The sequence below is a fragment of the Marmota flaviventris genome, chromosome 1, assembly GCF_047511675.1.
Source record: "Marmota flaviventris isolate mMarFla1 chromosome 1, mMarFla1.hap1, whole genome shotgun sequence".
Classification (NCBI taxonomy): Eukaryota; Metazoa; Chordata; class Mammalia; order Rodentia; family Sciuridae; genus Marmota; species Marmota flaviventris.
The window spans coordinates 15,685,557-15,829,735 of NC_092498.1; the positions used below are offsets into that span (position 1 = coordinate 15,685,557).

The 144,179-nt window shown below is 36.1% G+C and overlaps 2 protein-coding genes and 1 long non-coding RNA gene across 8 annotated transcripts in view; 1 reads left to right on the plus strand and 2 right to left on the minus strand.

Moving 5' to 3' along the window:
• Positions 1 to 344: 344 nt before the first annotated feature.
• Ubn2 (ubinuclein 2) lies at positions 345 to 80,911 on the minus strand. Of its 3 annotated transcripts, none has more exons than XM_071611742.1 (18): positions 80,069 to 80,911; positions 73,842 to 73,931; positions 59,028 to 59,129; positions 52,335 to 52,472; positions 51,289 to 51,392; positions 48,789 to 49,278; positions 42,293 to 42,363; positions 37,387 to 37,516; positions 35,149 to 35,267; positions 34,391 to 34,504; positions 32,785 to 32,928; positions 32,107 to 32,157; positions 27,159 to 27,201; positions 23,951 to 24,001; positions 21,334 to 22,881; positions 15,126 to 15,357; positions 14,596 to 14,685; positions 345 to 10,467 (listed from the first exon to the last, which is right to left on the minus strand). In XM_071611742.1, exons 1-18 carry the CDS (start codon positions 80,534 to 80,536, stop codon positions 10,418 to 10,420), a joined length of 4,035 nt encoding a protein of 1,344 aa, XP_071467843.1. In that variant the 5' UTR covers positions 80,537 to 80,911; the 3' UTR covers positions 345 to 10,417. The 3 variants fall into 3 exon arrangements, with proteins under 3 accessions (XP_071467843.1, XP_027808015.2, XP_027808016.2); XM_027952214.2 differs by having other exon boundaries at positions 73,842 to 73,934; XM_027952215.2 differs by lacking the exon at positions 23,951 to 24,001 and having other exon boundaries at positions 73,842 to 73,934.
• On the plus strand, positions 79,750 to 81,375 carry LOC139705529 (uncharacterized). 2 transcript variants are annotated; one of them, XR_011707449.1, is made up of 2 exons: positions 79,750 to 79,837; positions 80,872 to 81,375. It is a non-coding gene; the product is annotated as an uncharacterized lncRNA (long non-coding RNA). The 2 variants fall into 2 exon arrangements; XR_011707448.1 differs by lacking the exon at positions 79,750 to 79,837 and adding an exon at positions 79,861 to 80,098.
• Positions 81,376 to 95,991: 14,616 nt separating this feature from the next.
• The window catches only part of Ift56 (intraflagellar transport 56), a 63,038-nt gene continuing 14,850 nt past the window's right edge, over positions 95,992 to 144,179 (minus strand). Inside the window, exons 6-18 of one of the 3 annotated variants that reach the window (XM_027952223.2) lie at positions 143,091 to 143,236; positions 141,726 to 141,897; positions 131,275 to 131,349; positions 126,446 to 126,548; positions 124,634 to 124,689; positions 116,480 to 116,533; positions 114,794 to 114,857; positions 112,765 to 112,853; positions 112,452 to 112,535; positions 110,962 to 111,031; positions 109,321 to 109,427; positions 104,781 to 104,914; positions 95,992 to 96,384 (exon numbers count right to left, since the gene is read on the minus strand). In XM_027952223.2, coding sequence (XP_027808024.1) covers positions 96,273 to 96,384; positions 104,781 to 104,914; positions 109,321 to 109,427; positions 110,962 to 111,031; positions 112,452 to 112,535; positions 112,765 to 112,853; positions 114,794 to 114,857; positions 116,480 to 116,533; positions 124,634 to 124,689; positions 126,446 to 126,548; positions 131,275 to 131,349; positions 141,726 to 141,897; positions 143,091 to 143,236 — 1,266 coding nt within the window. In that variant the 3' untranslated portion in view covers positions 95,992 to 96,272. Of the gene's footprint in view, positions 96,385 to 104,780; positions 104,915 to 109,320; positions 109,428 to 110,961; positions 111,032 to 112,451; positions 112,536 to 112,764; positions 112,854 to 114,793; positions 114,858 to 116,479; positions 116,534 to 124,633; positions 124,690 to 126,445; positions 126,549 to 131,225; positions 131,350 to 141,725; positions 141,898 to 143,090; positions 143,237 to 144,179 lie in introns of those variants that run through there. The other 2 variants (XM_071611768.1, XM_071611769.1) reach the window with 2 other exon arrangements.

A 144,179-nucleotide genomic window follows, 5' to 3' on the forward strand; every position in this document is an offset into this window, starting at 1 on the left:
ATCACCCTCCCCTTCTCATTCACACGTATGGATCTCCCTGCTTCTTCCCGACGCCGACAAACCCCACCCACTTGGAGACCTTCCTCCAGCACCATCTACCACACTGCGACTTCTCCTTTGCCTGGAACTCAAATGTCATGTGGCGCACAATTGTGGACACATTTGGATTAACTTTTAGTTTGTCAAGTGATTGAAAACTGTGACTATACTGAGAATGGGGACCATGTCCTTCACTTCTGTACCCCAGAGTGCCCTGCACAGTGTGATACAGACAACGTTCAACCACTACTGAAAGAATGTAGTATCAAAATCCAAATTAACCAATAACACAACAGACACGAGAATAATATGTACATTCCTTTTTATTTAATACAACAAACACGTAACACATACAAAAAGAAAAAAAAAAAAACCCACACTCATGTAAAAGGCCCTGTCACAAAGGATAGACAGGAAAAGTCTACACTGAATCAAATAAGGCTCTTGCTTCAAAACAGGGGTTTGCCAGCTACACCTGGAATATGAGCAAGGCTGTTGCAAAAAAAAAAAAGAAAAATAAACAAAAGTCCCTGCACTGAGGAGTATATCCATGGGGTGATTTACTAAATTCACAGATCCATATTTAGGAATGTTTATGCTCTTTTGCAGATCCAAAATTCATCAGGGTTTTATGAAATGTGTGAATTGTTTTAGTTAAAGAAATTTACCTGCTCTTCTTTTTTCTTAGGAAAGCGTGGCAAGAGCTCCCTAAGAGTAGAGAGCAGCAAAGTCTGGAAGGCTTCACCATGAACGTTCAAAGGGCAGGTAGAACTGAGAATGCAAAGGCAAGGTGGCAGTGGGGACAACAATTTAACCCTAAATCATTTCCTGGTAGCTAGCATTTAATCAACCACTGGCAAAGACAGAATGGAAATACCTCGGCTCAGTGCAGGGTCAGTAGCAGCAGTTTGTCCATATTCCTGCTCCGAGCTGAGCCAGAAATTAAACAAGCACCAGTTCATCTCAAAAGAGCCTTATACAGACACACACGCACACACATACCCACACCCACTCATGTGTCATCACCACCCCCTTTTATTTAAATTTATTATTATTTTTTTTACTAAAATAATACAAAAAAGGGAGACAGGTATATTTACAAAAATCCATGGCTGGTACAGTACATAATTTTTAAGACACACTAAATGCTACAATCTTTCAGGTCCTGAGATTATTACAAATATCAACTCAAAGCTTGTGTTCAGGTCCAGTTTTTAAAGGAGGAAAAAAAAAAATCCCAAAATATTAAGTCACACACTTATTTGAAATACAGCATTATCCCTTCAAGTTAGCAAAAATGTGCCTCCCTACCAGCAGGTGCAACACAGAAAGTCGTGCCCTTCACCTAGAGGACCGTCTGTCTACTCCTTGGGCTCTTGTGACTGCTTCTAAAACATGGTGGCATCTGTTAAGTGTGAAGGTGGCTAAAGAAGAGGGACTGTTTAATTGGAGGGAAGCCCCTCTGTAGAGTGGATATTTAAAGTTCTGTTTTTCCTTCTGCTGCAAACAAGTTTTTCCCTTATCAAAATTCATAAGGTAAGGATTGGAAATATGTGCTTACTCAGACTAAAAATCAGACTCATGATTTCGAATCAATAGCAAATAACAAATAGGCCTGCAGTTCCATAATAATTTTTACAACCTCAAATAAATCTTCTTGTTCATAATTAAAGAGAGAAAAACACTCATTACTTAGTTACCTTAGTAGACTTTAATATATTATTTGGGGCATAAAAATTTTCAACCAGCCAGAGATTTATTTTCCTCTTCTTTAAAGTTTGACAGTGCTTAGCAAGAGACATGGGTGAGCCTCAGATTTACAGGCTTTCTTCAAAGAACAATTTTCTATTTCTGATACTTCATAAAATAATTTTTCAATGGCAGTTGATAAATGAACAGTTCAAAGCTTGGATCTCTTCTCTGGAGGCTAGCAATCATTTGTAGGGTAAGAATCAACCTGCACTGGTAGAAGGCCCCCTGATTATCTGAAGGTGTCAGAAGGTGTATGTAATTCATTATGTAGGCATAGCCAAGATAAAACAAAAACGAAACAAAACAAACAAAAACCCGACCAAAGTTGGCCAAACTTTCCAACTAATTATATAAAACAGTAACGTCTTTGTCAACTGACAATAACTCTTTTCCTTTTAATGCTGCTAGGCAAAATTGAGGAAATCCTTGGTAATTTTGCAGGTAAGGGAAAGAAAACCCAATTTTTCAGACAGAGGGCACACTACTCCTAAAAACAGCAGAGATCAGCAAAAAAAGGAGGAAAGTTTATGACTGTAAGCACAGAAAACACAGGATAGCTAAGGTCCGATGATTTAAGGGCAGGCTGTCAGAAAAACATGTCAACCAACCAGTCTTGGTTGCTGCTAACTGCTAAATGTGCTCTGTAATTAGAAGTAATTTCAAGTCATTGTGAGTAATAATCAACTGTATTTCAATCAGGCTTCTACTAGTGCTCTATTATAAAATATCTAAAAGCCAGATTTAAGATAGAATTCTATTACTAATAGCAAATGGGAGCAAATACTGTATACAAAGTTTTCTGAGGAACATAAAATTGGTACTAAGGATTCAATAAAGCCTGCTTGACTCAGATTTTGCAAAGTAGATTTGTGCTAAGGGAAGTATGAAGACTGTCAGAGAAACAAGAGCCCCTGAAACAGGTCTGCAATAACTGTGAAAGCTATTAGGAGGAAGCCACAAAATATGCTATTACCACATTATATAGTAACATTTTTTTTTGTGTGTGTGTGTGTGTGTGTGGTGCTGGGGATCCAACTCAGTCTTGCGCATGCTAAGCATGCACTATACCACTGAGTTATAACTCCAGCCTATGCAATCTATTTTTTTCAATAATCCAAAGGAGAAAAAAATTCCAGTCATCAAGTCCTGGACACAAAGATCTTTAATTATATGACAGAGATTTCAAAGAGCGTTCTTGACCTGTCTGGATAACAGTTTGAAAAAGTGTCCACAGTTTAAGTACTAACTGACTATAAAATGGAAATTTGGAGAAAAGACTGAGAAGTAGAAATACTACAGTATGAAGAAATAAACAAAACGCACAAATAGCTAGTTTCAAGCAAATGGTACTTAGGGAGTATATGAGGGAAATGCCACTCCTAAGGCAGTCTCTGCCTGCATCCTCTGCTGGGATGTCAATAGTTTCTCAAATTGTAGGCTTTAGAGCTCAGTGGGGTCATTGGAAACAGCACCACAGTGAGTGAGAAGAGGATGTGAAGACAGTTTGACCTTTCCTCTCCAGACCCTAAACAATATGCCACTTTTATTGGGGGTAGAGATACTGGTTGATGACATGGTTAACTTAAGAGCTCACAGCAAAGGAAAGAAGAACAAAGACTAAGGAAATGAAGAAAGAATAATTCAACATTACTATTCAAAGCTATTTTTAATTTGAGTCTGACCACCTGTTCAGCTCTATAAATCTGAACACTGTGTCACAGAATCCAAAACTCCAGAATGGAACACTGGGACGATTTCATCCTAACAAACCAGACATTCCACAACACTAACTGCAGTTCCACACTAGTGAAAGGGTCTGCAGTTAGCCTTTGAATTTTAAGTTCACATTTTAGGATAAACACATAAACTATGTCTATTTTATACTTCTGTTAGTTTTCCCTGGAGGAACAAACACACATTCAACAAAACCCTTTTGTCTTAGTTCTTTGGGTAGAAGTCTTAACATTTGTTATCTGAAGAATGGCAAAATAGGGAAATGTGTTAAATAAAAAGTAGGGTTATCTGCATAGTTGATATTTAGAGGCTACTAACTAAGGCCTTATCTGGAAAAAGCAACAAAAAGTCAAAAAGGTGATTTAAAACCAGACCAAACCAAACCATATCACTAGAGATTAACTGGGTCTTAACCAATTCTGGAATTAACCAGATGCTTTGTCTGCTTGGGCCTGGTGCTTTCTCCTAACTCACTTGAGCTGGAACTGTTCCTCAAACCCCTGCATTCTCTTTCCTGACCCTGAATATATGCTACACTTTAAACTCACACACACATCCTAACATTTAGCCCTAACTAAAATTGCAGCATCCATTTTTTTCCTGTTGTTTTAAGTGACAAAAGGAAAATTCTAGTACATAGGGATGGAAAGTGGGATGAATTGATCTTCATTTCCTACCGGGAGCTGGCGAAACCATGTTTCCTTCTCTCCTGACCATCCCCACCCCTGGCCCAGCTGTGAAACGAATCCCGCCTTCCCTGTCCCATTTTCCTACAACCTGAGCAGCTGATAGCTCCAACTCTTGTGTAGGCTGGAGAAGCCTGAAACATAAAGGTAGAACTGGCTAAAAGTGTATGCAGCTGGCTATGTGTAGTGCTTGCTCCTTCAGTGCAGAGCTGGACAAATCTACAGTTACAGGAATTGCATGCGGTGTCTGATTTACAAGCATAAGGAGGCTCCCCTTCATTCTTAGACAGTTAAAACTTGGTTATCCATCACCAAACAAGTAATATAAGAAAATTAGATTGAGAAGATGAAAAAGTGAGGCAGATAAAATTTTCAGAATAATTTATCAATTCCAATAATCAATCATCCAAACAACTTTAGCTCCACAAAGACCTTTGCAAAAATCATATAAGCAGTAACCCCATAAAAAGCTAAAAACAAAACACCCCTTATATTTAAGAAACTTAGTGTCATCCCCCAGCTTTGTTAATCTGAAGCTAACCATTTTTTTCCTATATACTATGTTTGAATAACAAATACGTATCTAAATTAGAGTTTCAGTGATATTTTTTAAAACTTAAAAATTGTGGGGTACTCTTTATATCCATACAAGGAAATCATTTTTTAGCCTCTGCAGGATGTAATAGTATTTTTAATTATATAGGACATTTTAGAAAAACTCAAAATATTTTTGAAATAGTAAAGTCTCTGATATCCCTGGGAGGTAGGTGAATATTTATACCCAATTGTCTCATGGGTAATCTGAGGCACAAAGGTTAGTTAAATGATGTCCCCGTAGACACAGTAATTTAGAAATTAACACACACTACTGAACTCTGGCTGCCTGACAAAGTTTTGCTACTAGGAGTCTCTGCTTTCTCCTTTTAGCCACCAGTCTCTTTTCCTCAAATAAAATTTTACTTAAAAGGGGGCACTTATTAGATATACTGTATTGTTTTTGAGGATTGGTTCAATTTAGTCTCCCTTAACATGTCACATTTATATATTTTTCACAAGAAACAGACAAATCTTAAGATACTGAAAATTATAGTATTTTGCTCAAGGGAGAAATCTAAACAACCAGAAAATCAGAGCCAAATGTAGTTATCTGACTAAAAAAATAAAGGCTGAAGAGCTCTCAAGAATGCTATAGATTATATGAGTGTCGTCCTCAGTATCTGAAGTTGTTCTACTTCTATGTTTATTAATGTTATAATAAATATGTAGCTATGATTTCTTTAAAAATCATTTCTCCAGAAGAAAATGATACATTTTTAATGTTGACACAGTTGCAAACTTCCTTCAAAATGTATTCAGATAGCATCACACGGTTCCAACTCTAGCCCTACAAGTTTTGAGTCTTGCCTGCCACAGTGCACTTAATCAATTCAATCCACAAGAGACTCTTGTTGGTCCAATGCTTTCTCCTATATTACGTATGCCAAGTTTGAATGCATGGAGCAGTAGGTTATATCCAGGAATAGTCAACGAATCTGCTAAATTTATTTTACTCGTAAAACTATATATTTATATATATATATGTATATATATATCTGTTACATCTACAAACAGATATTTAAAGGGGAAAGATAGCATTTTGTGAAAAGACAATTTCCCAATCCACCTAGTTAATCAACTTGACTAAAAGCAACAGAATAAACAAGGCAGAAGTTTTGCAAATGTTGAAAGGGGAGTGTTCAGAGAGGATGCAATGATACAGCAGCCACTAGTTTTATCTGTAAGTCTATACGTATCTTTCAATATAGCCATATACACATAAAGAAAAGGAAGAACATTACAGCATGACGTGACATTGGCAAGTTTGACATTCTTCCTCCTGAATCCCCCTGACTTATCAGTCTGCACTTTAGGAGATCTGAGAACACTTTCGAAAGAGGGGAAAAAAGTAAAGGAAAAAAAAAAAAAGGCACTTAACAAAGACAAAGGCCTGAATTGAGCATGTTTTAGAGGAGTAATATAAGCATTTATCAGAGCTAAGAAATTATTTACAAAGAGTTAAACTTTTCCCTTAAAATTTTATAAAATAAAATTGCATAACATGTTTGTGATCAGTCATTTATCTACTACTGCACTTTTCTTCTGCTTCATTTTTACAAAACTGAAAGCACCCCACACAAAGCAAAAACAACAAAAAAACAATCATACATGCAAAATAGAAAGTAAAAGTGCCCCTTCTGAGAACATTAGGTCAGCAGAAATCATAGTGCTGAAGCACAGGGAAAGTTCTCAAGTTTGGCCTGATTATAAGATTTTTCTCATTCTTCTATTTTCAACTTGAAAAACAACAAAAGCCAACAAATGAAGCAAGCAAATTCAAAACAAAATGATAAAAACAATATAGGGACCAGTGTGCTTTTTTATGGTACACTCCTAAAATAAAGTATCCTAATTCTACACATGGGTCAAATTATATGACAAAACTCCTAGAAATAAAGAAGTGTAAATTAAAGTCATCCAAATACAAGTTCATTTTACAAAGGTAGCAGCAAATATGATAGATAACTGGAGTTTGAGAGGTGATCCCAAAGGACACAGAGTTCTCAATATCAATGGCAGTTTGAATAACAGTAGAATTTTCATTTCAGAAAATGTCTTAAACCAAGTAGAGGTGGAAAGGAGTATGGGAGAGGGCAACCAGAGGAGAGAGACTAGAGGTGCCTGCCCTTTCCATCCCTGGGTAGTAAACAATTTAGATCTGCTTTGGGAAACAAATATCCTGGGTTAAAAATCAGTTCCAATAAGTTGTTTTCAAACAGGTGTCAAACCCACAGTATTAAAAAACTTTTCTGTGCCCAGTTCTTCCCCTTATGTCGGAAATCCAATAAACCCGATTCAGTGTCTATGATACAAAATAATGTAATTTGGGCTAACAACATCCATCAAAGGGGTGGTGGGCATACAACAATTTACTAGCACAATCCTCTTGATTTCTTTAAGATATCAGGATTTTGTGGCTACAGATCAACCTCACTTCTTTTCCCAAAACCTTTTCTTCAGGATGTTTTAAAATCATGATTTCTAAACCTCTGATATCAGAAGCATATGAGAAAAAATTATAATTAACTTATAATGGAAATTATTGCTTGCATTTACTTTGGAGGCTCTGAATGAGCTTGACACTTTGCTCCCAAACAGTCTCCAACTGAGGCCCAGCACTGCTATCTCTGAGGACAGCTCTGCTGACCGTTATTGCTTGTGAATACTGAGGATTACCTAGTATGTACAGTAACAGCTTATATATCAGTGAAGGCAATTTCAAACATAAGACAGTTGGAAACAAACAGCTTAATCTTCCTGAATCAAGAATCCCGCTGAGTGGGATATAATTAAGTGTGCTGATTACTTTTGCATGTGGATGTTGCTAATGCTCTTTAGAAATACACATTGTTCTATAGATAACCTTTCCAATCATTCACCATTTTAAAAAATAACATAATTTGATTTTAAGTGCAAAAATACAGTATGAGTCACAAGTCTCTGTTAAAAAATAACCAATTTATATGTTTGTTTTTTAGTAATAAAAACTGTAAAGACAGGTGACCATGAAGCTTGGACACCATTTTCAATGTTAGGATCTAGAAAAGAAATGTTTGTATTTACATGCAGAAATCTCTGATCATACTTTATGGAGAAAGACAAGGATTTTGACCCATTTGTACAACATAAAAGAGGGGTCTTGATTGAAACCAATAAAAATTGATCAGTAAAACGGGGAAGGGGGTTGCTGAGGTGGAGATCTGATATAGTTGTCAAGGATTCAAGACTGAAGAGAATAGAACATAATCTCTATATCATATTCTCAGAGCCAAGGGCCTTCAGGTATTTGACTGGGTAGCATAAAATGACACAGGAGAGAATTAATCCTGATGTTTTCTAATGAAGGCAGAGTCCTCAAGGATCTTCATATAGCATGATTCAGAATTGGTGGATTTAAGAAATTACAATTATTATTCTTTGACTTATACCAGCAATTCATAAGAAGATACATGTGTATATGTGCACACACATACACATGTGAACGCTATATACAGCTATTGGCAGGAAGGCAAGGTTAATATACTCTCTAACTTCTTTCCTGGCAGACAAAGTAAAGTAAAGCTCCCTTTTGGAAGGAAAACTCATCACTGTACCCAGGAATATGAGCAAAGGCAAAAGCAAGAGGTCTGTTACAATGGAATAATCATGAGTCTAGTAAGCTTCCCTAATTAAAAAATCAAATAAATCTTAATCAAACTTACTGAATTCAAATCAAACCTCTTTATAACATCCCGGTATCCCTCTAAAATATCTACCAGGATTCATCCACATTTGTTTTATTGGTAAACTAAATTCTGAAGAGGTGAAATATTATATCAATGATTCCTTTGAAATAATCATTTCTCCTTACTGTAACAAGTTCTCGGAACTGAAGTTTTCAGTTATTTATTAACCCTTTTGCTATAAAACAAGCCAATGTGACTTTGAAGTCAAAATATAGGCATGTAGATCTGAACAGATCTGTGATTATTTATAGTCCTGTAGGCTATTTGGGACTTCTGTTTACTAAAGGAAAAAAAGGGCCTCATTAATACTCTTATTTGAATAAGCTTACTGGTACAGGGTAATGGAAATATGGAAGAAAGCTTGCTATCACCAATCTAGTGCTGATTTTTTGGTTAGTCTGCCATAAACTGACCAAGGTTACACCATGCAGAGCTTAACCATTCTTGGGTATAGTTTGAAAATACTTATAAGTTTAAAACTCAAGAGATAACAGAATGATGAAGAGGCAAAATAAAATGTATGCAAAGAGAACTATAAATGGTTCCCTTCACATCCTTTGTTAGCTATGCTATTTGCTTAGTTAAAGAAGCTATAATAACTAAGTAGTCTTCTTTGTAGGCTTACTTGCTATCAACACTGAGAAATATCAGTAAAGCTTTAAAACTCCAAATGCTTGAAACAATTTCACAACATTGGATAAAGCGAGTTAAACCACATTGTGATTGTTATAAAAAAGATACTCCCTTGTACATAATGAGCCTAATGCAATTCCTCTCCCTAAAAATTAAAAAAACAAACAACTATATATGTGCTATTTGGATGACCAGTGAGAAAACACAGGTAGTACTCACTGCCACCTGTTTGTATCAACAGCCAACAATCACCTGAAGAACCCCTAGCTGAAGGAAGAGAGAGGGAAGTTGTGAGGTGAACTTGGGGGAATTTACAGTTTTTGTTGGTAGGGCCTGCAAGGGTGAATGAAGATGAGGAAAGCAGCAGCCCTATAATAAAGATTTCCATTACTCAAGTGAAACTGAGTCACATTTTAACATCAAGACTAGAAATAAAAATGAACCAGTCAAAACTAGATACATAAATCACCTAAAGAAAAGAGTTAAGTACCTACTTCTGAGTGGAAGATGAAATTGACCCTTTCACAAAAAAGGGGACATGTAGGTTTTTGTCTGTTAAGAGCAACAGGCTCAATTTCTTGACTTTTAAAAATCTAAATGATTTAGTAATATACATAACTGTGCTAAAATAACTTTCCTGAAGCATCTTCAGTCCACTGATTTACATGGGGAGTTGCTACATACTGGAGAAGATTCAAGTTTGCTCAGGATGTTTGAGGGTACAGTATTTCTTCAGCTAGTGTTTATATCAGACATAGGGTCACCTAATTATTTTGTTGCAAATTTGCTAAATGTCCACTTAAACAGGCATGATTATTACTCCTGACAAACTAGCCTAATTCCAGATCTATTGCTTTTATTATTCAATTATGTCTACAAGTGTTCAGAGCCAACCCCCAGGATGGATGGTGTTTACCCAAATCCTCTCAACTTCCTCCTTCCTCCCCCAGGGGAAAATAATTTGTACTTCTGTGGGTTTGACAGCTGAGTCTCTTTCAAGTCAGGTAACATGGTAACTTTGTCTTTCTTTAGCAGAGACCAAAGGTCACTAACTTTGCACAAAAGCATTTCTTCCTCCTGCACCTGGCTTTGCTCAAGTAATGTTTTCTTTCCTTTTCCTCCTCACCACAGTGCTTGGGACGAGAATGTAAACATCGACAGAAACAGCAGCCCTGTGACCACATAAGGACTTTCCCATCAGGTAGATCCCGTCAGCCAGCTACACGTCTCATCTCTCTGCTTGCTGAGAAGTCACTGAGATTTCCGTGGTAACTTAGTGTCCCCTTTACTTTGGCCTCCATCTGAGAAAAAGAGATGTTAAACTGGTATAGTTTGGCATGTTGTAAAAAGCAAATAAGAGAAACAGAACAAAAAAGACTTTAAAATTTTTATGTGGATGACCTCTCTCAAAAGATAACCTTTAATATTTCACATGGTGTAAAGCACTATAGTGGCTGATTATGTCCGATGCTGGGAGGATTATAAAGGAATGAGAATATTCCCACCTTCTACCACATCTTTTGATCCCTTTGAGAAAATTTTTAGTTGGAGACAGACACAATACCTTTGTTTATTTATTTTTATGTGGTGCTGAGGATCAAACCCAGTGCTTCACATGTGCTAGGTAAGCGCTCTACCACTGAGCCACAACCCCAACCCCAATGACACAGTATTTGATAATTAATTCCCACTATGTAAACGAATGCAGCACATTGGTAGTGAAAAATTCAGCTGTATTTCTGTTTTGGTCCTAACCTAGCAAAAGTCTAGGTTACTGGGAACCTAGTCTGCTACTGGGAACAATGGTTTCTATTTCTACATTCTATTGTTTTACTGTTTATGGGGAAAATGTTGATTATTTAAATCTTAGCTAAATTACCTACAAATGCTGGGAGAGGATAGAAAAAGGGGATACCTGGGCAAGAGTAGGACCCAATGACCCGGAGAGCCAACGGAATATAGAGAAAGTCTCTAACAGGTTAAAGCCTTAGGCAAGGAAAACGAAGGCCCCAAGACAACCCAGGCCTGAGAGAAAAAGACAGGGGAAGGAAAGCTTTACTTCAGGGAAGAGGCATGAATGTTAGAAACACACAGGTGAAAAGGAACAAATTATTACAGCACAATAACAGAATCTTAAGGCTGGAAGAGGCCATAAATGTTACATGGCCAGGCCCACTCATGTGATATCTACATTACTTTGGAAAAACAAAAAACAAAAAAAATTGCCTCTCTTGAAGAAAAGCTGTATCAATGAAATACATATCTATTTCAAAAGCTGTTATTAATAGAATACTATTAAAATGACTTTGGTGATAACACCTAAGTTTTTCTCATTTATAATAGGATATATTTACATTTGTAGAGAGAAATGGTTTGATCTGTGGTATAATTAAATTCATAAAATGGTACAGCAGTTTAATAAATGACATTTTGCCCAAAGAAATTTTAAACTGAGTAAAATAAAATACTCAGATTTAACTGGACTGAATTTTTTGGTTTTCCTCCAGTAATGAGGATTGAACCTAAGACCTCACTCCACATGCTAGGAAAGCACTCTACCACTGAGCTATATCCCCAGCCCTTTTTGTTTCATTTTGAGATAGGGTCTTGCTAAGTTGCACTGACAGGCCTTAAACTTGCAATCCACCTGCCTCAGCGTCCTAGTAGCTAGAATCATAGGAGTATGTCACTGAACCAGGCTTGGGCTGTGAAATTCTTTACCTGGCCTATCTCCTGTTTTTGTAAATAAAGTTTTGTTGGAACCCTGTCAAACTTGTTTGTTTACATATTGACTATGGTTGTTTTTGTCCTGTAATGGTAAGGTTGAGTAGTGGCAACAGACAACATATGCCTACAAAGTCCTTTACAGAAAAAACTTACTGATCTATTGTTTCAAACAAGAGAATTAACATTAACTGGGTTCTTACTACGTACCAAGTACCATGCTAGAAGCTTTAATCAGTTATTTTTATTAGAGTCCTATAAGAAGTCTATTTAAAACATCTTTTTGTCCTCAATTTATAAGCAAGAGAAATGATGGTCAAATAAGAATCCTGCTACAATTGGCGGTTCTGGAATTAAAAACCCAAGGCTGATCCTTTTTTTTTTTTTTTTTGATGGTGCTGGGGATTGAACCAAAGGTCTTGTGCAAACACTCTACCAACTGAGCTATATTCCCAGCCCACTCAAGTCTGATTCCCAAGTTCAATTTTTTTATGGTAAAAAGTGTTTTTATATGAAAAATTTTAAACTTTTTAACTTTAATTATTTGGAAGATATGGATAGTCATATCTCCCTTCTGGTTCTGGAATGGTGGTATTGAGCAGACAATAAGATGATTCACATAAGAGCTGAATACTGAGGTCTTCTTGAGTCACAAAAATCCAGTTTGTATAATTCCTCACAGATGGTCATACTCATGCCAATCTGCCCCAGGAGCAGGCAGATGGTCCCCATCTGAATCATGACACTAAGCAAATGTCCACAGTCAGGGAGGATCCAGTTCAGTCACAGAGCAATCATCCTTATGAATGTAAGCCTAATCAAGTTCGGCAAGATCAGGAGTGCTGATATTTGTTACTACTTTGTATTGCCCATTTTGTACAACTGGATGAGCCTGGTCTTATTTATTTATTAATATTTATTAGGTACTGTGGCTTGAATCCAGGGGTGGTTCACCACTGAGCTAAACCCCCAGTCCTTTTTAAAAAATTTTATTTTGAAACAGGGTCTAAGTTGCCGAAGCCAACCTCAAACTTGTGATCCTCCTGCCTCAGTCTCCTATTTCGTTGGGATTATAGATTATAGATTGTGATCAGTTATTTTTTATTTTTAACTGATATACAAAACCACAAAAGATGTACACATTAATGGGATAGCATGGAAGGTTTCATACATATATTCAGTGTAATGCTCAAATCTGGTTTAACTTTTTTTAAAATAAATTTTTGATAGTGAAAACCCTCAAAATTCTTTCTTCTAGATTTTTGAAATATACAGCACCAAACTGTCAATAGTACATCAGAGCTCCTTCCATCTGCCTTTGGTCTTTGTTTTTTTTTTTTTAATCATATATTCTTTAGTTGTAGGTGGACACAAACCTTTATTTAGTTTTTAATGCGGTGCTGAGGATCGAACCCAGTGCCTCACGTGTGCTAGGTGAGCGCTTTTCCTCTGAGCCACAACCCCAGCCCCTGCCTTTGGTCTTTTAGAGGATTAATGGCAATTTATTGCCTCAAGGTTGTTATGTAGCTCCCATTTCTGCACTGTGGTCAATGGTAAACTGGTTCAAAGATCACTTTTAACGCAGTGGTTAAAAAGAATAGCGAGGTTCTTCTCAATTTCCAAAGTTAAAGAAGGTGGATAAATAGTTATTTCTCTTCAGAAGATCCTAAAAATGGCCTCCAGAATTGTATTTTAGGTGTCCACTGAGATCACCTAGTGGTATGAGCAAGAATCTGGGCCTGGTAACACATGCCTGTAATCCCAGTGGCTCAGAAGGCTGAGGCAGGAGGATTCCAAGTTCAAGGCCAGCCTCAGCAATTTAGTGAGGCCCTGAAAAAACTTAGGGGGGGCTTATTTCAAAATAAAAACAGGCTGGGAATATGTTTCAGTGGTTGAATGCCCCTGGGTTCAATCCCTGGTACCAAAACAAAACAACATCCCCCACCCCCAAACAAAACAAAACAAAACCAACAACAAAGAATCTGGAGGCCAATGTTTTATAAACAGGGCCAATATCCAACATCGGATTTCAGAGTGGGCTAGCAGGGCAGCAAGCAAGTATATAACGCATAGCATGAACCACATTAATTTAATCAATGCTAAGATGCAGGAAAGTCTAATGGTTAAGAAGAATACAACCTGGATGAGAGTGTAGCTCAGTGGTAGAGTGTGTGATTTGTATGTATGAGGTGCTGGGTTCAATTTTTAACACTATTAAAAAAAAAAAGAACATAGGCTTTCTGGATTTGTATCTCAGACGACTTACTGGTGTGTTACCTTGGGTAAGTTGCTTATCTCTGATTATTTTCTGATCTGTAAAATGGGGATCATTATTTATCATTCATGAGCTTGTTCTGAAGATTAAATAACTAATCGCATTAAACAGACACAAGACTAAATGGCATTTAGTGAGCTTTTGACAAATATAAACTACTATAATTTTGCAATGACTTCTGTTAACTATTTTTAAGAATCTTCTTAGCTATCATTCCCATATAATAAATACTTTCAAAAAGGCTCTTTTCATAACAAAAGATCTCATTTACCTATTTTCTTTCTTTTAAAGTGAGTTTGTTGCCAATGAGCAGGTATTAAATTTTTTCCAACTTTTATCATTCCATTTACATTGTTTTCAGAAAAGTATAATCTGTATCTATAAACCTATATAAATAATAGAGAGATGAAGAAATAGGTCATTTTCTTACCATTAAATGTTTGCTGTAAATGTGTAGGCAGAGGTGAATGGGAAAGTGTTGCTGTATGCTGAGCTCCTGGCTGTAAACCCTTTAGTAAATCTGAGAAGAAAACAGAATTTGTCAGTGATCTTTCAACAAAGATTTAAGCTTTCTTAAAATCAAACCTAAAAATAGTTCAATTTATCTAATGTCATCATAGCCCCGAATTCAAAGGCCTTCTAAAACTAGAATATATACATTTTTTAAAAGTTTACATATGTAAATGTAGATAAGTATATGCAAAGAACCCAACAAATTTGACTTCCTTTTATAATTTCACTTAGAAGTGCAGTATAGAAGGTTCATTAGTACATTCTAAAACTGTAAATAAATTCCCAGAGTCCAGTAAGTTGACTTCTAGATGAAATCAACTATACTTCTTTTTTAAAAAACCTGTATTCTCCCAGAATTCCAACTGGACTGCTCTTAGTCAGAATCAATGACTGAGGCTCCCTGTTCTCTCACACTAGACAGCCAAGGAAAAGAAAGGCCCCACTTACTCTGAGTGAGGCTATGGTGGAAAGCGGCTGAGGTAGATCCTGAGGTGGCTGTCACTCCAGCTGTGTCCGTTCCAAAGCCAAGTAGCTCCAAGGGAAACTGGAAGGGCATGGTCACTGGAACAAGGCCACCCAGCATCCCAAAAGGAGTCACATTTTGATTTGTTACAGACAAAGGTGATGTCATGAGAGTCAGAGGTGAGGCATTAGCCAATAATGATGCTCCTGCTGTGGACTGTGCAGAAACCAGGGGTCAAAATAGATAATAGAGCAGTCAACCTATTGATTTATTGTATTTAATATCCTCATGGATGCAAGACTGTGTCTTGTTCTAATAAACTCTGTGAGAGAAAATAAGACTTAGGTGAAAATTACATTTTAAAGAGCTACCAATATTGATTTTGAAAATCTGCAAATTACATTTAGAATTTCTTTACAGAAATTCAGCTATTCACCACTTTAGACCCCCTCTTAACTGGTCAACATGATTCACTCTCCTAATCTAACTTCTACCCGTACATTTCCACTTCTTCACTTTTGCTCCAGGCCTACAGACATGAATCAGTATAGAAATAATTCCATGCAATTTCATATGGTTCAATCCTTAACACTACTAAAAAAACTCATCTTCTGGCTTGTCACCATCTCTCCTGGCACAATCTGTGCAACCGCTGCTCTTGCCAGCCCCTAATCTATAGTCTTGACTTCCACGACAACACCTATAAAGAGATGAAGTCACCTGGATGTTCTTCCTCATCTTTAGCCTTACCTGCCCTTCCCCATGGGTAACTGACAACCACCTGGCTTGTGCCACAAATCCCACCTTGCAGAGCTTTCTTATAGAAATCTCCAGTATCACATTTTTTTCCATGTTTCCTCTGCTTCTCATATACAGACCTCTAATTCATATTTACAGTCACAGTTATTCTTGACTCTTCTCCAACTCCTAGTAACAACCTAACTTATTTGTCTTCCTTTTATTATTAAACTTGCTGAACTCACAGCTTTCTTTTCCACATCTAGTTTCTCCTTACCCTCTGAAAGCTGATGTCCACATCACTACTTTATTTAAGACTCCCTAAGGTAAAAGGTAAACTAGTGTTTTCATGCTCCTCCACCTGATCTTTGAGGTGCTGTTTGTGAATAAAGGCATTTAGATCAGAAATATGCTAACACTGATGAGCTTTCATTGGAAAACTACATAAATATACCCCTTAAGCTAATTTAATTCTTTCAGGAATTTTGTATGCTGCAATTAAATGATTTTTCCCATTTTGACTTTTTTTCTTTTCTACATGTAATTATCAACAAATATTTGATACTATCAAGTTTGTGCCACTGAGTTTTCTTTTGCAGCCTTATTTTACAAAATATATACAGTTAAAAATACAAAATATATTCAGTTAAAAACTTTATAGTTATAAATGAGGTCAAGAAAGTGGAATTCTTTAAATTTTTTTAGTCAATAATAAATGTGAGCTATTATCAGTTTTATTTTGGTTGTTATTTCTACCCCAAACCCCATTCTAATAAAAAGTGGTGGTATTATTACTTAGTCAACTATAAGGAAAATATACACAATTTTTCTGTATGTGTATGGAACACTACATGGATTTGTACGCTTAAAGAGTTCATGCCACTGCTGGACAAAACGTGAAGAATGTTCTTTAGAAGTCTTTTACTTTGGTTATTGCACTTGTTCTTTTATTTCCTCCCCTCTCTCATCTCCTTTGCTATTGTTGACATTTGTGGCCTCTTGTTTCAACTCTAATCCTGTGTATATGCCAGTTTGGTGAAAGGTCACACTGGTGCATCTGAAACTCACTGACCTGACGTGTCCCGAACTGGAATCTCCTTCTCCAGTCAGCCCCACCTCCTGCTAGCTGGAAAGTCTGCTCCTTTCTAGCCACTGAGGCTGGGAACCTTATTTTTCAAGCCTCATAAAATGAAGGATGAGATAAGCTCATAGTCAACAAACCCATTCCTTCTTTTTTTACCAGAACCACTTCTTATTTTAGTACACATCTTCATCAGTTTACACTTGGACTTGACAGCTTTTGAAATTTGCCAGTTTTTTCCTCTACTGTGCCAACTACGATACAAAGAGTTGCATTTAAGAAAAAAAATTACCAAGTTAGAGTTAATAATGTCTTAAAATGACTAGGACAAAAGCATTTAAAAATTAGCAAGTCGTTTCTTCATTTTAATCATAATTTTATGACAGAAGGCAATGACAAGGATGATATAGAATCTCCAAGGTTGTGTGCTCGACTGGTGACCCCCAGTGAAAAACACTAAATCTAATAAGGAGAACCTTTTAAATTTTTTTCTGGGGGAGTCTAATTGAAGCACTAAAATGGATGGAAAATATAAATTAGGGCAAGTTCAAAACTAAATAACTTGAGTATTAGCAACAACCAAAAAAAAAAAAAAAAAAAAACATGCCATAACTAACACTTTATACTTTCTAAGAATTTCCATACCCACCTTTGTTTATAAATCTAAACTGAAGCACCAGAAAATTTAAATGTTATGTGTGCAATTATCAACTTCTCTAAGATGGAGCTCTTTCAGAAGCGAGGAGTCTGCTGCTAACATTCATCATGAAGTAGGTGAACAGTTCAGACAATGCCCCATAACCAGGGAAAATAAGAAGGGAAACCTTTTTCTTCCTATGGTGGGCATGAAACCTTTTTAAACCATGTGTTCTATTTTGGTATTTTTGTTCTATTTTGCATCTGTCCCCTATTCTCTACAGTACCTACAGTGATCTTTCAAAACATAAATTAGACCACACCACTCCTCTGTTTAAGACTACTCTCCAATAGCATTCCTGCTACATACAGAATAAAATCCAAAAGTATTACTGTGGTGCACCCTGACAAAGTTCTCCATGACACAGTGAGGTCTCTTTCCCCCAACAGTCTAGGCCTTCAACTCAGGCTCTTTTTCCCCCTCAATGTCTTCACACTGCCATTCCTTATCACCTGGACTTTACAAGACTAGCTCCTGTTCATTTGATCCTTAGTTTAAATGCTACCTCCTCAAAGAGGCTACTTCATTCTTTTTTCTGTTAGCACCTCTTTATTGGTGCTTTATTATTTTTTTCCCACAGTACTTGTTATGTTTTTTAAAAAAACTGTGTTTAACTCATCTTTCTACCTAAAATATATGCTCCATGAGAAAGGAACAGTGTTCCTCAATACCTACAAGAGTGCCTGGCACATAGTACATACTCAATCAACATTTACTGAATGAATAAGTGGGTTTTGGAATTATAAAGTAGCAATGATAGGATTCATAGAAAATCTGTATATTGAAGAGTAAGAAAGAACAGAAAATCTCTGGGTGGAATACTGTTAAACAGAAAGTAGGCAGAGGTAGCAGCTTCAACCCAGAAAGATTTTAACTTATGTCCTTTGTTAAAGGGCCTGTCATTTTCACTGCAAATGAGTAGATAGCTTCAGATGCCTTTCAGACAGGAGGTGAATACTTCACAGGAAGTCTGCTTTCAGGGTAAAGTGCTAGGACAGATCTGGAGGCTATAAGGTAGCTGATGAGACTTCAATGGATGCTATGTCAATAAGAAAACCACCTTAGGTTCACAAAGGGTAGAAATGACCTTTCTTCAGTCAAAGCAGTAAGAGAAAAAAAATTAGATCAGATATGAAGGCAGGGACATTGGATTCTCCACATTATAAAGCCATTTGGGAAACAAAGAAAACAAGGAGGGAGTAGTTACTTGTCAGAAACACAAATTCTGGCATACAGATTTTTTGTTGGCAAACCAATTCTTTGTTAGACAGTATCTGGGTTCTTTGGAAATAAATGATCAAACACAGGAAATTCTTTGGAGAAAATATAGAATGGATAGATTCTGCAGATGACAAAGGATGAAGAAAGTTTTAAACTTATACTCAAAGAAAAAGAAACAAGTAAAAAAATTTTTCTTTTTTAGCTCTAGGAACCACCCCCCAAAATTTATAAAGCAAGCAAATAAAACCACAATTATGATATTTAGCTCAAGAGAGACAATATTTACATAGTGAAGATTTTTGTGTGTGTGTGTGGTGCTGTTGGATTGAACCCACCAGGGCCCTGTGCATGCGAGGCAAGCACTCTACCAACTGAGCTATCTCCCCAGCCCACGTAGCCAAGAATTTAACCAAAAATTGTAATTTTTCTTCAAGAAGAATAAGGCAGGTACGTATAAGAGAACTATGAGTCTCATTTTTCATAATAAAAAGATAAAAGATACTATAGTACTAAAATTGATAAAATTAAGAGTTTTCTAATTACTACTGTTATTTAGAAATAAATATGTAGAAGAAAAATATTTAAAAGTGATGCTAAAAAGAAGGCTATGGAGTAGGCAAATGTCATTTTTGAGAGAATTCTAGTGATTCCTTTGATCAAATTAAAAGTTAATTTTCTTAAAAAAGTGTCAACTTTTTAGCAAAGATAACACAAAAGCAATGAGGAATAATTCCCAGTCTTTACCTATAATTAAAAATTTAATTTGCAATCTCTAATAACAATTTTGTTTCATTATTTCTTTTCCTTTCTTTTTCTTTTTCTTAGTGCTGGGGATCATACCAAGGACCTTGCATGATAGCCAACTAAACAACCCCTGAGCTACATACAAACCTCTTCTTTTTTGAGACTGGATCTCACAATGTTACCCATGTTGACCTTGAACTCCTGGACTCAAGTGATCCTTCTGCCTCAGGCTCCTAAGTAGCTGGAACTATAGGATCCTGCCACCTCCTGCTCAGCTTTAATTTCTTATTTTTGACTTAAGTAAAATTATACAGATAAAACATCAGTTAATACTTCAATACTTCAATTACTGAAGTACCATTCAACTGAATTTGTTCTACATTAGAATTTTGGAAGTCATTGCTAAACCTACTTAAAGGACAGCATGATAACTTGGGTATTAAATAGTATTGAACATAAACCCTTATATAGCAAGGAACAGTAGGGTACCTCTACAAATAGCAAAGAGAAATCCTTACGTTACACATTCCTAGTCCACATACATAGGAGGCAGAACAAAGTTTTCAGAGTAATTTCTTAGACAATACAATTTCAAAAAACAATAAAAGTAATGTTTTCAAATAATATTTTAAAAACCAAAGACCTTGCATATCATGGTACATTTTTTTAAAAGCTGGTTATGAAACAGAATATTATGTCAAACAAACTTTCTTGAAGAGTAAAAATGATATTGAATGCAGCAATGAAATGTATGAATAATAAAGACTTCTCAAAAAACCTAGGATAAATGAAACCAATATTCTTGGACTGAAAAAAAAATCAGCCAGGTCTGAAATTAAGAGGTGTTACTATTTTAGGTGCAAAATTAATGAAAACCAGGCAAACCTGGCCATAGTCTAACAACACTTGCATTTCAAGGAAAAAGAGAAAAATTTTACTAGCATTTAGGCAAAGAAAACAAATTACTCGTAAAAGGGAATTTAAAAATCAGTATGGCTTTAAACTTTTCTATAATCTTAACACTAACCAAGGGTCAGGGGAGCAATATTTAAGATTTTGGAATGAAACAGTTAATGACCCAAGAAGTACATATGCACTAAAGTGTGACAGCACAGAAAAATGAATGTGTATGCAAAAGCTACAGTAAAGGGCCATCTGTGCTATCCTTCACACAGATTCCTACGTAAGGCACTCCAGCTAATTTGAGAGGCGAGTTTAAGTTAAAACTCATGACCAGGGAAAGTGTGGCATAAAAGAACTATTGACACCATTTGACAGAAGAGAATTACATATAAATTACTATAAAATTAATGTAAAAATTTGAAACCCGAGAAGATAAATGCTTAAAAAAAGAAAAAATAATACAAATGAATAAATTTAACTAAAAAATTTCAGGAGAAAAGGAAAGAGACAAGTGAATGTATGTTAAATTAATAAGCTACTACTTTTCAACTTTTTAAATAGAGTTCTAAATATGCACTTCAGTTGTAACTGTCAACAAATGTTAAGGTAAACATGATACTTTGCTAGAAAAAAAATCCACATCCTCCCCAAAAAACCTTATTCACATATGTGTCCATCACTGTGCTGTCAACACCAGGAATATTCCATGGCCATGCTGTAATCAGCCTATAATAAACAGTATATATATATTATAGTAAGCTCATTAAAGTGACTAATTTTATCAGATGAACATCCAGAACATACATACCTGCACACTGGCTGTTACCACTGAAGACCCTGAGGCTGAAGATGGTCTATGTGGAGTAGACAACGGTTTAGTAGCACCCTGTGTTCCACTTCCTGTTCCCCCAGATAGACTAGTTCTATTAGTTCCGCTTGAGTTAAGGTTGCTACCTCTGCTGGCAGGTACATTCATTGCAATTCCACTCAAGCTGTTCTTCCCAACAGTTCCAGTGGATGATGAGTTTGTTAGTTTTGAAGGGGCCTGAAGATTTTTTGTAGATGGAAGGCCTGAAGTGCGATTAGAGGGCAATAAATTCAAGGTGGGAGACTGCCTGCTGATGTTGACTCCACTGGGCTGTTTATGAACTGGGTTGTTACTGGTGGAGTGGCAACTCTGGGCTACTAGTGCACTTGGACTGGAAGAACTTGGGGATACAGTAGGCTTGGGAGTGGGGTTGGACTTAGAAATAAGTTTAGTTGATACTGAAGGCTTAGCTGAAAGAGAGGGCTTGGGTGAAGCAGAAGGCTTGGGTGAGGGCAAGGGTTTGGGAGATGTAGCAGGTTTGGGAGATGCGGCAAGTTTTGGGGATGCAGCCATTGAAAAAGGAGATTTGAAACCCTGCGTGGACATCTGTGACACCATAGCCTTGGCTAAATAGTTACTAGAGGTAGTGGTGCTCGGTGCTGTCCTAGAAACCAGGGGGTGGGACCCCTGAGAACCATTTCCAGGCGAGGGCGTAGATAAGGGAAGGCGGTATATAAGTGGCTTCTCTGAAGTCTTAATGAGTGGGGATGAACAGGTAAGCTGGGGATTATTACTTAATTTCACCACTGGGTTGGTATGTGATTTACTAATGGTTGCTTGTAATGGAGACACATAGTTCTGTTGGACAGCTGAATGCTGGTGCACCTTTGTTACTTGTGTTAATGAAGAAGCTTCTTGGGCCTCGGATGTTCCCAGAGCATGAGAGGAGGCAGCAACTTGGGCTTGGGAAGAGGAGACATGAGTCTGCGAAGAGGAAGAAGCATGAATCTGGCTTGACCTTTGTAGTCCTTGCTGAAGTAGCCTGGCTGGCAAAGGTTCTAAGGAAACTTTAGGGTTCTGAATTGAAGAACCAGCAATAAGGCCTGAAGAGATGCCAGTATGAGCTAAATCCTGGGGTTTCTTTGGTACTGGCCCAGTGTGGCCAGCAATAAGACTCGATGAATGTGCAGTCTGAGTAGAATCTAGTTTTTTGGGAGTAGTCAGTGGCAGCTTACTCATGATACTTGCTAATTTTTCTTCTCTCAGTCCTGGACGAGGTTTTGTAGTTGGCATGTTTATTCTTGGACCAACTGTAGGGCCCTTATTCCCATTGTTGATGACAGCTAAAGCTTCAGAAACAAGATCTAGTGAAGGTGAGTGGTAAGAAAGGTCTTCGTCTAGGGAGTCGTCGAGGCAGATGGTTTCCTGGGCTGGTGTTGAGCTGGAGCTGGTTGAGGCAACAACAGAAGTGCTGGAGCTTGTGGAAGGACCACTGGCTGAAGCCACCAAGGATGCAGGAGCTTTCTGGTCCTTTTTTGGGCTACACTCCTAACATAAGCAGCATTATATTGGAAAAAGTACAAACAGTTTTAAAAAAATTAGAAAGTCAGTTTTTAAAGGACCAAGAAACTATCATGACGACTAAAAATAGTTTTTCTATTGGCAAATCTTGACAGACTGCCAAAATAAAAATAATTTTCAAGAGAACAGAGCTCTTGACTGAGCTGTCCTCACTAGACAAAGTATCTAATACACTGCACTGCCATACCCTTGACAGCCATTCTAAGACAACAGCTAAAAATGAGGTCAAAAGACTAATACATAGCAGTGACTGAGGAGCTCAATTTCTATAGCCCATCTGCATCAGATCTTCAAAACCTACTCCAAATCCATCTGCTTAGAGATTTTTCTCTTTTTATTCTCCAGGAGAAAACTGTGCCTTTATATTAAGACGCTACCCTTCTTTCTCTCTCTCTTTTTTTTTTTTTTTGTGGTGTTGGGGATTGAACCCAGGGCCTTGTGCATGTGAGGCAAGCACCCTACCAACTGAGCTATATCCCCAGTCCAAGACTATTCTTCTTGTCTAGTAAGGTTTGCAAGAATGCTGATCCTCTGACTCTATACCCTTTGCCACAGCTATTCACAGACAGTACATAAGGAAAATGGCACATCAAATTGACAAAAAAGATGAATTTTCTGAGCATATTTAAATCATGTTTTCTAGTCACCTGGTACAAGTCATTATACGTTGTAATTTTTTCAACATATATTTACTGGGTGTCCACTATGAGCAAGGACCTATGCTAAGAAAATAAGGGTATATGGGGCTGGGGTTGTGGCTCAATGGTAGAGCGCTTGCCTAGCATGTGTGAGGCACTGGGTTTGATTCTCAGCACCACATAAAAATAAAGAAAGAAAATAAGGGTATATTAGAAGTTATAACTTTGAATGCCCAAGAGGATACTAATTTCTCAAAAAATTAACTTTCTTAATAAAGAGACTAAATTATTACATAAGTCATTTCAAAGTCTCTTCAGTTTCTTAAAAACAAACAAACCCAAACTCCAACCCAGAGTATATAACAAGTATTAGTGATTAATACAACCATAGCACTTACCTTAAGCATAGTGGGGAAAGAATGGAGAGGAAGGTTCTTTCCTATCACCTCCTAAGGTATTACAGTAAGTAAGCTGTTAAGAATGCTGTTATACTCTAATTTTCTTAGCATTTTTTTTCCTAAACTTTTATTCTAAGACCCACAACTAAAAACCTTACTGCTTATCAGAAGTGCTGCACAGATCACAAGTATCTGCTGAGGTGAATGGGTCAAGTACATAAGATAGTCATCTAATTAAGTGATTAGTGAAAATTCCATCATTTTAGCTGCTGCTTCTTCTTTTCCCCCTTATAGTGCTGGGGACTGAATCTAGAGCCTCACAAATGCTAGCTCTATCATTGAGCTATCTTCCCAGTTCTAAATTCCCTCATTATAAAGAATATAGAATTGAGGTGGGGGAATGTATCAGAATAAGATTTAATGTGTCACCAGTAAAAATTTACTGTTTTAAATAACTCTTCAAAAATTAATAGTTTTATAAAAACATCAAACCTCATTAACTAACAGAATACTGTGTAGACTTATATTGGCAAGAGAAAATTGTTCAGGATGCCCGAGTCAAAACATACATTATTCCACTTTGAATAAATGAAGGATTGTTAGGATGGATGGAAAGAAATAAGGAAGAAAGATCCATAAGAAAGAGAAGGCAGATGTGGACCAGAAAGTTTTTTGCTTTTGTTTTCCCCTCTTAGAAGAAATTTCTGGTACACTTTTTCTCCTGCAAGTATTTCCTTAAATTACCTTTATAACTAAAAAAGGTATGAACGGGATGGAGTGTAGCTCAGAGGTAAAGTGCTCGCCTGGCATGTGTGAGGCCCTGGTGCCTTCCCCAGTGCTGCAGGAAAAAAAGAAGTCCCTGGGATAGGGGTGCAGTAGGAAAAATCTAAACTAGCAATAGCCTTTTCACTTTGGGAAAATGAAAAAAATAATCTCATCATAGAGAAAGCAAAACCAATTAGCCCTCCCTCCAATAATTTCCTCATATTATTCTAACACATCTTTATTAGAAGTCTGATCAGTTTCTTACCCTGTTATTTCATAATAATATTTCAATTGATGTATCAAAATTTAAACAAACCTTTATATAGGGCATTAAAAGATTAGTATTCTAATAAAAACAAAGGTATGTGTCAAAACAATAAGAAATTAGGTTAAAAATCATTAAACCTTATTAAGCCCCAAAAAGAAATTTTTAAAAAAATATTTATTTTTCAGCTATAGGTGGACACAACATCTCTATTTTATTTTTATGTGGTTCTGAGGATAGAACTCAGTACCCCACACATCGTAGGTGAGTGCTCTACCTCTGAGCCACAACCCCAGCACCCCTAATAAGAAATTAAAAGAAAGAGAAGATCAACATTATTAAGGCCACAGGCTGACCTTCTGTCTGGCCATCACCTTACAAATAAACTCATCTATTCAGAGATAAAGTATATAGAGAAAACCCAGGGTACTTAAATTAAAATTAAATTTCAAATGGCTGTATTTTTTGGGGTGGGGTGGGGTGGGGCCAGTACTGGGGATTGAAGGCAAGAATACTCGACCACGGAACCATATCCCCAGCCCTATTTTGTATTTTGAGACAGAGTCTTACTGAGTTGCTTAGCACTCATTTTTTAAAAAATATTTTTAATTGTAAATGGATACAATACCTTTATTTTGTTTATTTATGTTTTTTTGTGTGGCGCTGGGGATTGAACCCAGGGCCTCACACATGCTAGGCAAGCGCTCTACCACCAAGCCCAACCCCCTAGCGCTTCACTTTTGCTGAGGCTCCTTTGAACTGATCCTCCTGCCTTAGCCTCCCAAGCTTTTTTTGGTGGTGCTGGGGACGGCACCAGGGCCTCTCCAAAGCCCAGCTCATGCTCTCTGGTGAAGTGCCACCTCCACTCATGTTTGACATAATTTATAAGAAGTAAGCTTCTGAGGGCCTAGGATGAAAGCACATTATACCAGAGAATTTTTGCTTTTGCCAGTTGCCCTGGGTTATTACTAACCATATAATTTTAGCTATTCTGTCAGCTTAGAGTTTTCCCAGATTATGCAAGTCATATAAAACAAACTCCTAAACCAGGAAAAATTTTTAAAGACTCCCCCTACCCCCATTCTTCAATCCAAGCTAAGATAGAAAATGTTTCTAATTTCTGTTAATTGTAAATTTTTCTTCTGTTTTTTTTTTTTTTCAAAAACTAAAGATGCTATCTTGAGGGCCCAGCTTTAGGCAGGTCTCATTCTAACTTCTGATCTGTACAAGCCTGAGAAAACCCCATCTGCTATATTCTGAGAAGAAACATAGAAAGAAACCATAGGTGATAGGTAGAAGCTCAGAAGGCAACCAAGATCTCAGGGATAGATGATCACCTCAGCAGCTCCTTATCTGTAGGTTTTTGTTGTTGGTTTGTTTTTGTTTTTTGGTAATGGAAATTAACCCCTGAGGCTTAATCACTGAGCTATACTCCTAGCCTGTTTTTTTCTTTTAATAAGGTCTTGCTAAAATGCTGAGACTAGCCTCAAATTTACAATCCTACTGCTTTAACCTCCTGAGTTGCTGGGATTATAGACATATGCCACCATGCCCAGCTGCTCCTCCTTTCCTTTTGACTTCGGAATTTCTCTTATATATTTGCAACCTCATCTTTTTTTTTTTTTTGTGGGAATCATTGGGCACTCTATCACTGAGCCGCAATCCCAGCTCTTTTTATTTTTTATTTTGAAACAGGGTCTCAGTAAATTGCTTTGGCTGTTCTAAAATGTGCAATCCTCCTGCCTTAGTCTTCCAAGTTGACTGGATGACAGACATGGGTTACCACATCCAAACTGAAAGATATTTAAAAGCAGTATTTTATTCAGTATTTCTAAGAATTGTTAAGCTTTATGATTTAATTAGTATACGTAAATTCCTACTGCTACATGGTCATCTGTTCTCCCAAATACAAAGGTTATAAGATTTTTACAAAGTTGAAAATAACCAGGCTGGGATTGGAGCTCAGTGGTAGAGTGCTTACTAAGCCCATGTGAGGTTCCTTAGCACCACAAATAAATGACTAAAATAAAGGTATTGTGTCCATCTACAAAAAAAAAAAAAAAAAGAGAAAAGAATCAACTAAAGGCTATTTCACTGATGATCTTCATTAAACGCCATACATATTTTACATCTTAAAAATGTATTTCAACATTCAGTAATTATGACTATGATACTCACCTTTACTTTGGGTTTGGGTGCAGGAATCACCTTTTTCTTTGCCCTAAAAGATTAAAACAGAGGCCTTTCAGTAGTAGTTGTATCACTCACTAGGAAAGGAACACATATGAATCTTATAATTAAGCAAATTTCTCCCAATATTTGGAAAGCTCTTTGGATGAAGTAAAAAAATATAAATACTTGGTCTATAAGAATATTCAGCAACACTTTTCCCAATTCAGATTAAACACAAGAAAATGCCAATTAGTAAAATATGAAATGTAGATGATAAAGTTAAAGAAACAAATATAAATATATAAAATATAAGTTAAAACAGTTTAACAAAGCTGCCTAGGAAACTTACTTCAAAGAACTACTAAGAATTTACAGTTATTTGTAGGAAAACAGCTTCAAGAAACTTCACACTAAAATTGGACTATGATAAGGAACTGTAAATCGCATTTTACTTAAAAAAAAACATTTTTCTATAAAGTTATTTTTTTAAATGTAAACATTCAAATAAAAATGTAAAAACAACAACAAAAAAGGGCAGGATAAATACTATGGAACTTGGGAACCTTTGGAACTGCATGAAAAGTTTAAAAATTAAAATAATCTTATGGGTTCCAAAGAAGAAAGAACTCAAATGTTTTTGAATAATTAAATGAGTGACAAACTTAAATACTTCATCCCATCTGAGTGTTTTTATTTCATTATGGTAAAATGTCATCAATTAGACTAACACACATCTTGATTTAAACTGTGAATCTTTAGTTTCATAAAGGCAATGGTAATTTTCAAAGTTTTTTTGGTGAAGGCCATGAGAGCAAAACTCTTCCTTTTTACTTATCTTACAGAATCCTGCTTTCCTGTACAAAATCAAACAAAACACAAAACTAGCAATGATAATGAAGCTATTTTAACCTAGTAAAGGGAAATGGTGGGCACAGTGCTGTGTGCTTGCAGTTCTAGCTACTCAGACGACTGAGGCAGGAGAATTATTTGAGCTCAGGAGTTCCAGGACAGCCTGGAACTCAACTCAAAACAAATACAAAAACAAAAACAGAGGGAGAGAACCTACATAAACAACTTTAGAATTAAAACATGAGTCAGTTTGTATTTGTTTTTTTGTTTAGGGGTGTTCCTTTTTTTTGGTTCTTTTTAGTTACACATGACAGTAGAATCTATTTTGATATATTTATACAAGCATGGAGTATATCTTATTCTAATTGGGAGTCCAGTCTTGTGGATGTACACGACAGAGAGATTCACTGTGATGTGATTATATATGTACATAGGAAAGTTATGTCAGATTCATTCCACTGCCTTTCCTATTCCTATACCCACCCCTTCCCTTCATTCCCATTTGTCTAATCAACTTAACTTCTATCCTTTCCCTCCCCAGCCACCTTTGTGTGTGTTAAGATCCACATATTTCTTTTTGGGGGGATTTGCAAATTTCACTTAGTATGATAGTCTCCAGATCCATCAATTTACATGTTCCTTATGGTTGAATAACATTCCACTGATACGCCACAATTTCTTTATGGATTCATCTGTTAGTGGGCATCTACAATGCTTCCATAGCTTAGCTATTATGAATTGTGTTCCTAGAAACATTGATGTGGCTGTGTCACTGTAGTGTATGCTGATTTTAAATCCTTTGGATATATGCCAAGGAGTGAGATAACTGGATCAAATGGTGGTTCCATTTCTAAGTTTTTTTAAATATATATATTTTTAGTTATAGGTGGAACATTTTTTTTATTATTTTTTATATCTTTATTTTATTTTTATGTGGTGCTGAGGATTGAACCCAGTGGCTCACACATGCTAGGTAAGTGTTCTACCTCTGAGCCACAACTCCATCCTGACCACAATATTTTATTTTTATGTGGTGCTGAGGATTGAACCCAGTCCCTCATGCATGGTAGGCAAGCGTTCTACCTCTGAGCCACAATCCCAGCCCCATCTCTAAGTTTTTTGAGGAATCTCCACACTGTTTTACAGAGTGCTTGCATAAATTTGCACTCCCACCAATGTATCAGTATTCTCTTTTCTCCACATCCTCACCAACATTTATTGTCACTTGTATTCTTTTTAAGATTTTTTTTAACATTTATTTTTTTAATTATAGGTGGACACAATAACTTCATTGTATTTTATGTGGTGCTGAGGATCAAACCCAGTGCCAGGCAAGCGCTCCGCCTCTGAGCCCTAGCCCCAACCCTGTCACTTGATAATTGTCATTCCGGTTGGTGTGAGCTGAAATATCACTGTAGTTTTAATTTGCATTTCTCTGATTGCTGGAGATATTGAACATTTTTTCATATACTTGTGGACTGTATTTTTTTGAGAAGTATCTGTTTAATTCCTTTGTCCATTTATTGATTGGGTTATTTGGAGTTTTTTTGGTGCTAAGCTTTTTTAGTTCTTTGTGTATCTTGGAAATTAATATCTTATTGGAGGTGTGTTTGGCAAAGATTTTCTCCCATTCTCTAGGTTCTTTTTTCATGCTCTTGATTGTTTCCTTTGCTGTGAAACAGCTTTTTAGTTTGATACCATCCCATTTATTGATTAAAAAAATTTGTTCTTATTTTAGTTATACATGACACTAGACTCTATTTTGATACATTCCATTTATTGACTTTTGACTGTACATCTTGTGCTTCAGGAGTCTTACTGAGGAAGTTGGTTCCTAAGCTGACATGATGGAATGTTCGTCCTACATTTTCTTCTAATATGTGCAGAGTTTCTGGTCTAACTCCTAGGTCTTTAATATACTTTGAATTTTGTTCAGGGTGAGAGATAGGGGTTAAATTTCATTCTACTACACATAGATTTCCAGTTTTGCAAGCACTATTTGTTGAAGGGGCTATCTTTTTTCCAATGTATGTTCTTGGTGCCTTTGTCTAGAATGAGATAGCTGTATTTATTTGGGTTTCTCTTTGTTTCTTCTATTCTAGATCATTGGTTTTCATGTCTATTTTGATGACAAAACCATGCCTGTTTTTACCAATACCAGCTCTGTAGTATAATTTAAGGTCTGGTATTGTGATGCCTCCTGTTTTTTGCTTTTCTCACTAAGGATTGCTATGGCTATTCTGAGCCTCTTATTTTTCCAAATTAATTTCATGACCACTTTTTCTACTTTTTAAAATTCTTTTTTGTAGCTGTAGATGGACAGAATTCCTTCATTTTATTTTCTTATTTTATGTGGTGCTGAAGATTGAACCTAGGGCCTCACACATGCTAGGTAAGTGTTCTGTCACTGAGCTATAGCCCCAGCCCTGCTTTTTCTATTTTTATGAAGAACATCATTGGAATTTTATTGGGAATTGCATTAAATTTGAATAATGCCTTTGGTAGTATGGCCATTTTTCCAATATTAATTCTGCCTGTCCAAGAACACAGGAGACCTTTCCATCTTCTAAGGTTTTCTTTTATTTATTTCTTTAGTGTTCTGTATTTTCATTGTAGAAGTCTTTTACCTCTTTTGTCAGATTGGTTCCCAAGTATTTTATTTTTTTTGAGGCTATTTTGAATGGGATAGTTTTCCTAACTTCTCTTTCAGCTGATTCATTATTGGTATATAAGAACACAACTGATTTATCGGTGTTAATTTTGTATCCTGCAACATTGCTGAATTTGTACCTGAATTGTAATGCACATGGTTTTAGAACTATAGAGAAACTAAAGGCCATATATATTATCGACACAAATTTATCTCTCTGTGTTTATTTACTCATAGATTTAAGTTCTTGCAACAAAGTAAACTGCAATGTATCTCAAAAAACAAAAGCAAGAGGAAAGCTGGGTGACGCATGTTTATCGATAATCCCAAATACATGGTAGGCTGAGATGGGAGGGTCACCTGAACCCAGGAGTTCAAGACCAGTCTGGGAACAAAGCTAGAACTCATATCAACATAAACACAAACAAATAACAACAACAAAACATTCCAAGAATAATAAGAACTTAAAACTACAACAACTCAATATAGATCCCTGATGGTATACAAAGTGTTCTTCCTAAAAACTTTCATCTGTTATAACAATATAAAGGAAAGAATTTTATAATGTTGTTCAAACAATGTCAATCAGACATCTTAGCAGAATATTGAATAGAGTGCTCAATAATTCTTAATAACTTGCTAATTTTAAATTTTAGTAACTCTTTAAGACTACACTTGCAGGCTACAGAAAAGTAGCCTTAATTTGTAGGTAAAAAAATTATGGAGTTGACCAATATTCACCCGAACAGCAACAATAGACAAAAAATGTGCCCTTTTATTGAATGTAAGGAGGATAAGAGATCTTTACTAATCCTTTCACTACGCTGGGGATGTAGCTCAATGGTAGGGCACTTGCCTAGCATGTGCAAGGCTCTGGGTTTGAACCTCCAGCATATGTGTGCTCATACACATCATTTCATTAAGGAAACATCCAGTTTTAAACAGAAAGAACACTAAGAGTAGGTTAATTTTGTAGAATAAAACACTCTTTAGGGTAAAGCAGGGTACTTTTGTATATGGAACTGTCCTGGTAAGCTAGGGGCAGAAGGCCATAGGTTACCTATATAGATGGTTAATAAGAGGTAGAAAAAAAGAACAATAAGACGACAAGATAGAATCCCAGGAACAAACAAAGGGAAACCCTTAAGCTTGTATATTTTCAACATTTTCTATACAAGAATTCCAGGCAGTCTGTGTCACATTCTAGATTCAGGAGGTTTTGAAGAACAGCCTGAGAACTATTTTAATAGACTCTGAGGTCTAAACAGGAAACAGACCAATGATTTATTTTTAAGAAGATGGTGATAAATGGAAATTTATACGATTTAAATAAATTTAAATAAATACGATTTAAATAAATCGTATTTCAACTAGCATTTAATAAATGATACATCTCCTTACTAAAGCTACAAGAATAAAGATAAATCAAGAAATCTGGAGTCTGCATTTACTCACGGAGCAGAAGTAAGATGATTATGTACACTCCGGCTTTCCTTAAAAAGCATTCTGGAAAAATTAAAAGGATACAATTATTATTTTTTTATAGCAGATAATAACATAATTGCTTTATTTTTCTTACAAAATCATTTGACTAACAATAGGTTATCATTTGCATGTTTACCAAATAAAGATACTGGTATTAGTGTGCTCAATTATGGAGTTTTATCACCTCTACTTGTTTAATATTTTTAATAAATGGAGCAATTTGAAATGGTGGGGTAGGTAATGTAGCTTATGAAGTTTCATACTCTTAAAACTCTTTAGACTTTAAATAGGGCTATTCTTAAGTTTCTCAAGACACTTCACTATTTTCCAAGACCCTACGGTTGCCTATCTTTTCCTTTGCTCTAATCCCTGTATTTGATAGTTCCCTCCTGAAGTTTATAATAACCATTGTTCTCCCCCGTTTTCTTCCACTAGCACATTCTGGTACAAAAAAGAAACATGATAATTTAAAAAATCACCTTGATATCCATATCTTTATATGCCCACAGGACTGTTTTGGATTTTAAGGGCTTGAAATACTGAGGTTGAACACATTAAGTTCTTAGCAAAACCAATGTCAGGTGTTACTCTCTTACTTTAATAACAAAGTAAGAGAGTAAATCAGAATTCAGGAGGTCAATCTCTTACCTCGCCTGCATCCAGCCCTTAGGCCACAAGGGCTTCACCTCTGTTTCCATGAAGGATTTAAGATAATCCTCAGCAGACTGGCTTTTATTTGGCTCCAACTCATAGCATCCCAATTTGATCTCGACGAGGTTACATAATAAAGTTCTAAATAGATAAAAATATTATTACATATAAATCTTACTATGAAACAATAGAAAATTTTAAGTTTGAAACAGAATTATCTTTATTGAAAGAACTCCTTGCCAGGCATGGTGGTGCACAGGTTTAATTCCAGCAGCTCGGGAGGCTGAGGCAGGAGGATTGCAAGTTCAAAGCCAACCTCAGTAACCTAGTGAGGCCTTAAACAACTTAGTGAGACCCTGTCTCTAAGTAAAATATACAAAAATGGCTGGGGATGTGGCTCAGTGGTTAAGCACCCTTGGGTTCAATCCCTGGTACAAAAAAGAGAGAAAAAACTCCTTTAGGCTCACTTGACATAGGTTTGTTTGTTTTTAAACAAGTATCACTCATAAATACAAAAAATGGAAAAGAAAGCAAAATAAATTAACTGATTTGTTCAGGTATTCCTAAACCTTCTTCCTATTCACAGTCCAATGTAAGTCACTTGATGTCCACACCCTATCATTCTCTGTTCCTTCCAAGTAAGTTATGATACAGTCATTCTTGAGTTCTCCACTACTATTTCTGGAGAAAAATTCTTCCAAGGTACTAACAACAGACTTTTTTTTTTTTTTTTTTTTAAAGCACACAGTTGTAACAAGAATATTATCTGAAGAATTCAGATAATAACAAGATGTTTTTAAAAATTTATCATTCATTGCTCTAGTCTAACCCCAAAATGAAACAATTTCCTTTGACAGGTACCAAAGATAGGTAGAAGAGTTGTCTCTGTGGGGTATAGAAATACTGGCAAGAAAGACGGTTGATTTATGTAAGTATATTGAGTACTTCACCTTCTGAATCCAGTGTAACTCATTCCATTCTTAGTTTATGTTATAAAAAGTATCACATAAAAATGAAAGTGGGGCTGGGGCTGTGGCTCAGAGGTAGAACGCCCGCCTACCGTGCATGAGGCACTGGGTTCGATCCTCAGCACCACATAAAAAATAAAATGAAGATATTGTGACCACCTATAGCTAAAAAAATAAATATTAAAAAAAGAAAATGAAAGTGATAACAATATAAGGAGGACTGGGGATGTGGCTCAAGCGGTAGCATGCTCGCCTGGCATGCGTGCGGCCCGGGTTCGATCCTCAGCACCACATACAAACAAAGATGTCGTGTCCGCTGAAAACTAAAAAAAATAAAATATTAAAATTCTCTCTATCTTAAAAAAAAAAAAAAACAATATAAGGATATTAAGGCCAGAGTAATGGTCTCCTAAATATATTTTTTCTACATACTACCTTTTGATTGTTTTCAATCTAGTCTTTAATTTACTACATTTTTCTCATGGTGTTGGGGATTCAACTCAGGGTCTAACACATGCTAGACAAGTGCTCTACCCCCAAGTTACAGTCCCTTTCCCTATTATAGATTCCTTTTATGAGCAACCTTACTTCTCCACTGTATATTTGGTTAAGAGCAAAGACTGGCTAAATTCTACCTAATTGTGTCATCCCAGTGGAATTTCTTTCTTGGTCCTATGACACGCTTCCCTGGTTTCTCATCATCATCTTCCTCAGATCCATTCTTTTCTCGTTCTTCATCTGTTTGCAACCTAAAAATTGAAAAACCTTTTAAGAAGCAAAGTTTTAACCCTACAATATGTCCCATAAACACTTCCAGAATTGCATAATTGAACTTTTACTCAAATAACAGACTAAATAGGGAATCTACCTTTTTACATAATACTTTGAGTAAGCTATGAAGTGCTTGGCAAATGAAAGTATCCAAACTATAATATAAAGGCATACTTATCTTTTAGGTCAGAAAATATTTGTGTCCAGCACCAGCTAGTCGAATTAGTCAGTATATGAAATGTCTGAACAGTTTTAGCTCTTGATTTATTTAAAATATTTTTTTAATTGTAGCTGGACACAATATCTTTATTTTATTTATTTTCATGTGATGCTGAGGATTGAACCCAGGGCCTTGCACATGCTAGGCAAGCACTTATGCTGAGCCATAACCCCAGCCCTTAGCTCTTGATTTGATCACATCCATAAAGTAAATCAACAAAGTCTTTTGCCTTTGACACTAAAGCAGTTGAGGTAGCAACATATCATTTAGAAAATATTCAGTTTATCATTCAGTGGTGTATGTGGATTTGTACTTGATGATGAAGTCCTGTCAAGACCAACCCCTAACAGCTAAAAGTGTTTCTCAAATGGTAAAGACTGTCGAAACAGAAGGGGTACATACTTGGCACACTTAGCTTGACTACGAGCCTGGCAATCCTCCTGGTATTTAAATAGCTGTTCAGGCATAACATTGCTAACAGCCAGTTTCAGTTTTTGCAGAGGTTCTCTTAAACGATCATCCTGAGAAAAAAACATACTGAAAGTTTTTCAAATATCTTAACAAAATTTATTCAATGAACAGATTCTCAAAAGGTGAAATTTATGTTTCAAGTATTGATTACAGATTTGAAATGTTAGCATATCTAAATATGGACATTTCTTCAATAGCACTTGCTTTCATTAATTAACACTGGATATAAAATTAGAATGATAAAATTTCCCAGTTTGCCAAGGAGAGTCCCAGCTTTTACTTGTTGCCCTTGCAAAACTATTAGTAGTATTTCTTTACATTCTTAAAAAGCCCCATGTTGTTGGGTGTGGTGGTACAACACCTATAATCCCAGTGATTCGGGAGGCTAAGGCAGAGGATTATGAGGTTCAAAACCAGCCTCAGCAACTCAGTGATGCCCTAAGCAACTCAGCAAGACCCTGTCTCTAAATGAAATACAAAATGTCCCTGGGTTCAATCCCCGGTACAAAAACAAAACAAAACAAAAAAATGTTTTAAATTATATATACTTTATAATACAAATGATGAAATCTACATTGTACAGATTACTAGACAGTCCCCATTACAATGGGAAAGCACTCCCAAAAGAAGACAGTTCTCTGGAATACTGGAATATATGATCCGCATGATCTTTTTTTTTTTTTTTAGTTGTAGATAGACAAAATATATTTATTTATTTTTATGTGGTGCTAAGGATTGAACCCAGTGCCTCACACGTGCGAGGCAGGTGTTCTACCACTGAGCTATAGCCCCAGCCCTATCTGCATGATCTTGTTTGAGTAGTTACCAACAGGATGTTGGCATCCTGTTCTCTTGGATATTGTTAGTAATTGTGTCTTATGCTGTAAGCAGAAATGCAAGCTCAAGGCCAAAATGAAAGAGGAAACTAGGAGACTCTTATCCATATGTGTTCTGGGTAAAAAGGAAAACAAGTAGGTTTTTAATCTAATAGCTCTAATCAACCAACTTATTATTTTCAATCTTGCAAAATAACATAGGTAACTATTTAAAACATATTTTTATCACTATCATAGGTGCAGAAATATTTTAAGACTTAGTTTTCCTTCAGTAAAACAATAGAATTTTTTGGTTTTTTTAAAAATCTTTTTGCAGTGCTGGGGGATTGAACCCAGGGCTTAATACATGCTAGGCAACTACTCTACTGTGAGCTACATCCACAGCACTAAAACAACTGTTTATAAAAGGTGCTTTTTGGTAGAGATGACTTTTTAGAATACAAATTTATTACTAATAATCATTTTAACTTATCCCATATATATCAATTAATAAATACGAAGCACATGACTATCTGCTATAACAACCCATTTTGTTATAATATCCCATTTTTAAATGTCAACATTCAGTATCATGGTTCCTGGATGATTATTTTTGAAGAATTATGTAGCTGAGACCATTTACCTGGAATTAACTGGGATATATTCATACAATAGAACACTATATACAGTGTTCTAATTGCATGCAGTAAAAAATGAATAGATTTCCATTGTATATACACATACATAAATCTGAAGCACATAATGTTGAGTGTTAAACAGTGAGCTGCAGAAGAAAACAGATAGTACACCTTATATGAAGCTCAAAAAATAAAAAACTGAACAATATAATGTTCAGGGATACAAACCATGTGACAGAAAACTTGTTTTCCTAATTCTAATTCCCATTCCCCCCTCCCGCCCCCCCGTCGCTCCCTCTGGTACCCATTTCTGCCATTTCAATTATGACAGCAAGCTCCCTCCAACTGCTGATGTTTGAAAAAGCCAGGTAAAGGCACAAAATCTGAGATATTATAATTAAATTCATTCATTAATTTGCTTTGAATTGAGAAAGAATTTATGTCTCTCAATTTACATGTATAAAGAATCCTATGCTTATCAGATCTTGCTTTCTATACACTGACCAGCCTTAGGAAACATTCTCAGAGAGACCTATCAATTATTAAAGAAGTAACTATTCATCAGGGAATCCAAATACCTTCAATATCTTGCAATGATTATTAAATATGTTCAATCTGATATAAAGCAATTAATGTATAAAGACCCTAATTAGAAATATTTCTCATTTTGTAGGTTATAAAACCTCAAAGGCAGATATTATTATTGTTCCTCTTACCTGGACATTGAGGTGTAACTTCTTTAGCCGTTTTACCAGTGTTTCTTTATTGCATGGCACAAATGCTTCAAGATGGGAGTAGACACCACTACGAATAACAGGGCCTAATTCTTGTAGCTGTAACTCAATGCTGATCATAAAAACAACAAACAATATGGAATTTTTTTAGGTGGCAAAGACTGATTGTTGTTCTCAATTTATACTCCCATGATTTCCCAGACAATATTTTTCATAGAATTTACCTCCCTTCCAATGAACAGTAAAACTACAGAAAACAGTCTGTGAGTCTAACTTCAGAGTAAAGTTTATATGACCACAACAAGCTGGCAACATTTTTTTTAAATGTTTTATAGTTGTAGATGGGCAGAATGCCTTTATTTTACTTATTTTTATGTGGTGTTAAGGATTAAACAGAGTGCCTCACACATGTTAGGCAAGTGCTCTGCCATTGAGCTACAGCCCCAGCCCTGGCAATACTTTTTTGATGACAGGCATCAAGTATTTTTGGGTTAACCATAATATCTTCAAAGAGATATTATGCCAGCCCTCCAGATTATGCCAGATTACTCTGGTAATCACTATAGCAGCCAGTGACACAGTTTCATTTAATTCCTAGAATATTTTTTTCTTTAAGGAAGTTGAAAAAAGTAGAGATTCAGAAAAAAATACCCTACCCCCAGCTATAGACATGAAATACTTTATCTGTCTTTGTTTTCTGTCTTTGTTTCCCTTTGTGGTATTATAAGATACATATTTAATAGTTTGTTCAACTTATTATAATTTTCCAGTTTCTACTTCTACTTAATACATTAGCTAAGAGAGTAGAAGAGGAGAACGAGAAGGAGGAGGAAGAAAAGGAGGAGGAGAAGGATGAGGAGGAGGTAGAGGAGCATCAGCAGCAGAAGAAGAAGCAGGAGGACGAGGATGAGGACGAGGAGGAAGTTTGCTGCAATAGTTCTATTCTGGGCAGGACAAACCTACCAATAGCAGAGGTCTCTTTCAAGATGGAAGACATTATTACCTAGCAACTATCACTGAATAAAGATAAGAACAGATAAATTTGAAGACCATGATCAAATTTGAGATCTTGGGGATAGGGCTATGGCTCACTGGTAGAGCGCTCACCTAGCAGGCATGAGACACTGGATTTAATCCTCAGTACCACATAAAAATGAACTATACTGTGTCCACCTACAACTAAAAAATAAATATATATATTTTTTAAATTGGGGCTCTTGGCAAAAACTATGTCCAAATCATTACATTCTATTATAAGAGAAGATAAAGACAGACTTTGAAGAACTTTTCACAAATGTAAGATGTATCCAAGGATTAAATTAATAGTTTTTTGGGAAGAAAAGAAACCATATCATATAAAGTATATCCATAGACAAATTGCAATTTCATTTAAAATGAGATGTGAAAAATTATACTCCTTGGAATTGGTAGTAGAAAATTCTTGGTATTGGAAAAGCTAAATAGAAAATTAAAAATGGAAGAAGTTTAAGACCTACAAGAACCAGGGGGTCAAATTAAAGGTTCACATGGTAAACAACCACTATGATCATGAGTTCTATCTATAGACATTTGTTAGATAGCATTATGTGGTCAGATAACATGTGTTTAGATAACATCATGAGATTATGTCCTCACTAAAAGTCTAGACTCTGGATAGAAGGCCTTCTACGATTGTCCTGTTAATGAAAGTTCTTTGAAGCTGAAAATTAAAATAAAAACTCCAAGTACTAAGAGATCCCAGGTAAGGGACCTCTGTATAAAAGTCAGTGGTTTCCAAAGAGGTTAACTAAGATACAAGAAGAGGTGACTCCCAAGAGAAACCCTTTATACTGAGATTCTAGTCACTACTCATCGATGTCTCCTTAAAGGAATATCTAACAAAGAGATGGCAGATAGATTTCATTTTAAGTGTACAAAAGGACTGATGGTATAAACCTAGAGCAATTTGTTAAACAGAATGTTTAGGGTGAATGAGGATCACAGGCAAAGAGTATCATGATTTATCAGCAACTTCTGCTTCAGGTAATAGAGAAGAAAATCAAGTCAGCATGTTGTGTATTTGTAGATTCAGGTCAAATTCAATTATGCAAAAGGAAAAGGGTTCCCCATTCTAACTGACTGATCTCTTTTCCTCCCAGGCATAAGTAAGCAATGGTGAAGCAGAGCCAATATACCTGGACAATTTCATGGGGATTACTACCCTCAAAATCACTGTATGCCTCTCTTAAAGAGCAACTCAGGCTGGGCACAGTGGCATGCATCTGTAATCCCAGCAACTCAGGAGGCTGAGGCATGAGGAACACAAGTTCAAGACTAGCTTCAGAATGCATTAAGTAATAAATTCATAAAAATTAAAAAAAAAGACTAGCTTCAGCAACTTAGTGAGGCCCTAAGTAACTTAATGAGAACTTATCTCAAAATAAAAAAATAAAAGGGGCTGGGAATTTAACTTGGTGGTAAAGCACCCCTGGGTTCAATCCCTAGTACCCCCCCCCCAAAAAAAAAAGAGAGAGAGAGAGAGAGCGCGCGCTCAACTCAGTCCACAGAAGTAAGGCATGTTTGTTTAGGAAAGTGCAAAGAGAGGCCAGAGAGAATAATAGAATAATGTAACTAAAGGGAAATTCAACTCTGAACCTAAGGGCTTAAGGAAATGGAAGCACACCTTCTGTGGAAAAAAAAGTAGGTGGCTCCCCAAAACTCCAAGATTTGTTTCCTGATAGACATGGGAGGACTGAAAATAGAAGCCTAACATTGGAATGTCAACAGTCTGCTTATTTGAGATGTCATGTCCCAAGGATAGTCTCTTGATTCTCTCAGGGGAGAAACACTTGTTCTGTCTCACAGAAGAGTAAAACAAAAAGAACAGTCTCAGTCACAAGAGCTAATCTACTACACTTAGGGCTTTCAGGTGGAAAGAAAAAGAAGAGCTAGTCAGACCCCTGATTATGGAATCTGGGACAGCTCTGATGACTAACAGCAGCACTGTTTATCTGGTGTTTGAAAGGGAGGTAGGTAAAAGGTAGAGACTCAGAAAGAAAGCATTTGCCGGTCTCCAGGCAAACATATCAACCTAGCTAAAATAAAGGACAGAAAAAAGAAACTCCTCTGCCAAATACTAGCAGCACACCAGGTTACATATTTTCTGAGTTCGTTTTTAAACAATACAGGATAAAGATATTGCAATTTTTAATTACAAATAGTAATTAGAACTAATCAGTCAATTGATCCTTCTTTAGATCTCACAAGAAACTGTCTACATCATGTATTTATTTAAAAGACAGATTCATAGTATTTCATGTTGTTGTCCTGAATCTTTCCATATGATGCTATAAACCATCAGAGTAAGCATACGTTATCATTACCATTATGATCATCATCATCATTATCACCGAAGTACTCAGGAATGAACCCAGGGGCACTCTACCACCAAGCTACATTCCCAGTCCTTTTTATTTCTTAATTTAAGATAAGCTTGCTAAGTTACAGAGGTTGGCCTGGAACTTGTGATTCTCCGGCCTTAGCTGCCAGAGTGACAGGGATTACAGGTGTGCACTACTATAACGTCATATGTTATTTTCATCCGAGCAGCTAGATTTGCTGCTTTCATCAGATCATTTTGCGCCTACTTCTGCCTGAAGTCAATTATACACTTCATTCTTGTTATCAATGGTTAAAATGTGAGCCAACAGTTTAAAAGCATAGCTTATTTGACCACAATCTCAGAACCTACAGGTTCATAACTATCAAATAATTTTACACTGTAAAATTAGCTAAGTATAAAACCTGATCTAAACATAATCTACGATAGGCATGGTGGCACACACCTATAATATATGCTACTCTGGAGGCTGAGGCAGGAGGATCACAAGTTCCAGGCCAACTTCAGTAACCTGCCCAGACCCTTTCTCAAAATAAAAAATATAAAAGGTAGCTCAGTGGTAGAGTGCCCTAGTTTCAATCTCCAGTACTGCAATCAGTATCAATAATTTATATATCAGCCTTTACCTTCCCCTTTCCAATCTGTCACTTTCATGTTACTTCCATCCTATCCTACAACCAGGATTTCTTTATTGACCCACACTTTGCATTTGGCTATAAAATTCTTCATGAATTCTAATTAATTGCAATAGATATCAATGGAATTGTTTTTCTCAAGTCTGAGTAATGAAAATAGGTGGAAAATTAAGCCAATTTGTATAAACACTCTAAGCTATCTCAGAAATAATATTTTCACATAAACTGGCATAAAATACTTTTAAAAGTCCAGGTTAATATTCATCCTGGACAATGGTAACTTGCAGATGAATAATTTTGCTAAGAGACAAATGATAACTGAACATGTTCCAAGACTAAAAGGGAAGGGTTAATGTCTTAGATCAGCCATCATTCAGCATCTGTGTCTCACAGACCTAGTGTGTGTGTGTGTGTGTGTGTGTGTGTGTTGTATATGTGTGTGTGGGGGGGGATGGGTGGGAGGTGTATCTGTCTCAAAATTTTTTAAAATGTAAATATATTTTTAATTGATATTGGGATTGAACCTAGGAGTGCTTAACTACTGAGCAACATCCCAGTCCTTTTTATTTTTTATTTCGAGACAGATTCTTGCTAAGTTGCTCAGGCTGGCTTCAAACTTATGATCCTCCTGCCTCAGCCTCCCTCCAGCTGTATGCTTATTTATTTTAAGTATTTTTTTTTTTAGTTGTAGATGGAAACAATATCTTTATTCATTTATTTATATATGGTTTTATGTGGTGCTGAGATTCAAACTCAGTGCCCCACGCATGCAAGGCAAGTGATCTACCACTGAGCTACAACCCCAGTCCCTCCAGCTATATTTTGAAATGAATAATTCTAAAGATTTTTTAGTACTAAAAAGAGAAATACTTACTCTAAAAGAATATTATTCATATCCTGTGTAAAGAATTTTTTCCTTCCTTCTTCATCAAAAAGTTTGGCAGCCTAGAGAAACATAAGAAAGACTGTCAATATAACTCATAGTATACAAGAACTCTGAGATGAACTACCTAATGGGGAGGAAAAAAAAAAAGAAAACAAAAGAAAAAGGAACTTCTTAACAGCAGAGTACACAATACCAATAAGTTGTGATCCACAATCAGGTATTGAGAGATCCCAATTCAATTGGATATGTGTATGATTAATAAGTTTGCTACAGCTACTGTAACAAATTACCACAAATTAGGTGACTAAATAGAAATAAACAGTCCAAAGCCCAAAGTCATGTCATTGGGCTGAAATTGAGGGGTGAGCAGGGCTGTGCAGCTCCAAGCCTCTGGAGTGTAGCCCTACTTTCACCTGAATTTCAGTCCCCTGATTTTAGACTTGGGATTGAGAATAATTCTTGGGGCTGGGGATGTAGCTCAAGGAGTAGCGCGTTTGTCTGGCATGCGTGTGGCCCGGGTTCGAGCCACATGCAAGGCAAGTGAGCTACCTACATACAAAGATGTTTTGTCTGCTGAAAACTAGAAAATAAACATTAAAAAATTCTCTCTCTCTTAAAAAAAAAAAAAAGAGAGAATAATTCTTTTTTTTTTTTTTTGCACTGAGGATTGAACCCATGGGTGCTTTTGAGACAAGGTCTTGCTAATTTGCTGAAGCTGGCCTCAAACCTTCAATCTTGTCTCAGTCTTTTGAATCACTGGGATGACAGGTGTGTGTCACTGTGCCCAGTTAAATTTCTGGGGTTTTCCTGTGGTGCTGGGGATTGAACCCAGAGCCTTGGCATGCAAGGCAAGCACTCTACCAACTGAACTATATCCCTAGCCCAAACCTCTGTTGTTTTAAGTCACCAATTTATGGAGGACAGCTTGCTCCTCATGGTTGCCAGCATTCCTTGGTTGCAGCTACGGCACTCCAATCTTCAAGGACCATGTCTCCAATCTCTGTGCTCGGCCCTTAACATGGACTTCTCTAGATACATCACATTTCCTCCTGCTTCCCTCTTCTAGACTGCATGTGATTGCATTTAGGGCCCACAGGATAATCTCCCCATCTCTAGACATTTAACTTCATACCTCTATCTCCTTTTTACCATAAATGGCTCAAGGGATCAGAATATGGATATCTTTGGGGAATCATTTTTCAGACTACTACAGATAAAATTCATGTGATTGTTAAGAATATTAAACAATGAAAGATCAATTTCCTTAAGACAAAAGGTCTTTAGAATCAAAGAAAGATATTTAGAAATATTATAGATTATTTCAAAGAAATATCAAGTCTAATCATATGATCAACTCAACAAGAAGCTGCAGACTTTTATGAGTAGACAAACTCACTGAATTCAAGAGACTCTATGTGATTATGCTTTTAAGTTACAGAGTCAATGACAAACTATTATAAATAGAATACATGAAATTCTATCAAGATTTCTCATTAGAATACAATCAATGATCCAGATCAAATGTGTGGTTAGGAGCAATAGGTATAAAAAAAATTAACCTTATATGGTCAATAAAAGCATTAGTAGAGTTGGAATCTCTAAGACAAAGTTAAAAGCTAAACATGTAGTGAATAAATACAGTAATATGGAACTGATAGTGATTGTTGGGAAAAAATTTAAAATTTTTTTTTAAAAACCCATTCAAACGATGGTTTGACAAAGGGACATTCAATATTCAAAAAAAAAAAGCAATGTAATAATAAACCAGCAATGCCTATTTTTAGATTCAATGACCATCAGAGGCATAAAAGAGTATCCCAATGCCTCGGGAGGCTAAGCCAGGAGGACTTCATTCAAGGCTAGCCTCAGCAACTTAGCAAGATCCTATCACAAAAAAGAAAAAGGGCTGAAGATTAGCTCAGTGGCAAAGTGTTCCTGGTTTCAATCCCCATACTAAATAAATAAATAAATAAACAAACAAATAAACATTCTCTTCATGATGTACTTTAAAAAACCTAAAGTTAATAGACTTAATTCCTTTGAATAAAAATAGGTATGAGAAATTTTGATAAAAAGTTAAACTTTATGAATTTCTGATGAAATTTAAACTTTATAACCTTAAAAACATTAATATAATCTAGTTTTAGAAAATTAGATAGTCACCTGGTAGTTGAAATGTGTAAAAACTGTCATGAATCAATACTTACTGGCCTCTGGGCCTGGCTCTGGCACTAATGTTTATTAAAGTGATTTCAAAACCTACTGATGCTTTAAACTGTGGGTTTAGACATATTTGTTTCTATTTCTATTTATTAAAGAATAAACTTTTTGAGGGTGCGGCTAGTTATTTAACTTTGTATCCTCGCACTCTATTATATACTTTATAATTATTACCATGTTTAATCCTCATAACAGCCAAGGAATTTGGTATTATAACCCCCATCTTACACACAAAGACCTTAAACTTTAAAAGAGGTTTCATGAAATGGCCAAGTTACTAAGTTGTGGGTCAAAGATTCGAACTGAAGCCTTCTGATGTCAACTGTGAACACTGCCACCTAGCACACAAAGACATTGGTTTGGAAAAGCCAGTCAAGATTATTATTATTATTATTATTTTTTAAAATTGTCTCTAATTTATTTTCTAGTTTTTGGCGGACACAATGTCTTTGTATGTGGTGCTGAGGATCGAACCCGGGCCGCACGCATGCCAGGCGAGCGCGCTACCGCTTAAGCCACATCCCCAGCCCCTAGTCAAGATTATTATCAAGGTATAAGCTCTTGCGTTTCATCAATGCTTCCCATTTTAACCAGATGACCCGACAAAATGTTTTTTAAATCTGGACACTGTCATAATCATTTGTGGCAAAATTTCCTGAGGAAATTAGACATAGGCCATCTTAAAATCCAAAAGATATAAAACATTAAAAGAGAACAATCCAATAACTTGATCAAACCATATGGTGACTGTCAATCTACCAAATTATTTGAAAATATTACATGCTATAAGTAGAAGAGATAGATAAGTTTTGGAGACATGCTTCTTAAGACAGGATGAAGACTAGATGTATATAGAGACAAAAATATAGAAAGAAAGTCAGAATAAAAGCCAAATTTCAAGAAAGGAAATCAAAGTCAAGAGGTTGAACTTGGAAGAATATTAAAAAGGGAGAACAGAATAAGAACAAACTGCTTATCAGACAGAGGCATGTGAGCTGAAGATGAATTTTCATCTCTTGAAGAAAAGTACCATTTCATGTTTAAAAAAAAAAAAACACAGAGAATTCACAGGTATCAGTAAGTAAAATGAATCTTATTTATTGATAATTTCCTAATGAGGGCTTAGGAAGAAGCCATGTTAACCTTCAAATGGCTATTACAAGACAGATATTTTTTCTTAAGATATGACAGAGCCTTACAAAGTTGGACACACTCATCACTAACTAATTAGTTTATGAAGTGAGTAAGTAGCGCATAACCCAGTAGGCAACATGTAAGCGCGAAGTGTAATGGTCCTGACTTTAAAACCTAATTTTGAATTTTGGCTTGGCCACTTAAAAATTGTGTCCTTGGACAAATTACTTAACCATCTTAAACCTTAGTTTCCTCATCTATTAAATGGAAAAACATTGCATTTGCTCACATGTTTCTTGGGAGGACTGTATTCAGCAATAAGTAAAATAAGGCAATAGGGGCACAGCAGTACCATACTCAGTACATAGCATCGAATTTACTAAATAAACAGTAGCTATTATTTATTTATTTTTGCAATACTGGGGACTGAACTGAGGGACACTGAGCTACATTCTCTGCCCTTTTATTTTTTTATGTTGAGACAGGGTCTCATTAAATTGCCCAGGCTGGTCTAGAACTTACAATTCTCCTGCCTTAGCCTCACAAGTTCCTGGGTTATAAGCAAGTGCCATCACGCACAGTTCAGAAGCTATTATTAATAATTACATCCTGAAAAACCTATATCACATCACTAGCACTTTTAAAAACCTAGAACAAAAATGAAGAATTCAGGAATGGGGAAATAGGGGGAAAAGAAATCATGTACTTTGGAGTCAGGCAAATCCCAGTGCTTAAAAACTCTGGCTCTAACACTTACAAATTCTATTACTTTGACCACATTTTTTGATCTATCTCCACTTACATTTCTTAAAAGGGAAATAGACACTACATACTACACTTCATAGAAACACTGAAAAGATTAAAAGCAACCAATGAGAAAAGCTATACCATGCAAAAATAAACAGAGGTCTACAGTAAAATCATTCAAAATTAAATTGAAGGTAAAAAGCATTAATTGGACCAAAAGGGTAGCCTTCTGATGATAATCACTGCACTAAAGATGCAGCCATCATAATCTTACGAATGAAACAGCAAAAGCGATAGAAAACTCAAGTTACAACTAAAAGAAATATTGGCAATGAGATATTTTAACATATTTCCTCTGAATCCTGGACTCATGATGGGGTATAAAATAAGTAAAAAATAGAGAGGAAGCAATTAGTAAGTCATTACCTTAGAAGAAACAATATAGAAAAATAATAGAATTGATTAATAAAATCCAAGATCCAGTTGTAGGAAAAATTAGGTAAATCTCTTGCTTCCCTCAGATATTTCTTGAGTTGTAAATATATATTTAGAAAGAGAGAAATAAATGGAGAAATGGAGAATGGAGAAATCCTAGCAGGAAAAAGAAGGGTATAAAATAGTTTAAATATTACAATCCCATTAATGATAATTTTTAGCAATAACATTTGAGGATGTATAGATTAAAATACAGAAAAATAGCTGTTTTATAATGATTATTTCTGCTCAGGGTAGGAAACGTAAGATAATGGGGATCTTAAGAATGTAATAAATAAAATTCTGCAATGACTAAACTATGGCATAGGTTCAACAAATAAACATGTCAAAATAATCAGAAAGCATTTTAAGCTAGATTTGGCACATTTTTAATATAAAAAATATTATCTCTCTTTGTAAGATATAACTGGATTTGCAGCTAATTAAACCAATGAAGATTATGAATCCAAGCTGATGTGGAGAGGAATCTATGACGACAGGCCAGTCTCAGCTCTTAGCTTTTTCTTTGGTACCAGGGAATGAACCCAGGGATCCTTAACCACTGAACCACATTCCCAGGCCTTTTTATTTTTTTCTTGAGGCTAAGTTGTTAAGTCTGGCTTTGAACTTGCGATCCTCCTGTCTCAGCCTTCCAAGCTGCTAGGATTATAGGCAGGTGCCAAAGTACCTGGCTAAGCTCTTAGCTTGGTCTTACTGGGAACACAAGGCATGTATACTACTGATTAGATGGGAAAATAGGTTATAAAAACTGGATGTCAATAGACCAAAGAAAGAAGTTCAGGTACATCTGTGTCATAGACCAAAGAAAGAAGTTCAGGTACATTTCTGCAGTGTTTTTATTTTTTTCTTTCTTTGGTCTATTTTTTGGGGGGAAGGAGGGGGTGTTGAGGATTTAACCTAGGGGCAATTTACCACTGATGTACATCCTCCACCCTTTTACTTTTTGAGATAGGATCTCACTAAGTTGGTCAAGACCTCACTAAATTGTTGAGGCTGGCCTTGAACTTGTGATCCTCCTGTCTCAGCCTCCAGAGCTGCTGTGATTACAGGTGTGTGCCACTACACCTGGATGCCCTATTTTCTTTACATGACTAGGTAGATCATAAAAAAATCATAAAATCTAGATGAAAAAATATTTATAAGGCGGCTAGGCATGATGGCGCACGCCTGTAATCCTAGCAACTAGGGAGGCTAAGGCAGAAGGACTGTGAGTTCAAAGTCAGCCTCAATAAAAGTGAGGTACTAAGCAACTCAGTGAGACCCTGACTCTAAATAAATTAAAAAATAGGGCTGGGGATGTGGGCTCAGTGGTCAAGTGACCCTAAGTTCAATCTCCAGTACCCCCAGGCAAAAGTTGGTAAGGTGAACTGAAATAATAAAAGAATCACCTATACCCATGTTGTAATTATAATTATTTCAATTTAAGAGAAAAAGCCTATGTGGAGAACCAATGTCTAAAAGGGATTATGGAAAATTAAAAGTTGTTGCTAGGGCTGGGGTTGTAGCTCAATGGTAGAGTGCTCGCCTAGCATGTAGAAGGCTTTGGATTAGATCCTCAGCACCACTTAAAAATAAAATAAAGGGGGCTGGGGATGTGGCTCAAGAGGTAGCACGCTCGCCTGGCGTGTGTGCGGCCTGGGTTCGATCCTCAGCACCACATACAAATAAACATGTTGTGTCCGCCAAAAACTAAAAAATAAATATTAAAAATTCTCTCTCTCTCAAAAAATAAAATAAAGGTATTATGTCCATCTACAACTAAAAAAATATTAAAAAGTTGTTGTACAAGAGCATTGGGATTACAGGGAATAATTTTTGTCTTTAAAAATGAAGCTTTTATTACTATGTTTGTGCAGCAAATAAAAACCAAGAGAATTATTACACTTACTACACGGAGGTCCTCGATGCGTTTTTCAAGAAGTACAGGTAGACCTTCTGGGAGTGTAGGTACCACCTTAGGCATAACCTGAGAGGTGAAGGTTGGCTGGGTGGTGTTTCCATTTTCTCCCCCTGATTCAGATAGGGGGCTACCATCAGAAGCAGCATCCAGTAATCTGTCAAAGTCGAAATCATCCAGTATCTCTAGGGCATTTTCAGCTTCCTGAAACAATTCGTGTTCATTTGTGCTAACAAAAATGGGGAGCTCTGGATCAGTGCTGTTCAGATTTAATTCTGGGACGTCATTCCCCAATGCTGTAGCAGCACAAAGAGGCTTGGTAAGAGAGGAGGTCGATAAGGTCACAGGAACTTTGGGGTTAGACTCTGTTTTTAATGCATCCTTCTCTTTCTGAAATTTTCGAATCATGGCAGCTAGAGAAAGAGAATCTTTATATCGTTTCTTCTTTTTTTCAGACTTGTGTGAATTTAGAGCCACAACTCTGTGAAGAAAAAAGCGATCAGTGAGGCTACATATAACTTTAACTATCTTCTGATCATCTTTCATTTTCCACTCTAGGAATAGCCATGTTGGCAACCAGATATGGATATGTGTAATTCTCAATGATAACCTCCTTACATGAACCATAGGGAAGGGTCTCAATTTAGCTATCGATTCCTCTAGAAATCTTTTCCAAATCCCATGGCTTAGATGTTTCTACATGTGCTACAAAATCTAAAAGATTATTAGTACATGAAGGGAGGTCAATCAAACCTACAACAGTCCTAGTGTAGAAGAAAAAAATATTTACTTAATAAATTTATAATTTGAAAAAAATTCAATAAAAGGTATTACTTATAGCTTATGTTTCACAAGAGGTTTACTTGTAAATAATGAATATTTAAGATAACCATTCGTGGGCTAGGGTTGTAGCTCAGAGGTACACCTAGCACATGTGAGGCACTGAGTTTGATCCTCAGAACCACATAAAAATAAATAAAATAAAGATATTGTGTCCACCTAAAACTTTAAAAAAAAAAGTTAAAAAGAAACCTTTAAAGATAATCATTATTAACGCACACAATTTTTCTCCCCCTAATCTCTTAATGACTCTAGGTCATGATTACAACAGTAATCCCATGTTTAGGAGAGGAGAAATACCTCCCTAAATCAACCTTTTGGATACAGACAGCCTCAGATGCAGATGTTCCTCCCTGCTAAGGAGGGACAGAAAACCCAGATTTTCATAAGTTTTTCCCTTAGATCTGTGAAAAATGCTACTGAGAAGTAGAGACAATGCCAATTTTTAATTATATCATACAAATATTTTATTCTTCAGATGTAAGATTTATTTTCGGTATTAAGGATTGAACCCAGGGTGTTCTAATACTGAGCTACATTCCCAGATCCTCAGCCCTTTTTATTTTTTAATTTTGAAACAGGGACTAAATTGCCCTGGTTGCCCTCAAAATTTCAACCTTCCTGCCTCAGCCTCAGGAGTTGCTAAGATTATAGGTATGTGCCACGAGCCCAGCTGACTTAAGGCTTCTGAAAAATTCTATTTGTTTTTTAGCAGCAATATGTCACCTAAAGTCATAAGCATTAAGAATAGCTAAATAGGGCTGGGGATGTAGCTCGGTGTTAGATTTCTTGGTTAGCATGTGTGAGGCTCTGGGTTCGATCGCTAGTACTGTCAAGGGTGTGGTGGATGGAATCAATGACATTTTTTTCCCCCTTTTCCTCCTCTTCTTTTTTTTGTGGTGCTGGGGATTAAACCCAGAGCCTCCCACATGCTAGGCAAGTGATCTACCACTAAGTTATATCCACAGGCCGTGATTTGTTTTTTTAAATATTAAAACAACTATAAATTGTTCATATATAGGCTACTGCTAATCCTTAATCCCAGACATCAAAATTAGTGTTAGTACCAAAAGATTAAAAAAAGTGGGCTGGGAAAATAGTTCAGTTGGTAGACTGCTTGCCTCACATGGGCAAGTCCCTGGGTTCAATCCCCAGTACCAAAAAAAAAAAAAAAGTTATTTGAGGGCTGGGGTTGTGGCTCAGTGGTAGAGTGCTTGCCTAGAATGTGTGAGGCACTGGGTTTGCTTCTCAGCACTACATTAAATAAACAAATAAACAAATAAATAAATAAAATAAAAGTACTGTGTCCATCTACAACTAAAAAATTTTAAAAGAAAGTAACTGGATCTTTATGCCATCTTTTAAAACTAGCTCTTGCTGGTTAAACAAACAAACAAAAACTGTAATGAGCAACATGCTCAATGTACTACTCTAAAAATCTGACCTTAAACATCATGAGTCTCATAGATGACAATGCCTTCCAGTTATTAATGTATAACAAAATATTATTAAAACATAACTAGATTACTACTATTTGTAAATATTAAATTAGACTTAGCTACTCTTAATTAGTGGTGAACCTTAATTAATTTATTTATTCTAAAAGGAGAAACAGACTATGACAGTAGTTCTCTTATTGGGTTCCACTTACCCCAGTTGTTTAGGTACTTTTTTCCTTGGTTTCTTCTCCTTTTCCCCTTCCTCTTTTCGTTTCCGCTTCTTCATTTCGATATCATCTTCTTTTATTTTGGGAACCTGCAAAAATGATAAAATAACACACCATTTATTTATTTATTTTTAAATTTATTTTAAGAATGCATCATTTATTTAAATATCAATGCTCTCTTTTTTTGATGTTAGCAGTGGTTTTTCTCAAGTGTCAAAATGTAACAGCATTACTTGCTTCAAGTGCACGTTCTTGAGGTCCATAAGCGCTTTCAGTTCTCTAGAATAGAGCCTTCAAATATGAATTTTTGACATGCATTTTGGTGATTCTGTTACAAGTAAGTCTTTGGCCCTCATGTCAGCAAACATTTACCTATGTACATTATTCATTTCCCAAATGCAGTATATCCAATTCTACAGAATTTGTTAATTAGATCTCAAGAAAGGTAACAGTTATCAACAGTCATTTCTTTTTTTTTAGTTTTAGGTGGACAAAATATCTTTATTTTATTTTTATGTGGTGCTGAGGATCTAACCCAGTGCCTCACACATGCCAGGTGAGCGCGCTACCACTTGAGCCACATCCCGAGCCCTACCAACAGTCATTTCTATAGCAAGTCGTCTTCCTTTTTTTTTTTTTTTTTAAGTCATTGATGGACCTTTATTTATTTATATGTGGTGCTGAGAATTGAACTCAGTGCCTCACACATGCTAAGCAAGCGCTTTGCCACTGAGCCACAACCCCAGCCCAGCAAGTCTTAACCTATCCTAGAAATTTAACTTTATCCCCAAAACAGCAGACAATTAAACCACATCATAGAGAGTAAAAGAAAACAATTCTGTGATGTAAATACCAATTTTCCCAAATCCACATACTTTTACTTTAAAGCATGCATTAAGTATATAATCATTGAGCTATGGTTAGTATTTTACTTCTCCTTATATTCACAACTGTGGACCAAGTTAAGATTCAAAAGGTATATCCTATTAATTTAACGTTCTCTTTAGCATTGCAGTGTTGGAGAAACTCACCTTGGGTGGCTTGTGCTTTTGGTTGTCTGTGATATCTTCTTCTTCAGTATCTGAAGCTTGGCGAAACTGCAGAGTGCCAGTGTTGATATAAAAGCCTCCATACTTTGTTGTTAAAGAAGCAGGTACTAATTCATCATACTAGATTAAAAGGAAAAACTTTAAAGATATATCCTATTGTCTATAACTCTAAATGTCAAAGAAATTCATTCACCATGGAAACATTTTCCTTAAAAACCAACTGCAAAACTGACTGCAAACCTAGCAATCCCACTGCTGGGTACGTGCCAAGGGCATCATGCTTAATTTAAAAGAAATAAAATGAATGGGGAAGGGGAGAAGTTAGGATAGCAATTAGGATGTCTGCACTCTTGTGGTTCAATGTAGCATTATTCACAACAGCCAAGATACAAAATAATCTGAGTGTCTGTTAATAAATGAATAGATTTTTAAAATGTGGTCTATTAATACAGTGGAATAGTATTTTAGCCTTAAAAAACAGGAAATTCTGTCATTTGCAACAACATGGATCAACCTAGAAAAATACCATATAATCTCCCTTACATGTGCAATCTAAATAAACTAAACTTAGAGACGTAGGGTAGAATGGTAGACAGATGCTCAGGGGGAGTAGCAGAAGAGGAAATGAGAGGTGCTGGTCAACAAGTTCAAAATTATAGGTAGACAGGAAGAATATGAACTGGTATTCTATTGCACTGTAGGGTGATTATAGTTAATAATAATGTATATTTCAAAATAACAAGAGAGGAGTTTCAATGTTCTCACCAAAACAAATGATTTTTGAGGTGACAGATATGACACTGATCATTTGCAAAATGTACACGTCAAAGCATTATGTTGTACCCCCCTGAATATGTGCAATTATAATTTATCAATTAAAGAAAAAGAAAAAAGAACTGCAATGATGAAGTTCATAGAATAAATTTAGAAAAAGTTCATTATCTGGAATAAAAGTCAGTTCTAATCATTTGGTATATTTAACAAAGGATATTACCTGATGAGAAAAAGTTAAGGATCACTACCACTATTTCTTTCTTCATTCTCACTGCTACTATTCTTAATATCAATTTTTTTAATACCTCATTTTATTTATTTATATTTATTTGTATGTGGTGCTAAGGACTGAACTCAGTGCTTCACACATGCTAGGCAAGCACTCTACCACTGAGCCACAATGCCAGCCTGGTTTCAAATGTTTTTGATGAGAAGTTTAAACACAGTAAAACAGATGGCTGAATGACCATATAAAGAGATTATAATCATACAATTATTCTGTCTTGGTGAGATATATATCTATATATATATATATATCTATATATCTATATCTATATATATATATATATATATATTTTTTTTTTGGTGGGGGGTGGTACCAGGGATTGAACTCAGGGGCACTTGACCACTAAGCCACATATCCCCAGCTCTGTTTTGTATTTTATTTGAGACTGGGACTCACTGAGTTGCTTAGCACCTTGCTGTTGTTGAGAATGGCTTTGAACACACAATATTCCTGCCTCAGCTTCCCAGGCCTCTGGGATTACAGGTGTGCGCCATTGTGCCTAACCCTTCATTCCTTTTTCAATTTGGCAGCCTAAATGTGAAATTATTTTTAATGCTAAAAAGCATTTATTTTCAGATATTTTTAGTAATAAGCACATGATTCTAAAAATTAATTAGAACCAGATTATTTTCATTTTTTATAAAATAATTTGCAAATGTGGAAAGTTTACTGAGAACACAACAAGGAATCATTTAATTAGATTACAATTGTTTGATGCCTGGATTATCTCATAAACAGAACAAAATAATTTGTTAAGGGCAATGATAGTAAATTAGTTTGGAAGTCAACTTGTATAATAGTTTGATTTCCTCTTATAAAATAAGGACCTATATTGTCTTATAAATGTCAGTAACCAACTATATAACTTAACAACTCTATCTACAAAATTATCTTTTTTTTTTTTTCCCAAAAATCATCTTTTTAGAGCAGTAACTTTCAAATTTTCTTCCCCATAACACATGTGGAAAATCCACTGCACATCAAAACCAAGCATATGGGCTTGGGGTAGTAGCTCAGTGGAAGAGCACTAACCTAGCACATGTGAGGCACTGGGTTCAATCCTCAGCACCACATAAAAATAAATAATCAGCATACTACAGTGACACAGTCATATCAATGTTTATAGCAGCTCAATTCACAACAGCCAGACTATGGAACCAACCTAGATGCTCTTCAACAGATGAATAGTTAAAGAAAATGTGGTATATATACACAATGGAATATTACTCAGCCTTAAAGCCAAAAACTATGGCATTTGCCACTAAATGGATGGAGCTGGAGAATATTATGCTAAGCGAAATAAGCCAATTCCGAACACCAAAGGCTGAATATTTTCTCTGATATGCAGATGCTAATTCACAATAAGCGGGGGGCTAGGGTAAAATAGAGGTACTTTGGATTAGGCAGAGAAAAGTGAAGGGTGGGGAGGGGGTTTGGGAGTAGTAAGGATAGTAGAATAAATTGGACATTATTACCCTTTAAGGTAATAATTACTTCTTTAAGGCTGAGTAATATTCCATTGTGTATATATACCACATTTTCTTTATCCACTCATCTGTTGAAGGGCATCTAGGTTGGTTCCATAGTACATATATGAATGCTTGAGTGGTGTGATTCTACATCATATATAACCAGGAGAATGAGAAGTTATACTCCAGTTATGTATATTGCATCAAAATGCATTCTACTGTCATGTATAATTAATTAGAACAAATAAAAAGGTAAATAAATAAAATGAAGGTATTGTGTACATCTACAACTAAAAAAATTCTAAAAACAAGTGTATACATACATAATAAAATTGTGATCTTTAATAACTCCTAATCTATTTGATTTCATATTCTTTAAAAAACTAGTCATACCCTTTATTTTTTATTTTTTTAAAAATATTTATTCTTAAGTTTTAGGTGGACACAATATCTTTATTTTGCATTTATGTGGTGCTGAGGATCGAACCCAGTGCCTCGTGCATGCTACGTGAGCACTCTACCACTGAGCCACAACCCCAGCCCCAAGTCATACCCTTTAAATAGACATATAAGCCAATTATAGCTTGAAAAAGTCAGTTTGTATTTTAAAATACTCTAAATGCTACAAAGGAGCTGGGGATATAGGTCAGTGGGTAGAGTGCTGGCCTCGCATGTACACGGCCCTGGGTTCAGTCCCTAGCGCGTGCGTACACACCCACAAAGTCTAAATGCTATAAAAGAAGTTATTAATTAAAATTATTTACAAAAGTCTACATACTATAGATTTCAACTGTAAGGAAAAGCCAAAACTGTGCAGACAGTTATATGTCTGTCACAGGCTAGGAGAGAAGGGAGGGATAAATGGGCAGAGCATAGAGGATTTTTAGGAAAGTATCACTACTGTAATACTATACTATATACTATATTACTATAATGGTGGATACATGTCATTATACATTTGTTCAAACTCAAAGAATGTACAACTGGTGGGAACATTGATGTGAACTATGAACTTTGGTGATACTGGTGGATCAATGTAGGTTCCTCAATTGCAACAAATGAATGACTATGATATAGAATATTGATAGTAGGGGAGGTTGTGTGCCTTGGGGCAAGGTGTACATGGATGCTCTCTGTACTTTCTGCTTACGTTTTCTGTGAATCTAAAACTGCAGTAGAACATAAAGTTTATTACTTTTTTTTTTAAGCTATTTATGTAAGCATGCATAAATGTTTACCCATGAGTTCCTTTTTGGATTATTCAGGTTTTGAAATCTGATATAATGTTAACATTATTGTTAATGCTTTGTACTTGCTTTATGCTTCAGCATATTTATATTCATTGCCTTATTTGGGCCTCAGAATAATTCTGAGCAAGTAATGGTAGAGAAAACCAAGTGATGCTATAAAGCCTGCTCCTGGTTACATGGTGACTTAGAAACTGATGTAGAACTAGATTCTAGGACTTCTACCTTGAGTTCCAAATCACAGTCAAGACTCTTGAAACATTCCATAACCACACTGGCTGTTAACCTTTTTGATTGTGGAAAGGTATCCCTATCTCATGTAACTCTATATCATGTACAACCAGATCAATGAGAAGTTATACCCTATTTATGTATGATGTATCAAAATGCATTCTACTGTCATATATAACTAATTAGTACAATAAAAATATATTTAAAAAGAAAAAGGTATCCCTACTCCAAAGGGCCCTATTGATATGTCATAGTTAGTCAGGACACACAAAAAAAATTTAAAAGTATGACAGGATATTCCATAAGCATCATGCTGGATGACGACCTTCCTATCACATCACTCTCTTGCCTGTAATGCTTTGTCATCAACTAACTATACAAGAAAGCACTGTAACCACAGGCAAAAGACATGCTAATTTGTGAGTAGTGTAAAAGTTAAATAGTGTCACTCTGCACACTCTAAGTAATCACTGTACACTGTATAGATATTATAATCCCAGGGATTAGATTACTAATGGACAATAATAGAAGAACATACTCCCTAAGGCAAAATAGGAACACCCTCATTCATATGCTACATGATCAAGAGATTACTACCATCCTTATGAAATCCTGCTTCCTCTTAGAAGAAAAAGAATTTCAGGAGAAAAGCTATAGGATTCGATCAAAACAGACTGATATTAGAGGCTGAAACCACTGTGATAGTAAGGCATACTGCAATTTTAAAATTAAGTGTATTTTATAGATGTCTGCCAAGTCAAGTTCAATCCAGTGGCACCAATATTGCTTTGTCTCATCTTCAAAGTCATTTCAAAATATACCTGTCCAAAGTAAGGGAATATTAAAAAAAAAAAAAAGAATTCAAGATGAAAATACCATTTGACCTATAAACTCCATTGCTTAGAAATTTAGCCTACCCATATATTTGTACTCTATAAATACACTGCATATACATTTACTTAAGTAGATAAATGCATACAATATGCTCAACTATTTGTAAACATATAACACCAGAAACAATTTAATGCACATCAACTAGGATTGGTTAAATAAATTATGCAATTTAGGTATGTCCCCAACAACCATTAAAAGGAATGTATCTCGATCCTAATATGTTTTCTAGTTTATAACTATCTTGTGTTTTTTTTAATCATAACATAATAGTAATCAATTGATGGTAATCAATATACCAATATATTATATATTCATTTCATTAAAATCAAAAACATAACAAAAAAATACAACACCAAAAATCTCTTAAGCCTCACCTCCAGAAATTCTAATTAAGTCTGAGTTAAGACAAGAATCCCCAGATTTTTACCCCTGATTAAGAACCATTCATTAACATAAAGTTTTCAGTACTAAACCATTAATTTAATGTAATAGCTTTTCATTTTCCTTTTTTTTCTTTTGCCCTCATTTTCCCCTTTCTTAAACTTATTTTCATTCTTAGTTTGGGAAAGGGAGGAAGACAGAATCATTGCTAACTACACATCTGGAAACTAGCATCTACTAAAGAATCGTGATTCTCGAAGGACCTAAGAACAAGCACAGCTTATCAAAAACAACAATCTAGTACAACGTCAACAAACCATGATTGCCCACCAAATCCAGCTGCCAAGAAAAAGGATTTCATGTTTTTTAAATGGTTGAGAAAAAAATTACAAGATTCTGTGACACATGAAAATTACACAAATTTAAGTGCTGGGGTGTAAACTCAAGTGTGAGAGCGCTTGCCTGGCCTATGTGAGGTCCTGGGTTTGAGTCCTAGCCTGAGAGACAGAGAAAGAGAGAGAGAGAGAGACAGACAGACACGAGACAGAGAGAGAGAGAGAGAGAGAAAATATAAATAAATTTTAAAAGACTTTGAGGGGCTGGGATTGTGGCTCAGTGGGTGAGGCACTGGGTTTGATACTCAGCACCACATAAAAATAAATAAATAAATATAAAGGCATTGTGACCACCTACAACTAAAAAAAGTTAAAAAAGAATTTGAATATCAGAGTTCATCCAAAACATCTCATTATAAATGCCATATTTATTTGCTTAAATATTGTCTGTGGCTGCTCTTACACTATAATGGCAGAATAGCTGTGACAGTACCATATGGCCCACAAATTCTAAAATATTTACCATGTGGCCCTTTAAAGAAAAAGATGTTTGCCAAAACCTGGTCTAGTATAGTAGTGTAATGACCCACTGTGAGCCAACCCAACATTACAAAATTTTAAGTCTTCAGTATGCCTTAAAAATTTTTTAAAAAATCTTTAGGGGCTGGGGATGTGGCTCAAGCGGTAGTGCGCTCGCCTGGCATGCATGCGGCCCGGGTTCGATCCTCAGCACCACATACAAACAAAGATGTTGTGTCCGCCGAAAACTGAAAAATAAATATTAAAAATTTTTTAAAAAATCTTTAAGCAGTAAATATGGCTTTAAAAAGCACAAACAAGGGCTCAGGTTGTGGCTCATGGCAGAATGCTTGCCTTGCACATGTGAGGCACTGGGTTCGATTCAGCAGCACATAAAAATGTATAAACAAAATAAAAATACTGTGTCCATATATAACTTTAAAAAAGCATAAACGAACACATTCATTGAACAAGTTAAGTTACCCTTGACTTCCACTATTCCAATAAATTTGCTGCTATATTAAAGACATGTTACTCACAGCCTCTGAGTTATCAATAAATGGATCTGTCTCATCATAGCCAAAGCCTATGTCAATTAAATCTTGTAGCCGATCCTTCCGGTGCTTACGGGGTTTCCCACCCTGCAAAAAACAGACACATTAGACTGATTCAGTACTCATGCTGTTTCCATAAAGTTTAAAAAAACCCATTCAAAGAATTCAAATAATTTTTGTAAATAAATCCCTGCAGATGGTTAAGTCTCCCCATACCTTATATAAGCAGCTGTGCTTAGTGACTTGCCTTCATAGCTCAGAGTGAGAAAAGAGGAACAAAGTAACTTTACAATGGAAAACCTGCCCAACTTTACATCAGCCAGATGACATCAACAGGAACAATGATAAGTAGATGGCACATATCCCTGATATATATGATAAAAACTGCACTTCCCTTCTGTGGGTCTCCCTCTCAACTGTCTATAAAACTAGCACAGCCATGAGAAAAACATCAAACAGACCAAACTGATAGTCTATAAAATAAGTTCTCCAAAGCTGTCAAGATTATCAAAAAAAAAAAAAAAAAAGGAAAAATCTGAAAAACTGTCATAGTCCACACCAGCCTAAAGACACAAAGACTAAATGAGCTGTGGTACCATGGATAGGATCTAGGAACTGAAAAAGTACATTAGGGAAAACTAGTAAAATCCAAATAAAGTTTAGAGTTTAATGGTAATGTATCAATGTCAGTTCCTTCATTATAACAAACATACTACATTGAATGTAAAATATTCATGTTAGTGGGTGAGGACTATATGAAAACTCTTTGTATTATCTTGTTTAACTTTTACTTTTTTGGAATTGGAATTAAACCTGGGGAAACTGAGCTACATCTCCAGCCCTTTTTATTTTTTATTTTGAGACAATGTCTCACCAAGTTGCAGAGGCTGGACTACAGGTTGAGATCCTCCTGCTTCAGCCTCCCAGATTATTGGGATTATGAAAGTATGCACTGCTATGCCCAGTTCTAAATTGTAGCTTTTCTGTAATTTAAAAACTATTCTTAAAATTATTTTTTAAATGTCATATAATCATACACATAAACACAAGAAAATGATAAATGAGTGCATACAAAAACTGATGAAATGAGCTGGGCATGGTGGTTTATGCCTGTAATCCCAGTGGCTCAGGAGGCTGAGGCAAGAGGATCACAAGTTCAAAGCCAGCCTCAGCAACTTAGCAAGACCCTGTCTTAAAATAAGGGTTAGGGATGTGGCCCAGTGGTAAAGTACCACTGGTACCAAAAACAAAATAAAACAACAACAAAAAACCCACATGGTATCAAAAACTGGTGAATCAGAATAATGTCTGTGGTCTGGTTAGTTGTATTGTGCCACGTTTATTTCCTAGTTTTGTAACTGCAGTTATATAAAATATTACCACTGGCAGAAGTTGGGTGGTAGGCATATGGTCTTTTTTACTATAGTTGCAACTTCTTATTAGTCCATAATCCTTTTTTAAATAATCATTTTTAAAAAGTAATACAATGTCAAAACAAACTACTTCCTGTAGATTCCACTATTCAGATGATACTTTATGGAGCCTTTTGACTATTCACAGTATAAAGAAAAACTCACTTATGTTTGTGTGCACACATATACACACACACATTTTTTTATGTTAAAATAAATGAGTTAGGAATGTGGTTCAGTGGTAAATCTACCACAGCTCAGTGACAGATGGGCCAGAACCATTAAAAAAAAAAAAAAGTGTGTGGGTGTGTGTGGGGGGGTGTGTGTGTGTATGTGTGCACACAAACATACTTGCTTAGCCTATAAGTTTATTCTGGATTTTTAAATTTTAATTTTTACTCACTCATATTCAATTACTCATTCTAAGCATCCTTCTAATGCCTCCCTACCCCATTTCTTTCAGACTGGGTCAGGGGTGAAGAAGAGGCTCAGAATGGTGAGGTAAGGGGTGGGGAAGATAGAAGATAGCACTCAGGATTTTGCCTACCAAAATGCTACCACTGAGCCACAGCAGGCCTTGTGGAAAGCAAGAGATTTAAGATGTGAACTTCTAGAGCCGGGGTTGTGGCTCAGTGGTACAGCACTTGCCTAGCATGCGTGAGGCACTGGGTTTGATCCCCAGCATCACATAAAAAAACAAATAAATAAATAAAATAAAATAAAGGTTTTGTGTCCATCTACAACTAAAAAAGTATTTAAAAAGAAAGATGTGAATTTCTATGACCTCATTTCATTTCAGTCCTCACAGTGAATGTGTGATTCTAAAAGTTAAAGAGGGACACTTTTATGCCACATGGCCCTTAAATAAAAGTTGTTTGCTTCCATGTAAAGAAATTGTGATCTGTTCCAGTGCTTGAGAGGAAAAATGGTGATACTAGACTTACTGAGAGACATCACCAACAGGGTGTGATCCCTTTCTACGTGATTTGCAAAGATAATTCTGAACAAATGCTATGTTTGCATTCCACATAGTTGTTGAAAACCTTACCCCAACATGAGCTATGGCTCCAGGGTTTGCTTCTAAGTGGACAAAATACTATTACACTACCATCACTACCCAAGAAATCCCTATGGTGTGAGGTGAAGTGGTGGATTCCTTATTTATTATTATTTTAATGACAGGTTCTCACTAAGTTGCCCAGGCTGGCCTTGAACTCATTATCTCAAGCAATCCTCTGGACTAGCCTCTTTAGTAGCTAGGATTACAGATGCATACACTTTGGTTCCCATATTTAAAAATTTTACAATTTAGGTAAGTTTCAAAAGCAATTCTGGGGCTAACACAGGGTGGCAAACTTGTTATTATGCTAAATAAAGCCACCAAAAGCATAATTTCAGAACAACAATCTTTCTCAAGGAATAATAATCATATATATATGCACATGTATTAAGCATATATACAGAACATGCTTAACTACACAACACACACACTAAATTGTCCCTATTTTCTCATTTTGCCAGATCTGCACACTGGGACCTTTACACCAGGTTATAGAATTACAGTAAGAATCAGATGTCGGGGACAGAAAGAGTTATTTCTCGGACAGGAGTTATTCTACTGAGGAGAAATTACACATCAAGCAGAGGAATATATAGGACTTTCATCCTCATAGAGGGAGTTTCATCCTCATAGTAGGGGCTTGCAGAGGGAGAGAAAGACCTAGAATGTATATAAAAACTCACAGACAAAACTAATGAAGAAGTCTAGGCCTCACATATTAAGTATATTCAAGTTATAGGAGATAAAATAGATATGGTAGGAATTTAAGAATAAATATCTGAGTGGACAGCATTGTGCAGAAATGGAAAAACAAAGCAGCATTAAATTCAGTGGGGGAAATGATTTATAAATCAAATAAATAGAACTGAAGTAAGAACAATTGTACCTATCAAATTATAAATTTATACAGATGAGGGCTGCTTTAATACTGCTAAAAATATACCAATTAAATATCTTTAGAAAACAATCTGAAAGCCTCTGACAAAACTTTATAAAACTCTTCTATTTTCTTCTTTTGCTTCTTCTGTTTTCTAATTTTTCTCTAAAGTATTATTTCATAATGGAGTATGCTAAAACAATTTTTTAAAACCCTTTATCCTATGTGATCCAATAATTCTACTAAATTATATAGTTTATTTCAAATCACTACTTAGATTTAGAAGTATCTGTTAAGGGTTGAGACAGCAGCTCAGTGGTAGAGTACATGCTAAGCCCATTTGTGAGGCCCTGAGTATAATCTCCAGCACCAAAAAATAAAAATAACAAAAAAAATCTGATAAGACTTATACTACAGAAAATAATATGTTAAAATATCAGAAAGTTTTTTCAGGGGCTGGGGTTGTGGCTCAGTGGTAGAGCACTTGCCTACCACATGTGAGGCAATGGGTTCGAACCTCAGCACCACATGAAAGCATTTAATAAAGGTATTGTGTCCATCTACAACTAAAAAAAAAAAAAGAAAAAGAAAGAAAGAAAAGAAAAAGAAAGTTTTTTTTAGTTAAAAGTTCTTGTCTTCAAGAATCTTAAAACAAGATAATTATTCAACAAATTAACTTTTCTAAGCATGTACCACACACTGGCCTTATGGATTTTATAGTATTGTGAAGAGGGGAAAGATTAAACAAATAACTACAGCAGTGATAGACAGCAGAAAGGAAAGATGCAGGTTGTATGGAGACCTTTTTTTTTAGTTTTAAGTGGACACAATATCTTTATTTTACATTTATGTGGTGCTGAGGATCGAACTCAGTGCCTCAAGCATGCTAGATGAACTCTCTACCACTGAGCCACAACCCCCAGCCCTTGTATGGAGACCTTTCTAACAGAGTCTCTGGTCAAAGCTTAACTTACTCATTTATGCACAAACAAGGCAAATGAAATGAAGCACTGAAGGGATTAGAACAGGGACATAACCCCCCAAAATTAGTGTTGAACAAAATCACCATGAGTATCACACAGAGAATGAACACAAGATAAAACAGAAAGGAAAAAAAATGGAGATTTGAAAGTCACGGGTTACTAAAGGCGTAAAGTATATACTTACATTTCAATCATGATGCTGATGGTGCTGATGACAACAATTACCAAGTATTAACTCTGTATTAGATCCCATGTAAGTACTATTATTTTTTAATTTCATGTTCAGCAAATGGGAAAAACAAAAGCTGACTAAGGACAAGCAACTTGTCTAAGGTCACAAAGAAGTGGTGAGCTAATCTTCAAACTCATAGATGTCTAGAAAAATTCTGTAAGAGAAGTTATAAAGACTAAGGGGTCCTATTTTGGATGGACACACCTTAATCTCAATACACCAAAACTGAAATCAGTGTTTGCACTGACGTTTGTCTCCAAATTAATTCCTCTCCCTTGGCATTCCCATCCATTTTGTTTATTCTTACCATTTTTCTGCCTTCAAACTTCATACTGGCTAAAATTAAAGTAACAATAACAATTGTAAACAAGGATGTAGAACAATTTGACATATTGTACATCACTAATGGGAATACAAGTGATATAGCCATTTTGGAAAACAGTTTGATAGTTTCTTATAAAGTCAATCATACAGTTATACCTTGTGTCCTAACAATCCCACTCTTACATAAATATCCACAAGAGAAATGAAAACTATATCCATACAACTATAACCCTAATGTTTAAGACACCTTTATTCATTACAGCCTAAAACTGGAACCAATATAATGCGCATCATGTGGTGAATGGATAAACAACTGTGATATATATATAATCCATACAACAGATTACTACTCAGCAATAAAGAAGGAACTTCTGACACATGCAACATGTAGATAAATTTCAAAAGCACTATGCTCACTAAAAGAACCCAGACACAGAGACATAAGATCTATTGGTAGGAAACTGCAAAAGCAAACAAAACACTAAAGTAATAGGAAATAGACCGCAGGTTGCCAAGGGCTAGGGCTGGAGGTAAGAACTCTGTGGAGATGTTCAAAGGAACTTTGTGGAATGACAGAAATATAAATATTCCTTATTAAGACTGTAGTAGAGGTTACAAGATTATATGCATTTGTCAAAAATTCAATCAATTGTACACTGAAAAATCAATGAATTGGGGCTGGGGTATAGCTCAGATATAGCATTTGCCTATCCTGGTTCAATCCCCAGTGCTAAAAAAAAAAAAAAAAATTGATAAACTATATTTATTTATATATTATACCTCAATAATGCCCCCAACTTTTTTTGTACCAAGGATTAACTCAGGGGCACTTCACCCTGAGCCACATCCCCAGCCATATTTTGTATTTTATTTAGAGACAGGGTCTCACTGAGTTGCTTCACGCCTTGCCGTTGCTGAAGTTGACTTTGATGATGATCATGATCCTCTTGTCTCAGCCACTCTAGCTGCTGGGATTACAGGCAGGCACCACTGTGCCTGGCAATAATGCTCATCTTAAAAGCCCTTCATTATTAACCTTTTTATTCCCCAGAGTGCTGAGGATCAAATCCAGGATTATTATTTCTATTTCATTCATATAATTATTCACGTTCGAAGACACAAATTGGTGTGAATATACTATGTATACAACCAGAGATATGAAAAATTGTGCTCTATATATGTAATAAGAATTGTAATGCATTCCACTGTTATATATAAATTTTTAAAAACATAGGAAAAAAACGGTCAGCCCCAGGCTGTGTGTCACATTTATAGCTTCTTTCCAATTCTAACTCCAAAGTTAGAAAGCTGGCCATTGTTTTCACCTAAATGTAATGAATGCCCTAATTAACCTCTCTTCCCTCAAACTTATCCTGCATAATACCAACTAATTAATATTTCTAAATAACATTTTATATCATTTACCTGCTCAAAATGCTCCAAAAGAGTCCTATTTATCATAAGATAAATTCAAAACCCTTATATGATACCAGTTAAATACATTCTACAGGTTGACTCAACCTACCTATCCAAATTTTTTTGTTACTATTTTGTAACATGAACACTTTGATTCAAACTACATACTGATGCTCCTACAAACACACCTGCTTATCTTGTCTTTCCTTATGCTTTCCCCTTATGTGGAAGACATAACTCCTCTGAATTCTGCTGTCCTTCACAGTTCAGACCTGGAAACAATACAATACCCACCATGTTTCCAATTTTTCTTCCTAGAGGCTTTCTAATTAAAATCATGATTACTTTTTTCTGCTCTCCTAATCCAATTTTGTTTGTTTTTGGTTTTGGTGTAGGCACAACTAGCTGCCTATTAATATTCACCTAGGGAAAACAAAAAACAAAATAACAGTTTCTGTTGTAATAATCTCAATCATACATATGCAGAAGAGTAAACAGTTCATAGGTAATCAGATATAGGAGGCATTTTATTTTAGTCAAGATGATCAGTTTGTTGCCACCAGAAACAATGACTGCTAATATATGAAGTCAATTGGTAGTGTTATTAAGTAAGTATGAATCATATTAATGAGAGTACACAGAGCTAAAACTTTACTTGATCTTAACAGTATTAACTTGGCCAAAATGCATCCCAAAACATGATCTTACAAGTATAAGATCTTCACCACACATTCATTATATTAATGATACCATCATAACAATGATAAGTGTATAAATTACATAAACTGACATATCATTCAATGCTAAAAGACATTTAAAAACAACATGGCAGATGAATAGTTATTAATATAGAAGGTAACAAAAATAGTTTGCCAAATGTTATTTACAGGTCACTTTATTCACAGAAAAAACACGATGGTATTTACTAAATTTCAGAAAATGTGTTTAATCTAACTGGAGACAATACTTAAATAACCAGACATTATTCTCTCCTCTATCATTGAGCAAGATGATCTCATTTATGAAAAACAGCAATATAAATCTGTAGATATATATAAAATGCTCAAAGACTACATGACCATGGTTATTACTGATAGAAAATGATATAATTGAAGGCAGTAGTGAATATGACTTTGGCTTAATAGGCATCATCTGAATTTGTTTATTAAAAACAGGATCATCTTCATGTATTACTCAGGTAATTTAAAAAATATTTTTTATTGCAAGAGTAACGTAATTGCATGTTGCATTTTTTAAAGCCTTGAAAGGGTATACATCAAACTATAATCAGTGGTTATGCCTAGCATTGGGCTTATGAATGAATATCTGGTTTTTATTTTTCTGTATTTATTCATTTGCATATACAAACAAAAAAGAACTTTGAAATGTGTATATGCTTAAGTACACATAGCTCCCTGGGACAGAAACTCAAACAGTAGCTCTCTGAGGAGAGAAATAGTTAGCTGGGAGTCAGGGATAGGAGAGATTTTTCTTTTTCTTTATCTTTTTTTTTTTTTTTTTAAGGTACCAGGGATTGAACTCACCCCGTCAAAAAAGAGCAAAGTATTTATGTATAACCTATTACCCTGTATACTTTAAATTATCTCTAGATATCTATAATAACTAACACAATGTGAATACTATATAAATAGTGGTTGAACTATATCACTTAGGGAATAATGACTCCACCACTGAGCCCCATCCCTAGCCCTATATTGTATTTTATTTAGAGACAGGGTCTCACTGAGTTGCTAGCGCTTCACTTTTGCTGAGGATGGCTTTGAACTCATGATCCTCCTGCCTCAGCCTCTGGAGCTGTTAGGATGTTAGGATGGCGTGTGCCATCGTGCCCAGTAAGAGACTTATTTTTTATCATATTACCTTTTATATCTTTTGAGTTTTTATTAAGTATATGTACCACCCATTTAAGAAATTCTTTTAGGTTTAACCCACCAAATGTTCAAACACCAAAGTTCTGGACTTCTAGGGTTCTGCCTCCCATCTATTCTATGGAAAGAATTCTCGACAACCTGCGTTTGACACAATTGTACAGGAGAGCAACTTTTTCTCCAATCCTAGGCTTGGTTCCACTTATTAATAGCTTTCTATCAAAACATTTCATATTAAGCACATCCCAGTTCCTACCATCACAGAGGCCACTAGGGTACATTTTTCTGGTTTCAGTTTACTTTTCTTCACCTTTTGGCCTCTGGCAAAACTATCCCCTCACCTATCTTCTGCCATTCCTCCCCTTTTCTATTCTCCAACCTCCAGTTCCTAATTCTGCTAAAATCCAATGATGTGCAAACTATATAAAAACTTGAACCAAATTCTTAACAGTTGTGAAAAAGGAACATATATATTAATTTATAACATTAAAATTTTATCTGAAGGAACTCAAAGACAGATTGGCAGGGAGTTATATTAGGGTCTTTGCTACCAGATAAACACATTTAGAACTGCTCCCTCTTCAGCATCCTTAGTAAACTCCCTATAGTAAAATCAAAGTATTACTTGATAAATTTTCTGGACTTTTGCTATTGTTGATATTATAAGGTTATCTATTAAACAGATCTTATCAAAATAATTATTAAATAATTAAATAATTTAATTATTTATTTCTAAACAAAAATAATTAAATAATTTATTTCTAAACAAAAAAACCCTCAAAGTTTGCTGAATCTAAAATAAAGAAACCCCTTTAAATCAATCCCTCTAGGTACTAGTTCACTATGACTCAGAATATTACTGAGTCATTAGTACCTGCCTAACTTGATAATCAGTGTATCAAGACAATGCAGTATGATTACTAAACTGGAAAACAAACAGGATATTCTTAGAATAGTACCACTCACTACCTCTAACTAATGTAAATGAAACTAATAACCAATATTCACTAATCACATACAGCAGAAGAAGCAAGTAAGAGATACTGATTCCTAAGAAAGACTCCCATCTTACGACTAATAAGCATCCCTTAGTCACCAAAGCTTCCCTATTTGCCCAAGCCCTGCCACAACTTTATCTCTATCTATTCACTTGCCAGTAAAATCACTGGAAAGAAAGCCAAGAGTTGACTACACAGCATAGCAATACTATACAGAGATTTCTATAATTATCACTTACAGACAAAAGTCCTTCATCCCAAATATCCTAAAACTGCAGATTCTCAACAGTTCTAAAAGAAGGTGAAAAAACTTATATAGCTCAAAGAGACCATGGAATTAAAAAGGCATGTCATAGCAAGCAATCAGAACTGGTAACTGCAGAAAACTACTATTTGAGCTAGAAATTCTACCTTGCCTTTAAGACCCCTCTTCCCCTTCTGGTGTGTTTTAAAAAGTTATTTCATATTTTTACTACATAGAGTCATCTCTCAGTATCCTGAATTAATTCCGTGATCCTTCACAGATAACCAAAAATCTCCAGATGCTCAATCTCTTATACACAATGGCAAAGTATAGCTAACTAGGTACATTGGTGCATTCCTATAAACTCAGCAACTCGGGAAGCTGAGGCAGGAGGATTGTAAGTTCAAAGTGAGACTGGACAACTTAGCAAGGCCCTCAGCAACTGTGTCTCAAAATAAAAAATAAAAAGGGGTAGGGATGTAGCTCAGTGGTAAAGTACTCCTGGGTTCAATCCCCAGTAACCCTCACCCCCCACAAAAAAAGGGCAAAGTATTTACGTATAACCTATTACCCTGTATACTTTAAATTATCTCTAGATATCTATAATAACTAACACAATGTGAATACTACATAAATAGTGGTTGAACTATATCACTTAGGGAATAATGACAAGAAAAAAGTCTTTACATGTTCTGTACAGGTGCAATTTAGAGGGGACTGTATTTTTGATCTGTAGTTGGTTGAATACACAGATGCAAAAACTGCAGATATGGTGGGTCAGTGGTATATATAATATACTGCTGATCTACAGAACACTAAACACACTGGTATTTGTGTTTTGCAAGTAGAATTTATCTTGTGGCGATGTTAATAAGTTTGTCCAAACTCCTTTAACTAGAGACCTATAAGTTGATCCTTAGAAGTCAGACCTAATGTTATAAACAAAACAGGAAAACCAGACCCTAGGAAATCCCCAAGGAAGTTTTAACTCCTAAGCAGATATGATTAATCAATAATGAATAACTGATATAATTCTTAAAATTCCCAGAAAGAGAACATAAATGTTTTTATAACATCCACTTATATCAGTACCACATTTGAGAACACTTTTAAAACATAATACATAATTATTTTAAGTACAAAATTATATTTATTTCCATTCAACTAAGTAGTATTTATTGTGAAGAAGTCACTTACCAAGTATTGTACAATTTTTAAAATACTACAATTCTTTAAAATCTATCTGAACAAAAATCAATTTTATAATCTACATCAAAAGAAATCAAGATTTTAGAAATATAATTTGTCTTTGAGTAAAGTTAGTATTATTTCATCAACTGTTCTATTTATAAGCCTGTTCAGAATTTCTTTAATATTATTAAATCTATCTTGGCCTCATATGAGGTAATACTGGGAATTGAACCCGGGGTGTTCTGCCACTGAGATATATCACCAGCCCTTTTTCAAATTTTAAGCAAGGTCTATAAAAAATTGCCGAGGCTGGCCTTAAAGTTGAGATCCTCCTGCCTCAGCCTCTGGAGTTGCTAGGATTAGAGGTGCCCAGCTTGTCCTCTCTTTCAAAATAAGTGTACAGTTACTAGTACTCTTTGAGTCCAAAATCACACAGAATTAAACAGTAGGCAGAATACATGTGTTCCTATTAGGGAGTCACTCATAACCAAAGTCTTAACTGAGTCCCTGACAGGCATGAGTAGTATGCTAGACAAACTTTTATTCAGATTACTGAATTTATATTCAATTCTAAGAGCATGATCTTTCATGATAGCTGGGGTAACAGAAGCAAAATAAGTCACAGAGAAACCTTACAAGCATCACAGGTTATCCTATATCTTACAAAGTGAAGAAAACAAATCTATAACCATTAAACGGAACCTCATTCCCTGTTCTAGAGCATAGATGGCCTCAAGAAAAGACATATACCACCTAGAAACCATCTAAAAGTTGTGCGGGAATCTGGAATTTTAGCTTAACTGGGAAGAGTAAGGTTCCCATGCCTTCTGAATCCTGCTTCCAGTAACCAATGAGACTAAGCTGGAGTTTATTGAGAAGTAGAAATATTAAAACTTGGAATCACCTATTTTAAAAGATTTACATACAAATAGTATGCAATTAGCATACTCTATTAGTAATATTAGTATACAAATGTCAACAGGTACTGATAAGTATTTAACAGAACATTGCCCTTTACCCAAAAAACCATGTACAAATTGTTGGTAAACATGAATTGTCATATTATCTGAGCATAAAAGCAGTAACAAGAAATAGAACCATAGCCATAAAAATGAGATAGAATACAACAGCAGGAACCCTGTAAATGCAATTTTACAACTTTATACTCCCTATAATTTCTGGTTTCCAACTAGTAAAACATCTGTATTTGCTACCCCTAAATATCCATTTAAGAAATCTTTTGTGATGACCTAGAGCCAGATGAATTATCTTCTCTCAGGTTACTTCTGGCCTCATAATTTTCTTAAAAGTTTCCAAATAATATGTGTGTGTGTGTGTGTGTGTGTGTATATATATATATATATATACACACACACACACACACACACACACACATATAAATTTAACACAGATATGATAATTATAACATGCATTTAGGTTCATGTACATAAAATTTCACAATATAGTACATTGTAAATCTCTAATTAGAATGGAAGTGAAAGTAGGGAAAATAAAAATTTAGGGAAGAATCATACCACATTAATTTGGGCTATAATAAGAGTAGTATTTCAAGTGGGATGCAGTGGCGCATGTCTGAAATCCCAGTGACTTGTGAGGTTGAGGCAGGAGGATCACAAGTTTGAGGTCAGCCTCAACAACTTAGTTGAGACTCTGGCTGGGGGGTAGGGGCTGGGGATAGCTCAGTAGAGTGCTTGCCTTGCATGTACAAGGCACTGGGTTTCAATCCCCAGCATTACAAAAAAGAAAAAGAAAAAATGAGTAGTATTTTATCTGGGCATAATGACAATGTCTGGATATATTCAAATTGTTTGAAACTCAATCTTATATATCACACAACATCAGAACACAGGTTTTTCTATGCCAAATGCTAACCCAGGGGACCCCAAGAAGATTATTGCTAACTTGGAGGCAGGATGTCGTCACATGCTGAGTCACATTACAAGTCGAATCTTGAGTCACACTGAGTCATAGTATGTACAGGATCTTTTCAATTTGCAAAGGGCAATTTTTTTTTTTTTTTAATAATCCATGGCAAAACAACAACAACAACAACAAAAACCCACTCTAATTATCAAGCTGGAAGAAGTGGAATCTGAAAATTTAGTGACACATAGCAAAATGATAAATATATAAAACTTTGACCAAGTCTTCCCCTTATATAAATTTGTCTTGCAGATAAATTTGAAAATGTGTAAAATGACACTTTAATAAAATAATTTACTGCAGCACCATTTATAAGAGCAAAAATTTTTTAAACAACCTAAACCATGTGGGGACTAGTTAAATAAACTGATATTTCCATACAATAAAATATCATACATAGCCAGGCATGGTGGCGCACACCTGTAATCCCAGCAACTCGGGAGGCTGATGGAGGAGTATCAAGAGTTCAAAGCCAGCCTCAGCAAAAGCAAGGAGCTAAACAACTCAGTGACTCCGTCATTAAATTAAAAAAAAAAAAATAGGGCTGGGGATGTGGCTCAATGCCCCCGAGTTCAACCCCCCAGTACCAATAAATAAATAAATAATTTTAAAAGCCTTAAATAAAAAGAGCATATGCTCTTTGTTCTGAGAAGTAGAAAAAAAATCTCTAAGATATAGAAAATGCAAAAAAGTAAAGAGTACAAGGATGTATAGTATTCTGAAAACATGTATAACAAGTGGGTGGCATGGACTAGAGGGTGTGCATATTTGTGTATGTAATTGTATATGTATGCATATATATGTGCATATACATATATATATGTATACATATGTATATGGAGGGAGAGACATGCACATATAACATCTCTAAAAGGACCCACCCAACACGTTATCTGCCTAGGAAGTGGGATTAAATGAGTGGGAAATACAATAAAGAAAATTTGTCACTTTATAGTTATTAAAAAATTTTAAACCATGTAAATGCACTGCTTGATTAAACACATTAAACAATGTATAATTTGTATACAAAACACAGCATTTTAGGACTTATACATAGCAATACAGTATAATCTCACAAAGTTATACTATAATTAAAAAATTACAAATTAGAGTTAACAACTTTTACTATCCTTTTTATTAAAATACCCACCAGTTCATCTCTAAATTTATTATTATATAGTCACAGAATACAGACCCAGAAGGGTCTCTGAAAAAATCTTGAAAATTGATTTATTAAAAAATGTGACCCTAAGAGGCTAAATAACCTCATCTAAAGGACACAATCAGCAGGTAGCAAAGTAAGCCTAGAAACTGACAAAAATTCTAATCTTTTCTTGTATATTTCTATCACCCACAAATGGTTTCTTAATTACCACAAGGAGCCACCAAAAAGTCAACCATGTTGCATTTTGAGGATAATATAAATGGCAGGGCCAGTGTGAGCTGATATCCTATCTCTATAAAATACTTCTCAATGTTCATGGAAGAATCAAAAGGGATCTGATTTTCTCATCTGGGTTATTTTTTTAGCAAAGTGCCAAAGAGTAGTTAAAGCCATAGTTAAAGATGGGGGGTTGGGGAGCTTCCTACAAATTATACTAGAAAATCTGAGGCAATAAAAATCATTTTTATATAAAATAAGAACTAATATAATATGGCATAGAATATAGAATGTACATGAATATTTAAGATAAACAGACGCTTTCAAAGAAATTTTGTGTTGCTTCTGATTGAGAATGATCCAAATGACCTAGAAGTATAGCTCACACACTAACTCTCTTAAACTTTTAAAAGAAAGGTTCAAAAACTACTACACCAAGCGAATTAAAACAGAGTGCTTCCCCATAATGGAAAAGGCACAAGGTTAGAGCTAGATAGTATGGATGTGCTGCTACCTGTTCTTGTCACTGTGAAACACAGATCAACTGGGCTCAGAGCCTATTTCTTCATCTGTAAAATATGGACAATATTACTTATCTTGTGGTATTGTTATAAAAACTGGAGATAATATATGTTAAGCCAGCTTTCTGGACTCTAGAAGGACTATAACAAATGGTGTCTACTACTACAACCATCACAAATGTAATCAAACTCTTACCATTCATTTGGGTTCAATTTGTGAGAACAAGACAAGGCAGGCAATGGATATTTATAAACCCTCCCAACCAGCCATGAAAAGAAAATAGAACAGTAGGATAAAACCACCTATCCAAACACTATTATACTCACATATTTCATTTCAAACTTCTTAGCCAACATTTCTACCTCTTGCTTCTCCCGATGCTCATCATTAAATGGGTCTTCTGTATGAACAATCTTCTTCTGATTCAAAGTGAATAGGAAAAAGAAAAGAAAGTATTAGTATTACTTCAACTATTATTATTATTGATATACATTAACTACTTCAATTATCTTTCAATATAATTGAATATGCAATTATATTCAATAACATTTAATGTGTATTCAATAATTATACATTGTATAATTACTTTAATTATTATCATTCACAGTTGAATGTATTCTGAAATTTAATCAATAATGAGAATCACTTTTTCCTACTGCAAACAAGCAAATTAGTAGGATTAAAAGTAACTAAAAAAGAATTGCTGATTCATAACAAGAAAATATTTGCAGTTTTGGTAGACTTATATACTTCTAGCTTTTTGGTGTCCAAGAATGTAACAATCCAAACTGACTCTACTTGAAAAATAGTCATGCGATCACCTCATCCAAAATAATAAGGTGAAAATTCCCCAAAACATTAGGTAAAAATGAAAACATACATAACTCCAGCTTGACATCTTCCCTAATAAAGCTTAACTGCTTTGGTCAGGAAATGTCTCTAAAAGAATGTCTAGAAATTAATTAAACATTTAATCATCTATGAGTTATTACTCCAGTATCTTCAGCCTCCCCAGCTTTCTGATGAGACCCAGAATCAACAATTTCTATATCCTCTCTATCTCTTGTCAATGGATATATGTTCAGGGAGTATATATTATTTTTAAACAAAGGTAGAAAAGACAAGTAACTGCGAAAAGTTTACATTACCATGGCTTTCTTTTAGCAGGGGACAGTGAAATTTTATTGTAAAATACGCAGTTCAAAACGCACATGCACCGGGCATGGTGGCACACGCCTGTAATCCCAGCGGCTCAGGAAGCTGAGGCAGGAGGATCGCGAGTTCAAAGCCAGCCTCAGCAACGATGAAGCGCTAAGCAACTCAGTGAGACCCTGTCTCTAAATAAAATACAAAATAGGGCTGGGGATGTGGCTCAGTGGTCATGTGCCCCTGAGTTCAATCCCCAGTACCAAAAAAAACACAAAAAACCCCACAACACACATGCACACACACACGGGCAGAGAGAGCGCATGCTTGCACCCAACAGCTAGGATCCTATATTTACCATCTGTTGCCAAAACAAACAAATCACAACCTTTACTCAGGTTCACTACTTCAGCAGACACAATTTTATATATGGTTTTCAATTTACACACACAAAAAAGTCAAAATACAGAGCTACTTTTTAAAAATATTATTTTTATCTAATTTCAGACAATTGATTTGAAAGTAAATGTTTAAAAAGAAAGACTAGATGTTTTGCTTAAGTGGTATCTTTGATTACTTAAAAATGAAAGTATGGGCCAGGCACAGTGGCGCACACCTGTAATCCCAGTGACTCAAGAGGCTGAGGCAGGAGGATCACAAATTCAAAGCCAGCCTCAGCAACTTCCCCAAGACCCTGTCTCAAAATAAAAAATAAAAAAAGGGCTGGGGATGTGGCTCAGGGTTGTGCGCCCCTGGGTTCAATCCCTGGTACCCCCCCCCAAAAAAAAGTATATTACAACTCGAATACTGTATAGATTTGAGTGACCATGAAGGACAGGGGAAAAAAATGCAGAAGAGGCAAAGATTTCCATACTTTGGAACCGAGACGCTTCATCCTAGACATAAAGGCTGAGATATGATCAGTCTAAAACATCTGATAGGAAACCATGGGCAGAATGAAGACAAAACAATTCATCACACTTAGGTCATTAGAATAAAAGGATACTTCTTAAGGCTTAAAAAGTTTACTTTAGAATAAATTTTTATAACTGTAATAAGTAATAAATTTGTAGAATGCCTTATCCCAGTTGGAGTTATCAATGAAAAATATAAACATTACCCAAAAGAAAATAAACTAGCAAGAATACACTGGTAAAGGGGCTGGGGATGTGGCTCAAGCGGTAGCACGCTCGCCAGGCATGCATGCAGCCCGGGTTCAATTCTCAGCACCACATACAAACAAAGATGTTGTGTCTGCCAAAAACTAAATAAATAAATAAAATATTAAAAAAAAAAAAGAATACACTGGTAAGGAAATAAGAAATACTAGAGATGTTCAGGTATAGCCTTAAGGCTAAAATTAAGGGTCAGTGAGCAATAACCATGTTCTGCTATTATTATTTTAAACTGCCCCTTCAAGTCACTGTGAAGTCCAAATAGTACGTCTTTCTACCAGTCTTATCCATTTCATATGTGTAGATATCCACACAGGGAGCTATATTTTTATTAAGAATCATCTTTAGGGGCTAGTGATATAGATCAGTTGATAGAGTGCTTGCCTCTCATATATAAAGCCCTGGGTTCAATCCCCAGCACACACACACACAAAAAAAACTTTATGTGTTATTCTAAAATATTTTATGTACTCTATACAGGTTTCAAAGAATATTTTTATTTACTCCTGATGGTCCATAAAAATAAATTTAAGAAAATGATTCATTTTTCCTTTTTTTAAAATATTTTTTAGTTGTCAATGGACCTTTATTTTATGTATTGATAGGCAGTGCAGAGAATCAAACCCAGTGCCTCACACATGCTAGGCAAGCGCTCTGCCACTGAGCCACAACCCCAGCCCAGATTTATTTTTCTTTTATAGTTAAAAATACCTCTCCTCCTTCAATCAAAGTATGATTCTTTTATTTTTTTTTAGGTGAAAAAATAATCCAAAAATTACCAGCTACCCTAACTATCCATGTGCAAAATTTTGCCCTTTGCTCTTATTAACATCATTTCCTGATCTTTCATCCAACTTTATCCAAAATATGCAATGGAACAAACAACAGAATGCCAGAGAATTCTTTTTTAATATTTGTTTTTTAGTTGTAGATGGGCACAACACCTTTATTTATTTATTTTTATGTGGTATTGAAAATGGAATCCAGTGCCTCATGAGTGCTAGACGAGCACTCTACCACTGAGCCACAATCCCAGTCCCAGAGAATTCTTTAGTACAGTTACATTAATACTACAGTTACTTATTTTTCTCTTTATAGTAATCATCCAATTATTCATGTTCACAAAATTTTCTGTGTTCTGATTTACAACAAGTTTTTTTCCTTGTACATCAATCACTGCCAAAACTAAAACACACTATCATTCTTCAGACAGAAATGGTGAACAAATCTATCAGGATAGAGATGTCTATACTGCCTTGGTCTCATCCTGAACCACCTCAGCCACAGCACATTCTGCACAGAAGCATCAAGGAAAACTTTAGTCAACTACATCCAGATGACCTGAGAGGTGGCTTTGCTTTCTCTGTTTTGCCAGCATATTCTATTTAACTGTGCTTTTCCTCATTTATAAAAACTGGTCATAGAAAAAGTTTCAGTTGACTTGTGTTTAACTTTTCATTTAGCATGTATAAAAGGGCTGATTCATTTTTTCCTTTTTTTTATGGGTGCATTACATTTATACATAATGGAAGGGGACTGATTTTAAATGCACCCCCATATAGATGGTATTCACAAGTACCACTTTTCCCCTCCAATTCCACATGTATCAACTTTGGGATCTAGAGCTGCAATCTTATTCAGTGATAGATGGCTGTATAAAAAATTTAGAGCGTTTTCCTTCTAATTTTATAAGATCTCTTTCTTCCCTTTTTTCTTCTGATATTTACAGAACATTATGTTCAATTACAATAACCCAAAATTAAAACTACTTTGAAAATATTATATCATCTCTCAAAATATGTGGACTATTCCCAGGAAAGGAGAGGAATATTTGGGAATCAATACTTTCCAGGCTAAGCTACTCATTTTGCTTTCAGATGGCCTCTCTTTAGGATTTCCTGTCATGGAACTATGATGATTTTACTTAAACAAGTGCTTTCTACTATTTCTTATGTATTAACTGGGAGAAATCACAAGAAAATCTGGTAAATTTTTGTTGCAGAAGTATTTTGTATCTATAGTGAAGCAAAAAAAAAAAAAAAAAAAACAACTTGTGGGATGATAAAAGGCATACGGCTGAATGTACAATGATAAAATTGGACCAATTAACCCCTAAATAAACATTATGTATGCAGTAAACATAAACATCAAATTATTCATCTTTCTCCTAGAACATGAAGGTATAGTCACACTCTACAGGACAATGTCTTAAGGACACAGCAGGCACACAATAGGAGGCAAAGTAGTAGACTATACCACCTAGGTTTGTTAAGTACATTCCATGATGCTTGCACAATGAGGGAACTGCAAATGTCCTATCCTTAAACACCACATGACTGTTAATAGTTGTGATATCAAAATGTTAACAAAAGCTAGGGTGTCAAAATAAGCTTTCTTCCCTGAACTTGTTTCTTTTTGAAAATTATAAATACATATTGATTTATCATGGCATGAACATTACAGCATAAAGGAGGTTATTAAAAAGGTCTTTATATTTGTACTATGACTTTAACTTGATTTTGACATCATGCTCTAAATTTTAACCAGTATTAGTTAACAGACATTTTGCTTTACTATGCATCCCTATTACAATGGAAAAAATACTAATAAAATTAAATATAATCACTCTATGTGTTAGCCTCATTTTTAAAGTAGGGACAATGATTCTTTCCTAATGATCTGTTACACTAAACCAGATAAAACAATGTATTCTGCTTGCAACTCTGTCTATCACATAGTAAGAATTCACTATACATTAGCTGGTATTATGTATTTTTATCCAAAGATAATGCTTTTTATCTGTAATTTATGAAAATTACAAAAATTGCAAGCCTACTTAGATTAGCAGGTCTAATACAATTTACTCAAAAAATACTCCATACACTTTCAATTTTCTTTGGGAAAAAAATTACATCACATTTATCAAGATGAGGGCACTAAGGGAGGACAAAATGTTATGTGACAGTGACCAAAATAGTCCCTACCCTTAACAAAATTAATTTTCCTTAAAATCATTTAATAATTATTTGACCACACAACACTATTTGTAACTTATGATCAAAAGATTACCTGGCTACAATATAAACAAAATCTGGCAACAGTGTTTAATGATACTTTTTGACTAAAGAGCCATTCATTTCAACTACAGATAGTTGAGGAAAACAAAACCAAGTGACTTCTGGAGTCCATTAGAGACCCATGCTAAAGCAAAAGGCCATAATCTCTAAAAACAGAAGACAATGTTCTCTCTCTCCTCTCTCTTTCTCCCTCTCTGTTACTCTATCATCTCCCTTTCTGACTCACTTGCAAAGATGAACCCATAACAATAAAAATTACAATTACCAACAAACCGCTGTTCCAATCCCATTGTTCACCAGTTCCATCAAAGGTATACCTATGTCTTTTCAATAAAGTTTTTAAAATTTCAAAGTCAAGATTTTTTTCCATCATACTTCACAAATTACAATGGCCAAGTATAATATCCTACAACTCAGAGTTATAAATTAATGGTACTCAAATGAGAATATGATGAGTGGCACCCAATAAAGCAGGAGAGACACCCACCCATTCAATGACAGTATGAACAAACTCCATCAAAACTAAAATTTTTAAAAAGATGCTAAAACGTTTGCCAATACGAGAGGGGGAAAAAAATAAGTAATCAGAAAACTAACCAATTTCTCCATTCCTAAAGTGGAATCCCTATTCTCTGAAAATGTTAATTACTCTTAAATCCCCTTCAATTAAGAAAAAACCACCCGCACGCAAACCTAGCTCGGCAGCACAGGCGCCTTGCACCACGGTGATGAAGATGAGGATGAAACGAGGGGTTACACAATCTCTCGGCTTCAGGCTGGGGGGCGTGTCCCCCAAGGTTTTCTCTTCCTATCTATTGGAAAGACAGCGGCAGCGCCACAAGAACCCAGCCACACGGCTCGCAGGGCCCCAAGATTTTGTGTAGGGAGCAGAAAGGAAAAGAGAAAAATCCGAGGTTTCGAAAGGTGCTGAGAAAAACAGGCGCGGTGCGGTGTCGCGAGGAGAGCCTCGGCCACCCCGGGGAGCTGAGCTGCACCGCGCTCCCGCCCGGTCCACCCGCTCGGCCGGGACCCTCCACCCCACCCTCGGGGTGACCAGGACGCGCCGGGGGCTGTCCCGGGGTGCAAACCAGCCGCGGGAGGCGGCGGGTCCTGAGGCTGCCCGGGTCTGGGGCGGGAGGGAGGAATCCTCTGTACCCGTTGTTCTCCGCACAGCAGCAGCTCCGGGTAACTGAACTCCACGCAGCTTTCGTCGGTGGGGTCCTTGAGCACCAGCTCCAGGCGCACCGTCTCCCGCGGAGGCGGCGGCTGCTCGGCGCGAGAAGCCGACTCCCGCGGCGGGGGCGGCTGCAAGGGCAGCTGAGGGATCGGCGGCGGCGGCGGCTCGGGCCGCGGGGGCTCGCGCTGCAGCGACATGGGCGGCTCGGCGCGGCTGACCTCGCGCTGGGGGAACGGCTTCTCCCGCGGCGGGGGCTGCGCGTCCGAGCGGGGGGCCGGCTCCCGCGGGGCCGGTGGCTCCGCCCGGGCCGGCTCGCGGTACGGCTGCGGCTCCAGCCGGGGGGGTTCGCGGGGGCACTCGGGCTCGCGCTCGGCCCCCGGGTATTCGGCCTCGCGCCGCCTCACCGGTGACAGGCTAATGAACGCCACTCTGCGCGGCTCCGCCATCCCCACTGTTCTGGCCCTTCGCTTTCGCTCGAGCCGGCGCTCGCTTCTACGCCGCGCTGCGTGCCTGTCCGCTCTTCCTCTTGTTCTCCGTCGCTTTTCTTCCCTCCACCACCTTCAGCCGTCTCCGTCGACGCCACCGTGAGCGTGGACCGTGCCCTCTTCCCCGCTACTATGTTCTGATGGGCTCTACCGCCATCGCCAGGGTCGCCGCAGCCGCCATGTTGGATCCCCCACATAAATAGAAGCAGGCCGCTGAGCGGGCGCATGCGCAGAGAGGAGACGCTCGCGTCCACCGTCGTGGCTGTTGCTCAGTTTTCCTCTTCTCCTTCCAACAGTCTGGAGTCCAGACAAGCCGGCGGAAGTGACGTCATGACCCGGCATGTTTCCTTGGAAACGGGGACGCTATCGGCTACTTTCCTCTGAGGGAGGGATCTGGGGTTTCCCGAGTAGCTTCCTACTCGCACCCGGAAACCGAGATGCGCTTGGGACTCTCCGAGGCGAGCGTCGGGATGTGCCCCGGACCAACCTCGCTATGGCGCCGGGTCCCGCCAGACATTGGCCTTCCGTTCCCGCCGCGATGGAGTTGGGCTGTCAGCTGAGTATTCAGGAGTTCAGGAGAGAGGAAGGGGACGCTCCGCCCGCCCGCTGTGCCTGCGCGCCCTGTGCCCGGGCAGCCCGACTTATACCGGGAAGAACCGAGGTGGCCAGCGCCACCAGACCCCTGCCGGAAGCGCGGCGCTGTCTCCCACGCGTGTCCCCTCTAGACTCGTTCCCTTTCGCCTCGCTCGGCGAGGGGCACTGTGTAAAACTCAGTAAAGCTCTCCAGTTTGAAAATTGAACGAGCAAATATATTCATTTCTGTATTCATTCATAAGGCCCAAATTGTTGAAACAAATAGGATTCAAGCTAATTTAGGAGGGTTTGGTGTGGTTTAGTCGACGCACCCTCTGAAACTATGCCGAATGCTCCGTTTCAGGGCGGGGAGGAGAGGGGATTGGACACGCCTTCTTGACGCACTGGGAGAAACTAATTGGAATTCAGATTTTAAGGCGTGAGAATCGCTGGCCGTTAAAACTCATTCAGAAGAAAGTAAATTTGAGGGCTCGCCCTTCACATCCTCTAAGGAATCTAAGCCCTCCGTAAATTGTACTAACTGGATTAAGTATTGAGGATCCTGAGTGTGAAGGCAGATATTCTGAGTAGGTTTTTGTTTTTGTTCTTTTACTTTCTCATGTTGAACCAAGATGATGATGGAACCTATGATTCCAAAGGTCCCCCCTAGCTCGTAAAAGCTATCTTTTTTTTTTTTTTTTTTTTTTTTTGGCACTGTGTTTACCTCCATTTTCTCCTTTCCCTCCACTCCTGATTGCCATTAGGGTCTCATTTTAGGACTGTCTTAACAGCACTTTTCGTGACCTTTCTGCTCTCAGACTTTTTACATTGGAGGAAAATGTCGCGAGGGACATATTAACGCTTCTAAAACACTTTTTATTATACCCTTTTCTGTCCTAGCTACAATGTACCTACAAAATAAATTCTATACCTATACTCAATATCCTTCACAATTTAGCCCAGGGATTGCAAACTGGTGGTCTTGGACCAAACCATTCTGCATTTGTGTAACTTATTCACCTAACATTATCTTCTGCTAACTATTAACCTACGGGGTGTTTTCCCAACTTTTGGAACCATATCCCACAAATTAGAAACAGATTTTACATTGTAACCCAGTGTATGCACCCATAGTACATACCTGAGATACAAGTGTCACAATAGTGGCCTTCCTGGGTGGGAATAAAAACAAAGAATACAATACTTAAAAATATATTACACAATGTAAATATAAAACAATATAAAATGTATAAATAATATTTATGGTTTATAAAATATATGATTATACAGAAGCAAGTTAGGAAAGATTTTAGTTAATGCAATGTTCATAGGTTTATTTCAGTCCAGAATGCATGTTGAGCACTGAACTTTCACTTTATTTTAAATGGCTCAAAATTGAAAATTCTAATTCACATACTTAAACAGTTATAAATTATAATAGTGTATACCTATGTTTTTCATAGTAATTGTTTTTTAATCTTTATCTGACCTGATAAATTTCATGTATGGCAACCATTTTTCTGTGTAAATGAAGTATTAATCCACAACAGTTTATCCTCTTTATTCAATTATTTAAGTTTTTGAAAGTTAGATGAATCTTATATACATTTGTTTTTATGTGGTATTTCAAATTATCTTGTTTCTAATAGTTTCTTCCACTTTTTTTTCATTTCTACCTTGTTTGCTGATCATTTTTGCTGTTCCTTCAGTTGAAATTCTATAAATAGTATAGCTTAATTTTTTTGACTTAAATGCTAGTTTATGATTTTAAATATATCATTCTCTATGCAAAAATAATTCCTCTATGATATGGTCTTGGCATAAAAATTATGCATCTTGCAGTAGTAAGAGTTTCTAAATGTTCTGTGATATTACAATTGGTATTGTGACATCACCAAGAAGAATAGTTTTTCATTTATCAGTACCATATCCATCAGTGCTGGATGAAGAGGAGTTTGAGCTCTTACCATGAACCACTTTTCTTTTTTGCCACAATATTAGGCTACTAAATATGAAGATTGTCTTTCTTTTTGTGGAACAACTGAGAAATTATGCCAATAACTTTGCCTTTTCTAAGCACATATTTAGGAGTTTGTTGATAATTTCACTCTGCTATATCTTCAGATGTCATTTTAGTTTTGAAGGGAATATGTTTTCATTTTCAGGAAATGCACTTTTCCTTTTTGAATGAGCTGTAAAATCAATGTTTATGAATTAGAGTGAATGTTTTCTAAATATTTTCACTATTACAATTCTAGTTCCAGCAGCTGAAACTGAACACTTTTCTGTTTTTTTTTTTTTTTTTTTTTTGGTGTTTTTTTTTTTTTGTTGTTGTTGTTGTTGTTGTTTGTTTGTTTGTTTGTTTTTGCTTCTGTATTCCTTTTTCTCCTAATAACAAAACAACATCTTGCAGTTTATGCTAGTTTGTGTAATATATTATACTTGATACACATACCATACTGGTGACACCCATTTCCAAAAACATCAAGTTGGAAATTTTGGGTTTTCTACAAGCAAATAATACTCTCATGTACTTAATTTCATAAGTTACAGTGAGTTCTGATAATATAAAATTGGGATATACAATGCTATCTGTCCAATAAATGAACCCAGGAAATTCCAGTGTATAGATTTTCCCTCCTTCCCTGACTCTTCTCTTTACAAATGATTGAATTATCCGAAGTCCCAGACAGGAATTAGTGTGGTGCATTCTGATATTTTCTATTAAATTCTGTTGTAGTCTATTTCAATTTTTTAAAGTACTGCTTGTGACCCTTAAAATTGATCTTACAATCCTCTAATTGGTAGATATGTACAATCCAATACTTAGACACTGAAGAAGTGAAGAAAAAGTAATTTTGATCTTAGAGACTAGGGGTAGATAGTGTCTACCTACCTATTTCCATGAGAATTTGGAAAATCCTAAATGATTTTATTAGGAGAGGGCCCTCAAGTAGGCTGAGAAGAGGTCATAGTCAATTCCAGGGCAAAATCAGAGTGTCTTTAATGTTATTTGTATACTGTAGATTCAGATTAGGCACTCTTGTTTTGGGAAGGGGGTACTTACAGAAATTACATAACATTACAAAAATTACACAAATGGTATGAGAGCAAGCTACTAAGCTATTTATACCTTCTTGACAATGTTTTCATGAAGACCAGAATGTCTTGTGAACATCCAAAGGAAGAGAATCATAAAGAAAAGCAAGTGCAGAGCCTGTGGAAGGAGTGAGCTTGGAGAGTTGGAAGAAAGGCGAATGAGGAGGAACACAGAGAGCCAGGTGCTAGGAGGAGGAGAGAAAAATCTGAGTGGGAGGGAGCGAGGGGCCAGGTCATGGAGTAACATCAAAAGATTGATTTTTTTTTTTTAATAAATAGAAGCCACTGGAAAATGTTAAGTAGAGAAGTGACATAATCTTAAAAGAAAAATACTTCAATAAAGTGGGAGCAATCAGCTATGAATGCCACTAAGAAATCTAGTAAATGAGGGCAAGGAGATGACTGCTGGGTTTGACAAAATGGACATTATTGATGACCCTAAGGAGCCAGCATGCACCCTCCCCACTTTTTTTATTTCAGAGAAAGAAGGTTGAATCATTGTTTATTCCAGGCCCTTTTAAATCTCTCTTTTTCCCTCTCTCTATGTGTGTGTACATGCAGGCAAAAGAAAGAACAATTTACCTCTTTTCAGTTTCTCACCTCCAGTACAAAAATTCTAAAAGTTTGTTGGACACAGTGGCACAGGCCTATAATCCCAGTCACTTGCAAGGCTGAGGCAGATGGATCAAAAGTTCGAGGCCAGCAGCACCAACTTAGTGAGACTTTGTCTCAAAATAAAAAAGAATAAAAATGGCTGGGATGTAACTCAGATTCAGTGCATCCAGCTTATAATTTTCAAGTGGTAATCTGCAATGGCAGGGACATTATGTGGTCCACCTTCAGGAACAGATGCAAGACCCACAGGTTTAACTATGGAGATAGCCCAGTGGGCTTATTTTTCCTTGGAGTCAACACTATTAACTAAGCATTTGCATTTTAATTTAATTTTTAAATTAATAAATTATTTTTTAATAGAAAAAAAATGTCTCTATTCATAGATACATGATTGTCTACACAGGAAATTCCAAAAAATCATGAAAACGAGGGTTGGGGATGTGGTTCAGTGGTAGAGCGCTTGCCTAACATGCTGAAGGCCCCAGATTCAATCCCCAGTTCCACAAAAGAAAATTCACAGGAGATTATAGCAAGGATTTAGAATAGATTTGGAAGTCAAGTACTTTTTTTTATAACAGTGACAAACAATTGGATTGGAAATTTAAAACTGGATTCCACATATGTAGGGACAAAAAAAGAGATAGTCCTATATAGTCTGATGAAAATCTATAATGACAGAATCAGAGACAACATAAATAAATGGTGAGATATTTCAGTTTCATAGATGGAAAAATCTCAAAAAGATTTAATTTGGCCCATTGTTTTGGTCGTTAGTTGCTTGATCTGGTGGTCTTGGGCCTGTTGGGAGACCAAACATCATGGCAGGGAACATGTGGTAGAATGGAGTGGCTCACATCGTGGGGGCTATGAAGACAAGAAAATTATCTTTTAATTCACAGCACGGGTTCCATCTGGAGAGAAATGGGATGATTTGGCCTTTATGAATGATTTCAAGTAGAAAATGTTATGACGTTTTTCTTACAAGTCTTTGCCTGATTTTCATTAAGCAAATGTTCTCTTTGCAATGTTTCAGTTGACTGTACAATGGTTTTCTGTATTTTCTGCATATGTAATGTTGGCAAAAATGCAAACTCAGTATAGGAATCCCAATGCATTTTAAAATGTTGGGCACACATTTTATGCCTTCTGGAGTGTCGTATCATTCTCCTTATGGATCTCGCAGCACTGTTTCTGGTTTCTGGGGTGACCCATCGTGCTTTCGGTACCTGAAACTCTCTGGGTGACAATGGTTGTGCAGAGCTAATTTGGCCTCTGGAGCAGAGTTCATGGAGTCTGAAGATGGAAGGAGCTGAGTGGAATTTTAACATATAGAAACATGCATATAACTTAATGAAATTTTCTTCTTTTGGTACCAGGGACTGAACCCAGGGGTGCTTAACCACTGAGCCATCTCTAAGTCCAGCTCTACAGTTTACTAGCACAAGCTCTATGACCTTAGCAAAATAACTTAAGCCTCTGTTTCTCCATCTGAAAAATAAAGATAATAATATACATACTTTAAAAGTTGTTGGAATTAAGTGAAGTGTTTAGAAGAGGGCCTGGTGCATAGTAAGCAGCAAAATAAATGTTTGATGTTCTTTGTGATGTTCTCCTAATGAATAGTCAGTTTTATTGGATGATCTGTGAGTCCTTGAAAAGGAGGTCTATATTTGTTTTGAAGGCATAAACCATAATAACAATCTATTCCTTTTTATTTTTGATGGATTACTTTCAAAATTTACTTTTTAAAAAAATTTCACCTTTCATGGATTGTAATCTTCTCCTATTACTATCCTCATGATCTGTATCATTTTTGTTTTTAGAATAGTGGTGCCATTTTCTTTGTTGCGTATTCATAACTGTTATATCTTCATTGAGAAATGGACCTCTTATCATTCAAAGTGTGCTTCTTTGACTTAATGATTTTGACCCGATTCAACCTTGTTTGATTGTGACACCTGCTCTCTTTTTATTTGCATTTGCCTAATTGTACTATTGCCCATCTTTTTATTGTTAACATTTATGCATCACTTTGTTCTGAGTAAGAGCAAATAGCCCAGAATTCGATTTTGCTTTGTAAACCTATCTGCCAATCTTTTTCTATTAATAGGTGACTAAGACCATTTACATTTTTGACAGGAGAGGTGTGTTTGAGCATAGATCTATCCCATTATGTTATGTCATTCTTTTTCCTTTAAATATTTTTTAAAATCCTCCATGAAATTACCTATTTGCTTGTTTTCTGTGTGTTACTTTTGATAATTTGGACAGTTCATATTTTTGTTGTAATGAAATAATTTTAAAACGTCCTTAATCCTCAATTACTTTGGAAGTTGTCTATAATATCCAATGATTAAGTTAATGTATTTTCTCCATTTTGTGTTTGAATTGGTATTATAAAATGCCCTCATATACCTGTTACTTGATTTGTCAGCTTTAAATGATATTTTAAAGATAGCAGTTTCCTCTTTTTTTTTTCATTTTTTTTTTAGTTGTAGTTGGATACAATACCTTTATTTATTTTTAAGTGGTGCTGAGGATCAAACCCAGCAGTCTTGCACATGCTAGGCGAGTGCTCCACCTACCACTAAGCCACAACCCCAGCCCAAGATACCAGTTTCTTAATACTACTTTCTACTTTTCAGCTAGAATAAAATATTCGCCTATAGGTTCAATGTATGTACACCAATTATCTTAGTCATCAATATTCTATAGTATTCTTAATCTAACATTTGGTTTTCTTGTTCCTTTCCCTATTTACCCCTTGTGTTAATTTTCTATAGACTCTAAGCCATGTTGTCTGTTTGGTTTGGTTACTCATCTTTGAGAAAGATGAGTTTTTGTGGAGCAGCTGTTTTGATGAATATGCATGTCGGGGGACCCCAGGGCCATGTGCCCACCTAGCTGGCATTTACCTTCTGACACAGAATTTTGCATTTGCTCTTCTCCATCTCATTTGATAAGCAGCTGGGTGCTATTCACAATGAAGCTTCTGTGCTGCAGGGCCAAATGCTTTCTAGAAATCTGGCTATCTCTGTGATTTCTTTTTTTTTTTTTTTTTTTTGTCTTGCTCATTCTTCTCTGCTTCTCAGAACTAAATTTTAGATACTCTATGTCTAAACATATTGCATTTATTATATTGCAACAAAACATGAGAATTTAGCACACTTTCTCTCTCTCTCTCTCTCTCTCTCTCTCTCTCTCTATATATATATATATATATATATATATATATATATATATATATATATATATATATATAAAACACATACTCTAATGTGAACATTTTTCATTTTCTCATCCTCCTAATACAGTTGGATCAATTTTGGGTTGAATCAGTGTTCAGTGCTTCCAGTTTTGTGACCACATAAATACTTTCATGGCTCAGCCTTGAAGCATGAAAAATTTCCTTTCCTGTACATCTTAATAATTATCTTCTAATTTGCTTAGCTGTCCAGCAAATGTGGCGCGCGTGTGTGTGTGTGTGTGCGCGCGCACACATGCATACTTGCATATTTTACCTCCAAACTCTCTCCCTGGCCAGTGTGATAACAATGTGGTATTCTGTGTGTTTAATCTTGAATGAGTATCTTGGAGTTCTGTGTTATGTCTTAAAATGTTGCACAGCTGCTTTGAAGCTTGCTCTCCACCATCATCCTAGCATTCCTATCACACCTTGCTTAAGTTGGAGCCTTTGTCTCTTGTATGATGTGTCTCCCCCCCCCCCCTTGTTCCTTTGTTCCCAAGTTTTTGATGGAGCACATTTTCAGGAGTTTGTTTTTATTTTGTTTTATGCCAGGGATTGAATCCAAGGTCTTGTGCATGCTAGGTAAGGACTCTAACCTGAGCTTCTTCTCCAGCCGCTTTTTTTTTTTTTTTATTTTACATGTAATGTTTTCTTTTTTAAAAATATTTATTCTTAAGTTTTAGGTGGACACAATATCTTTATTTTACATTTATGTGGTGCTGAGGATCGAACCCAGTGCCTCATGCATGCTAGGCGAGCGCTCTACCACTGAGCCACAACCCCAGCCCCTTCCTTCTCCAGACGCTTTTATTTTTTATTTTGAGGTAGGGTCTCAACAAGTTGACTAGGCTGGCCCTGAGCTTGAGATCCTCCCTCCTTAGCCTCCAGAGTTGCTGGGATTACAAATGTACCACACCACTCCCAGCTCAGGGGATATTTTTATGTTATGTATTTGTCTGGAAAGTATTTGTCCTACTACATATTTCAATGACAACTTCTAGTTGGAAATACTTCTTAGAATTCGTAAGGCATTGCAACATTGCTTTGTAATGTCCAGAGTTGCACTTGAGAAGTCCAGTGTCATCTGTTGACCTAACTTAATTGTTTACAATTTGTGTTCACCTCTCCCCACCTAAAGCTTGAGTTCTTCTTGTCTCTTGTGTTCCTATAACTTTTGTTATTGTTGTTGTTGCTCTATTGATGCCCTACAATGATGCCCAGTTCTAACTACAATCTTTAAATAGTAGTTGTGATCATAGAGAGTGAACATTAATTCATGAACTTAAACCTGAGATCCTTTAAAAAATGTTTTATTATACAAAATAGCCCATGGTTGAATGTATAGCTCTGTGAGTTTTGGTAGATGTAATGACTACCATATGCATTTATTTTAATGATTTCTCCAGTCATTTCCCCAAAAGACTTATGCCCATTTACTCAGGTGGCGGTATATTAAAGAATACTCAGCCATTTTCAGGACTATCATGCACATGCTCTTAGTTGACAGTGATACACAGGGACCCAGAATATTATTACGGGCCCCAGTTGGAGTTGGGGGATCAGGTAGTAAATGCAGTTTGAGCCAGATTCCATCTTACTGTGGGCTCCTTCTATTCACAAACCTATCTGACGGCCATTTCCCCTTCCATTGAACTTACATTAATAACCACCTACTTCCTGTCTTTTGGTTATTTGAGATCAACAACAAACTTTATTTTTTATGTTACTCTTAGATGTATAAAGATTACTAATGAAAATTTTTGACTTTTCTTGAATATCCTTCCTGACATCTATGAACATACAACTCAGCACAAAAATAGAATCCCACTTGAGTCCATTTTGTGCTGCTATAACAGAACACTCTTGAAATGGGGTAATTTCTTTTTTTTTAATATTTATTTTTTAGTTATAGGTGGACACAATATCTTTATTTTATTTGTATGTGGTTCTGGGGATCGAACCCAGTGCCTCACGCATGGTAGGCGAGCACTCTATCTCTGAGCCACAGCCCCAACCGGAGATGGGGTAGTTTCTAAATAACAGAAATTTATTCTGTAACAGTTCTGGAGGCTGGGGAGTCTAAGATTAAGGTGCCAGAATCTGGTGAGGGCTTCTTGCTGCGTCCTCATGTGATGGAGGATGGAAGCCCTTTATTTATTTTTAAGAGAGAGAGAATTTGTTTTTTAATATTTATCTTTTAGTTTTCGGTGGACACAACATCTTTATTTGTATGTGGCGCTGAGGATCGAACCCAGCGCCGCACGCATGCCAGGTGAGCGCGCTACCGCTTGAGCCACATCCCCAGCCCGGATGGAAGCCCTTTAAATTTAACAATGGATCTTGGTATGGTTGCCATGGCTGCTAAAACCATTGAATCAAAGCAATCATTTATGAACTTCTATTTTAATTATTAAAGCAATATTTTAGTCATCCTCCCCAAAGGTCCCACTTTCTAACGTAGTTGAACTGGGCATTAAGTTTCCAACACTTAAGTTGTGTTGCTATTCAAACATAGCAACACCAAAGTGTTACTTTGTAACCTACTTTTTAATCCCAGCAATGTGTCTTATAAATGTTTCTATATTGTATTAGTTTCCTATTGTTGCTAACAAATTACCATAAACTCAGTGGCTTGAAGCACTGATTTATTTTATAGTCTAACTGAAAATGGGTCTACAAGGCTAAAACCAAGTTAATGGAAGGGCTCCGTTCCTTCCAAATGCTCCAGGCCAGAACTCAGGTCCCTCCCCTTTTCAGCTTCTAAGGGTGGCTTGCATTGCTTGTTCCTGGCTTCCTCCCTCCATCTTCAAAACCAGCAGCCATGGCTGAGCCATTCCCATGCTACCATCTGACCTCCCTTCTTCCTTTAAAGGATCTCTGTGATAACACTGGGACCATGTGGGAAATCCAGGCTAAGCTCCCTATTTTAAGGCCCACTGACGAGCGACTTTAGTTCTGCTGGCAACTTTAGCTCTCCTTTGCCATATTCATAGGTTCTGCAGATTCAGGGGTGGACATTTTTGAGGGACCATTATTCTGCCTTCCACAGTAATTAAATAGCAAATCAACCACACCATTTTTCAAGGACTTCAAAGTTATTATACTGTGTAGATGTGCCTGCAATTATTTAACTGATATCTTGTTAAAGGATATTCCTTGATTAGTTCACTTAATAAATATTCATTAGGTAACTACCATGCTCCATGTTAGATAGGAACATATTTATGAGCAATCATTTATGTACTTCTATTTTAATTATTATAAGCAATATTTTAGTCATCAATCTTGTGCACGTATCTTTTAAGTCTCCAATTATTTCCTTAGAATAAATTCCAAGATTTGGAAATTATGTTTTATACATTTTGTGTATTTTCTTGCTAAGTTGTCTTAGCCTCCCAAACTGCTTGGATTAGGTATGTGCCACTGTAACAAGCTTGTGTGGCCTTTTCTACTTAACCTACTCCACTGTGTTTTTCCCCTTTGAATTTCAAACATATAAGTAAACGCAAAAACTATATTATTCCATAATTTCACTGATCTTATAGCATTTTTAATTTATTCTTTAGGCTGTTGTTACTTGCATTTTCATCTTAGCATTGCTTGTAGTTTTTAAAATTTGAATGCTGTTTTAGCTTCACCATATTAATTACTCCTCAGATTAAAAACCAGCAAGAGAGTAGAACTAATTATATATTTACAGAGAAATTTAAAAATAGAAAGACAAGTATAATTACTTACCATCCAACTATCTTTCAGTAGGAAAGAGCCTGTGCATGTTTGAGAGGAACAATAAAATATCCTTGGAATTTTTTCAAGCATGTAGTTATGTCCAAGTTTAGTATAGAAAACTTAATTCATAAATCCATGAACAAACAGAAATCTCTGAAAATCAAGTTCTTTCTTTCCCTTAGGTGGTTCATTCATACAGATGAACTGTGAATTTTGTATCTGATTGTGTTTGACCCTTTGCTTTGGTTGTATGAAGCTTGAAATTAATTTCTGGTCCATCTTTAGTAATTATTATTATTATTTTTTAGTACTAGGGATTGAATCTAGGGGCACTTTGTCACTGAGCTACATCCCCAGTCCTTTTTATGTTTTGAGACAGGGTCATGCTAAGTTGTACAGGCAAGCCTCAAATTTATAATCCACCTGCATTGGCATCACTAGTCTCTGGGATCATGGGCCTGTACCACTGTGCCTAACATACTTCCTTTACTCTTACATGCTTTCTATCTATTTATGTTTTGTTATATATATATATAAATTATGTATATATAAATATATATATTTATATATACATAATTTTGAATTTACTATAAATCATTTCTGAAGCACAGTAGATATAAATAACTGATCAAATAAATATATGAATATATATAAAATATGATAAACAAATTAGATAAAATGTACAGTTTGTGCTCCTTGTCTTCTCACCCAAGTTTAGCTTAGCAGGGCACTTATTTCTTATATCTGAGCTTTGTAAATTGTGTGGCCCTATAAGGACAGTCAAAAGATGAACCTACTGTGTCTCCATTTCTCCTATGATCCAGCCTCTGGAGTGGACTCTAGGTGTACACTGGATATTTAGATTTTAAAGAAACCCTTTTGATGCTAACAAATGTGCAAACCTGTCTTTATACTACATAATCAATACAAACACATCAGCTGATAGTATTCATTGAGTATTTTACTGTGTGTTCTCTTGCATTCTCCTATTCCTATTGTCTAAAGTTAAGGTAGGTTTCAGGTACATCACTAGGCCTTTACCTCTGCTGCTCTGACACCATATCTAAACAGGCAGGACTAGGGTTTGAGCATTATTATAAAGTACATACAAACCTTACACAGAAGTATTTTATAGGGTAAAAAAGACTGTACATCTAAGTCACACTGAGAGTGATGACTATAGGAACTAGTAAGTCCTAATTCATGTTTCCATTAGAAAGTAGTACTTGCTTGGAACTTTGCAAGTATATTAAGCCACAGAGGAGAAGTCCTTTGACTTCTGTGCACTTGGAAGTCTGCTATGTGTGCGCACACAGGGAGGAACCTGGGCATTTGCTAGATGTTGAGCTTTTGGATCCATTCTGATTGCTTCTCCCAGATGAGGCAGGAGTATCCCATTTACAAGGAATTAAACATTCCCATTATCTTATTTTGTCTCTCAATACTTTTTGTTTTAGTATGAGGAATTGACTCCAGGGATGTTTTAGCACAGAAGCTATATCCCCAGTACTTTTTATTTTGAGACAGGGTCTTGCTAAGTTGCTTAGGGCCTCAGTAAATTGCTGAGGCTGGCTTTGAACTTGTGATCCTTCTGCCTCAGCCTCCTGAGTTGCTGGGATCACACCAGCTATCCAATACTTTATTGCTGCTAATGATATAAATTGCATCTTACTGTGTTAAGCTTGTATACTTTGAGACTGACTTTTTTAAGGGCCAGTTTTATGCATTACTTAGCATCCCTAGCACCCAACAAGTGCTTAGTGCACAATAAAATAATAATTAGGTGGGAACCAAAATATATGAGGTGAGATTTTACAAGTCCCTTGCTCTATCAGTTATTATATATTTAGTTATACTTTATTAACAAGTATTTAAGAGCTTTCTATGTATGAAGCATTGTACTTTGCCTGGTCATATAAATTCTGAATGAGCTATAATTCAGCAAAGAACCAAACCCTAATGTGATCAGGCTTGAACCACAAGCCTCTTAGTGGAAAGGGCTTCTTAAGGACTATCTACTTCCTCTCTGGTAAACAGTAACTTGTGGGGCCCAAAATTTTATTTTTCTATCTTCATTTTAGGGCCAGGAAAGAAAGAGGAGATGCCTATGTGACACACCCAAGTCCCACACTCACTGCATACAACAGAATACCATAATAAGAACCAAATAATAAACTTTAATTTGGATATAATACAATGGTGTATAATTCTTATGAGGTACAAAAATAATTGTAAAATATTTTTCTCCATTTGCAAGTAATTCTGCTATGGACTATAAACAGTACAATGATGCTATAAACTGTACACATTATACTACATTCCTAAACCTGGGCCTTCCTCTCTCTTATAGCACAACATGTAAGAAAAACAGCCATGCAGCTTAAATCCTGTCAAGTCATTTTAGAAGTAGTAGTTATCCTTAATAACAGAGTTGGATCCTACTTCTATTTAAACTAGTCTTTATGTTTCTGGCTCAATCCTATAGATCAAAAGATGTCTAAAAATTAGACTAAAAATTCTGCAGGTTTTTTTGGAATAGGTATTTCCCCTCCCCCTCCAAGAGAGAAAAATGTCAGGAGGAATCTTAGGTGTTAAATTCAACAAAAGCTCATTTAAAGGTAAATCACCATTAATGGAAAAGCTTTTCAAGTATAAGAAATTTTGAAAACAATAGCAATTCATTGGAAGACAAATTTAATTGCCAAAAGCTACTGAGGAGTTCTGTCTTTCCACTATTGTATTTCTTTCTTTCTTCTTTTTTTTTTTTTTTTCTGGGAATTTAAGACAGGGATGCTTTGCCATTGAGCCACATCCCCAGCCCTTCCTAATATTTTAAGCAAAGAAAGATTTACAAGAATGATTCAAAAAATTATGGCAAGTTCTGCCCAGATCTGATTCACTAGTGCCTTTGATACTGAGAACCAGTCATTATTGAAAGAGTAGAAACAAAATAATGAGGAAATAGAAGCTTTGGCTTATGAAAACTGATATATCTTTGTTTCCTAGAATTCCATTCAGTTTGTTGTGATTTGTGCTCTGATTAGATCTGAGTCCAACATAAAAGATAGGAAAACTGGCCATTTTCCTAAGCAGAGCTGAAAGAACCCATATAACTGTCCTGAGGTAAATGGCTATCTTTGGTCGCTGGTCTTCACTACTAGGTGGTTTTAACTCCAGCTATGTTCCCATCTCCTGTCTGTACAACTCTTTCATCCATAGTGGGATGTTGGGGTAGGAGGAAGAACTAACTTAGTGCTTATAGGAATTCTTTCTTTCTTTCATTCTCTTCCCATTTGTGTTGGATAGGGAACACTCTGCATTTTCTAGACCTATAACACTGGGTACCTTACATTTATAGAAAAAAATACATAATGTAGAAACAAAGGTAATCTAATATGTAAAATAATGTGGATCTACTTCCAGAAAACAGTCTGTGAGTCCAAAAGTGCTCAGTTGTGCTTCAGGTTTATGTTGTGAGAGCTCAGAAACATGGGGCTGCAATATGACTGAGGACAAAGTCTGACCACTAGGAGGCCCCTTGAGAGCTCTACACAGTCTATGGTTTATCACCATTACATTAATCAATGCCCACAATGCACATATATAAAACCTCTGTAGCTCTGCTTTCAAAATATGATGCTTATTCAGCTAATACATTAAGAAAAACTCTAACCTGCTTTATTATCTAAAATATGATGGAGAAGTGAGTAATGAGATTTGTTTCCTGAATACTTTCAGAGGCAGCACACACATTTTTTTATAGTACTCACCTTTTAAAAAACTGCAGTACTCATCTTACTCCACAGTAAAATATTATCATCAACAATTCAATTACTGAAAGAGAAGTCCCATAAGTCTATTATCTATTAATAACTGGATGGCTGATAGAGGATTTTACTGCCACTCTGAGAATCACCCTGCTAGTTAAAAACCTCTGTTCTTTGAGATTCAGAGATGCATCACAAAATCCTTTACAGAATCTGTGCTAAAATAGGATAATGTACAGAGATGGCTAAAATAACAAGATAGAATGATGGTGATTCTTGAGTATCAAAGACACATGTTATTGCAGCTGGGAGAAAATGCCTTGAAATGCTAACATGAAAAGAAAAGGAAAAAAAAAAAAACAGAAAAAAAAAAAAAAAAAGGGCTATGCTGCTTTCCTTAAAGTCAGTAAACTACCTAAGAGTACTCTGAGTATTTTTGGAAGAAAGGCACCAGATAAGTCCAAAGTCTTATTGCTAGTAGGATCATACAAGGGCCACGGCACAGATAACAGTACTTTGTTCAGTCAGCAAAGTCTAAGTCAGTCACTGATCTTGAGGCTTGAAAAGCAAGGAACGAGCCCCGTGTCTTATATTCAACTTGAGGAAAATGATTTCCAATTTTAAGTCGAGGTGGAAGCTGATTCTTACGATTAGGACTCAAGCTATTTTAGATAGGCACTCTGTTTTCTTTGGCCCATTTCTTCATGATTCGAATGATGTATTCTACTTGGGTGTTACCTGTGCTTCTCAGTAAATGCAGCACTTCTCGAAGGGTCTCTCTAAAGAAAAGATTTGAAAGAACAAAGTATTTCAATAAATATGAAAATTAACAAAATAAACTAGTAATTTCAAACTGTACTTCTAGCAGGGCATCTGTGAATAGAATCTACCATGGTATACTCATAAGCCAATTAAAAACTTCCTGGATTTATGGGGGCTGGGGTTGTAGCTCAGTGGTAGAGAGCTTGCCTAGCATGGTTCGATCCCCAGCACTACATAAAACTAAATAAACAAAATAAAGGTATTGTATCCATCTACAACTAAAAATATTAAAAAAAAACAAAAACTTCCTGGATTTATCTTCTTACAGTGGCATAGTAAAATGAGAGATCTTGTGAAATACTCCTTGTCAACCCAGGGTCTCCTTACTTATCTGTATTATCTAACTACATACTACTAATTGTTTTGTCCTTGAGACTAAATATTTCTACACTTAATTTGTATGATAAGGTAGAAAACATATATATATATATCTCCAGGTGTCAGATTCTGGGAGCTTGATTCAAATTCTAGCTTCACAGTTAATGAGTCACTTCATTTGTCTGACCCTTACGTTTCTCCTTTGTTTAAGGTGGTAATCACTTTAAATTGGGTATCATTACCATAGTTGGAAAAAAAATTTTTTTTGCCTTTTTTTTTTTTTTTTTTGATACTGGTGATTAAACTTAGGGGCACTTGACCACTGAGCTATATCCCCAGCCCTATTTTTGTATATTTATTTAGAGACGGTCTCAATGAGTTGCTTAGCACCTTGCTTTTGCTGAGGCTGGCTTTGAACTTGTAATCCTCTTGTCTCAGCCTTCCTAACCCCTGGGATTACAGGCGTGTGTCAGCCATTTCTTCCACATTTTTATTGGTGTTTTATAGTTGTACATACTGATGGGATTTGTTGTTACACATGCATACATAGACAAAACACAACAACAATACAATTTAGCTAATATCACTCCCCAGAACTCTTCCTGCCCCCCTCCCATACTTTGATCCCTTTCCTCTAATGACTCCCTTGATTTTTAGGAGATCCACCCTTCCCTTTGTTTTCCTTTTTCTTCTCCAGCTTCTGCATATTACAGAAAATATAAGACCAAAAACCCTCTGAGTTCGACTTATTTCATGTAACTTTGATGGTCTCTAGTTCCATCCATTTTCCTGCTAATGATATCATGTCTTTCTCTGTCTCTCTCTCTCTCTCCCCCATCCTCAGCAGTCCTGGGGATTGGACCCGGGCCTTGTACATGCTAGGAAAGAGCTCCATCATTTTTCTTTATAGCTGAGTAAAACTCCATTGTGTACATATACCACATTTTCTTTATCCATTCATCCACTGATGGACACCTAGGCCGGTTCCATGGTTTGGCTATTGTGAATGCTTAAATGTGGGTATGTATGTATCACTGTAGTAAGATGACTTTAATTTTTCAGGATAAATACCAAGAAGTGGTATATCTGGGTCACAAGGTGATCCCATGTCCAGTCTTTTAAGGAACCTCCATACGGATTTCCATAGTGCTTGTAGTAATTTACAGTCCCACCAACAGTGTAAAAGTGTTCCTTTTTCTCCACATCCTTTTCAGCATTTATTATTATTTGTATTCTTGATAATCGTTATTCTGACTGGTGTGAGATGAAATATCAGTGTAGTTTTGATTTGCATTTTCCTAACTGCTAATGATATTGAGCATTTTTCACGTATTTGTTGTCCATTTGTATTTCTTATTTGAGAATTACCTATGTGGTTCATTGCCCATTTATTAACTGGGTTGTTTGATCTTTTGGTGTAAAGTTTTTCAAGTTCTTTATATATTCTAGATATTAATCCTCTGTCAGAAAATAGCTAGTGAGGATTTTTCTCCCATTCTGTGGGTTCTCTCTTCACATGCCTAATTATTTCCTTTGCTGTGCAGAAGTTTTTTAATTTGAAGTCATCCCATTTATTAACCCTTAGCATTATTACTTGAGCTTTAGGGGTCCTATTGAAAACTCATTGTGCCTAAAAGCTGGAGTATTGATCCTATGTTTTCTTCTAGGAGTGGCATAGTTTCTGGTCTAATTCTGAGGTCTTTGTTCCATTTTGAGTTGATTTTTGTGCAGGATGAGAAATAAGGGTCCACTTTCAATCTTTTACATATGGATAACCAGTTGTCCCAGCACCATCTCCAATGTATATTTCTGGCACCTTTGTCAAGGATCAGATGATTGTATCTGTGTGTGTTTATCTGTTTTCTATTTTATACCTTTGATCTATGTGTCTGCTTTTATGCCTGTATTGTGCAGGTGTTTTTCTTTTTGTTTTGTTTTGGTTTTTTTTTAGTTTCAAGCATTTAATAAACATTAAAAAAGAGCATTATTCATAATACATGACAGAAGATGACAGTCACATTGGTAACTTTTAGTCAGTAAATTATGTATGTTTTTTTAATGCATCTTACCTTTTCATATTTACTTAAAAAAAAAAAACAAGATTGAGAACATGCTGCTTTAAATCATTACAGTATATCATTATTATCTTTCCTTAAAATATTTTGTTCCAAGTGGGGATTTTAACTTACCCAGGGAGGTTTCTCATTTGGCTCCTGATAACCTGTCTCTTTCTCTTGCTTTTGTTACTAGTCTGTCCTGTAGATAACAATTTTGTATAGATGGTTGTGTTGCACCTGTACCCTAAGTGTAGACAGAACAGGGGAAGCCTTTGCCCACTTCACCCCTCAGTCTTGCAGAGGATTGTGGTCACAGGCTCTGAGAACTGCATAGGTCCAGGCCCAGGTCTGAGGCTTCCTGGCATCATGGTACATGTTGGGCAAGAGGTCAACTTGCTATTTCTCTCTCTCTCTCTAGGGCTGAACCCAGGGGTGCTCTACCACTGAGCTCCATCCGGGTCCTGTTTTGTTTTGAAATAGGTCTCGCCAAGTCGATGAGGCTGGCGTCTAACTTTCGATGAATCCTCCTGCCTCAGTCCCAAATCCCCGGGATTAAAAGTGCCTGTCTCCTTGCTGTTTTTCAGTCCTGGGTTTTCTGCATTGGGTTTTGTGGGGAATAAATCATCTGATACAAGGCAAGTAAGTTACTTTTTCTTCTCTGCCTTTCTTTGATATTCTCTTAGCGTGGAACTGTAGGATAGAAATGCAAGTCATCGCTCCCTTCTAAAGATGCACGTAAGAGCTGCTGTGGCAGGGAGAGGTGCAGTGTTCTCAGGAAACTGCCATGGTGAAAAAATGAAGCCAATGAAGTTAAAATGAACCAAATTCTACAGTGACAGGCTTAGACTTGTTTTGCTGAGGGGGTGAGGCTGACTATCAGAGAGTTAGTTCAGGGATAACTCTTCCCTCAAGATCCAATGTTGTATTTGTTTCAATGCAGGTCCGGAGTCTACAGAGTAACAAATATCAAACTTTTTAATTTTTTTTTTTTTTGCCAGTACTCGGGAGATTGAGCCCAGAGCCTCATGTAATGAGCCTTTTTATTTGTTATTTTGAGAGAGCATATTGCTGAGTTATCCAAACTGCCCTAAACTTGTGATCCTCTTACCTCAACCTCCTGAGTAGCTGGGGTTACAGGTATGTATAACCATGCCTAGCTTCAGAAATATTTTAAAACTACACAGATTTCTTATCGCATCCCTTTCACCTGAAATTCTCAACCTTTGATATTCTCTGTAATAAATTTAACTCATGTTCACGTACATCTCCTTTTGACAAGTTCTCAATGAAACCTGACTAATTTTCACTAACTAGTCTTTTATGAGATTATAAAGGAAACTAAAATTACACTGTGAATTCAGCTATCTGCTGAAGGAAATGATTTGAATGATAAAGAGTCTTATTGGTTACAATGTCATAATTTTTATTCTGTGAAATGAAAGCATAATGCAAAGAAAATTATGTTTGTTTTGGTGTATCTTCTTGGTTTGTAGTGTATCTGTGTGTGTGCACATGCACAAGATATAACTTCTTAATTGCACAGACATTTTACTTATTTTTGTACTTGGGACTGAATCTGGGACTTTGTGCATTAGCACTCTACCATTGACCTACATCCCCTGTACTTTTTATTTTAAAATTTTTTTAGTTATAGTTGGGCATAATACCTTTATTTTATTTGTTTATTTTTATGTGGTGCTGAGGATCGAACCCGGCTCCTCACACATGTTAGGCGAGCGCTCTACCGCTGAGCCACAATCCCAGCCCCCCTGTACTTTTTATTCTATTTGAGACAGGGTCTTATTAAGTTGCCCAGGCTGGAAGTAGCTAGGATTATAGGTGTAAACCACAGTGACCTACTAGGTTGTTTCTTCTTCTTCCTCCTCCTCCCTCTTCCTCCTCCCCCTCCCTCCTTCTCCTTCTCCTTTTTCTTTTTTGTGATACTGGAGATTGAACCCAGGGCGTCCCACATGCTAGGCAAGCCCTCTACCACCAAGCTCCATCCCTAGCTTCTTGAATCTACTTTAAGAATGTTATCTGTGCTGGGTGTGGTGGCACATGTCTGTATTCCTGGCAACTCCGGAGGCTAAGACAAGAGGATTGCAAGTTCAAAGCTAGCCTGAGCAATTTAGCAAGACCATTAGCAACTTGGTGAGATCTCATCTCAAAAAATAGAAAGAAGCCAGTGGTGCATGCCTGTAATCCCAGCAGCTCAGGAGTCTGAGGCAGAAGGATCACAAGTTCAAAGCCAGCTTCAGCAATTTAGTGATGCCCTAAGTAACTTAGTGGGACCCTGCCTCAAACTAAAATATAAAAGGGCTGGAGATATGGCTCAGTGGTTGAGCACCCCTGAGCTCAATGCCTGGGAATGTAGCTCGGTGGTAAAGGGTCCCTGGGTTAGATCCCCAGTATCAAAAAAAGAATGTTATCTGCAACCAGTGTGGTGGCAAATGTCTGTAATTCCAGCTATTGGGGTAGGGGTGGGGCAGCTGAGAGAGGATGATTCCAAATTCGAGGTTAGCCTCAGCAACTCAGTGAGACACAGTCTCAAAATTAGTTCAGAGGTAGAACCCCTGGGGTTCAATCTCCAGTACCACCAAAAAAAAAAAAAAAAAAAGGTGGTGAGATTAACAACAGGAATTACTTGTAATGTTTTTCTTGTATACATTTGAAAATGTTGTCATCATTTTACTTTTTTAAACAAATTTTAAAAAAATATTTATTTTTCAGTTTTAATGGACACAATATCTTTATTTTTATGTGGTGCTGAGGATCAAACCCAGTGCCTCATACATGCTAGGCGAGTGCTCTACCACTGAGCCACAACCCTAGCCACATTTTACCTTTTTTTTAATCTTATTTTTAAAATTAATTAATTAATTTTACAGTAGAATGCATTTTAACATATTGTACAAAAATGGAGTACAACTTCTCATTCCTCTGGCTGTACATGGTTCAGAGTCACTCCCCTAGTGTAATCATACATGTATATAGGGTAATAATGTCTGTCTCTTTCTACCTTCCTTCCCATCCCCACTACCCCAACCTCCCCTCACTCCCCTCTACACAAACCAAAGTTCCTTCATTCTTCCCCATCCTCCCACCCTGCTATGGATCAGCATCCACTTATCAGAGAAAACATTCAGGTCTTGGTTTTTTGGAACTGGCTAATTTCACTTAGTATGATATTCTCTAGTTCCATCTATACTTTACTGCAAATGCCATAATTTCATTCTTCTTTAAGGCTGAGTAATATTCCATTGTGTATATGTACCATGTTTTCTTTATCCATTCCTCTGTCAAAGGTTACCTAGGTTGGTTCCATAGTTTAACTGTTGTTAATTGAACTGCTATAAACATTGATGTGGCTGCATTACTGTAATATGCTAATTTTAAATCCTTTGGGTATAAACCGAGGAGAGGGACAGCTGGGTCAAATGGCAAATTCATTCTAAGTTTGCTGAAGTATCTCCATACTGCTTTCCATAATGGTTGCACCAACTGGCAGTCCCACCAACAATGTGTGAGTGTGCCTTTTCCCCAACATCCTCTCCAACACTTATTATTGCATGTATTCTTGATAATTGCCATTCTGACTAGAGATGAAATCTTGGAGTAGTTTTGATTTGCATTTCTTTAATTGCTAGAGATGATGAACATTTTTTCATGTTTGTTGATCAACCAACTGTATTTCTTCTTCTGTAAAGTGTCTGTTCAGTTCCTTAGCCCATTTATTGGTCCGGTTATTTGGTTTTTTTTGTTGTTGTTGTTGTTGTTTTGGTGTTAAGTTTTTTGAGTTCTTTGTATACCCTGGATATTAGTGCTCTATCTGAGGTGCATGTGGTGAAGATTTTTTCCCATTCTGTAGGCTCTCTCATCACATTATTGATTGTTTACTTTGCTGAGAAGCAGCTTTTTAGTTTGTATCCATCCCATTTATTTAGTTTGAATTATCCCATTATTGATTCTTGATTTTACTTCTTGTGCTTTAGGAGTCTTATTCAAGAAGTCAGGGCCTAAGCCAACATGATAAAGATTTGGACCTACTTTTTATTCTATTAGGCGCAAGGTCTCTGTTCCAGTCTTTGATCCATTTTGATTTGACTTTTGTGTAGGGTAATAAATAAGGGTCCACTTTCATTCTTCTCCATATGGATAATTCAGTTTTTCCAGCACTATCTCCAATGTATATTTTTGGCACTTTTGTCAAGGGTCAGATGATTGTATCTGTGGGTTTGTCTCTGTGTCTCCTATTTTATACCATTGGTCTCTGTCTGTTTTTATGCCTGCACTGTGCAGTCTTTGTTACTATAGCTCTGCAGTAAATTTGAAGCTGGGTATTGTGATGCCTCCAGTATTGCTTTTTTGACTTAAAATTGCTTTGGCTTTTCTGGGTCTTCTATTCCAAATAAATTTTAGGATTGTTTTTTCTATTCTGTGAAGAATATCATTGGTATTTTGATGGGCATTGCACTAAATCTGTATATTGCTTTTGGTAGTATGGCCATTCTAACAATGTTAATTCTGCCTGTCCATTAACATGGGTGGTCTTTCTATCTTCTGAGGTCTTCTTCAATCTTGTTCTTCAATGTTCTATAGTTTTCATTGTGACGGTATTTTCACCCCCTCTTTCAACTCCTTGGTTACATGTATTCTTAGGGTTTTAATTTTATTTTTCAGGCTATTGTGAATGAAACTGTTTTCTGGGTTTCTTTCTCAGCAGATTTGTTGTCAGTATATAGAAAAGCTATTGATTTTTGAATGCTGATTTTGTAACCTGTTACTTTGCCAAATTTGTTTATTAGCTCTGGAAGTCTTTTAGTGGAGGTGTTTTGTTTTGTTTGTTTTTGTATCTTTTAGGTATAGAATCACATCATTCATGTCATTTGCAAACTGTGGTAATTTGACTTCTTCCTTTCCTATTTTTATCCCTTTATTTCCTTCTTTTGCCTAATTGCTCTAGCTAGAATTTTTAGCACAATATTAAATAGAAGTAATGAGAGTGGATATCCCTATCTTGTTAATATTCCTAAAATTTTACAAAGCTAGAGGAAGAGGTGATTTCTTCAAGAAATTTGGTCAGGAAAGCCTCAACTACATTAATAAACATAGAAGAGAGGAGCATAAAAGAATAAGATTTGGTGAATGACCAGCATTTATGCTTTAACTAATTTAATTTAATTAATTTTAAAACATTTTACGTAATGCACGCTAAAACCTGCTTATTGATTTTCCAGACCTATATGTAACTGTCTCTGGATCCACTTCCCTAACAATCTTTTCATATTTTCTACTTCTTTTCCCCACACCTTCTTTCACCTGACCAAATGCTTTTAAATTTTTGTTTAGGATTAGAAATAGGTACAAGGCAGGAAGTAATTTTTGATAGATTACTTGCTTACAAAATTATCATATTTTCTATTCACACATGAGCAACAAATATATTCCATTGAGTTATTTTAGGACATTTAATTTAGCTTTTAAGTGTTTTAATTTTAATTCAAATGAAGTATAACACTTTGTGGAACACAAAAAGACAAAGGAAAAAAAACAGAGTTATCAGCCATATCCACTTAATTCCTAATTCTTTGAGGCCTAAACTAAGACAAGAAAAAGCCAATAAGCAAAGAAAAGAGTAAGATTTTGTTTATAAAATTGGCTATTACCCATCACTGTAAACAACAAGAAAAAATAAAATGGCTGTTCATTTGGAACAAAATATATACATCTTGCCCTTCTACATAAGAGCTGTAGCATACTCAGTGTTCCAGTATATAAAATTTAAAATGATTTGATTCTGTAAAAGTAAGACATTTCTGGAGGATGGTCAGAAATATTTAACATCTTAACATTTTTTTTCATTATTCTAAAACATTATTATAACTTTGAGTTTTCAGAAGATATCATCCAAGAAAACAAATGTTTTCCCTCACACACCAAAAATGAATAGTGATAGTATCTCCTGTCTGTTTACTTACTTGGGTTCTCTCCCAGCTAAGATCATCTGGAAAATGCCCACACACGCACCCCTTTTGCCTTCCCAGTATTCGGGGTTGGGATCTAGCCTCTCTAGGACATCAAAAGCTTTGGCTGAGTAGTAAAACTGGCCCATCTGAATAAAAGAAAGTGTTATGGTAATACTTGTAGTCAAAAAATTGGACACTAATCATACAGATAACATGAAATAGAACTGTACGAAATAGGTGATATGGGTAAATGACAATGTTTTCAGTTAGCAAGTTAAATAAATTCCAACTCCTAACTAAAATGAGAAGGAAAATCACAGTTTGAGTACAAATTCAGTTTAAATTAGTTTACCTTCATTCCATTTTCAATAGTGTAATTTTTTTTTTACATATAGCCAAGTTATACTGCCATCAACCCTTGTTATTTCTTCTAAGTACATTTGAATCTTGAGGATAAGCCCTAATGACTGATTTGAACTGGATATTTTTCAAGTGTCCTTAATACATTCTTTTTACATTACTACAATTCATCTTATCTTAATCTAATTATGTTTAATTCAAGAGTAGTCTTTTTCTGTTCTTGTTCTTAAATTCTCAAAATGCCTAGATGTATACTGACCTTTAGTCTAAATACTCAGTTTCTTAAATATGTAATCCATTTTGACAGACACGTTTCCCAATATAGTACATTCCTTGACCTCTTGGAACAGGCTGAAGACCATTAAGTTTTACTTTGATGTGTGTGTGTGTGTGTGTGTGTGTGTGTGTTTGACTGGCAATTGTAAATGCACATTGCCAACAACTTCACTTAGGTTTCCAAACTGCTGGGCAACCTCTTCACTTGGCATGGTTTGGCTACTTCTCTATACCTTCTATTAACTATTTTTCTAAACTTTTGGCAATTTCCCAAAGGCCTCTACTGCATTCTTAATTTAGCTCAATTTTATACTTGACAGGGAAAACAAGTTTCTTCCCTTCACTTCAAATAATACTTACAACTTCATTCATCTTCCCATTCTCTCTTATTCTTTTCAAGGTTAATCCTTCTACCTATGTACTAAAATATTTTATTATAAAATACACAAAGATAGAATAGTACAGGAAACATACATGTACATCTTACAAACTATAATGTGAATATAAATGTGTCCATCACTCAGGTCAAGACACTGAAACAAAATAAAGGCTCTCTGTGTGTCACTGCCAGACCACAATCCTCCCCTTCCCCACCAAGAGGTAATTACTATTCTTTTATAGTCATTAATTCTTTGACTTTCTTTATAGTTTTGCCTTCTATCTATATATCTTTAAAAAATATGAATCTGTTTTGCCTCTCTGAACTCTAGATATATGAAACAATACTGCAATATTCTTTTTTTTTTTGGGGGGGAGGGAGTACCAGGGATTGAACTAAAGGGCACTCAACTACTGAGCCACATCCTCAGTCTGATTTTTATTTTATTTAGAGATAGGGTCTCACTGAGTAGCTTAGTGCCTTGCTTTTGCTAAAGCTGGCTTTGAACTCATGATTCTCCTGCCTCAGCCTCCCTAGCTGCTGGGATTATAGGTGTGAGCCTCTGTGCCTGGCTTGCAATACTCTTTTGTGTCTTGCATTTGACTCAACATTATATTTGTAAAATGCATTTACATTGCTCTAATTGGTTCATTTCTTAAAAAAAAAAAAAAAACTTATTTTGAAATAATTATAGATCTATAGATAGTTACAAAGATAGACATAGGTTATGTGTACCTTTTATCCAGTCTCCCTAATTGTTATGGCTTATGTAAATACAATATAATATCACAATATCAAAACCAGGAAATTGACATGGGTACTTTGTGTTGATAATAGTCCTATCATTTTGCCACATGAGTGGATTCATATACGTACCACCACTATTAAGATACAGAACTATTCCATCATCACAAAGATTTGGTTACCATTCATAGTCACATGCATGCCCTTCCCTGCTCACCACTCCTAAACCTGTAACAACAATATATTTTGTTCTCTATCTGTATAATTTTGTCATTTCAATAATGTCCTTCCTTTCTTCCTTCCTTCCACCCTGGAGATTGAATCCAGGGGTGCTTAATCACTGACCCACATCCCCAGATCTTTTTTATCTATTTTATTTAGAGACAGGGTTTTGCTGAGTTACTTGGGGCCTTGCTAAGTTGCTGAAATTGGCTTTGAACTTGTGATTCTCCTGTCTCAGCCTCCTGAGCCACTGGGCATGCTTCACCATGCCTGGAAAGAATGTTACATATTTCACATACATATAAAAACAAACAGTATGGGACCCTTTGAGGTTGGATTTTTTTAACAGAATATAATGTCCTTATTCCTTGTTAATCTAAGTTACAGGTTTGACAATAGTTGGCCGTCATTATGGTCATCCTGCAAAAGAAGGAGGGATCCCCACCCAAAGTTTGATTGTGGTATTGAGAGTGGAGATGTCACATATACCCCAAGGGGTATGAGAAGATTTCTTACATACATAGTTGAGGTCTCTTTCAAGAGCAGAGTAGACCTCTCAAGCAGGTCTGATATGGCCTGAGAAAGTAGAAAAAGGATTCTGGCCTGGGGTTAGGGGTGAAGACCAGGTGGGGCATCCTGAGCTGGGTCAGTGCTTGAATGGTTTATATCACCCAATGGCACCAAGGGAGGCAGCATCCAGGCTTTCTTGTCATTTTGTCAGATGTGGGGCCCAAAGGGATGAAGGAGGGGTGATGTTTAAAAGCCATCAACACTCAAACATCAGGAAATGGAGTCAGTCTCCTCATCCGTTTCTTTTTATATGTTTAACCATTCACCTATATAAAGATTTTTTTCTAGTTCGACACTATTACAAATAAAGCTATTATTAACATTTGGTGTTTGTATGGATAGAAGTTTCCATTTCTCTGGGATAAATGTATAGGCCATCATTGTAAGTGTGTTTGTATCGAGTCCTTCTAGTGAATCGCGAAACTAGTGGGTTGCTGTGAGAAGATAGTGCCAAGTTGTTTTTCACGGTGATCATTTTCCTTTGACTTTAACACTATCCCACTTTTATCTCCTCTATAGCTTTAATCCATCAAAAATGCCTATACTGTCTTGAATCTTTATCTCCCTTTCCTTAGCCTACAGTATAATTTTACCCATCAAAATTAACTCTCCACCCCAACTCCCCTAAATCCATACTGTTTTCCCTTTTAAGCTGGCACCATAATTTTTTTCGTTAACCTCAAAATCATGAATTTAAAGACTCTGGTCAACATTATACTCATTACACCTGTTTTCTAATCTGACTTTCTTCTCTATCTGCGGCTACTGCCATCTCAGTTCTTGTATATTTCTATCTAGATATAGAATTTAACATTCCCCCTTCCTTGGCTTGTGATAGATAGGAATTAGAAAAAGAGAAATGAAAATCATTTTTTCCTCTCCTGATTTTTCTAAATACTTTTCTGGGTTCACTCTGTGAGTTTCCTAATTGTATAGTCTCTATTGGGAGCTCCAATGATACTTGGTATTTAATACATCTAAAATTGAAATCATTTCCTGTCTGTTAATGTTTTCTTTTCCTCAGCCTTCTGGAACTTACTTAATCACTTAATCACTGAATCATATTAAACTATTATTTTCAAGTTTCCAGTGTCTCGAATCCTTCTCTAATGGCGATACTTCTTTTTTAGTAATGATTCACTTTGAAACATGCTGTTATCGATTAGCTTAACACTGTATTCTCTTTATCTGATATTTTCCTATATTTTCAATAGGATGAGATATTCCAAAAATAGAAATTTCTAGGATTTGAGGCTAATATTTTTTAAAAACTTGTAATCTACAGGATAAGGTCCCAAACTACTTTTCTCTGGGGTTGTGGCTCAGTGGCAGAGTGCTTGCCTAACACATGTGAGGCACTAGGTTTGATCCTCAGCACCACATGTAAATAAATAAATAAAATAAAGGTATTGTGTGTATAACTAAAAATAAATAAATAAATGAATAAAACTACTTTTGTCTTTTCAACTACCTCTCGACACATCTCTCTCCCCCAATATCTAACTATCTATCTATCTAATACACACACACACACACACATACACACACTAGTGTTAAATATGACTGCTTTCTTCTCCCTTTTTCTGGTTTCTTTGTATTTCCTGTCTACCATTTATATCTTAATATTCTTCAAGGCTTGGTTTACAACACTTCTCACTTATTTCCTTACTTGGTAAATCTCACTGTTTTTGAGGATTTCAATTACTACTTAAATGTTGACAATGATTCCCAATCTGTCTCTAGACATAATTTCAGAATCAAATTTCCGACCAAGAGATGAATACATGAATGATACCTATAAATACTGTCCACCTCTGGAGTCCAGTAATTTATATACTTAAGTCTAGTGTTAATTTATAAAAAGGATATTTCTGATATGACTATGCAAAAATCTTTGCACCAATAACCACTTAGGTTCTAGGACATTTTCCCCTAATACTTAGCCACTGCAGCAATGTAATGCTCATTTTCAATTTTCCCTTTACTACCTCTCAAACTCACCTTGTAACAGTCATTAGCAATGAGCTGTAAAAGACTAAAGGACTCGCCAGAAGTTTCCATCTTGAGATAAAGTTCCCAGGCTAGTCTTGGTTTCTTATTCATGATATCTACAAAAGGAAAGAAATAGTTATGATTTTTAAATGAAAAAGAAATAACTTCTGGCAGGGGGTGGTGGTGCACACTTATAATCCCAGCTACTGGGGAGGCTGAGGCAGGAGGATTGCAAGCTTTAGGTCAGCATGGGCAATTTAGGGAGACCCTGTCTCAAAATAAAACTTTAAAAGGGCCAGGGATATAGCTCAGTGATAGAGTAGTTGCCTAGTATGTATGAGGCCCTGGCCTCAATCCTAGTACTGAAAAAAAAAAAAAAAAAAAACAGACAAAAAACGGAAAAAGGAAAAAAAAAAGAAGACAGGAAATAACTTTTGCATATTGTTATTCTATATTCTAAATATATAAAGTAGAATACCCTTACATGGAAAGTTTGCAATGTTGACATTAAGCTGGCTGTCTACTGGAATCCTACCATATTTAAAATATTTCAGATTCATATAATTGTTTTTTAGATTGACTTGATTTCCTGTAGTTTCTACTTTGCTAATTTGCTTAAGAGGACACCTTTCATTCATTCAATCCTATTCACAGTTTTCATTCACTTAGAAAACCTAACTGCACGTGGCTCAATGGTGGCGCATTTGCCTAGCAAACATACATATAAATAAAATAAAGATCCATCAACAACTAAAGAATATTAAAAAAAAAAAAAAAAAAAAAAAAGAAAAGAAAACCTAACTGCTAGGTTGGGGTTGTAGCTCAATGGTAAAATGCTTGCCTAGCAAGTGAGGCACTTGGGTTTGATCCTCAGCACCACATAAAAATAAATGAATAAATTAAAAAAGGTATTGTGTTCATCTATAACTATGAATATTAAAAACAAAACAAAAACCCTAATTGCTAAAATTTTCCTGTGGCTAAAAAAAAAAAAAAATCAATGAATATTTGAAATCCGAGTTAAAAAAAAAAAGGAGCCAAAAAAAATAATGAGAGCACTTATAGACTATATAGTATATAAAAATATTACAATTTTGACATTTTGGCACTTTTCAGGCCTAGAAATCGAAAAGGTAAATCAGTGTGTATCATTTCACAAACAACATGGTAGACTGAGAGTTTGGAAACCTTAACGAGGTAGAAGAACTTGACATTTATCAGGACTATAAGTAGTAGGTAAGTGTTGGTTGGTGGAACTAATCATAGGATGAACTTTCCTAACATATTTACATGGCAACTCTTACTGAGTATTATTAACCACCTTTAATTTCAGTGTTTACTCATTCTTTTTTTTTTTTTTTAGAGAGAGGGAGAGAGAGAATTTTAATATTTATTTTTTAGTTTTTGGCAGACACAACATCTTTGTTTGTACGTGGTACTGAGGATCGAACCCGGGCCGCATGCATGCCAGATGAGCACGCTACCGCTTGAGCCACATCCCCAGCCCAGTGTTTACTCATTCTATAGAGAAAAATACAAGAAATGCTTAAAGATTAGATAATGCTTAATGTAATTTCAAAACAGATTATAAAGTAAGAAAAATAAAAAGAAAATCATTGCTTATATTTATGTATTTAAAAGAAGACTCACAGCACCGAGCTAACCAACTGAGATAAACGTAATCATTTTTCATCTTCTCACTTTGGATCAAGAGAAACACCTACAACAAGAGGAATGAAAGGAAATAAATCTGAGAATAGTTTTGTAATAAAAACATACATTATCAGCTTACCTTAGACTGATGATCAATATAGCCTTATAGATTAATAACAAAATTAAATTGAAGAATTCAAATAAATTATTTTGAAAAAATCAAGACAATCAATCTATGGAGTTTGAAATCAAGACAGTTGTTGACCCTGGGGGAAGGGGACTGACTTACAATGGAGATGAGGGGTTTCAAGGGTTTTGATGATATTGTTTCATGATCTAGGTGATAATAACATAGGTACGTTGACTTCATTGCTATTCATCACAGGGCATACTTGTTATTTGTATACTTTTTTTTTTTTTTAAAGAGAGAGTGATAGAGACAGAGAGAGAGAGAGAGAGAGAATTTTTTAATATTTATTTTTTAGTTTTCGGTGGACACAACATCTTTGTTTGTATGTGGTGCTGAGGATGGAACCCGGGCCGCACGCATGCCAGGCGATTGTGCTACCGCTTGAGCCACATCCCCAGTGTTAGAGTCTGTAAACAAGTCAGGATGGCGCCTGGCATTTTGCCAGAGAAATGTTAGAGTCTGTAAACAAGTCTGGATGGCGCCTGGCAAAATGCCAGAGGGAGTGGTTTGTGAAGTAACACCAGCAAGCCATTAAATGTGGAGATTTCTTATTGGTTGACTGATGTATCTAGTTTATGCTAATTAGATAAGCTGTGTGGAATGTATAAATACTGCTCCTGTCCTGCAATAAACGGCTTCCACTCCTGCTGTATCAATGTACACAAGTTGTTCGTCACCCCCCGGTTATTTTGCTGCAGCCGGACTGCGGCACCCCAGCCCTGTATACTTTTCTATACATGTTATAGTTCTATAAAATTTATCAAAAAGGGTAAATATTAGTGTTATAAAACCTATATTTTGGGCTGGGATCATGGCTCAGTGGTAGAGCGTTTGCCTAGCAAGCGCAGGGCCCTGGGTTCGATCCTCAGCACCACATAAAAAACTAAATAAATAAAATATTGTGTCCGACTACAACTAAAAAATAAATATTAAAAAAACCTGTATGTCAGGCTGGGGTTGTGGCTCAGAGGTAGAGCACTCGCCTAGCACACGCACGGCCCTGGGGTCGATCCTCAGCACCACATAAAAATAAAAAAATAAAGGTATTTTGTCCAACTACAACTAAAAAATAAACAAACAAACAAAAAAACCCTATATGTCTATTCACATTATACTTTTTAAGGTAATCTAAGAACAAAAGAATCTTTAGTAGTCCTTTACCCTCAATCATTTTATTTTAGTAAGAAAAAGATAAAGATGTTTTTAGATAGACTCATTCAAATGTCTTCAAAAGCAGGTGTCTTAGTAAATGTCATTCTTTCAAACAAACAAACAAACAAAAACAATTGGTACCCACCTCTTCACCCTCACTGGTATTACCTGTTGCTGCTTTGGCTTGGGCATAATTAAAGTTAAAGATGTCATCATTATAGAAGTAACTCTGAAAAATATCCCAAAAATGGCCATAATGAGCATTAACTTTAATATAAAGTACAAAACCATTAGTTACAGTGGATAAATATATAAATAATCTCAAGAAATTAGGTTAAGTCCTTGTCTCTAATGCCACCAGAGAAAAAAGGACTACCTTATCTGTAAGAGTATCTAACTTCTGACACATTATTTATAGTATTTCATACATACAGTCATACAGATAATTCTATACGGACCTTAAATGAATTGAGGTAAATCAAGACATCATCAAATTGCTTAAGCAGGAAGAAACATGAAGCCATACATTGCCTCCCTGGAATTGTGTCTGAAATGGAAGGGGAAAAGAAACCATGGAAGTTAATGAAACTAAAAGCTCTCTTTAGTTGAAATTTGAGTTAGTATACAATTTAGAAATAGGAATAGATTCTAAGACATCTTTCTAGATTCTGCAATTACAGATTCTGTTTACTGGATCAAGCCTCAGCATAACAGAGGGCACAATACTTGAGTGACTAATAATCTCTCTGGGGGGTTAATTCCCAAAGTACAAAATGAACAAGTCTCTTCAGGTACACTGGCTCCAGTATTCCCCAGATCATTTTTTGGGTTTTGATTTTCTCATCCAACTCTAACATCTATACAATCAATGTGTCTTGATCTTCTTTATCACTTGTCTAAGACAACCTAGCACCTCCAATCTCAAATGGAGAAATAACTTGTCACAGAACCAGCAGATTCTTATCCCAATCCAACTTTGTCTGGCATCAGCCTCCTACTTGAGGTAGCAGAGGACTAGTATAACCCTGACCCCTGCCACAGGCATTCCCAAGATTCTACCCAGTTCAATTTTTTTTTCCATAGCACTTATCACAGTCTGATATATCATATAACCTATTTATGCATTATGTCCTTAGTCTATCTGTTCCACAAGACTGTAAGCTCCACAAGGGTAGGAAGTTTTGTTCATTTGTTCATTTTGTTTACTGCTATATTCATTCATCCCCAATACCTCAATACATTTTTGTTAGATGAATGAATTAATGAATAAACAAGGAAAGAAAATTATTTCACACACAGTATTGATGAAACAGTTGTGAATATCTCAGGGGTGATAAAAATATTTAACAATCTGTTGAGCATCAATAACATTAATCAGAATAGATGCCAGCCATAGACAACTGGTATAGGTAGCCAGATCAATTCATACTGGATATTAGCCCACCCCCCTTTTTTTTTTGGTACTGAGGATTGAACTCAGGGGCACTCGACCACTGAGCAATATCCCCAGCCCTATTTTGTATTTTATTTAGAGACAAAGTCTCACTGAGTTTCTTAGTGCCTCACAGTTGCTGAGGCTGGCTTTGAACTTGGGATTTTCCTGCCTCAGCCTCCCAAACTGCTGGATTACAGGCATGTGCCATCACGCCCCAGCTACTATCAGCCCTTTCTATAGCCCTTCCTCAAATCTTACACTGAATCTATTTTTTCTTTATTTTATTTTTTAGTTGTAGATGGACACAATACCTTTATTTTATTTATTTTTATGTGGTGCTAAGGATTGAACTCAATGCCTCACATGTTCTAGGTGAGTGCTCTACCATTGAGCTACAAACCCAGCCCCTTACACTGAATCTTGACTGATGAAATCAATTACTTTAATAGTAAAAATAAAGTCACGATTACTGGGAAATATATGTGAACCTTAGGTTGCTATTCCAGGAAGAAAGCACTTTCTAAGCTTAATATCCATGTAAGAAATCATTACATAAAAGATAAATATCATTTTAATTTTTTTATATGGGTGAAAAACCACAGGCAAAGTTTAAAGGCCAATGACCCACTGGAAAAAACATGTGCAATATGACCAACAGTTAATATGTAAAGAACTATTGAGGGCTGGGGATATAGTTCAGTTGGTAGAATGCTTGCTTGAATGCACAAGGTACAATCCCCAGCATCACAAAAACAATAACAAAAAAAGAACTATTGAAAATTCAATAAAATGTAACAATTCATATTAAAACTGATTCATACTTTTAAAACTCTCATGATCTAAAGAGTAAATATATACTCATTTATTTATTTATTCTCTCATTCCACTTTAGCTAAGATACTCAGAAATGATAATTCCAATATTCTGACCTCCCACTTTATAATATGAAGCCTAACATATATCCCTGGACAAAAAAAATATGAAACTTCACCAGTTAACATTACCCAACTCCAATTGTGAGCCATTCTCATTAGTATAGATTTCAAACATACCACATTCACTTGCTGATCCTCCCACCAACTGGAAGAACTGCTGGGCAATTTTCATATGATCCCTCTGAAAAACAAAACAGAGCTGATGTAGAAGATAAGGTAAAAATATTTATTTATATTGCACTTTATGGTTCTAGTATATTTGTCAAGATTTAACATATATCCTTATTTTAAATAATGACCAAAAGAATACTGATTCTTACTAGCAAAAGCAACTATAAAGTGATAATCTGAAACTGAATGAAAACTTCTGCAGGGTCAGATAGAAAAGGAGAAGAAAAATCCAGTCCCCCAAGTCTGTTATAAAAGTCCTGGCCTTAAATAAACTTATTTACTCACTTTTCAACAAATACTTAATGTTCTTTTACCATACATTCAATTTTGGTGTAGAAGGTATGGATATAACAATGAGTGTTTGTTGAACTCACTTATTTATCAATAAGCATTTATTGCATATTTATATAAGACACTATGGAGTAAATTAGAGATAAAAAGATTTACTTATATGCCACTTTGTTCCATAAAGAACTTAACAGGCCATATTAACATGGATAAGAACCTAATTTTAGAGTTTTTTGGTGCTCATAAAATATTCTCCTAGAGGAGTCAGGAGTATGATTCAGAGGTAGAGCTCATAGTTAGTAAGCACAAGGCCCTAGGTCACTCAAAGCACCTTAAAAAAATTTAAAAAAAGGCTTACCTAGAGAAATAATATTCCCTGTTTTATAGATGCCAAAATTATAGCTCAGAAATGTAAAAGGTTTTTAAAAAAACAGACACTGCTGAAAATGAGAATAAACCTTTGCAATGATCTTTTTGTTATTAAATATAAGCACTGTATAAAAGTAGGGTTCTTGTGGCTGGGGGTGTGACCTGCCAAGCACGTGTGAGGCACTGGGTTTGATTCTCAGCACCACATAAAATAAATGAATAAATAAATAAATATATTGTGTCCAACTATAACTAATAATAATAATAATAATAATAATAATAATAATAATAATAAAGAATAGGGCTCTTGGGCTAGGGTTGTGGCTCAGTGGTAGAGTGCTGGCCTAGCATGTGTGAGGCACTAAGTTCGATCCTCAGCACCACATATAAATAAATAAAGGTTCATGGACAACTTAAAAAAAAAAGTAAAAGCTTTAAAAAAATAAAGCTCTTTTTAAACAAAGTATCAATTTTTAGGGTTAGGGCTTTCTCTGTCTCTGTCTCTTTTTTTGGTCTTTAGATAAACGTTAAAAAAAATTTTTTATAGTTGTAGATGAACAGCATGCCTTTATTTTATTTGTTTATTTTTATGTGGTGCTGAGGATCGAACCCAGTGCCTTACGTGCGCAAGTCAAATGCTCTGCCACTGAGCCCCAGCCCCAATCCTTGTTGTTGTTTTTTAACAATGGAATCTAGATTTGAGGGTCTTTTTAAAAATTTTTTTTTAATTTATTTTTAATTTTTTTATTGGTGGTGCCAGTGGGGATTGAACCCAGGGCCTTGTGCATACGAGGCAAGCATTCTACCAACTGAGCTATATTCCCAGTCCTGGATTAGAGGTTTTGTAGAAATAAAAGGAATTGTAGAAGAGCCTGTGGGTAATCTTATTACTGGTTGCACTTTGATATCCATTTTGGTCTTTTCCACACATCTATCACTTTGCAAACTATGGATTAACAATAAATTCATACTCACCGAACCCATTTCCTGGCCAAGGGCTGCATTAACCACTCCTTTGAGGATATACTCCTGGAAATGTACAATAACAGTGATTAAGAAGAATTTAGAGCTGTGAGATAGATATCCTACTAGTTAATCCCTTACATCATCATGGTACTCCATACACTGAGTCACTTTTATCTATTCTATCCCTGGCTTGAATGAAAGAAGTAGGAGACTTTCATTTAATTTCCAGTAGGCATGTATTGATGCAATAGAATTCATTGTGTGTGTGTGTATGTGTGTATGTGTGGTGCTGGGGATTGAACCCAGGGCCTTGTGCATACATAAACTTCCAATCTTATTAATAACTCAGTGGAAACTCCAGGAGGATAACTTCTGTAATTCAGTTAAAGAGGAAAAACCCCCATTAAAAACCCTTGGGAGGGGGCTGGGGATGTGGCTCAAGAGGTACCATAATCGCCTGGCATGCGTGCGGCCCGAGTTCGATCCTCAGCACCACATACAAAGATGTTGTGTCCGCCGAGAACTAAAAAATAAATATTAAAAATTCTCTCTTTCTCTAGGAAAAAAAAAAAAAAAACAACCCTTGGGAGTCTGAGGCAGGAGGATCGAGAGTTCAAAGCCATCCTCAGCAAAAGCAAGGCACTAAGCAACTCAGTAAGACCCTGTCTCTAAATAAAATACAAAATAGGGCTGGGATGTGGCTCAGAGGTCAAATGCCCTCAGTGCAATTCCCCAGTACCAAAAACAAAAACAACAACCACACGTTCATGTGATCTTTTTTTTTTCTTCTTCTTGTCATGGTAGGGTTCAAACCCAGGGGACTTATGCATGCCAGGCAAGCACTCTACCAACTGAGCTACATCTCCAGCCTGTATGTGATCATTTTTTTTTATACTTAAAGTATGTAATTTATTGTATAACAATATTATTATATAATAATATTAACTTTTGAAGCATTGTATTGTACATAATATTAATATTTATATTAATTAGTTACTAATTATATCAATACCTAATAAAAATGGAATTTATTATGAACTAGATTAGCAGTTCTCAAACCCTTCACCTCAGGTCACTTTTATTTTTAAATTAATTAATTAATTTATTCTAATTTGTTATATATGACAGCAGAATGCATTTCAATTCATAGTACACATATAGAGCACAATTTTTCATGTCTCTGATTGAACACAAAATAGAGTCACACCATTCATGTCTTCATACATGTACTTGGGGTAATAATGTCCATCTCATTCCACTATCTTTCCTACCCCCAGTCCTATCTAAAGTTCCTCCATTCCTCCCATGCTTCCCACCCCCCATCCCCATTATAGATCAGCACCCTCATATCAGACAAAATATTCGGCATTTGTTTTGGGGGGATTGGCTGCTTCATTTAGCATGATATTCTCCAACTCCATCCATTTACCTGAAAATGCCATGATTTTATTCTCTTTTAATACTGAGTAGTATTCCATTGTGTATATATACCACAATTTCTTTATCCATTCATCTACTGAGGGGTATCTAGGTTGCTTCCACAATTTAGCTATTGTGAATTGAACAGCTAGAAACATTGATGTGGCTGTGTCCCTGTAATAAGCTGTTTTTAAGTCCTTTGGGTATAAACTGAGGAGCGTGACAGATGGGTCAAATGGTGTTTCCATTCCAAGTTTTCTAAAAAATCTCCATACTGCTTTCCAGATTGGGTGCACCAATTTACAGTCCCACCAGGAATGTATGAGTGTGCCGTGACTTTCTCCCCACATCCTTACCAACACTTATTGTTGTTTGAATTCTTTTTTTAAAAATTTTAATTTGTTACATATGACAGCAGAATGCATTACAATTCATATTACACATATAGAGCACAATTTTTCATATCTCTCGTTGTACACAAAGTAGAGTCACACCATTTGTGTCTTCATACATGTACTTAGGGTAATGATGTCCATCTCATTCCACTGTCTTTCCTACCCCCATGCCTGCTCCCTTCCTCTCCCTCCCCTTTGCCCTATCTAGAGTTCATCTAATCCTCCCATGCCCTGTCCCCCCAACCACATTAAGAATCAGCATCCTTAAATCAGAGAAAACATTTGGCATTTGGTTTTTTGGGATTGGTTAACTTCACTTAGCATAATCTTCTCCAACTCCATCCATTTGCCAGCAAATGCCATGATTTTATTCTCTTAATACTAAGTAATATTCCATTGTGTATATACTGTATATACACCACATTTTCTTTATCCATTAATCTACTGAAGGGCATCTAGGTTGGTTCCACAGTGAATTCTGCTGCTATAAACATTGATGTGGCTGTGTCCCTGTAGTATGTTGTTTTTAAGTCCTTTGGGTGTAGACCAAGGAGTGGGATAGCTGGTTTAAATGGTGATTCCATTTCCATTTTTCCAAGGATTCTCCATATTGCTTTCCATATTGGCTGTACCAATTTTCAGTTCCACTAGTGCCCTTTTCCCCACATCCTCGTCAACACTTATTGTTGTTTGTATTCTTTGGTTTTTAAAATTTTTTAGATTTTGATGAACCTTTATTTTATTCATTTACTTATATGTGGTGCTGAGCATTGAATCCAGTGCCTCACACATGCTAGGCAAGCGCTCTGCCACTGAGCCACAACCCCAGGGCTCCACCCCGACCCCTGTTCTTTGTATTCTTAATAGCTGCCATTCTGACTGGAGTGAGTAGTTTGATTTGCATTTCTCTAATTGCTAGAAATGTTGAACATTTTAAAAATTTATTTGTTGATTGATCGTATATCTTCTTCTGAAAAATGTATGTTCAGTTCCTTGGTCTACTTACTGATTAGATTATTTGTTTTTTGGTGGTAAGATTTTTGAATCATTATATATCCTGGAGATTAGTGTTCTGATATGCCTGTGGTAAAAATTTGCTCCCTCTCTGTAGGCTCTCTTTCACCTCACTGATGGTTTCTTTTCTGAGAAGAAGCTTTTTAGTTTGAATCCATCCCATTTATTGATTCCTGATTTTATTGTTTGCATTGTAGGAGGAACTACTTAATAATACTTCTTATTAAGGAAGTTGAGGCCTGATCCCACATGATGAAGATTTGGGCCTAATTTTTCTTGTATTAGGCACAGGATCTCTGGTTTAATTCCTAGGTCCTGCATCCACTCTGAGTTGAATTTTGTACATGGTAAGACTAGGGGCTTAATTTCATTTTGTTGCATATAGATTTCCAGTTTTCCCAGAACCATTTGTTGAAGAGTCTATCCTTTCTCCAATATATGTTTTTGGCACCTTTGTCTAATATGAGATAACTGTATTTATGTGGGTTAGTCTCTGTGTCCTCTATTCTGTACCATTAGTCAACAAGTCTATTTTGGTACCAATACTATGATGTTTTTGTTACTATTGCTCTGCAGTATAGTTTAAAGTCTGGTATAGTGATGCCACCTGCTTCACTCTTCTTGCTTAGGATTGCTTTAGCTATTCTGGGTTTCTTATTTTTCCAGATGAATTTCATGACTGCTTTTTCTATTTCTATGAGGAATGTCATTGGGATTTTGATTGGAATTGCATTAAATCTGTATAGTGCTTTTGGTAGTATGATCATTTTGACAATATTAATTCTGCCTATCCAAAAACAAGGGAGATCTTTCTATTTCTAAGGTCTTATTTATTTCTTTGGCGTTCAGTAGATAAATTGTAGAGGTCTTTCACCTCTTTTGTTGATTCCCAAGTATTTTTTTTTTTTTTGAGGCTATTTTAAATGGGGTAGTTTTCCTAGTTTCTCTTTCAGAGGATTTGTCACTGATGTTTGGAAATGCCTTTGATTTATGGGTGTTGATTTTATATCCTGCTACTTTGCTGAATTCATTTATTAGTTCTAGAAGTTTTCTGGTGGAATTTTTTGGGTATTCTAGGCATAGAATCATATCATCAGCAAACAGTGATAACTTGATTTCTTATTTTCCTATCTGTATACCTTTAATTTCTTTCATCTAATTGCTCTGGCTAGAGTTTCAATAACTATGAAGTGGTGAAAGAGGGCATCCCTGTCTCATTCCAGTTTTTAGAGGGAATGCTTTCAATTTTTCTTCATTTAGAATGATGTTGGCCTGGGGCTTAGCATAGATAACTTTTACAATGTTGAGATATGTTCTTGTTATCCCTAGTTTTTCTAGTGTTTTGAATATGAAGGAGTGCTGAATTTCGTCGAATGCTTTTTTTTAATCTATTGAGATTATCATATGATTCTTATTTTTAAGTCTATTGATGTGATGAATTACATTTATTGATTTCCACATATTGAACCAAGCTTGCATCCCTGGGATGAACCCCACTTGATCACAGTGCACTATCTTTTTGATATGTTTTTGTATTCAATTGTCAGAATTTTATTGAGAATTTTTGCATCTATGTTCATTAGAGATATTGGTCTGAAGTTTTCTTTTCTTGATGTGTCTTTTTGTAGTTTTGAAATCAGGGTAATATTGGCCTCATAGAATGAGTTTGGAAGTGTTCCTTTTTTTTCTATTTCATGAAATAATTTGAAGAATATTGGTATTAGTTCTTCTTTGAAGGTCTTGTAGAACTGAGCTGTGTATCCATCTGGTCCTGGGCTTTTCTTGCTTGGTAGGCTTCTGATGGAGTCTTCTATTTCATTGCTTGAAACTGATCTGTTTAACTTGTGGATATCATCCTGATTCAGTTTGGGCAAATCATATGACTCTAGAAATTTATCAATGTCTTCAAATTTTCTATTTTATTGGAGTATAAATTTTCAAAATAATTTCTAAATATCTTCAGTATTTCTGTAGTGTCCATCATGATATTTCCTTTTTCATCACAGATGTTAGTAATTTGAGTTTTGTCTCTCTATCTCTTTGTTAGCATGGCTAAGGGTCTATCAATTTTATTTATTTTTTCAAAGAACCAAACTTTTTGTTTTGTCAATTTTTTCAATTGTTTCTTTTGTTTCAATTTCATTGATTTCTGCTCTGATTTTAATTATTTCCTGTCTTCTGCTTTTGGTGTTGATTTGTTCTTCTTTTTCCAGGGTTTTGAGATGTAATGATAGGTCATTTATTTGTTGACTTTTTCTTCTTTTAAGAAATGAACTCCATGCAATGAACTTTCCTTAGTACTGCTTTTATAGTGTTCCTGAGATTTCAATATGCTGTATCAGTGTTCACATCATTCACTTCTAAAAATTTTGATCTCCTCCTTGATGTCTTTGGAACCCATTGTTCATTCAATAGCATATTATTTAGTCTTCAGATGTTAGAGTAACTTCTGTTTTTTATTTTATCATTGATTTCTAATTTTATTCCATTATAACCATAGAATGCAGGCTACTATCTCTATTTTTTCCTTTTTAGTTTTTGATATACCTTCATTTTATTCATTTATTTATATGTGGTGCTGAGTATTGAACCTGGGACCTCACACATGCTAGGACAGTGCTCTACCACTGGGCTACTAGGCCATCCCCCTTTTAATTTTTAAATAATTTTTTTTTAGTTGTTGATAGACCTTTATTTTATTTATTTATTTATATGTGGTGCTGAGAATCAAATCCAGTGCCTCACACATGCCAGGCAAGTACGCTACCACTGAGCCCCAGCTCTAACCGCAGTATCTATTTTTTTGAATTTGCTAAGAGTTTTGTGGCATAATATATGGTCTATTTTAGAGAAGGATCCATGTGCTTCTGAAAAGAAAGTGTATTCACTCACTGATGGATGAAATATTCTATATAAGTCTGTTAAATCTAAGTTATTGATTGTATTATTGAGTTCTACAGTTTCTAAGTTTAGCTTTTGTTTGGAATGTCTATCCAGTGGTGAAAAAGGTGTGTTAAAGTCACCCAGAATTATTGTGTTGTGCCCCAACTAAAGATGGCAATGAAAGTATCCAAAGATGTAGGCAGCTGCTTCCAGCAATGGGTTGTTGGGTTGGGTGGGGCAAGGCGGTGGTGTTGAACTGTGTGTTCAGAGATGCAGCTCTGTGGAGTATAGTTGTTGTGGCTGGTGGTTGCCTCTGGACCCAGGTGCAGGCTACCACATGAAGGGGACTGTGGCAGTAGTTGCAATGCCCCAAGATGGAGACAACTGGAGGAGCCCCACATTGGTAGATGGGGGTCTACATGGGAGTGGTAGCTGGAGCTCCTGTTTAGATGGGCAGCCTAGAGTCCTGCGTGGGTGCTAATGCTGGTGGTCCTACTTGGGCACCTGGAGGACCTGTGTGGATGAGTGACTGGGAGTACTGCACTGACACTCAGTCTTAGAGACCTGTGTGGCACAGCGGTGTGATTCCTGCGTGGGAGCAGCTATGGGGGGAGGGTCCTCTAATCACTCGGCAGAGAAACAGTATTCCCACTACTTGAATCCCAGGTCCCAGAGTGATAGAGAATGCAGCCTCTCTCTAGCCTGCCACTTTGGATTCCCCCATATGTAATCATTTTTATCACCCTATTAGTCACTGCTATTCTGTGTCCAAATCATTTATACACACACACACACACACACACACATATATATATATATTCTTTTTTCCCTTTCCAATGTTATTTTTTTTTTATTTTTTTTATTTTTTTTCCTTTCCTTTCCAATGTTATAACCTTCCTTTGTTATGATCCTTTTCCTTAAAAAAAAATCCTTCATATTTGTAAGATATTCTTCTTTTTAGAGTCTGGGGCCTCATCTGTATCCCTATTTTCAGACTTGGTTTAATTCTTTAATAGATACCTTCCTTAGCAGGTTTAGCAATTTTTCTTTAAAAGGGCCCATTAAAAAATAGCAGAAAAGGGGCTGGGGTTGTAGCTCAGTGGTAGAGCACTTGCCTAGCATGTGTGAGGCATTGGGCTTGATTCTCAGCACTGACTATAAATAAAAAAAAATAAAGATACATTGACAACTAAAAAATACATTTTAAAAACAGCACAAAGGGCTGGGGATGTGGCTCAAGCGGTAGTGCGTTCGCCTGGCATGCGTGCGGTCCGGGTTCGATCCTCAGCACCACATACAAACAAAGATGTTGTATCTGCCGAAAACTAAAAAATAAATCTTAAAAAAAAAAAAAAAAAAATTCTCTCTCTCTTAAAAAAAATAGCACAAAAGATGCTGAAACTTCTAATACATTTGAGAAATATAACTGCTTATACTCCAAGGGGTCTGGTAATATTTTCATTCAGTCCTTCATTCAATAAAGAGAATACCTATTGTGTACTTAGTATACACTGTTGGAGATATAATACAGATAAATTCCCTAACTATAAGAAATTAACAATCTAATGGGGGATAAAGACAAGTTACAATTATACTAGTGAGATAAGTACATATACCTGTTAGTTTTATCAGAATTCTATGTTTTAATATATCAAACATTAATCTTTTGAGGAATCAACTCCATATAAGGGATTTTAACCAAAAAAACCCAGAACAACCACCATTTGACCCAGCTATCCCTCTCCTCAGTCTATACCCAAAGGACTTAAAAACAGCATACTACAGGGATACAGCCACATCAATGTTTATAGCAGCTCAATTCACAATAGCTAAACTGTGGAACCAACCAAATGCCCTTCCATAGATTAATGGATAAAAAAATGTGGCATATACACAATGGAATATTACTCAGCAATAAAATAGAATAAAATCATGGCATTTGCAGGTAAATGGATGGAGTTAGAGAAGATAATGCTAAGTGAACTTAGCCAATCCCAAAAAACCAAATGCTAAATGTTTTCTTTGATATAAGGAGGCTGATTCATAGTGGGATAGGGAACGGGAGCATCGGAGGAATAGACGAACTCTAGATAGGGCAGAGGGGTTGGAGGGGAAAGGAGGGGGCATGGGGTTATTAATGATGGTGGAATGTGATGATCATTATTATCCAAAGTACAGGTATGAAGGCACGAATTGGTGTGAATACACTATGTATACAACCAGAGATATGAAAAATTGTGCTCTATATGTGTAATACGAATTGTAATGCATTCTGTTGTCATATATAAATAAATAAATAAAGGCCCAGAACATTCATTCTCATATCAAAAGTCTCGTAAAACATTCCTAGATCAATATACATAGTCTCTTTTGGCATTCTACAAGCAGGACTCTTCTCTAATATATCTCCTATCTATATTTCCAAAGTTCCACTTTCCATATTCTCTATTACCTGAGGAGTAGTAGGTTCCAGATCCTTAATTAAATTATAAGCTTCTTGTACATCATCTGAAATTTAAGAAATAAACATATCAATGTTTTTAAGCAAACCCTTCTGATGCAGTCCCAAGAAAGATTAGATCTTCCATATTCAAATTTTCACAGAAAATAGGGTTGAAGATATAGCTCAGTTGTAGAACATTTGTCTCACATATTCAAGGCCCTGGGTTTGATCCCCAACCCTGTAAAATATACACTCACAGACAATATCATCTGTTTTGTCTGCCCTCTAATTCTCCATCAAGTTGTTGGAGAATCTTGCACAGTTATACCAAAGATAATCAAATATCCTTAGAAAACTTATATTAAACCATGAGACAGACACCTAAATATGTTCAAGCCAAGAATATGCAAATGGCATTGTTTTTCGATAAGAAAAATGACCATTTTAAAAACCGTATAAGAATGGAATGATGAAGTCTAAGATTTGCTTTAAAATTTTCAGGAACAGGGGCTGGGGATGTGGCTCAAGCGGTAGCGCGCTCGCCTGGCGTGCGTGCGACCCGGGTTCGATCCTCAGCACCACATACAAACAAAGATGTTGTGTCCGCCGAAAACTAAAAAATAAATATTAAAAATTCTCTCTCTCTCTCTCTCTCTCTTTAAAAAAAAAAGAAAAATTTTCAGGAACAAAAAAATTAAGTGGTGGATAAAAAAGATTGGCAATATCTTTAAAATTATTGAATCTGGAGTTCTTGGGCATTTATTATAATATTTACTTTTGTTCACATTTAAAATTTTTCATAATAGCTGGGAGTGGTGACGCATGCCTATGATCCCAGAAGCTTGGGAGGCTGAGGCAGGAGGATTTCAAGTTCAAAGCCAGCCTCAGCAACTTAGAGAGGCCGTAAGCAACTTAGCAATACCCTGTCTCAAAATAATAATAATAATAATAAAGGGCTGGGGTGTGGCTCAGTGGTTAAGCACCCCTAGGTTCAATCCCATGGTACAAACAGAAGAAAAAAATTTTTTCATAATAAACTAAATTTATAAAATGTATACACTGTTTCTTTAATTCTTGTCCAAAAGTATGTCTTTTTACTTATATATAAAACAGAGAGGACTGTTTGCAAGTCCATATTGTCATTTTAATAACCACATTTTTTTCAATGAGCAAAATGTGGTCTGGTTGGTTTCTACCACATACCTAAAAAGGCCCTCACTGTTGGTCTGCCTCTTACCCTCTCCTCTTTTTCCTCTTCCAAGACAGACTGCCACCACAAATGCATGGTAGCCACTACCCTGTCCTGGGAACTTAGGGAAAAACGACTTGAGGCATGTGTCTAAGGGTCTTTGTTTAGGGTCAATAGATATCACATTCTCTTTGAATCATGTATCTCATAAGGTGCCTGGGGTACACAGAAACAGACAGACAATTAGGATAAGTTTTAAAAGTTAATAATTTCTAAAAACCACACAAGAAAATGTGAATATATATTATATATAAGGAGGAACGAGAAAAAGGACGAACTACTACAAGGGAAATGGAAGAAAAACATGAGAAATCAAAAGGGAATGGATAGAAGACAGAACAATTAGAGGGAAAAAAAGAAAAACAACAAGGAAAAAGTAGGTACTAACAGAAGAGGAAAGAGAAGAAAGAAAAAGCACATTAATAAGCACCAATAAATTTGTTATGTCCTATGAACTTGTTGCAAATGTACCTTTGGAAGGATTACAGATTTAAAAAGTTTAAGCAAGTAGTTCAATCAGAGGTTAAATATTTTTAAATTCTCATTATAAGACTATAACACATTTTTCTTACCTTGACGAAGGTAGTAAATCACGAGGTTTAGCCTAGCTTCAGGAATGACATCAACCAGAGGCGGTAAAACCTGTAAGGCCCCTTCTCCTCCTCGGAAAACAACCTAGAGATACAGAAATTATGTTACTGCAGCACGTATATATTTATTAGTGAAAATGTTTAAAAATTGGGTTCATGATATCCCACTAAACCAGCCCTGGGAATCAGTTAACACATTGGGAATATTTATTGTTGGATGAATTATTACCTAATTCTTATGCCTCTTACCCTCTCCTCTCTTTCCTCTTCTCTACTTTTGATCCTTCTTAACACCCCTGTCATATTTAAATATTTCACTTTAACCCTGAAACTGACCTAAAACCATCACTCTCTTTATCCTTTTTCTTCTTTTATTTATTTATTTCTTTTGTGGTACTGGGGATTAAACTCAGGGGTGATTTACCACTAAGCTTCATTTCCAGCCCTTATCATATTATGTTTTGAGGTGGGGTCTCACTACACTGCCGAAGCTGGCCTCTAACTGTGGGTTCTCATTTCTCAGTCTCCCAAGTAGCTGGAATTCAATGAGTCAAAGTGGGCTAGATGTGTGGCACACAGCAGATTATATTTTATTTAATTAATTCAGTTAATATTCAATAGCACCTCCTATATGCCTGTTTTTATAATAAGTACTGGGGTTACAGCAGGAACAAGTCACTCCCCTGCTACCCTACAGACTGTTCAAGCGGGGGACAAATAAATTTTATCTATAGAAAAAAGCTAAGAAACCAAAAACAGAAAAAACATCCATGAAAGGAGAATTGGTTTTGCACACTGTTGTATTTCCAGAGCCTAACACAGTGCCTAATACATAGTAAGTTGTTTCACAATATATAGAAATCAAGGCTATCAGGCATGAACTACATAATCTCTTCATTTTTACCTCAATTTTCCTATTTTGTCATCATTTTGGTACCTCTGCAGTAGTCCCTTGTTTTTCCAAGATTAACTCCTTTGTCTGTCTTCTTTCTTATTTACTGGTACTGGGAATTGAACCCAGGAGTGATCTACCACTGAGCTATATTCCCAGCCCTTTTTATTTTTTGAGACAGGATCTTTCTTGTTGAGACTGGCCTTGAACTTGTGATCCTCCTATCTTAGCCTTCTGAGTAGCTGGGATTATAAGAATGCATCACCACACCAGATTCACGTGCCTTTTTTTTTTTTTTAATTTTTTTTGTAGTTGTAGATGGACAGAATGTCTTTCTTTATATTTATGTGGTGCTGAGGATCAAACCCAGTGTCTCACACACACTAGGCAAGTGCTCTGCCACTGAGCTACAGCCCCAGGACACCTGGCTTTTTTTTAATAGGTATTTTTTTAAATAGGTCTTTTTATATATTTTATAGATGAACACAAAACCTTTATTTATTTTTATGTGGTGCTGAGGATCAAACTCAGTGCCTCACACATGCTAGGCAGATGCTCTACCAGTGATCCACAACCCCAGCCCCTCACCTGCCCTCCTGATCCCATGCCTCCTGACTCCATGTGAACCTTGTCTCTCCATTGATCGATGTATCTTCACTCTTACTGAAGCATTGGTCCTACTTCTCAACTTTAAACACACAGGGGTTTTGTTTTCTTGAAGTCTTCCACTTGGCCCCATTGTTCCTTCAGAGAGTGCCCTATTTTTCTTTCTTTCAATGCTATGTTTCTAAAGTATGTAGCTTACTGCTTCTAATTTCTTCTTACCTTCTCATTCCTTAACCTCCTCCCTAAACTGGCTTTTTCTCTCAGCACATTAGTAAACATACTCCCTCAAGTCACAAATTAACCTATTTAACCAAATTCAAAGAACTTTTCTGTCTGCTTGCTCCAGTGTGTCTGCAATTGTGACACTGTTGACTTCAAGATGACACTATGAATAACAGCACCATTTACTAAATGCTTACTTCAGACAGAGTATCCTTAATCTGCAAATCCCAAATCTGAAACTTTCTGATTACTGACTTGATGCCACAAGTGGAAAATTCCACGTGATCTCATATGACAGGTCACACTAAAAATATTATGTAGGTTATCTCCAGGCTATGTATATAAGGTGCATATGAAACATAAGTGAATTTCATGTTTAGACGTGGGTCCCATCCCAACCACATCTTATGTGTTTGCAAATTTTTAAAAATCTGGAATCTGAATTATATATGGAAGAAAAACTTTTGGTCCCAAGCTTTTCAGATAAGTTATAATCTGTATTTGCTATATAAAAGTACCTTATACACAATATTTTATTTATATTTTATACAAAAAATAAGTACTTCAATTTTTCCTATTTTACATGAGAACACTGAAATCCAGTAATGTTAAGTGACTTACCTGAAGTCACAAAGCTAGTACATAGTACAGTGTGATTTTGACCTCATATCTGACTTCAAAAATTGATATTCTTAACAATCATTTATATTGCTTTAACATTTTTCAGACTTTCAAAAAATTACAGAAATATTATGTGGTTATTAGAAAAAAACTTAAATACAGCATCTCAAAGGAAAGAGGAAATTTCTGTATTCTTACTTCCCTCTCTAATTCTATTCTCCAAGGCTAACTCCATTTACTATCTAATGTGTTTCTTCCAGTTCTATACACATATAGTGTTTCTTTACCTTGAGCTGTACATTACATCCATCTAGGAAGCTTTTAAGAAAAACACTAGTAGCTGGATCCCAATTCAACCATTAAATAAAAATCCCTGGAAGATTGGGTGTGGTTGTATGTACCTATAATCCTAGCTACTTGGGAGGCTGACTTAGGAGGATCATTTAAGCCCAGGAATTCAAGGCCAACCTGGGCAACATAAAGAGACCATTCACCACCCCACCCCCAGAATATATGTATATCTAAGAATCCCTGGGGTTAGAGCCCATAATTAGTTTCAAAAGCCTCCCAGATGATTAAAATGGGCAGTTGTAAGTGACATGACATTATCTAGGTTGGTTCTTCTTTTTTTTTAATATTTATTTTTTTAGTTGTAGTTGAACACAATACCTTCATTTTATCTATCTATCTATCTATCTATCTATCTATTTATTTATTTATTTTAATGTGGTGCTGAGGATCGAACCCAGGGCCTCACACGTGCTAGGCAAACACTCTACTGCTGAGCCACTATCTCAGCCCCTAGGTTGGCCCTTCTTGTCTGCCCTTTCTTGTCTCATATGCTGACTCTCCTTTCTCTGGCCCCCTAAGTACAAATGCTCTTTTGAAATCATAAATTTATATTTTTAATCCTTTCTTCCATATATATCCATGGTGTTGTTTTTTTGTTTTCGTTGTGCTGCGGATTGAACTCACGGCCTTGTGCATGCAAGGTAAGCACTCTACCAACTGACCTATATCCCCAGCCTTTCTTCCATATATAATTGTCAGGACATCACCAAGTGAAAATCTTCCATATTTATTTGCCGAGACTCTTATGATAACTCTTAAACTTAGCCTTGAACCAAGGGGAGCTTAGCCACTGAACCATGTCTCCAGCCCTTTTTATATTTTATTTTGAGACTTGGTCTCATTAAGTGGTTGAGGCTGGAATCCTTGCAATCCTTCCAAGGTGTTGGGATTATAGGTATGCACCACCATGTCCAACATACTCCAAACTTAAGTTCCAACCTATTATCTCAAATGCTTTATTCTCCATAAAAGATATAATTGAACTTATAAACTAGTTTAGAAGTGAAAAAATTAGCAGCAGGAGCCCATAATAGAAGCTATCCAAATACAATTTTATCTTTGATGGAGAATTGATCTAGAGAAGAAATGGATTTAATATAAGTCATTGCAAAGAATTACTAGAGTTTAGTGACTAGTAGATATTAGAAAAAAAAGTTGGGCACAGGGTGCATGCCTATAATCCCAGCAGTTCAGGAGGCTAAGACAGGAGGATCATGAGTTCAAAGCCAGCCTCAGCAATGATGAGGTGCTAAGCAACTCAATGAGACCCTGTCTCTAAATAAAATGCAAAACAGGGCTAGGGATGAGATCAGTAATTGACTGCTCCTGAGTTCAATCCCTGCTATCAAAAAAAAAAAAGATATTAGAGACAAAGGGAAGGGGAGAGTCTAAAATAGCTGTGGTTTTCAGCTTGGGGACTAGAAGAATTAATGCTAAAAAACCCAGAGAAATCAGAAGGAAAATATAAAGTTATTATTATCATGATTTACCGATGAGGAAACTGAGACTCAGCAATATTACCTAACTTGCCCAAAGTTCCTGGTATCTGAGTTGAAAGCAGCTGTACTGTATCTCACTACATTACATGATCAATAGAATCAAACTTAATCTGAGCTCAGATTTTTTTTTTAAAGCAATGGCCATCATAATCTAGCCCTAAACCTAACCACCCCGCCCAACTTTACTTTCCACTATTCCCCAGTACAAACTTACTTACTTCCAGTAAAATCAATGTGTTTGCAATCCTTCATATATCACGGTTGTTCAAGGTCCATGTCCCAGAAAATCTTGGCCTTCTTTCCAAGACCAGAAAATCTTTGCCATTTTTTCTACCCACAAGGATATATTTTCTTTGGTCAAAAACCAAACATTGGGATCTACACTGCCTTGAGCTTCCTTCCAAAGGTAATATATATATCCCTGCCCTCCCAAAAAAGATTTCCTCAAGGAAAGGGACTGATATCCTCAACTCATTTTCTCTCTTTCTCAATAAGGAGGCATTCCTTTGGAGAGGACCAATATATGTTGGGGCATCTCCTTTTATTCATCTTTCTAATTTCTGGGATGTACCAAAGTAGAGTAGGACTGAAGTCAGTCAAGACGGGAAACCGTTATTCACCAGATTGTGCCTGATGAGTTCTTTAGCAAATTCAAAGGATGAAGAAGCATTGTCCATCAAGCTTTTGAGTTCTGCCTGAAAATTAAAAAGCAAAGATTTATGAAAATAGCAAGTATACACCTCTTATTCCACATATTTATACAATGATTTATATTTTACAAAGAATTTAATGTGCTATTTCATTTGATTCTCATGACTCTGCCAGTGTAATTATTATTCTTCATATTTTATAGACAAGAACAGTGAGGCTTATAAAAGTGAAGAGTCTTGAAACTCATACTAAGCAGCAAGTTTGAAAAATAGCACCCTCATGTCTGAAAGCTCCTAGAGTAAAACTTTTCTCTCAGTGCCAACAGTGATAAGGTAGCTAACCTTTAACAACTAAGGTTGATTCTTCAATTTGACCCACATCCTGATTCTCATGGTTCCTCCCTCCTTCCTGCTAAACTGACTTTTGTTTACATAACATAATCCAAGTGTCTTTTCCTTTGTGTCTTATTATTTCCTAGGTCTTCTCTTGACCCCTTTACTCACTCAAGGACAAATGGTCAGGGCTATATAGTAGCCTGCTGAGAAATTCTGTCTTTAATAATAATTCCTTAATTCCTATTACTGTGAAGTTTAAATAAATTAGCCAGTTAAAAGAAGAAAAAAAAAGAAAGAAAGAAAGAAAAACAAATGGTCAGCATTTCCACAGTGTCTTCACTAAGTCCCTAGGTTTATTATTCCCTTCCTCAACTTTCTGCTATTTCTACCTTAACAATCCATATTTTTAAAAATTTCATTAGTTTTTTAAGCTACATATAACATTTAGGATTCATTCTGACATAGTTATAAAGGCATGGAACATAATTTGCTCTAATGCAGTCTCCTTTTTCTCTACTCCTCCCACCTTCTGTTCCCCTCTACTGATTTTTTTTTTTTTTTTTTTTTGGTACTGGGGATTGAACCCAGGGGCACTTAAACACTCAGCCACATCCCCAGTCCTTTTTTATATTTTCTTTAGAGACAGGGTCTCATTGAGTTGCTTAGGATCTCGCTAAATTGCTGAGGCTGGCTTTGAACTTGTGATCCTCCTGCCTCAGCCTCCTAAACCACTGGGATTAAAGGCGTATGCCATCACAGCTGGCTCTACTCTACTAATCTTTCTGCTATTTACTTATAGTTTTTTGCAAAATCCGTATTTTTGAGTAATCTTCCTCTATTCTTTTCTACTCCCATTAGTGGATAGTTAAGATTTTCTGTATAAAATTGTTGAATTCTTACTAACCTCTACAAACTCACTCCACTTGATCTCAGCTGGGAGTGTACATCTTTTTAGCAATCTCCACGCCCTGCCCCCCACCTTGTTTCCTTTTTGTGGTAGGGATTGAACCCAAGGCCTAACACGTGCTAGGCAAGCACTGTAGCTACACCCTTATCCTTTTATTATTTTATCTTGAGACAGTGTCTTGTTAAGTTGCCCAGGCTACCCTCAAATCTTAAATCCTCAGCCTCACCAATTGCTGGGATTATAGGCATGTATAACCACACCCACCAACAATCCTTTTATTAATCCCTTCTTTGTCCACCACAGAAATTCAAATTTTTGGGTAATACTAGGCTAGATTAGCAGTAGTTTTTTTTTTTTTTTTTTTGAGTCCTTTTGGACTCAAAATCCCTTTTATACTTTAAGGATCTCAAAGGGCTTTTGTTTATGTGAGTTATAGCCATTTATATTTATCATAAAAGAAATTAAAACAAAATTTTAAGTATTTGGTTAATCAAAAATAGCAGTAATAGGGGTTGTAGCTCAGTGGCAGAGCACTCGCCTAGTATGTGCAAGGCGCGAGGTGCTGGGTTCAATCCTCAGCACCACATAAAAATAAATAACTATAATAAAGGTATATTGTGTCCAACTACAACAACAACAAAAATTTAAAAACAATAGTAATAATAACCCCACTACATGTAAACATAAATATTTTTTATTTTAACAAAATGATATTTGCCAACAAAAATTTGGTGAGAAAAGTGGCTCTGTTTAACATTATCTATGAATATCCTTATTACTGTATGGTTTAATACAAGATGAATAAGCTGGCAGGACCAGCATGGACCAGAGGTAAGACAAATGAGCTGCCCAGGATACATGGAAGAAGGTGCTTTGTGCGAGTGGTGTGAGCACCCACACTTAAACTCCATTCCCAGGCAGCCCACCTGCTTCATTCTGTCCTGGCCCTGCCTCAAAGGCTCCGAGACATGGGTCTCAGGGACCCTTAGGTTCTCAGATAACATTTTTTAAAATTTTTGGTTTTGGGGGGGTACCAGGGATTGAACTCAGGGGCACTTGATCACTGAGCCACCTCCCCAGCCCTATTTTGTATTTTTATTAGAGACAGGGTCTCACTGAGTTGCTTAGGGACTTGCTAAATTGCTGAGGCTGGCTTTGAACTTGTGATCTTCCTGCCTCTGTATCCAGAACCTCTAGGATTATAGGTGTGCACCACCCACGCCAGGCCCCAGATAACATTTTGATGGCCACTAGGCTAGATTATTCAAATTACTGCTCCCACTGGGGAAAAAAAAAACTAAAAACAGAGAGGAATTATTAAAACATTTTCTTAAGCATGCCAAAGAGATGACAAGGAAAGAGCTGTCAGGTCAAAATGAAGGAGAAAGAATAAATCCAGAGAAGTAAGAAAGCATGGCTGTCATTTTTCTCCCTGGAAGCCCACACACTCTATAAAATTAGAACTTTTAATTGATAATCTGCCCAGGCAAGAAGGACAAAAAACAAAGCCTAGGGCAAGAACAAGGTGGGAAATCTAAAGGAGACCCTTCTCACAATCATCTGGGATTCCAAAGAGCCACACTGGTAAAGGAAGGATGGAACAGAACTAGAATAAGCCTTGCACAGAAATACAGCTCAGTTAGAATCCGGTGTACAGTTAGGGACTCTCTGTTCTTAGCTTTGGTTTAAGGTGGGCTCAGTCTCAGAGTTCTACCAAGCACTTGGTGAGAGAGCACATATTCTTTTTTTTTTTTTTTAATATTTTTTTAGATGTTGATGGACCTTTATTTTGTTCACGTAATTTTATGTGGTGCTGAGAATCAAATCCAGTGCATCACACAGACTAGGCAAGCGCTCTACCACTGAGCCACAACCCCAGCTCCAGAAAATATATTCTTTAGGGAGGAAAGTGTCTTCATTGCAGGTGTTAAGTTAGTCCTATAAGTAATTTTTCAAATAGTGTCCAGCACACAAAGATAACCTGAAATAGGGAGAAACTGAATTCCATAAGGAAGAATCAGGAGAAACAAACCATATAAATTTCAGAAATTCAAACTCTGAAGCTCAGATCACAAAACACCCATGTGACAATGTTTAAGAAAATAAAAGATAAAAAGGGGAAATACTGGAGAATGATAGGTCAAATTATATTTGTTATAATGTGAGCATGTATGAATATATAATAAAAATCCCACCCTTATCTACTATAACACACCAATAAAAATATGGTGCAGTGGCTCATGGCTGTCATCCAGCTTGAGAGGCTGAGGTGGGAGGATCATGAGTTCAAAGCCAGCCTCAGAGATGGAGAGGTGCTAAGCAACTCAGATCCTGTGTCTAAATAAAATACAAAATAGGGCTGGGGGTGTGACTCAGTGGTTGAGTTCCCTTGCATTCAATATCCAGTAACCCCCTCCAAGAAAAAAGCGGGGGGAAAAAAGAAAACAAAAAATAAGCACTAACAAAGAAAACAGGAAGCTGAGAAAAACAAAGATTATTTAAAAGCAAAAACTTTGACAAATGTAACAAAGAAGTGTAAAACTTATCTCCTGAAAACTATAAAACATTGTTGAAAAAAATTAAAGAACATCTACATATAGGGGAAAACATTCTATATTCATTGATTGGAAGACTTAATATTGTTAAGATAGCAATAATCTCCAATTAATCTACAGATTCATTGTAATCCCTACTAGAATTCCAGTTGAGTTTTCTGTAGAAATTAATAAACTAATTCTAAAATTCATATTGAGTTGCAAAAGACAAGAACAGCCCAGACAATGTTGAAGGAAAACAAAAACAAATTAGAAGAACCCACACTTTCTGACTTAAAAATTTGCTACAAAAGAACAGTAATCAAGGGCTGGGGTTCTGGCTCAGTGGTAGAGGGCATGCCTAGCATGTTCGAGCACTGGGTTTGATCCTCAGCACCATATAAAAATAAATAAATAAATGAATGTTTAAAAAAATAAATCTAAAAAAAAAAAAAGAAGAAGAAGAGTATTGGTGTAAGAGATAGACATATAGAATGATGAAACAGAATTGAGTCTAGAGATTAAATCTATGTACCTGTCTATGGTTATCTGACTTTTAACAGGGATGCCAAGAATGTTCAATGAGGGAAAAAATAGTCTCTTCAACAAATGGTTCTGGGACAACTGGATATTCACATGCAAAACAATTGTATCCCACACCATATACAAGTATTAACTTGAGATGAATCAGAGCCCTAAATCTAAGAGCTAAAATTATAAACCCTTGGGTTGGGGATATGGCTCAAGTGGTAGCATGCTCGCCTGGCATGTGTGGGGCACTGGGTTTGGTCCTCAGCACCACATAAAAATAAAATAAAGATATTGTGTCCACCTAAAAAAACCTAAAAAGTAAATATTTTTTAAAAATTATAAAACTTGGGGCTGGGGATGTGGCTCAAGTGGTAGCGCGCTCGCCTGGCATGCGTGCGGCCTGGGTTCGACCCTCAGCACCACATACAAACAAAGATGTTGTGTCTGCCGAAAACTAAAAAAATAAATTAAAAAAAATTATAAAACTCTTAAGAGAAAAATGAGGGTAAATCTTCATGATTAGATTTGGCCAAAGATTCTTAGATATGACACCCAAAACACAGCAACACAAGAAAAAAATAGACAAATTTCACTTCATCAACATTTAAAACTATTGTGCTTCAAAAACCACTATTAAGAAAGTGAGAGCCAGTCATGATGGTGTACTCCTGCTATCCTAGCAACTTGGAAGGTGAGGCAGGAGGATTGCCAGTTCCAGGCAAACCTCAGCAACTTAGTGACCCCTGTCTCAAAATAAAATATAAAAAGGGCTTGGGATGGAGCTCAATGGTAGAGTGCCCCTGAAATCAATTAACAGTATGGGTGGAATGAAAAAAAAAAAGAAAACAATGGGTTGTGGCTATAGCTTAAGCAGTAAGGCACGTATCAAAGTACATCTACAAGGCTCTGGGTTCAATACCCAGCGCAAACAAACAAAACAGAACAATATCATATACACACACAAGAAAGAGAGAAAGAAAATGAAAATGAAAAGACAACTCACAGAATGGAAGAAAATACTTGTGATTCATATATCTAACAAAGGACTGGTACCTAGAATACATAACTGCACCTCAATAATAAAAAGACAACTGAGGTCTGGGGCTATAGCTCAGTGGTAGAGCACTTGCTTAGCACGTGTGAGACACTGGGTTTGATCCTCAGTACCATATAATAAATAAATAAATAAAGATATTATGTCCATCTACAACTAAAAAATATATTTAAAAAAAAAGACAACTGAATTTTTAAAATGACCAAATAACTTGAATAGATATTTCTACAAAGAAGACATACAAATGGCCAATAAGTATTTGAAATGATGCTCAACATTATTAATCAACAGTAAAATGCAACTTCATACCCAATAGAATGGCTAGAGTCAAAAAGTCAGGTAACTATTTGCAGGGATGTTGAAAAATCAAAACCCTTCTACACTACTGGTGAGAATATAAAACAGTGCAGTTACTTTGGAAAAATAGTCAGGCAAATTCCTCAAACAATTAAATATGGAGTTACCAAATGACCCAAAATTTGACTGTAAGTATATTACACTCAAGGGGGATGAAAACTGATGCCCAAACAAAAACTTGGACAAAAAGTTTATAGCAGCATTAGTCTTAATAGGCAAAAGGTGCTTGGGCTGGGGATGTGGCTCAAGCGGTAGCGCGCTCATCTGGCATGCGTGCGGCCCGGGTTAGATCCTCAGCACCACATACCAACAAAGATGTTGTGTCTAACGATAACTAAAAAAAAAATAAATAAATATTAAAAAAAAAAAAAAAAGGTGCTAACAACCCAAATGTCCATCAACCGATGATGGAAAAACAAAATATAGTATATGCAAACAACTGAAAATGATTTGGTCATAAAAATGACATCCTTGGGCTGGGGATGTGGCTCAAGCGGTAGCGCGCTCGCCTGGCATGAGTGCGGCCTGGGTTCGATCCTCAGCACCACATACAAACAAAGATGTTGTGTCCGCCGAGAACTAAAAAATGAATATTAAAAAATTCTCTCTCTCTCTCTCTCTTTAAAAAAAAATTTTGTTAAAAAAAATGACATCCTGATATATGTTACAAAATGATAAACCTTATAAACATTATGCTAAGCAAAAGAAACTAGTCATAAACACTGCGTATCATATAGCTCCTTTGTATGGAATATCTAGAATAGGGAAAGACATGGATATAGAAAGTAGACTAGCAGTTGTTTAGGGATAGGAAAAGAGGGGTTGTAGAAGTAGGGGTTGTAGAACATAAGTAGAAGATGTAGGTTATTATATCTATGTTAAAGTAAAAATGACCTTTATAAAAACATGACACAAATGCTGGAAACCATGTGAGAAATAGTCTGAATGAAACATGTCCTTTTATGTCCAAATTTTCTGTTTTTCTATTTAAAGCATATATTGGTGTTTTGTCTTTTCTAATTTACCAACTTTTGTCTTTTAATTGGGGAAAAAATCCTTTTAAGAATGATTTTTTAAACTTTATTTTATTTATTTATTTTTTATATGGGGCTGAGGATCGAACCTGGTGCTTCACACATGCTAGGCAAGTGCTCTATCACTGAGCCACAACCCCAGCCCCAAGAATGATTTCTTAAAAAGAAAGAAAGAAAAAAGAATGGTTACTTAAGATACAAGATATTAGCCAGGTGCAGTGGCTCATGCCTGTAATCCCAGCAGTTTGGGAGGCTGAGGCAGGAGGATAGTTGAGTTCAAAGCCAGCCTCAGCAATGGTGAGGTCCTAAGTAACTCAGTGGGACCCTATCTCTAAATAACATACAAAATAGGGCTGGGGATATGGCTCAGTGGTTGAGTGCCCCTGAGTTCAATCCCCAGTATACACACAACACACACACACACACACACAAGATATTTTTGATTTAAAAAGCAAAAATGGGTTTTAGAAGATAATATCAAAGAATATGATATTGGGATAAGTAATTATATCTTAAACAAGAAACAGAAGCACTAAATGTAAATAAACAATAAAACTGACTATTTTAGCTTGCTAATAGCTAATATTTACTGCAAGTTTACTTTGTATATCAAGTTATGAACTTTATAAACATCATTTAATCACCACAACAATCTTCAATGAGTCAGTATTATAATTTTCCTTACTTTACAGATACTGCTTAAAGAAGTTTTTTATCTAATGCAATACAGCTACTAATCCAGGATTGAAATTTGGGTCTGATCCCAATCTCAAAAACTTGATTCTTACAAGACATGTTCCCAGTTTGGAAGAAAAAGTTCCTCAATTCTTTATCCTCTGAAACCAGTGGTTTTCTCCTTTTTTTTTTTTTAAATCAATGTCCTAGATTCAAAGCTTCTATTTCTTCATCATCTGCTTGTCTTCTCTTCTGTCACATCCTTTACAAGAATTCCCAAATTAGGCTATTACTCACCCCCTATCTCCTTGCAAACTGGCTTCAAGCCCCAATAATAATGATTTCCTAATCAGAAGGGAAATGTGGAAATCCTGGTACAGGTTGAGCATCCCTAATCAAAATTATATTTATATATATATATTAAAAAGAAAGAAAGAAATGCTCTGAAATATGAAACTTTTTGAGTACTGACATATGTTTCAGATTAAGGCTGCTGAACTGGTAAAGTCTATGCAAATATTCCAAAATTCAAAAAAAACTATGAAATCTTAAAAACTTCTGGTTCCAAACACTTTGAATAAAGGATACTCAACCTGCAATAAAATCAAATGGCCTTTTTGCAATCTTCATCTTAATGCTCTCTTTTGCATCTCCTCCTCCTTAAAATGTAATTCTTCTTGTCAGTCATACTTTTAGTTTCTCATTCAACCAACATACAGTTGGCATTAACTGTGTGCATACACTGTGCCTGGTCCTGAGACAAAAATGTGAAAAAACTCAGTCCTTGCTTCCAGTAAGCTTATCTAGATTGAAGATAGTAGTAACTATCAATTGATAAGCATGATTATAGAGGCATGTTTACCAAGAGCAAAGAAGAAAGAACCTTAAATTTGGTGTAAATTTTAGTGATTAAGTCTATTGACTTCACAGTTAGACAGACATGTGTTTGAGACCTGAATTTGCCACTTATTGTGTTAGCTGTATAATCTTGGGCAAGTTATTCAAAGTACTTTAAGAATTAAATCAATCATTACAGATTATTTCAAGACAGAACAGATTATTTTAAGAACAGAAAACTACTAGTTTTTTTGATAGACTGACTGAACCATATAATACAGAACTCATTTTACTAGTTACTAGAAGAATGCCTGATTTAATCAGAATGCCTCATTTGCTAGGTATGGTGGCACAAGCCTGCAATACCAACAATTCATGAGGCTGGTGGCAGAAGGATTGAAAGTTCAAGGGCAGCCTCAGCAACTTAGTGAGGCCTAAGCAATTTAGTGAGACCCTGTCTCAAAATAAAAAATAAAAAGAGATTGGGATGTGGCTCAGTAGTTAAGCACCCCTTGGTTCGATCCCCAGTTCCAAAAAAAAAAACAAAAAACCTGGTTTAATAAGATTATCAAAATTAAATAAAATCTATATCCTATTGCTGCCCAAAAAATGTGTTTTTTTATTTTTGTACTCTCCATCCCATATACTTTCTCCCCCACTACTAAACATTGTTTTACTCAGGGTTGAATCTCCGTCAGTGTGAAGTGTGTATAGTACTCCTTGTTAGACATTTTTTCCTCAAAATTTGCTTTGATACAGTTTATTTGCTGGCTTAAGTATCTATTTATACATTTATATGTAGATCTAGAACATCCTATTATCTATCTACCTAAATGTAGAATTTGTGCACACATATGTATGTGTGTATGTGTGTGTATGTGTGTGTGTATATATATACATAGTGTGTGTGTATGTATCTATAATGTTAAATTACTTTATTTAGTTAAGATGTTATTAAAATTATGTTTTATTTAAGATATGTTAAATAAAAGGTGATGATAACATATGGCCTTCTGTTTTCTCTCAGTTTCCTATAAAAGGAGGTTATAACAGCCTTTATCCATAGACTTGTCAGGAAAATTAAATAAAGGATATGAAGTGTTCTACACAGTGCCTATAAGTTAACCAATTTCTAAGTATTTATAAAATGTCTGCATGTTTATCTCTTGGAGTAGCCTTAAGGAGAAGCTGAAGTGTACTAAGCCGAGAAGGAAGGGGGTCATTGCAGCAGTGGGAATAGTGTATGTGAAGCTATGGCAAGAAGAGAGTAGGGCATGCTCAAGTTCAAGGACTAGAGTCAGGAAAACTACTCAAAGGGCAAAAATAAAGCCGGATGCCATGGCACACACCTGTAATCCCAGCAGCTCAGGAGGCTGAGGCAGGAGGCTCTCGAGTTCAAAGCCAGCCTCAGCAAAAGTGAGCGTTAGGGCTGGGGTTGTGGCTTGGTGGTAGAGCACTCGCCTAGCATGTGTGAAGCCCTGGGTTCGATCCTCAGCACCACATAAAGATAAGTAAATAATGGTATTGTGTCCACACAACTAAAAAAAAAAAGCTAGGCTCTAAGCACTTCAGTGAGACTCTGTTTCTAAATAAAATACAAAATAGGGCTAGGGATATGGCTCAGTGGTTGAGTGTCCCTGAGTTCAATCCCTGGCCCCACCCCCACAAAAAGGGGGCCAAAATAAGAGGTGAGGAACTCTTGTACTAGAGCAATAACAGAAGAGAATTGGGGGATTGATAAAAAGAAATATCTAGAATAAATAACTGATAGGAACTGGTGGGTGATTATATGGAGATGAAGAAGAGGGTGACATATATCCCTGAGGTGGTTTACTGGATATATATTGGTGATATTCAACCACACAGCTACAAACATATTTTAGAGGAAGAAGCTAACTCATTTGGTTTTAAACATATTTAGGTTAACATAGGCATCTACAAAATTATCTACAATATATTAGACATAACAGAATTCAGAAGCCAAAATTTTTAGAACGCTATGTGATATACAAAAATATTTATACAATTAGGTTCTTATAGAATCATCCTGGCAATGACCAAGGGATATTAGAGATAACAGAGATTAATGAATAACTTAGAAAATATAAAGTAACTCAAATCAGAGGTAAGTCAATTAGAAACATTTCCATCACTACCTCAGCTGCTTTGCCATTGTAAAGGCGAAAATGATTACAGGCCTTAAGATTGAGCGCGATGGTACTATCAGGAATTTGCTGGAGGTAAACAGCCAGAACTTCTTGAGACACATCATAGTAATCCAACTTGTAGTAGCAAAGGGCCACATAAACATTGAGGGCAAGGTATTCCCTATTAAAGAAAAGAATTAACAGTTAACAGTTCACAGAAATGTCAAACTACAAACATCAAATGGACAACACAGCAAAGAGGATAGGTGAAGAGTTTGCCTGTAAGAAAGGCAAGATACAATCAGCACATTTTTTTCTCCTTTTGCATTGTATAATATTTGGGTGTTTCAATATAAATAGAGTAAAAAATGGAAACTAGAGAGCAAGGGAGCTGGGCACGGTGGCGCATGCCCATAATCCCAGTGGCTTGAGAGGCTGAGGCAGGAGGATCACAAGTTCAAAGCCAGCCTCAGCAAAAGCAAGGTGCTTAGCAACTCAGTGAAATCCTGTCTTTAAATAAAATACAAAATAGGGCTGGGGAGGTGGCTCAGTGGTAAAATACCCCTGAGTTCAATCCCTAGTATCAAAGAGAGAGGGAGGGAGAGAGGGAGGGAGGGAGGGAGGGAGGGAGGGAGAAAGGGAAAAATTCAGAATGTTCATATTGAAAAATTAACACAAGCTATAACTGAACAGGAACAAATAGGCACTCCATATAGAGAACAGAGAAGGCAGGTGGGCTTGATGACTGGAAAGGGGAACAGGCAGGAGACTTCAAACGCAATGCAAAAGAGGGGAGGAGAAAGGTGGATGAGACATTTTAGAGACTGGAAAGAGGCCAAGGGTAAGTGATAAAGTTGGAATGTTAATTCTTTAAAATGGTTTGTTTCTAATTTTATCAGCAAGTTACCTACAATGTAATCACATCACTGAGATTGACACATCTAAAGCATGCATTTCCAAAAGGGGCAATATCCCCACCAGAGGGACAAAGTTGGTCTTTATAGGAGAGTGAAAAAAAATCATACTCATTTTGTGGGTAAAACATAGATATACATAAATACGTTAACACATAGAAACACATTATTACATATATAAGACATACATATATATAAGCATATTAAAATTTCAAGGGGGTGGCAATCGGGACAAAGCAATGTCTACAAAGTCTCCTTAGAAGGATGATAATGAAAAAGGTAGAGAAATCCTGATCTAAACAACCCCTAAGGAGCTCATAATCATGCCAAATTATCAACTAAACAGATTTGAACCCATGGTGCTACTAGATCCAAAGGACACTAAGTCCTCAGCCAAACTAAACATAAAAGAAACTAACAAAATGAAAGACATTTCAGGTAAGCACGAAAGCACACAGACCTGTTATCTAGCAGTATCCGCTTATATATATCAATAGCTTCTTGGTAATGAGAACGCATGTAGTGGATTGAGGCCAAACTGAGTTGGTCTTCTGTGATATCCTGAAGATTTTGATGAAAATTCATCAATTTTTTCTCATCATTAAACTAAAATTATGAGAAAGGAAGAGACATGTAAAGATTCATATTAGCTTACAGTTAGAGAAATCAATACCTCTTCTGGATACCGTGTTTCCATTTTCTATTTCCCTTAGGCTCTGTGGCTTTCAGTCTCTCCAGAGAAAGAATGTAAATAGCCTCAAGACAGAGCCTTAGCAAAGAAAAGCCTTTTTATTTTTACTTTCTGTACTGGGGATTGAATCCCACTGAGCTATATATCCCCAGCCCTTTTATTTTTTATTTGAGGCAGGGTCTTACTAAATTGCTGAGGCTGGCCTCAAACTTGCAATCCTCCTGCCTCAGCTTCCCAAGTCACTGGGATTACATGTGTGCATCACCTTGCCTAGCTGGAAAGTCTTCAACTTACAGTTAATATTAATTATCTAACCCTCCACCCTCACCCACTTACCTTCCTTTTGTCTTTCTTTATATTTTCTTTCTCTCCAACCCCCCCACCCCGAATCTCTTTGCCCTCTTCCTTTAACAATTTATCTGGTATTTTGTATCTCTTTCTTCTTGGTGCACAATATGTAATCAAAATATATTTCTCATTGAGCAACTTAGTGATCACAATTTTTAATTTTCTGTTCTAGATTTTTTTCCATCCTCTCTTTAGTTACTCTGTATTTTGTTTTCGGTGTCAGAATTCCATTCCAACCTTGTATGCTTATTTTACTAAGTGGTAGTTGCAAATAATAGCTGCCTTTGCTTATACTTGGGATAGAACAGATATATTTTTTTAAAAAATATATTTATTTTTTAGGTGTGGTTGGATACAATACCTTTATTTTATTTGTTCGTTTTTATGTGGTACTGAGGATCATAAGGGCTCTACCGGTCAGCCACAACCTCAGCCTCAGAACAGATAGATTTTGATAGTGACCCTTTATATGTAGATTGCTCACTCCTGCCTGGTGTAAAATTGGCTTAT

What these genes read in the sequence shown, in the direction of transcription:
- Ubn2 (XM_027952214.2), bottom strand. Translation starts at nt 80,536, where the DNA reads ATGGCGGAGCCGCGCAGAGTGGCGTTCATTAGCCTGTCACCGGTGAGG. An exon ending in GCATCGAGGACCTCCGTGTA is followed by an intron (nt 42,364 to 48,788) that starts GTAAGTGTAATA and finishes ATGTTTCTCTAG; the next exon opens with GCTGCCAAACTTTTTGATGA. An exon ending in AATCATCTTACTTCTGCTCC is followed by an intron (nt 27,202 to 32,106) that starts GTGAGTAAATGC and finishes TTAATCTTTTAG; the next exon opens with GGCAAAGAAAAAGGTGATTC.